A 144,179-nucleotide genomic window follows, 5' to 3' on the forward strand; every position below is an offset into this window, starting at 1 on the left:
CAAAAGGCATGTAGTCATCGATGAACGTCTCTCCCTAACAAGAATAATAGTGCCTCTGCGGTAACGGGACCTTAGATACAGTCTCTTTTGGCTGGTGCTAGGCCTACTCCAGAATGAAAATGGAAAACAGAATGCAATCAGCTGAACTTTACTTTGGCAGAACTCTCCTTCTGGAGGCACAAAGTACTACAACAGTTCGAAACCCAAACAAGTTGATAAACAGACTTTTTAGAAAATACATCTCTAGATATGGGCTAATGCCCACTGCCGGATTTCTGTTACGTTTTACGTGGAGGAAATCCGCGGCGTTATGCCGCAGGTATTAGGTTCTATTGAAGCTAAGAGCTCAATGTTCACTATGCAGAATTCCACCGTGGAATTCCGCAGTATGAAAGAAACTGCAGCATGCTCTAATTGCCATGGGAATACGCACGGCCGGCTTCCATTGTAATCTATGGAAGACGGCCGTCATGCTATATTTCTGCTGTAGCACAGCGGAAGTATCGTGTGAATACGCGTCCCCGCCCACGTCATCCCAAACTGCCGGCGCTTCATGTGCTGTACTGCACTTGTGCGCCGGCTTGAGGGACGGGATTAACACGGCGGATCCGGAAGGGGAGTATGAGGGTTTGGGGGGGCGCCGTGGCGGACTCTGCTGCAATATTTCGCTAGTGAAGTTCGCCACGGCCATGGGTATAAGGCCTTAAGGACTTAGTTGGAACGTAATACAGAAGTAATTGCATTCTGGCTTTTGATTTGCGTTACTCGTTTGGTGTTTCCCACAACTCTCCTCTCTCTCAGAGCCTTTACTAGCAACTCTGCAGGGTACTTCTCGCCCTATTTGTGACCACATGATGACATCTCAAGGGCTCTCCAGTCATACTAGTCATTCCTTATTTGATTGCCCGCAATATGGATACCTATTGCTCGCTGGGCCCCTTCTTTCCATGAATCCCATAGCAGCCACATGTTCTGTCCTCGCCTGTCGCATTGTCCCAATGTAGCTGCCTAGGTTTATCTGCTCCCATTATATGCCAGCCGAGGCTGGATATCTCCTTGTTACCAACCTAGAGTGGCATGATTTAAAAGGCTATGTAGCCTAATTAGTGCCAGATGGGCTCATTTTCCTCCGAGATTGTGCAGTGTAATGCGCAATTATGTGGGTTTTGGGTGCACACATGATACACGCCACGATAGAACATACTGCAATGTTTTTTGCATAATATGCTTGTTAAAAAAAACACTGGTGTGAGCGGCCCAATACAAATCAACGTGGCATCGTATCACGCGCAGGAAAATTGCGTGCGTGATCTACACAAGGCAAGTCAGGTGTACAGTGCAGAGTAAGAGCAAAACAGGGGTAGCAATGGGGGCAACAACAAACACAGGGCATGAACAGGAAAATACAGTAAGGGGGAATTACGGTTACCCCCCGCCCCCTACAAACCATTGCATACCAGGAACAACTGACAAGAGCTGCTATATTGCAGATGCTCTGACCCAGTTGTCTGTTCATCACAATTTGGTCCTTATTAGAGGTGTTCAGATCCTTACACTTGACTATATTTCCAACTTCAAGAACTGGTTGTTGACTTGCAACCTAATACCTTGACGGGTGCCATTGTCACAAAATAATCAATGTTATTCATTTGACAGGTCAATTAGAGATGAGCGAGCGTACTCGGAAAAGCACTACTCACTCGAGTAATTTGCTTTATCCGAATATCGCTGTGCTCGTCCCTGAAGATTCGGGTGCCGCTGCGGCTGACAGGTGAGTCGCAGCGGGGAGCAGGGGAGAGCGGGCGGGAGAGAGGGAGAGAGAGATCTCCCGTCCGTTCCTCCCCGCTCTCCCCTGCAGCTCCCCGCTCCGTGCCGGCACCCGAATCTTCAGGGACGAGCACAGCGATACTCGGATAAAGCAAATTACTCGAGCGAGTAGTGCTTTTCCGAGTACGCTTGCTCATCTCTAGTTGTAATGTTGTGGCTGAGCTGTGATTGTAGATATGTATGTGTATTCCTCATAATCAGTAAAGTTGTATATCTATATGCAATTCAATGATAGAATTATCCTCCAAACACCACCTACTGAAATAGTAGATACCCTCTGAATCAATATCCAACCTCTTAACAGGCCTTGCAATATGATTAACATTACAAACCAAACCAGCATATCCATGTACATGCAGCTGCTTCAGGGTTATTGCCCCTCATCAATGTACAGTAAGATTCTAGCTGGCTAGGTAAGGGACCATCAATGTGAGTCTGGGGTCTAATGTTTCGCCTTGTGGAGAGCACCATAAGGGTATATATAGTCATATATAGGCCGTGGAATGCTTCCTGTCAAAAGGCCATCCAAATAAGCAATTTCCCTCCACAGCACCACTTATTGCAATGTTAACTACCCTCTGAGTCATCAGCCAATCTTTTAAAGGGAGTCTGTCACCTTGAAATAGCACCATAAACTAAGTTATCATGTTGTTCTGGGTGGTGACAGGGAACCGGGGAAGGTTTTGTTTCTTTATACTCAACTGCTCCCTGCCGCTCTTTTAGACCGCTGCACACATGCACACAAGTCAGATATTCAAACCGTGGGAATCAGATATTAAAAAACACATCCCCCTGCTCCCTGTCACTTCACCATAACTTATTTTATAGTGCCATTCCAATGTGATAGGTTCCCTTTAAGAGGCCTGGCAATATGACTGGGAGTACAAGCCAGAACATCCAGGTACATGCAGGTGTTTTACCTCCTCATCAGTGTAAAGTAGGATTCTGCCTGGCTCTGTGAGAAGCCATTGATGTGATTGGGGGAGTGTAATGTGTAGCCTTGTGGAGAGCACCACAATGGTGTACCAAATCTTATATAGGCCATGCTCTCTCCTATGGTGCGCTCCACAAGGCTAAACATTACCCTCCCCCTGGACTCATATTGATGGTCACTTACCAAGCTAGCCCTAATCTTATTGTACACCGATGAGAGGCAAGAGGCAGTTGTATAAACATGGATATGTTGGCTTATATCCCTAGTCATATTGCAGGACTTACTAAGAGATTGGATATTGATTTAGAGGGTAGCTACCATTTCAATAGGTAGTACTATGGAGGATAATTCTTTTGCTCTTCTGCATGGCCTATATATGACTCCTTCCATCCTTGAGCATACTCACACGTTGTACAAGTCAAACGTTTGGACACACCTTTTCATTCCAAGGTTTTTCTTTTTTTTTTTTCATATTTTCTACATTTTACATTCATATTGAAGACATGAAAACTATGACACAGCACGTATTTAATTAAGTAATTAACAAGAATATGTTTTATATTTTCGATTCTTTATTGTAGCCCAGTTTAGCTTTGATGACAGTTTTGGCCATTCTTGGCATTCTCTCAATCAGCTAGTCACCTGGAATTGTTTCCCAACGGTCTTGAAGGCATTTCCCAAGGAGCTGGCACTTATTGCCCGATTATGAAGTCCATGCCATCTGACACAGCACTCCATTGCTCCCTCTTTCTTGGTTAAATAGTCCTTACATAGCCTGAAGTTTTGTTTGGGGTCATTGTCCTGTTAAAGAAACAAAAATATTTAAGTGGACTCAAATCTGAGGTGCTGTTAATTTGTGGATTCTGAGGCTGTTGATTAGATCCTCTGCAGCAGAGGTGACTGAGTCGCTATTAGGCCTCCTGTCCACAGGCGATAGTGCATTGCGTTACGGCGATAATCCGGCTGCGACTAAAGCAGTGCACGTTTTCCATAAAGCGCAGCACCCCTGTCCACGAGCGGAGAATCATAGTGATTCTCTGCTGGCGGGACTCAAATCATGGCATGCTGCGTTTTGCCGCGGTTAGCCTATCTATCAGATAGGCTCACTGCAGAGAACTGACTGTTCTCTCCCCTGCTCCGGAATATCGCTAGCGATATTCCACCTCGCCCGTGGACAGGGGGCTTAAGTGTAATATGTCTCTACCAGAAGTGTGAGCGTGACCGGGCTGAGCAACAGGTGACACCCAGGTCATGCCCACAACTCCCGATTGGCTGTGGCACACTCGCCTTCACCAAGTTGCCGATAGCTCAGTGTAGACAGTACATTAATAGCATCATAGGCATGCTGTTAACCCCTTAATACCGCAATCTATGTTGATCGCGCCACGTAAAGGGTTCACAGAGGGAGCTCCCTTTGTTTTGTGATTGGACCCCCTTCATGTATTCGCGGAGGACCGAAGGGGGGGGCATAGCAACAGGACGCCAGATACAGGCGCCCTGCTTTGCCATCAGCCCCAGGATTCTTGAGCTCCGGCAGCAACAGCCGGCTGTTACTGATCATCAGCAGGGGTGTATCGGAGCAGAGACCTCCCGCTGTTAACCCCTTACATGCCGCGATCTATGTAGATCATGGAGTGTAAAGGGTTCACAGAGGGAGCGTGCTTCCTCTGCGACGTCATCAGACCCCCGCGCTGTAATCGCAGAGGGCCAATGGGTTGTCATGGCAACATGGCGCAAGATACAGGCATCCTGTTTTGCCATTGCCTATGATCGCTATAACCAGCGATAAGGCATTGCGGGACAGAAGTCCTACAATGCCTTACCATAGTGATCACAGCTGCTATGGATCAGGTCCCCTTCAGAGACATAAATAGTGTTAGAAAAAAAAAATACTGTATAAAAAAAAAATTAAATAAAAGAAATAAAAACTTTTTTTGCTCATTTTCCCCTTTTTGCATGAAAAAAATTAAACATTTAAGCAAAACCCCACATATGTAGTATCACCACATCCGTAACAACCTGTACTATAATTTTATAATACTAATTATCCTATGCAGCAAAAACTGTAAAAAAAAAAAAAAAAGGCAAAATGCTTTTTTCCCGTCATTTTACCTCCAAAAAAAGCACAGAAAAAGCAATCAAAAAAACCTTAGCCCAAAATGGCACAAATAAAAACTACAGATCATGATGCAAAAAACAAGCCCTCACAGAGCTCTGTCCATAGAAAAATAGAAAACGTATGCAACTTTGAATGCAACAATGCAAAAATAATTAGAATTTTTTAAAAAAGGGGTTTTATTGTATTGTGCAAGAACCTAAAAAAAATTAAAAATTGTTTTTGGTATCGTAATTGTACCGACCCACAGAAAAAAATGCATTGTCACTTATGTAATATGATTGACGCTGTAAAAAAAAAAACAATGGCAGAATTGATGAATTTTTACTCCCTGCTCTCAAAAAAAATTTTAAGTTTTAAAATATATTATACATAGTGTAAAAAAAAAGAAATAATGTACAAAACGCATTAAAAAATAACCTTTTTTACTCATTTTCCATTCAATTTCTTTTCTGCACAAGTGTGCAATGAGGCCTGTAATTTAGGTGTCTTTCTTGCCTTTTTGCGAGCACCCTCTCACACACCTGGAGCGGTGGGTTCTTTTACACTTTGTTCTCCTGGTATTTTATGACGGAGGTACCGGTGTGCCCTGGGCTTACCCTTGATGCTCTCCCTGCATCTACGGAGTGCTACATGGATTATTAGGTGGTGAAGTGGACTAGTGCCGCAATACAATAAGGGAGAACAGAGACTAGCGGTCTTTTCTGACGGGTGGCTCACACCAGGTACGCCCCTCCTTTTGCGTTTTCCACACTGTAACATCCCCACATATAATACGTGTGTACACATTCTTGGAGCGCTGTCCTAAACCCACTATATAAGGCACTTGTCAGGCCCCACATGGAATACTGCGTACAGTTCTGGTCACCGGTGCTCAGGAAAGATGTCACAGTGCTTGAGGGGATTCAAAGAAGGGCAACTAAACTAATACATGGAATGACGGGACTGGAATACCCAGAGAGGCTATCCAAATTGGGATTATTTACTCTAGAAAAAAGACGGCTAAGAGGTGATCAAATAACTATGTATAAGTACATGAGGGGACAATACAAGGATCTCTCCCAGGATCTGGTTATACCCAGGACTGCAACGGTAACAAGAGGGCATCTGCTACGTCTAGAAGAAAGCAGGTTTCATCACCAACATAGAAAGGGATTCTTTACTGTAAGAGCAGTGAGACTGTGGAACTCTCTGCCTGAGGATATGGTGATGGCAAAATCCATAGAGGAGTTTAAGAGGGGACTAGATGTCTTTCTAGAGTGCTATGATATTACAGGATATAAACATTAGGTGACCAGTGGGGTTGTTGATCATCCGGGTCTTGGAGTCAGGCAGGAACTTTCAAAGGTTGATCCAGGGAATACTCTGACTGCCGTTATGGAGCCGGGAAGGAATCATCCCCCCCCCCCCCCCCCCCCCCAAAAATGAAATAAAATAAAGGGTCGGACACTGACTTGCAGGAATACTGCCATCCAATAGGTGGCGCTGCAGAGGCATTGTCCCATCTTCTGGGCACAGTGTGTAACGTGTGCTCCCTCACAGTCCTACTATATGGCTCAGCGGCCAGGGAATGCTTACATTAACTAGCCCATAAGCTCCTCATTGTCCTCGGTGCTGGGGAGCACACGTCAGCTCTCCGGCACTCAGAGGCTTCCCGCTCTCCTGTGGCTCACTGACAGAACAGTACGTACAGTGTACGGAATGTCCGGCGGCCGTGTCCCTCACACACATGTGCGGCAGTGGGCCGGCTGACATTACATACAAGTTGCCGGCCGACACTCCTCCCCGTCCCTGTATCCCCGCGTCCGTCCGTCAGTCCCTCACTCTCCGCTCTCTCCTCATGCCGTTCCCTCTCCCTGAGCGCCCGATCTCCGGACACTGATTGGCTGACTGCGGTCACGTGTGAGAGCCCCCAGTTTTGCAGCAGACAGAGGCAGGACGGTGCTCCGCAGAACATAGTGCAGCCCGGGACCAGAGAGCGGCGGCGGCCACACGAGCAACACTACACCGGAGCCTCCGCGGTGCCGGGAGCTCTACGGCAGACGGTGAGTGCAGCCCAACACCTACAGCTGGTGGAGTCTCCCCGGTACAGCTGTGCCGTGCCACACCTCTTGCAACTCGGCGGGATAGCAGTGCGGCTCCATGCTGCTAATCATGTCGGTGCCCGCAGCCAGAGCCGGGTCCCAGGGAATGCTGGTTTATATATCAGTGTCCTATAGTGTCAGGGAGACAGAACGGACACACTGTAACGCTTCCACTGCCCCTAGTCATGCGGACAGGTGTGCTCTCTCACGTCCCGACGACCCCCTCCTCCTGCGGACAGGTGTGCTCTGTCCCGTCTGGGCTCGCCCCCTCAGTCTTGCGGATATGTGTGCTCTGTCCCGACGGCCCCCTCAGACTTGCGGACCGGTGTGCTCTCTCCCTTCCAGACGGCCCCTAAGTCCTGCGGACAGGTGTGCGCTGTCCCAACGGCCTCCTAGTCCTGGGGACAGGTGTGCTCTGTCCCATCCAGGCTCGGCCCCTCAGTCCTGGGGACAGGTGTGCGCTGTCCCAACGGCCTCCTAGTCCTGGGGACAGGTGTGCTCTGTCCCATCCAGGCTCGCCCCCTCAGTCCTGCGGACAGGTGTGCTCTGTCGCGACGGCCCCCTCGTGCTGCGGACAGGTGTGCTCTGTCGCGACGGCCCCCTCGTGCTGCGGACAGGTGTGCTCTGTCCCGTCCGGGCTCGCCCCCTCAGACCTGCGGACAGGTGTGCTCTGTCCCGTCCGGGCTCGCCCCCTCAGACCTGCGGACAGGTGTGTGCTCTCGGCTTTACAAACTGATGGTAGGATTTTACTTGGTTTCCACCCATCATATTGATACCAAAAGTGCAGCCAATCTCGTTGTTTGTTGGCCGTGTTGCACGTATGATCCTCATGGCCTCGTGATTGATAGATTTTCAATATGGTTAGCACATAATTGTTTTGTGAAAACAATTGGGATATGGCTGTGAAAGTATGTGGCCCATCCCGCCGGTTGGAGGGCATGATCATTAAGAGGTTATCCAGGTTTTTCACATTGATGGCCTATCTTCAGGATAGGAATCAATATCTAATCGATGGGGGTTGAGGCTCAGGGTCCTAGTTGATTAGCTGGTTGAATGGCGCAATACGTATGAGTTTTATGCCCCTTTCAATCAGCTGATTGGCCGAGTTCCTAGGAGTCGGACCCCCACCAATCAGATATGGCTTATTCTGAGGATATATCATCAATTTAAAAACCTTTAAGGAAAAGATGTGTCTCTAAAGTGGGCCACACATGAGTCATCTCGGACCGTGTTTTTATGAACAGCCTGTTGTTCATGGTTGGCCTGTGAAGGTTCGCATCCTGGACTAGAATGCTGGGAGGTAAAATGACAGATCACCAATGATTCTCTGCCTTCATCTGTGGTCCAGTCTGGGTATCCATTGATGAGATGCAGATCTGTCATCAACAACTGAAAAAAGTCAATACAGCAGATCAACTTTTCAACAGGTGTCTGCCATAGGTCAATGTGTCACCAAAAAATGCCATTAGTTGGCAAAAAATGGTCTGAATTGGCATCTTTGGCTGTCTGGAATCATTAAATGGGAAAATTGGCTTTTACCTCAGTTTGTTTTTTTTTGTTTTTTTGCCTTCCTCTGGATCAACATTGGAGGTTAATAGGCTGAACTGGATGGACATTTGACTTTCTCGTCCGTACATACTATGTTACTGTTCTGAGGAGGTTGCGTGAAATATAGAATGCGACGGGCACAATTTACATAAATTTCAGTGATTGCCACACCATTGACTTAATTCAGACAGTTTGCTTGCTTTTTCTTGTCCGCTGTCTGATATTCATGTTGCTTGTTGTTCCCGGCCAGTCATTTGCTATTCTACCGTGAGCATGATGAATGTTCTCCTTAAAGCTGTACAAAAAGGTAGCTTCTTCTGTCGGCCGGTTGACTCTACCATTTGTATGAGCGCTTGGCCGAATGCCACCTGATCTCTCTATGTTTCTGGGCAGGTTAAGCCTGCGTAAGATCTGTTTTCGACATACTTTGGAATTCTTGGAGTGGGAGACAGCGGGGGCAGAAGCTTATCTCCCCGCAGAGTAAATGGATCTGCTACGTTAAACTTTATTTACTACTTTTCAGCTCCGATAGAAGTCTGTGTAAATGTTCTGCATTATGTTCAGTCATTACCTTTGACAATTGAGCGATGGCGTTATGCCACACACTAGTTATAACTGCAAATATTAAAGAATGATTGCGCCGTGGCCGGATCGGGTCACACAACGTAGGACTTTGTTCTTATGTTGACTCTGGGACTTTCCTATGTTCAGTTGTGGGACTTTCTTAGCTCATTCCTGCAGCTTCTTTGCAGAGGGGCCCATCACGCGGCAGAAGCTGCTTTACGGCTCTCACGACCGTACACTCATTGCATATTGCCCATACAGTTTTTGCGTGTGTAATACGAAGTAGCAGCCTCCCATACACTTTAATTGTGCCGCTCACATGAGCCCCGCAAAATACATCACGGCATGCACCATCTTGGCGTGTGGTACGTGCGCATACACGCCAATATAGTGTATGGGGACTGGCGGCACACTGGCAAGCATGGTCATGTGAGACCGGCTCTAATATCTAAACTATAGCATCTAACCAATTGTTTTGTACATGGTGCGGAATTACCTTGTTAATGCTTTTGAGCTTGAACGTTAACATTTTTATTACTGGGCAGATAATATTTCGGTAAAGCAGTTTGTCATCAGGGCAGCCGCCATTTTTGTTCACAGCTCCTTGAGTAGGTAGGTTGCTGGAATCTGTAAGATCCTAAATAGAGATGAGCGAACCTACTCGTTTCGAGTAATTACACCGCGATTTTCCAGTACTTCTGTACTCGGGTAAAAAGATTCGGGGGGAGGCGTGGCGGCGCGGGGGGTAGCAGCGGGGAACAGGGGGGGGCCCTCTCTCTCTCCCTCTCCCCCCCACTCACCCACGGTGCCCCCCGAATCTTTTCGCCCGAGTACGGAAGTACTCGAAAATTGCGGTATTCGGGCGAAAAAGGGGTGTGGCCGAGTAGGCTCGCTCATCTCTAATCCTAAAGCCTTTGTGACAGAGAATCCGGCAAACTTGTTGCAAGACCAGTTTCGTTGTATTAGGCCATTCTCCTCCACGGCATCAGTAAAAAACGGCGCTTTTGATTGCCGTGTTTTACCGTGATTTTTACCAGCAGTTTATTGTTAAGCGGGATTTAACGCACCACATTTTTCTGGTGGGGGATGGGTGCGTTAAAAATGCGCCAAATTGGAGCATATAATGCTTGAAAATTGCGGCGCTTTCAAGCGCTGGTCTGCAAGGCCCCATTGAAGTCACTGGGAGCGTTGTACCGCGATTAGCGCAGCGTTCAAAGCGCCGAGGTAAAAAGGGCATATGTGAGAGTGGCCTGAAGGTACGATATCTGTTATCCTTGCAAGAGACATTGTATAAGGGACATGACTACATGACCCTCTTATGATACACAGGCCAAACACAAAACTCATAATACGCCCCCCCCCCCCCCCCCCCAAATCATGGTAAATTGGAAAAGCCCTCCAAAAAATGTCACTTTTTTACTCTAGACTTTGAATTTAAGTGTAATGTAGATATATTTAGCGCTGAACTCAGTCGCCTCAAGTGCATTTTTAACTCTTTAGGCCCGGCTCCCACCAGCATAAATTTACAGCAATCGCAAGCAAATACATTGCCTTATGCTGTTTTGCTCACATTTGCGCGCATGCATTGCGTAATATGTGAGCACAAAAAAGAACGCAGCATGATTTATTTTGTTCTCTATGGCTGCGTAATCAACACTGCCCATACACAATTACGTACCACTGAGACAGCGTGCATGGGAAACGCTGTTATGCGCAGTACAATATCGCTGCCATACGCGGCGAAAGGCCGGCACCACAGCGGTAAAACCCTGCGCGACTCACACAGGTTTTACGCATCTAGTCGTATGAGCCGGGCATTAGTGACATATTAATTTTAGCCTTAAGAGCCAGTAAGTCGCGTCCCCTTTTGTGTTCCAGTGGTGATAATTTTCCCTATTTCTTGTCACTGTAGCTGGATGACGCCTCTTTATTTTACCAGACGCGGTCTAATTTTTATAGAAACCAATTTCGGGTACAATGTATTGCAGAACTTCTAATTATTTTTTGCTGGGGGCAAGGGAAAAAATGAGTGTGGAATAAATATTGTTACCTTTATTCTACGGGGTAGTATGATTATGACAGCGCCAAATGTATAGATGTTGTGTTCTGTTTTACTACGATTGCACAAGAATAAACCATTTTTTTTTTACCAAAAGACTTAGGCCTCATGTCCACGGGCAAAAGAAGAATTAAAATCCGCAGCGGATTTTAACTCTTCTCCCGCGCGGATCCCCACCCCATAGGGATGCATTGACCACCCGCGGGTAGATAAATACCCGCGGATGGTCAATAAAAGGGATTTTAAAAAAAATGGAGCATGAAAAAATCTGGACCATGCTCCATTGTCGTGCGGGTCTCCCGCGGGGACGGCTCCCGCGGGCTTCTATTGAAGCCTATGGAAGCCGTCCGGATCCGCGGGAGACCTAAAATAGGAATTTAAAAGTTTTTACCCATCCGGAGCGGACCGGGAAGGTCTTCTCTTCCTCACGGCCGGATCTTTCTTGCTTCGGCTCGGCGGATGTGCCCGGCACATGCGCGCGGCACGTTGGCGACGTGTCGGCGACGTGCCGCCGGCGTGACGAGTTCATCCGCCGGCCGAAAAATAAGATCCGGCCGTGAGGAAGAGAAGACCTTCCCGGTCCGCTGCAGGTGAGTTAATTCTTTTAAATTCCTATTTTCAGCGCTCATGTCCGCGGGGCAGGAGGGACCCGCTGCAGATTCTTCATGGAGAATCCGTAGCGGGCCTGATTTTCCCCGTGGACATGAGGCCTAAGTGTGGCACCACAATCCAGGACCAGAGAATACTTATTCTTCAGTCGCCAGAATTGTATCAGGGCCGGGTTTTTTTGTTTGGTTTTTTTTTGTGGGACAACTTGTGGTGTGTTTTTTTTTTTTTTTTTTTTTTTTTTTTTATTGGTACCATTTTGAAGTACATGCAATCTTTTAATTTATTTTTTATTCCTGTTTTAAGGCCCTTTTAGACACCGATTTTCGCTCAGAAATCGCTCCAAGCCGTCTTTTGAGCGATAATCGTTGTCTAACTGCACTGACATTGTGCAGTTTTCGTTAAGCCGTATTACAGCCGGGTGCTCCAAGCAGTGAACAGCTGGATGCACAAGATGAGCGGCACCGCTTATCTTCTGTATACCCCGTTCAGAGCGCAAGGTGATCGCTCAACATTTGAGCGCTCACCTTACGCTGTAAAGAACACAATGATTATCGCTCAAAAATCGCTTAAAACATTTTTTGAGCGATAATCGTTGTCTAAACCAGGCTTTAGGGCTAATTTCCGCGACCGTGTTTTCATATGCGGTAAATGGGGTCAATGGACTCTCATACTTCCATGCACACCGGCGTGTGAACAGTGAATGCATTCTATGGTCAGCGTATGATATGCTGTCCCTACGCAATACATTGCATACGGGCAGCACTTCTGTTCAGAGTGGGAATTCTAAAAAATAAATCATACTGTACATGTCCGTGATGAGTGATTCACAGGCATGCGCAGTGCCATACGCGGCCCATACAGAGTGTATGGGCTGCAATGTGTAAAATGCTGCAGGAGACCTGCCGTGTTTTATGCATATGGTCGTGGGCATGAGTCCTTAAGAAAGTGAGATTAACCGAAAACTGCCTTTTTTTTGGGGAGGGTGGGCAGTGCGGATTTTACCATGCTGGATAAGTGTAATATTATATAGGTTGTTATGGATGTAGTCAAACCAATTATGTGCAGTTTTGATTTTTTTTTTCCAACATGTAAAGCTGTGTGTGTGTGTTTTGAAGGGGGGGGGGGGGTGAGTTCTTAGCCTTTTTTTAAGTGTTCTAGATGGCAAGAGCAGCAGTAACTGTAGCATTGGTTGGGTTGTAGGAACGAAAAACCCCATATGGGACAATCGGAGAACGATTTTTTTTCTGTGATTGATGGGGAAGAGCTGGGTAATAAAAGGTAAAAAAAAATACATGCCACCCCTTCCCTGGGATAGAGGGAGACACAAGGAGAGTCCCGGATCTTCTCTGCTGCAGCAGCTCCTCCTCCTCCCTCTCTACTCTGTACACACTAACTGAAAACTGACAACTACAACTCAAACATCTGAAGCTCCGGATCTGTAAGGGCTACTGACATGCCTTTGGTATCCTTTTAAAGCCAAGAAGCATGTCAGTAGCCCTGATAGAATGAGCTGTGTTCATTCAAAACTGTAATTCCCTTTTCCTGCAGGTCAGTGCAAGCTTTTAAACTGCTGGAAGGTTAAATCTAAATCTGAGTAAATGCCTTCAAAATGCCATATTAGAGGAAAATTTGTGGGAAGCTTGAGTAGACGTAACAGTTTTATTGCACAACCGGACGGGCCAAATCATGTGTTCCTTTAGAGCGTCTGACAACCGTGAGGATTCAGGCCTGTTCAATAGCAAGACAGTTTTCTAGTGTAAACAGATCAACACATATGGTCCTTGGATAAAATGTTAATTTTATATAGCTCCCGCACCACTTTCCCTGACAAAAACAAAGGAATTGAAAAAAAGTGGGTGCGGACGCGGAGCTGCGTCAGGCACAACTCGCGTACTCAAGGTCTCAACACTTTTCTAGCTAGAAAAGTAATGTATCAGACAACGATGCCGGGTCTGATTTTAACAAGGCGTGTTAAATGGAACAGCTAGCATGAACCCGGGACAGATATGCCTATTGCCCCCGTGTATGTGGTGGCCTGAAACATTACCATGTTTCAGCAAAAACATGCTTTAAAGTTTGACTTGGAACAGCACTCCAAATCAGGCTCAGAGCTCTGTTTCCAGTCAAACTTTTAGGCTGAGTTCACACGGGACGGAATTGCTGCAGAATTTCCATGCAAAATGTCTACATTGCAATTCCACCTGCGGCTCCAAATTCCAAGACTAACCAGCACAGTGGACAGGATTTTGCAAATACCTCGTCCGCATGCTGCGGCAAAGCCGCACTGAAACTGACATGCCGCGCGGGAAACAATGACGCGGCATGTCAACTGTTTTTTTTTATTTCTGCAGCAGCCTCTCTCCTCTCTATGGGGAGAGATGACCGCAGCAGAGATGCAGGTGCAGGTTTTGAAGTTGTGCTTACCACGCGGAGATCTCGCAGTTTTTTGGTGGGGCTAAACTGTGAGATTTCCGTCCCGTAAAAACCCAGCCTTAACCCTTTCCAATCCAATTTGTATCCTGGTTTTCCAAGGGGGCTTACTCTTTTTCTGCCATTATACAACAGCGCTATATGTTGGCTAAAGTCAGTACTGCATGAGGTGACACGTTGGATAGGCTCCGACAGCAGAGAGGCTGGCAATATACAGTAAGAGAACCCCGACGGATGTCTTCCAACATCAGAGCTGTACAGCCTTAAATCATAATGTCCTTACAGGTCAGACAGTGGATTGGAAAGGGTTAAGGTTTGTTTATACTGAAGCACTTCTGCTTAACACAATAAACGGGGGCAATAGGCATGCCTGTCCTGGGTTTATGCTGCCCTTGGTCCAGGCAGCATGAACCTGGTGACAGGTTCCCTTGAATGAATATGTTGCTCACTGCCCTGGTGAAGAGACTGGCACCCGGTATTAATCCCCTCCATTGTATCCTTTAGGAAACATTTAGTGAGTCCAGATGCAGTCAATACATGCAAAAATAATTTTTCAAGTGGCACAGCAGAAGGGTGAACCGTGATTGCACCGTAAAACTGGTATCGCCAACATATACCGGCTAAATGACAGCTGAAAGTATACAGTGTTGGGTGAATAATGGCCTGTGGATACTTTTGACATATGCATCAAATGTACAGTGAATGCTGTGGCATTTGCTGCAGAAAATCCACAGCATTTAGCCAGCTGCACACGGACTGATTTGCATTGCAGAATCTGGAGCGGGTGGCCGCATCCGAAATTCGCAGCAAATACCGCCCATAGCATGCTATGGAAAAGCTTTTCTTTACTTTACACAAGTGGAAATCAATTGCGACTTTCCACTTGCAGAGAAAAAATCGCAGCATGCTCTATGTTAGTGTGGATTCTGCAGTGACTGCTTCCATTGAAATCAATGGAAGCCGTCTTACCCGCGGCCCTTCTGCAGTGACATTGGGAAAAGGTCATGGATTTCACGTCATCACCTAGCAATGAGGTGGGAAAAGCAGGGATTTAAAACAAAAACTGTACTGCGCATGTCTGACTGCTCGCCGTGCAGAGTATCCGCAGTACAGAAAAAAGAGAAGAATGTCAGGTACGTGCCAATGCCGGATGGGCACGGTCGGATTCCGCTGCGGGCTCCCACAAGGCGGAATCCAACCTGGTCATGTGCAGCTGGCCATAGAATATAGCAGTGTTCCCCACCTCCAGTCCTCAGGGAAAATTTTTAGTGTATGAGCAAAAACCCTAAGGTAACTTCCACATTTAGGCCGCCTGCACACGGGCGCTAATCCCGCAGTGGGATTTCCGCCGCTCAAAGCCTGCATAGGATTGTGTTAACAAATGCAATCCTATGCAGACGGCCGCGCGAAATCTTGCGCGGCAAACAAACCGCGGCATGTGCTATTTCTGTGCGGAGCTCGCAGAGCCCCGCACAGAAATGTCACTCACTCACCCGGCCGCCGGCTCTAGTCTGCGCCGGCACATGAAAGAGCCGGGGCTGCCGGGCGCGGGTGAGTACGCGCTCGTCCCTGCAGGTGCTCGGGTCGGGTCCCGCGGCAAGGATCCTCGCCACCGGATCCGACCCACTCGTCTGCAGGCGGCCTTAATTTTACATCCTGCACTGTTTCTCCGTCTCAAGTTTCTGTCTTCTACGGATAAAAAGCCTCGGCCCTGCTGGCTTACTGTCCAGCTAAAAAGCAAAAAAAAAATTGCTGGGGATGGAAACCTTATTAATCGGAGACCAAAGAGGTCTCCTCACAAGTTACACCCTGTGGTTCCGTCCAGCTTTCTGCTGCTATGCAGGTTTTTGCATAGAAGACAAACACCCTAAGACAGAAAGCGGCGCAGGATCTAAACCCAAAGTGTGAAAGTAGGGGTAGCCAGAACATTTGCATACAAGTACAGTACATGCTGCTTCCACACAACGGTACCGTCAGGATCTACAATACACTTGGTCCGAGTCTGCTGCGACCGGCATATGTAACAGAAGCTTTCTGTACAGCTATTAGCTAAAGAGTGTCTAATAGCCTATACTTGTATGTTAAAGTCAAGACCTCCTGCTATAGGGCAGCCTGTGACGACGTTGGATATTGGGCTCAGCGAAGATCTCCTGCTGTTATCATCATTATTATAAAATTACCATTTATGGTTCTTTTTACAGGAAATGGTCAGAAAGCCTACCGGTAAGTGGAAAATGGCAGAAGGTGCCGCACTCCACCCTACAGGTCTGCGGTTTGACAATGATTCCATGTGGCATACATATGAGAGAGGTCAGCTTGTCCTGTTTCTTCTGTGGAATCATCTATCAAAAGCTATTGTTTCACTGAACCATTCCCACCTCTTACATCCTGTACAGCGTGTGTTTTCTAATAACACAGTACAAACCTCATAATTATATAGAGGCTTTTAAGAAAAGAGTGAAATGTAATTTCTAAACAGAGGATGTCTGCCGTAAAAGAGGAAAAAAATCTTTGCTGATCCCAAGAGGCGATCGGATTGGATCAACATACGAAGAAGAGTAGTTGCTTATGATGTCTGGTCAAAGAGATGATCTAAGGCTGCCTGTAATGCTAGTGTTTTCCCGACAGTTGCCGGGCTGAACCTGCAAGCGCCTATGTGGCCCAACAATTAGCACTGTTAGAGGAGCGCTAATGGCAGCCTTACGGTACGTTCACAAATGCAGGTTTTGTTCAGGGTTGTTTACATTTTTTTTAATGGTGGTTTTTATAAGCCATAACCGTGAGTGAATGCAATACAGAGAGGTTATATCCATCCTTTGTTTCTCTCCTTTTATGATCCTCACCCGGTTTTGGCCATAAAAAACTTGAACATAACCTGCACTCATGAACTCGCCCCAAGGCCGGGTTCACACCAGAGTTATTTCACAACGACAAATAGTCAATGAAAGAATATTGATTTTCATTGATCCATTCATTGTGTGTAAAACGCGCACAAGAAGGACGCACCATGTTTATTTTACCGCGTATTACATGGGATAGAGCCCATTGCTCTCCATGGGCGCGTATTTAATGCTGTACATACACAATGACATTGCGTAGGTGCGGCATTTATATGCGCCATTGCGAATCGCCAGCGGAAAGTTTAAACAAAAAAAAACAGGAATACTGTGCATAAACGGCGTATCTCACGCGCCGTCCAAATTCACTGCCATACGTAGCGATAGGCCAGCTCCACAGCAGGAAAATGCTGCGTGATACGCTCAGTCGTGTGAGCTCAGCTTAAGGGTGACCATATAAACTAGATAGAAGCAGGAGCAATCTTTTGGCTGAAGTAGGTTCAAGCCATCGTTTGGTGAAATACAGTTTTGCCAACGCAGCCATACATATTTTAGTCCATATTGGATGCCAAAGTTGGTCAAATGTGTTTATTTACACCGTACGATGGATGAAAGATATTTGTGGGAACTTTCTTTTCAAACACAGATCGTTCTTGGACAAAAGATCTTTTTTCTATTCTGTAACTGATTTTCCCCAACAAGAATGTGATGTGTACCCCGCCTAACTCGCCTCTCCCAATTATAGACTCTCAGCTGTCAGAAGTCCTGACCGGCCCTCCCGGACACTCCTTGAGAGCAGACGTGTATGTCACGTAATCCCTTGGACTCTTTGGTAGTATTAACCACTTCAGAGAAAGCTTGCTGCTTTTTTCTGGACCTTCTGCCACCCATGTCCAACACCCCGAAGTTTACATATCCGAATCAAGATGATTTTTGTTTAATACTTCAAGATCACTCCAGGATTCAACTGAATCTTCAATGTGTAAATAAAGCTTTCAGGAAATTATCACTATGAACGGAATTTGACCTCAAGCGATATCTTCAGGTATGCGGTTTGGCACTTTATAAGGTCTCCTCCAGCTTCATCTTCATACCCTTCTGTTCACGCCTCATAAGCACATGTATTTCATATGCTTGTATGGACGTCTGTGTTGCTGCACATCTAGGCTGATTCACAATTCAACAGTCAGGGAAAGCTGAATGAAACATGGCTGCTGTATTAGTTTTCAGCTAGCTTTCTCAGAGACAGATACAATAAGTAATGGCTACATTAAATATTTAGCTACTTGATAGCCATGGACAACTTCAGAATTTTTATTCACTGGGATTGAAAAATGGTTTTAATGTTAGGCTCCGGGCTAAAAAACTATTATCTGGGTGTCATTAACTTCCAAGTTTAAATATTTAGCAGCAAGAATGTTTTTACTGAATTTTGCAACCATTTTAATTGCTATCTGAAGCCCCATAATGTTGCATCTGATTTCAGTAGTATGGTGGTTCCTTTTGATATATAGAATTGTACGATAAAGTAGTCCTGAATTCAGGAAGTTCAGAAACGGATAAAACGACTGCGGGTAAAAAAATCTAGGTGCTGCTTTTTGAGCTTAAGTCTGGAGTGGAAAGCACTCAAGGTGCTCATACACATTCGGCTAAAGTTGATAAAAATGGATGATCTCAACCAAAATGATCATTCGTCAAATGAAATTTTAATTTCAGGTGACGGATAATGATCACATCACTCATTTATCAATTGTTTACCCATCAACCTACTTCTGTTTAAGGCCGCTTTCACACAGCCGAGAAGTACATGACATGCACAGCTCTCACACCAATATGAACCCCGTTCTTTTGAGTGGGGTCATATACATAAGATGTTTGTTTGTTGTTTTTTTTTCATCGCGGTGTTGCAAAAAAATCGTGGCATGTCCTATCTTTGGGCACTTCCTTGGAACGCATCACCCATTGTTTTCAATGTGCCGGCAAAAGCATTGCAAGGGGCATGCGAGGTTGACCACTCTAAATAATGGGTAACATTTGCCGATTCTCCAACACGGGGAATTCGCTCTTCGGCGAGAGCGATATCTGGCCGAGTTTCATGGTGCAGGCATATAATGGTATGTGTTGTCCATAGTGTCCTATTGTTAAAAAATATACATATTTTGTGCAGTGTGTTACTGTATTCCACTGTGTAGGGAGAAGGCATACCAGCCAAGCTTATGGCAAAGGCCGCTCCTTTTGACGTATGCCGAGTGCATGGTAGACCTATGAAATATGCTCAGTGTATGTGTCAAGAACTTTCTTGATGTATATATGCTGAACCTAAAGTAGAAACACATTCTTGGGGTGGTTTCACATCTGCGTAGGAGATTCCTTTTTCCTGTTCTTTTTTGTGGAGCAGGAAGGGGGAATCCCCTGGCTGAACGGGTCCATTTTATGATGAAACCTAACAGCACCGAATGGATCCTATTGACAATAATGGGGTTATTTTGTTTTCTGCTCAGCTGCCTGGCATTTTATCGGAAGTAAATGCAGAGGTTGAAACGCAGATGTGAACCCAGCCTTATACATCCCCTTTTTTGTCACCTGGCTTTGACTTTTTAAAAAAAAAAAAGCTGCACCAAAGACTCCATGCAGAACTAAATATGTGATTCCAACCTTAGGCCTCCTTCCCAAGAACAGATTTCCGCCGCGTAATTTGCATCGGAAATCCGCTGCGTTGCCCCCTGCTATTAGGTTCTATTGAACCTAATAGCTCAGTGCTCACGGTGCGGAATTCCACCGCGGAATTCCGCACCGTGAAATCTCCCGTCCTCACCCGTGGCATGCTCTATTTGCTGTGGGTGTACGCGGGTGTTCCATTGCAGTCAATGGAAGCCGTCCGTTCACGCTATCTTCCGCTGTAGCACAGCGGAAGATAGCGTGAAATGCTTCCCCGCCCACATGACGCGGCGGAGGTGGGCGGGGAAGCGTCATGCGGGAGCGAGGACGCGGGATCCGCAGGTAAGTTTGGGGTCTCATGGGGGGGCGCCGTGACGTCACGCCGTCACGGCCGTGTGCAGCCGGCCTTAGTCTGTCTCCGGGGAGGTTCTGTACGGTTATGGTTTGTAAACTTGTCTAGGGCTGTCCAAAAAACCTGAACATTTGCTAATCTGGCACCTGTCAAGTTATTTTACTGTTGTGTTCCCATTTTAGACATTTATGGTCTATCCACAGGAGAAGCAATAAATGTCTGATAGATGCAGAACCCACGGACGTCTGTGCTGGCCAGTGAGGCAGCCATTGCATCCAGGCGGAGAATGAGTAGAGATGCCATAAATGTCTAATGTGGGAATAGCCCTGTAATGCCAAACTGAAGGCATACAAAAAACATTTTATTCTAAATATTCTTGTACATTATTCAGCTCATCGCATTACAGCTACTTTACTAGATCTTTATCATGTGCTGCTGCCCCTCATTCACTGTTTATTCTTTGAATTGTCAAGCAACAATCCCTCCCCCAGAAGTAGTTGTCGGAATATGATTAAACTTCCTCTGTGTGATTGTAACATTAATATGTCATTACAATATCAGAGCAAAAGGATCATTAATTGGGGAAAAGTGACGTCTTGTAGGGAGGCTCTAGTACCCTGCTGTACCACCTCTAGCTTGTATGTAAGATGTGATACGGGCGGGCATGGAGGCTCTAGTACCCTGTTGTACCACCTCTAGCTTGGATGTAAGATGTGATACAGGCAGGCATGGAGGCTCTAGTACCCTGTTGTACCACCTCTAGCTTGGATGTAAGATGTGATACAGGCAGGCATGGAGGCTCTAGTACCCTGTTGTACCACCTCTAGCTTGTATGTAAGATGTGATACAGGCAGGCATGGAGGCTCTAGTACCCTGTTGTACCACCTCTAGCTTGGATGTAAGATGTGATACAGGCAGGCATGGAGGCTCTAGTACCCTGCTGTACCACCTCTAGCTTGTATGTAAGATGTGATACGGGCAGGCATGGAGGCTCTAGTACCCTGTTGTACCACCTCTAGCTTGTATGTAAGATGTGATACAGGCAGGCATGGAGGCTCTAGTACCCTGTTGTACCACCTCTAGCTTGGATGTAAGATGTGATACAGGCAGGCATGGAGGCTCTAGTACCCTGTTGTACCACCTCTAGCTTGGATGTAAGATGTGATACAGGCAGGCATGGAGGCTCTAGTACCCTGTTTGTACCACCTCTAGCTTGGATGTAAGATGTGATACGGGCAGGCATGGAGGCTCTAGTACCCTGCTGTACCACCTCTAGCTTGGATGTAAGATGTGATACGGGCGGGCATGGAGGCTCTAGTACCCTGCTGTACCGCCTCTAGCTTCAATACAAGATGTGATATAGACAGGCCTAGCAGCTCTAGTACCCTGCTGTACAACCTCTAGCTTGGATACAAGATGTGATACAGGCGGGCATGGAGGCTCCAGTACCTTGGTGTACTGTCTCTAGCTTGGATACAAGATGTGATATAGGGGGTATGGAGGCATACAGGTTCAGTATGGTATCCTGCGGCATATTGGTCCACATTTTCTGTAACTTGGCCTCTGGATTGTGGAAACTCCTACACTGTTAAAGTTGTCATCCCTGATGGTCCTGTACATGTTTTATTAGTGACTGGGCAGCCACAGAAGTGTGACAATGTTGTAGGGACATTCCAGTGACCCCCTCGTGTGTGCAGCCGAGCATTATCCTGCTGGAAAATGCCTCTTGGAAGCCGCCATGAGAGGAACACGTGTGGCTGCAGGATGTCCTGAACATATCGCTGAGCTGTCATTGTGCCTCGTACCACTACTAAGTCTCATGGTGCCAAAGTGCCTGGAAATGGTTCTGACAGACACACGGGCCTATGACGATGGCACCACCTTTCTCTGGATGGTGGACAACGAAACCGTTAGAGCAGCTTGTGCTTGTTGGACTATCGGATTAACTTTTTTAACAAAGTGTACTTTAGGGCTGCCTGTCCACGGCTGGGACGTAATATCGCCAATGATATTCCGCAGCGGGGTGGGAGGGCGGAGCACTGCAAGGTCTCTGATGAGCTTATCGAAATGATAGGCTCACCGCGGAGACTTGCGGCTTGCAACGATTTTAATTACATGAGCAAAGAATCGCTATGATTCTCTGCTCGTGGACATCGGGCTGCGCTTTCCACAGTTATTCTTTAGAAAGTGTGTCATACGAGCTCCACGTGTGATTTATCGTCGCGGATCTCGCTAAATTATCTCGCTCTTTGGACAGGCAGCTTTTCCGCAGTGATTTTTTTTATTTTTTTTTTTATAACTGAAAAGGGAATGTGGAAAGATGTATACTGAAACTGGATATGATATAGCACTTAAGTTAAAGGGAACCTGTCACATCCCCCATCACCATAAACTAAGTCCCTTGTGTACACTGCCCCATAGACTTGTATGGGAGAACGCACGCACAGGACTCTGAAAGTAGTCTGACTCGGATCACTGGAGCACTCGGCTACCTGTCACGTCCCCTAACAGCACTGTAACTTAGTTTATGGTGCTGTTGGGGGACGTGACAGGTTCCCTTTAAATCTAATTTACACGGAATGTAGTATATTAGTATCAGTAGTAGTAGAGCACATGAAGTCAGACCTGTCAGGCCTGTTTAACAGGCTAAGAATTGGTAAAATTAAAGGTGGGTGGCATTGGTTCTTTCATATCTTTCTCCATTGAGAGACTGCAGATTATCTTTTCCACTATTACCTCCTCTTATAGGGATAATGATGTGTAATCTCTTGCATGATTTGCATATATATTCTTTTAACACATAGTAGTCTCATTAAAGGGCTTTTCCCCACAAGCTCTCTGTACTTCCAGGTTGCTGCTGACCAGGTCATGTGACAGCTTCAGCCAATCACTAACCACAGCAATGACCTTCTATTGTCTGTCACATGTCCTGGTCAGCAACAACCAGCAAGGACAGGAAGGTTGTGAAGCAATTTTAAATGGCATTTTTTCTTCTGAGTGCGTGAAAAATGCAGCGAGTAAAGATGCAACACAGATTTAAAAAATGTGTATACACACCAAAAGTACACACGCACGGAAAATGGTGCTTTTTCACGGACCACAATTGCATACGACTCTGCGAACATGCCTTTCACTTAAGAATATCCCCAGATCAGGGGTCGTATTAAGTAACTGTGTAGAACGCCGTACATTTAGGTTTAGCCACTAATTTATGGTTTCTTTACAGTTAGTAAGATGCTTCTCAACAAAAGTAAATACACGGAAGAGGATTCAGAGTTTTTGGCCTCTGCGGCGGAGTTTTTCAGGGATTAGGTAGTGTACGCTGGAAGAATAGTTGCGTTGTTAGTCACTTATCTGCCGGACAAATGTATTGTCTTGTTGGAATTCTAAATCCATGCATCCCTATTATTATAATTTAAAGTGATAGTTACTTAAGTAGATGTGAGAATTGTTTAAAGTAGATGGTCCTGATCTTAGGCTGGTTCACATGGGACGGATTGGCTGTGGAAATTCTGTGCAGATTGTCCGCACGGAAATTCCGCACGCGGCTCCTAATCCCGGGATTGGCCAGCAAAGTGGATGAGATTTTGCAAAAAATCTCATCCACACACTGCAGCCAATCCATTGCGGCCGAACCGTGCAGAAACTGCCATGCGGCGCAGAAATTAAAGACGCAGCATGTCAATCCTTTTTTTTTCTTTTTCCTCCCCTCGCAGCGGCCCCTCTTCTCTCTATGGGGAGAGATAGCCGCAGTAGAAATGCATGGCGGCGAAGCCGCTCCAAAACCCGCAGCTGTGGCTTTCCAGCGGAGTTCTTACGGATTTTCGATGCGCCAAATCCGCGAGGGTTCCGCTGGAAATCCGACCCGTGTGAACCCAGGCTAAGGGCTAATGCTCACAGCCGGAGTGTTACACCGCAGCTATTCGATTCTATTGAACCTAATAGCTCAATGTTCATGCTGTGGAATTCCACAGTGTGAAATAAATCACGGCATGTCCTATTTGCCACAGGAATACGCGCGGCTGGCTTCCATTGTAGTCTATGGTAGCCGGCCGTCATGCTATATTTAAATACCATTTAAAGCAAATCCGCGGCAGATTCTGCGCGGATTGTATTTTTTGAGTGGACATGAGGCCTTAAAGGGGCTATTCCCATCTAGAGGTTTATGGTGTGGACACAGGATATGCCATCAAAGTGACGGATGCGAGTCGCAGAGGTGGGGTCTGTACCAGTCTTCATTTCTGGCCCCCACTACTCTAAGCCCACCCGTATGCAGTGGTTGTCTGTATTCGGAAATTAAGTAAACTGCTGAACAGGCTGCACTGTTTTCGTAACTCTTAGGGCTCATTCAGATGACCGTATTTTCATTGTGTATTACGCAAGCGATGTACGGTCATGTGATACGCAGGGAATGGAGTCAATGAAAGTAAATGGATTTTTATTGATTCATTCATATTGGCGTATATACACTGCTCTTTTTCTCCGCGTATCGCACAGCGTTAGCCCTATTCTCTCTTATGGGTAGCGTATGCAATGCTGTCCATGCGCAATACATTGCATATGGCCGGCGATACATATTCAACCCCGCTATGAAACAGAGCAGGGAATTAAAAAAAAAAAAAGTCACAGTGCCCATGGCTGCGTGCGTGAGATACGGAGCCAAGCGCAGTGTAGTCACTGTTGTGCACTGTCTCTGACGGCTCTCTGCCTGCACTGCCCTGTACTGCCGGCATCACACAGACATAGGACACCTGCAGCGTTTTACATGTGCATGAATCCTTAGGCTATCTATACGCAGACGACTACAATATCAGACTGAGAAGCACAGCCCGATATCGCGCTCTGCAACCTGCGTCTTACCCACGGATGTGAGGTGATTTTTCAGACAAAAACGCCTCGCATCTGTGAAATTCTGATTCTCTTGCGCAAGTTTTGCGCGTGATAGAAGATCGGAAGTGTTTCCCATTGATTTCAATGGGAAACCTTACATGGACAAAGCATGGCATGCGAGAGCCGTGCGATGCATTAAAGGTATCATTGAAATGAATGGGGGGTGCATTCCGAGGAAGGCAAAAAGAGAGAGCATGTCCGTGTGGATGACTCCATTCAAAAGAATGGGGTTTATAGTCGTATGTGATTTGTGTGTCTTACAACGAACCAATCTCGTGCAAATTTGTCGACCGTGCGAAGGCGACTTCATAGAAGCAAATGGAAGTCAGTGGAACGGCGTAGTGCAGCCACGCTCGGCTGTTTCCGTCCACTTAGTACAGTGCAAAATTTTCAATCCCAGCCATGTTTTGCAGAGCTATGAAATCATTTAAAGTTATTCCTATTTACTGTTCACTTTGACATTGTACCATTTGCCAAAACAAACTAGAGTTTTGTGGAAAAATATTCAGTATAACTGTAACTTATACGAAGAGGGGATTAAAATCAAAAAGGTTATAGTTCCTTTCAAAAACGGACAACCTTCCCTGTATGAACCTGCAGGTATAGCGGTCAGTCACTGAATAGGACCGCCCACTGGACTCCCAAGCTCAGGCGGAAGGTCAAAGTCAATAAATTATCCCCACAAATCTAGATATCAGTCTAATTACGGTAGCTTCTATTCTACAACCTGTTGCTATCATATACAATGCGTTACCTTGAAGAGTTTAGTCTGCTCTAATCTAACTAAAGCTATAGCTAAATGTGTGTATATTTATATAATGTCTGTGACCTTCTTTCCAAATTTAGATGTGCCTTAATTGAAGGTATGCCCTTTTTCCTTTATGCCCTTGTCCTTAATCCATGGGAATTTTAGTTGTATCAGCAAATCTGCATAATGAGTCAACTCAGTCGGAGTGCCAAGTCCTGGAAGTGTTGTGTTAGTCCTATAAGAAGCGTGTCCTATAGGGCTGGAGCAGGGAGTATCTGAAAAGCTTCCAGTAATTTTGTCAGTCTGCATTTTTCAGATGCTCATTCTATTTCCATACGTTTGTGTATACATGTAATGAGTAACAGCTTGTACTGGTGAGTAATGTTGTTCCCAGCGAGCTCGTACGTGTGTTCTTGACTGTATGAACACACAGCATAAGCCACGAGTCTGAAAAATCCTCTCTATACTCTGTGATGGGAGTTATCATTTATTTCCAAAATGTATAAATATTCTGTAGTAATGATCATTCCGTTCAGTCGCATCCAACTTTTGCTCACTCCATGGATTGATGTTCTCCATGCATTCCTGTCTTGCACCACTTCTTTCAGTTCGGCGATGGACATGTTTGTGGTGGGCTTGATTTGTATCTAGTCATCTTGTTCTTTGTCGTCCTGATCTTTTCTCCCCACTGACCTTGCAGAGCATCAGTACTGTTTCCAGTGAGTTTGCGCGCATCCCGTTTGATGATTTTGCCCTCTAGTGATATTTTCGGTTTGACGCGATCTAACACTACCTTGTTCATTGTCATGGCAGTCCGCAGTCCACGGTATCCGTAGCATTCTCCTCCAGCACCAGAGTTCAAATGCATCAATTTTTCTTCTGCCTGTTTTCCTGAGCGCCCAGCTTTCGCAACCATACGTCGTTATGGGAAGGACCATTGCACTGCAATGCTAATATCCTTGCTTTTCCAGATCTTTTCCATTCCCTGCATTGCATTCCTACCAAGTGTAATCCGTCTCTTGATCTCAGGTCCAGATTGTCTGTTGCAATCTATTTTGGATCCAAGGAAGATGAAATCTTGGTCCGACTCGACTGCTTCGTTGTTAATTTTGATGTTCACTGTACCGTTGTCTACCGCGGTCATGACTTTTGTTTTCTTGCTGTTGAAGTACAGTCCCATGTGTTCGCTTTTCTTTTGCACTCGTTTGATATGGTATTCCAGGTCCCTCTCACTTTCTGCAAGCAGGGTGGTGTCATCTGCATATCGCAGGTTGTTAACCTTTCTGCCACCGATTTTTGACACTGATTTCTAATTTGTCCAAATTGCATCGCCTCATGATCATTTCTTACAGATCGTACAGATTGAAAAGGACTAATGATAGGATGCAGCCTTGCCGTATTGTAGAAATGTATAGGTCTATACTATTAGTGTGCAATAGCTACCTTTGGGGGGGAGGCAATATGTTCATGTTTTTAGTTCACGAGCTTTTGTTTGGTCCATAAGTTATTACTCTGCTATGATAGCTAGAATGCGTTATATGAAGATGGATTCCTGCACTACTTTCATATTACTAAGATAGCCAGGCAGGCTTGCTTGGCTATAGCCATTTGGGGCTGAATATGGGACCACCCGCAATACAGGTGTCTTAAACGGACACATTGGCTTAATGCTTTAGACTGTCTGTATTTTTAATTGTCTGTCTCAGCACTATTACATACATGTAATAAAGACTTATTATTTTGTTTTTATTTTGGGAAGGTATGACAAATAGGTCATTTTGTTTGCTTCTTGCACTTTGAAGTTGAGTTGCTAGCTCTGCCCCCACTATAGGTACACTAGTGTTCTTACGGATTTGCATTGTGCATCTGTTGTGCAGTCGATACTTTTGCTATAGTAGTGTGTGGATATAGATATAGAGAGAGAGCTGTGCAAACACCCGCTAGGCCGGAATCGCACGTCCATAAGGCAAAATGCTGTATAAAAGACGTGTTTTACCAATGCAGGGAATTGCATATCCTTGCATACTGTCATGTTTTTTTGCATGCGCATGAACAGCGTATTTTACGCACGCTGGCATGCACAGGCTTCCTGTGTTTTGGGGTTTTTTTGTTTGTTTTTTTACTTTAAACTCTTTTATTAACATTACATGGGTACTGTGTTCCGAACGCACGCATAGAAAACAATAGGGCTGTACGTGTGTTAAACTGGGGTAGAATAGAACATGCTGCTTTCTTGTTTACGTATGTAATTCATTGCACGCATAATACACAGTGAAATTATGTCCGCATGAGCTCGGCAAGTTATACTTTAGAGGGTCTTTGCACAGACCTCAGTCAGGCTGTTAGAATGAAGGTGCTCGGGGATCTGGAATAATGTGTTGCTTCCATATATCTAAGTAGTCTTGCTTCTCTTCGTGGTATAGGGTAGATGGCCCTCGCTGTTGCAGGGACATCTTCTTGGGCTGTATAAACATGGGTGAGTGCAATATCAGTCTGAAAAAATTGGACCGACGTCGCAATCGTAACACATGTGATTGTGATGTGTTTTGCATGTTGTATGTGAAAAAACTGCATGTTGTTGCAGTACTTTTGATGGGCGGGGGGGGGGGAGCATTAGACTCGCATGCAGATCGCATGGCATGTGAGTAATGTGCAAATTTTTGTCAACCTCTCATGGGAAATAATGAGCCATTCTTGAACATAATCACCCCAAAATAAAACTTAAAAAATCGCAGCATGTCCTATCTTTCACTATTGGTGCAAGAGACAAGAAGCAAATTACTGTATTGAAGGTTTTTTTTGTCTTTTTTTTTTTTTGTGTGCGATTTCTGCACATCTCGCGATGCACGAAACATTCTGTGTGAAAATGCAGTCTTCTATATACTTGCCTTTGCAGAGGTACTAATGTTAGGCCATAACTGGGCATTGCTAACCTTTTTGGTGTCAACTGAAAAAGACTTAAAATAATTGGATGTGTCTGTGGCAATAGGAGCCGTTTCTTAGAAAGTAGTTAAGACTCAGCGTATGCCATTTAATGGAATGGGATGCTTTTATGTCAGGGCTCTGTGAGCTCCTCTGGTAATGGGGGAAACTCTAGGCGCCTCTGATTTCTAACCAAAGTGACAGAATTCTGCTTCTAATTGTCCCAGTTGGTCTCTGCCTGCCTCGCTATGCCCACGCTGGAGCCATACTCCTCGTACCCACTGTTGCAGAATAAACGAGCGACATCTGCCCACAGAGTACTGCACGCTAATACGAGCTTCTACCTGCCTAATTACCACTATTAGCATTTTACAGCTCATCTCACTTTTCTTGCTGGGCGAGCTGTGCTGCTTCAGCACAAATATCTACGTGTCACCGCGGCTTATGTCCTGAGCGTTGGTCGCATTCATTCTTCCTCTGCTATGTAGCCCTAATAGAATAAATGACGCCGCCTTGTCCGTGACATAACGGTAAACTTTTTCCCGGCTAACGCAGCAGGAATGCATTCAGACAAGGAACGTGACTGTAGTAAGAGTTGTCATGTGTAATACTATGGCATGTGCTATAATGTTACAGACTACTTATATAAGCAGGATCGTTATGATGCAGGAGTTGGAATGTTTCACCAGGACGGGGACCATAGACTACTTCTGCTTGGCTTTCTGGAAAAGTGCGTGCAGCTTCTCCCATAAGGGATTGATTGCTAATTTACTATCTAGTAATGGTAACAACCATTGTAATGCCTTGCATGTAAGGGTGTTTTTAGACGGAACGATTATTGTTCAAAATATCGTTTCAACGAGTGAAACTGAATGATAGTTGTTCATTTTTCGTTCGTCCATTCACTTATCATTCGGTTTAAACTGCGCTCATTCAGTCCTTCTCATTCACCTACGCAGGAACTGAATGATTCTCATTTTAACTATGATATTTACCTGTCTAAACGGGCTGCATGATTGCTGACGAGTAGGCGGTGACGTCATCCGCTCGTTCAAACGAGAATCGGCTCATCTAGAAGGACCCGAACTGTAGGCCCTAATCGCACTGTAAGCTGGTTGAGAGTGAAGATACATTGACCAGCCGATACACTTGTGGGAAACTTTTTATAATTTATTACCGCCATTTATGGGTGATTTATGGCCCCGGCAGTAAGGGTAGCAATCCTTGTTGAGCTCAGATAACCGTGAAATGTAGCAGGTGGTGGTTGTTGGTGGCCACATTATGTCTACATTCAATCCAGATGAAAACACTCCATTTTTTGTGCTCTGTAAATATCGCCTTGTCCTGGCAGTCAACAGCGCAAATCCTTTTCTGAGCGTGAAGATATTTGCCAGCTGCTTACTGTTGAAGATGCGTGTGTAGTGTAGGAGGCGATGACTACCAAAAAAGACGTCTCCACATCTGACCTCACACATACTGGATAGCCATTGAGGCAGATCTCCGCTTTCGAATGTAAATCTAAGGAGAGGATCCTAAATGGAAGAAAACCTTCTTAGGTTTTATGTAGACCTTGTTGTAGAACTGTCGGCTGGGCCTGACTTTGGTTAGCTGGTACTACCCTGTTTCCTCGAAAATAAGACTACCGTGAAAATAAGCCCTGCTCTGATTTTTGGGGATTTTCAGGGAGGCTTAAATTATAAGCCATACCGTGAAAATAAGCCCCTGCTTAAAAGGAATACATTACCTAGCAGCCTCGGTCCAGGTCCCTCCCACTGCTCTCCTGAGTTTCGTCACGCTTCTTGTAGTCCCACCTCCAGGAAGCAATGGCTCTGATTGGCTGAGCAGCGCTTGAGAACCAATCAATGCAGCTCTGTGTGAACCAAGTGGAGCGAGCGCTTCCTGGGGTCTGGATTTATGAATCCTCTAACCAGAAAAAAATCTTCTGTGGGTGGCCGAGGACTGCAAGATGGGCTTCGGAGCTCCAGAGAGCAGCGGGAGGGACCTGGACCGAGTCTGCTAGGTAAGTATAAAAAGACCCTGTCTTATAAAGTGCCTCTTTATAAGACAGGGTCCTTTTTTTTTCACAGAAACACGGCATGCAGAAATTATTTAGATGCCCCTTCCTCAACTACCCTTATAAAAGTAAAATAAAAAATAGCAGGTTACATCTATCACAAACAGTGTATTTTTCTGCATTGAAAATGAAGAAAATAGGAAAAGCTTTTGTAAAGTCACTTTATTTTCCATACCTTTTTTTTATATACTACTCACTCTCCCTAATATCTTCTCTTCCAACCACTATCATCTGCCTACTATCATTCGACTCATCCAGTATTCTCTTTACAGCCAATATCAGTTCTCCTAGAATGCATCTACCTCCCTATTAGTGTTGTTCGTCGTGATCGACTGGGCGCTTTAAAATTGGTCCGATTGTGTGAATCATCCCATTCTGATTTTTAGTAGAAATCGCCAGAAAATATCAGCTTTCTGCTTGTATCTGAAAGGACGGATGTGTTGCCTTACATTGCTGGAGCTCTAGCTTTGAATCGGACCCTGATGGGATTTGAACCTGGGACTGCACCACTGCAGGGCAGCAGTGCTAACCACTGGTTAGGTGGTTAATTGGCGATATAAAGTTAGGGTGCATTTAGACACAAAGATGAGCACTCAAAGGATGGCTTTTGAGCAATCATTTTGCATAAAATTACTACTTGGTATTAATGCCTATTAGTACCAAATAGTAGCCTGTGAGCTGCCAGGAGCTGTATTTTTGGAACAGACCACCTGCAGTTTGCTGAATACATTCCCTGTTTTGCCACGGGGCTGACAGCTGAGACAATGCATTCAGCTGTTATCAGCGCTTCCCGGGCAGAACACAGCGTGCGGTCCGTCTAAGGCTGCCTGTCCACGGGTGTTGCGAAATCCTGCGGCGGATCTCTGCTGCGGGAGCCGCCGCCCGGTAGCAGGCTTTTGAGTGAATTTTGAGCTATAATCGTTGTCTAAATGGGCCTTTTAGACCTGACAATCTAAAGACTCAACAGATTTATTATCGGATAAACTGGCGCATTTTAAGACTGCCTAGTTTGTTTGCAAAGTATAACTAGATAGCATTAGTAAATCTCTCCCAAGTGTGTATATCTCACCCCCTCCTACCTTAAAACACCTTAACCTTGCCTCACAGGGATATTTTTTAGTACATTTGATTCTAATTGTAGAATCCGTGATTGCTGTCTGCGGAAAAACACAGGTATTGAAATGTATGTAGTTTAGTTTATTTTATTTTGTTTTTTTCCCTTCGCACTCACGGATGCTACAAAAATTGTATCCTGCTCTATGCAGAATCCAACCCGTTTGTGTGCAGCCTGCCTTAATCGCTCGGCCTTGCTTATTTTCTCTCACAAGCTTCTCTATAGGACTTGAAAAGCAGCAGAAAATGTTATAAGTTTAAAAAAAGAAGAAAAAAAAGTTATGAAAAACCCTTGAAAGAAATGTACAATGGAGCCCTTTGGGGTGTTTTTTTTTCTTTATCTCTGTTGCATTTACACTTTTTTTGCTCCTTGCAACAATGTATTAAAGTGCTTTATGCTTTAAGTGTAACAACTTTGGAATAAATAGGCTATTCATAAAGCGAAAACCGTGAAAATGACTTTGTTGTGCTTTTTTTTGCTGCCGTGCCTCCTCCCTCTGCTCAGCAGCCGCACTGTGTATCTGCAGCATTCTCCTTTTGTTATTACCTGTGTCAGGAGGTGGCTGCTGGAACAGATGTCCTGCTTCTAGTCTGCGCTGGGAACCTTCCCTCCTGCAGATGCTGATGAATGTTTCCTGCCGAAGGGAAGATTGTGTCTGCAGATAGATGTGGTCATCAGTGAGCAGCATCTGAAGAGCACGCAGTGACCGTCCTGTTGTAGAGACAAGTACAGGGGTCCTACCTGCTCTTACAATACATTATGCTAAAATATGGAAAGAACTTGATTAGGAAATATTCCAAATTGTCTGTCCTAATTATGTAAATGTATTGCAAGTTTGACAGGTTTCATGAGATGAGTTGAAAGCTGTAGTCAATAGAGGATCATGTTTGCAGTAATGAATACCTTTTTTTTTTTTTTTTTTTTTAAATAGGGGTGTACTTGTTAACCTTGGGGGGGGAAAAGCTGCTGCTCTGCGCCACACTTTTAGGGTAAGCGCAAACTTGCTGGAATTGTTGCAAATTTTCAAGTGTGGATTTGTGCATGTAAAGTCCAAAGCAGATTGAATTAATTGGCCATGTGGGGAGGCTTTGAATTCTGATGCACTTAATGCAGATTTTTTTTTCCACCTCGAAATTATACTATGTTTCTGATTTTCAAATCTGTCCCATCCATCTGAAAGGGGTTTGATTGGGGTGACTAAAGTTGTATTTTCCTGCGGGAAAGAAAAAACAAGCAACTCTTCAAAAACTAAACAATTGCAGCCGTAAGTCTTAGTAATGCCTGAATTTTATGGTGATCTCTGGTTGACTTGAAGCTCTGGTCTTGGGGGCCTTCTACACAGGACAACCGATAGGTTGCCTCTGCAACAATCCTTTCCGTGCTTTTACACACAAACGGGGTCCGTGAATAGAGGCGGAGCAGCTGCGGATCGTTCCGGCCCACGTGCCTCTATTGACAGTCAACAGGCAGTTATTCATAAGTGAACGACTGCCTGTTTACACGGAACGATACATGCAGAAACTGACTGAGAAGCAAAAGGGAATTTGAACAATTTATCAGCTTGTGTAAAAGGGCCCTTAACCCTTTCCAATCCAATGTCGGGCCTGCCCCGACATCATCATTTTCCTCCACAGCTCCAATGTCGGGGCAGGCCCGACACTGCAGTGCAGGAGTGCATCTGCACCCGATCGGCAGACACATCGGGTGCAGATACACTCCTGCACTGGTCCCCATCGAGGACCCCCTAGGAGAAGGCAGAAAGGGTTTTTTACCCTTTCTGCCTTCTCCTTTACACATTACATAGCGCTCAATTAGCGCTTTGTAATGCATAGAGATTCCGTCCGGTCGGCGATCATGTGACCGCCGGTGTTACCTGACCCCCGGCGGTCACATGAACTCCGAGCCGGGAGCCTGCACTGTGGGACCTGCTTACCTGATCGGCGTCTTGCGCGTTCTCCTTCTGTCTCCCGGCCCGGCGATCATGTGACCGCCATGTGCCACCTGACCCCAGCGGTCACATGATCGCCGAGCCGGGAGGCAGAAGGAGAATGCGGAAGACGCCGGACAGGTAAGCAGGTCCCTCCACGGTGCAGTGAGCACCTGCACCCTCCTGAACTCTGTCAGTTCAGGAGGGTGCAGGGAAAATGTATTTTTTCTCACCCATTTTCCCCAGCTCCAGTTTACTTGGAGCTGGGGAGAATGGGTGAGAAAAAATAAATGGATTGGAAAAGGTTAAGGTCCACATAAATACTATGAAACCCCATTTCCAACAGATGTCCGGAGAAAGAAGAATTAGACGTGTTAAATTTCAACACCTGATCTTTTTGTTCTCCCTGGAGATGAGCCCGAACTAGATCTGTGTTCCCCTATAAAACACATGAATGCTCAGCCAAGCATGTAAGGATACGTCAGGAGGCTGATATCGAAGGGGTATGGCCCTTATTGACTAGATTCACACGGCCGTATGCAGGTTGTGCCTGGGGAATTGGGCGTAACTCACTTTGAACAGCCTACTAACACCCATCTGTGTGGTGTCCGATCTACACGGACCCTACACAGTCATTAATACATAAGTTAGACTAGGACAGCGCCTTGAGAAGGTGATTAAAGGCAATTGTGTCGTAAAAAAGGTAGGACTCACCTGGTGTGGACAGGCCGCCGCACCACTGGTTCTACTTCGCCTTTCTGATAGTGTAGCGCCCGTCCACTGCCACAACTAAATCCCGCTCGGTGACTGCAAAAAATGGGAGAGCATCAAGGATATTTCCAGGGTACGCCCGTACCTCGGCCGCAAATCAGGACAAACGGGTTACAAAAACTCAGCGCTTGGAAGTGTGTGAATGGAAAATCGCTAAAGATTGTGTATAAAGTATTTTAAATTTACTTTAAATAAACATTGGAGGAATACCTACTCTGCAGAAAAAAAAAGTTGGAACCTGGATAAAATGTGTGATAATTGAGATTCTTGAGGATTCTTGACTGCGAACCCCTTCCTCAAGTAAGTTATAACTTTCTATACAATCTTTAGCAATCTATTCGCACTTTTTGGAGTCCAGGGTTTTTGTAACCTGTTCATCCTCGTAGGCTATTATGGGGCCTTGTGTTGTCCATGGAATACGTAATCGGCACACGGCCTGAAAATATGGCCTTGTGAATGTTGCTTATTTTTGGTGTCCTGAGTTGCGGCACAGATTGTATTGGATACAATTGATATCATTGTATGTCCTCTAGAATAATGACTTCATTGAGACCTTTGCCTCCGGCGATTGGCAGTATCATCACTCTTAAAGAGCGCTCAGAATGAAAAATCTCGAATGCTGATGACTGAGTGGGGTCGATCATCCACAAATAATTTCAGTTTTTTCTATATTTTCATTTGTTGAGTCACTAAAACCATTGCTGGACAGGTTATACTAGCCCATATCTTAGAGTCCGGGTGCCGCGTTTTCTACTGTATTTTTATGGCAGGCATTTCAGCTGTTAAATTTCTCTTACTTTGGGACTAGCTGAAGCTTTATATACTTGCAGCCGTACTGGAGAAGCAGTAGAGAATGGATTTGACGTCACGGTCGGCCATGCGGGAATAGCAATTAGTCTGTTGTCTGCAGCTTCATTAGACATGGTGGAAGGGAGAGTTTAGAAGAGGACTGTAATGCGAGTGGCTGCAGCAAGGATATAGTGGTAGAAGGAGATGTGGTTTACAATACGGTCACAGATGTATGATTTTTTTTAATCCGGTTTTTGTTCAGTTTTTTGAGATTTGATATCTTTTTGTCTTGGTACATAGTAAACACATGCATATGAATTGTAATAGGCCTGTATACCATGATTTATAGCATATTTCCATCTGCTCCCTGTCATCCATGCATAGATTAGTTTTGGTTTGCAGAATTCTGATCTTTCGCTTTCTTAAAACCCTCTAGGTGAAGCGTCACATTTATCTTATGCGCCATGTCTGCTAAAGCCACCATTAGCAAGGAGGTCTTCTCTCCCCAAGATGAGCGTATGCTGGGGGCTGTACTTGTGAAACGAAGGACCAAGAAAAAAATTCCATTCCTAGCAACAGGGGGACAAGGAGAATATCGCACGTACATCTGCTTATCAGGTAGGCAATATGTATATTTCACTTTGTGTATATTTCGCTTTATAAGATGAACTTTTCTTCCCCTAAAGCGGATGTGCCAAAATTTAAGTTGACTCGCACATGTCCGGCCGGATCCACTCCTCAGAAGGGTAGGAGAGCAGTTCTCTTTCTCCTATACACTGCCTCCCGTATGTACTGCTGATTCGTGGTGAGCACCCGCAGGAACTGCTGCTTCTCCCTCTCCTCCACCAAACTGCTTCCTCCCGCCATACCAAGAAAGGATAGGAGTTATAGTAGCCCTCTGTTGCCCTGCGCTATCACCTAAAGTCCCCGAGGGAGTGCAAAATATTATTTCCTGTATTCCGGGTCTAAAACCTAGGTGCGTCTTACCCTCAAGTGTCTTTATATAGCGAAAAATATGTTTTGTTTTTTTTTACTCGTTTACTGTAATCCTCAGCATCTCTGGTGTAACTATAGGGGATGCGGTTGCCCCCGGGCACAGGAGCCTTAGGGGCCCATAAGGCCTCTCTTCTCCATTTAGGGAGCCCAGTACTATGAATAAAGCATTATAGTTGGGGGCCCTGTTACAGGTTTTATTTACATTGGGGCCCAAAAGCTTCAAGTTACCCCTCTGTGTTGATGGGTTAAGAGAAGTTGGGGAGCCACGATAACTTTTGCACCCGGGCCCATGAGCCTTTAGCTGCGCTCAGCATGCCATGTTTATCTAACTTTGTATCCGTACGTGTGCTTATCACTATTCCGCTGTGTCTTACTGCACAGAGACAGTTTTACTCTCCATCTTAATAGGTAACCGGTTGCATAAATTGAATTTCCCTAATAAAGCGTCATCATTGCTGCAGACCAATTCCAATATTTCTATAGAAGAGTTGTTGGAGTTTCACATTGCCACAGTTGTCCTTGCCATCTTCTACAGTGCATTGCCCTACCACAGGCTGTTATGAGCCACATTAGGGTAATCAGTTCGTGGTGCTATAGACATGCATTATATCATTTATCTGTTGCAAATGGGATTGTTTTCAATAAAAACATTGTATTCAAGAAGTACTATACAATGTATGTGGTTTTCTAGCTTCATCTTTAAGCGTTTGGTCCAGTTGTAATGTCAGGGCTGAAGAGCTATAATCGGCCTTGCCATCCTTTACCCCATAGTAACGCTGATGCTGCCTTCAGATTACCACTTCACAGCAGTGATTCTATTGGGAGGAGGAGGTCTGAGGCCCTCCCTTACCATGCTAACGCTTGTCATTAGAGGCACAATATAAGTGAATGGGCAGTAACATAACTCCCCATTGGTTGTCCACGCACTCCCTGTTGAAGTATGGATATTTTTCTTTTTTGTCTGACTACATAATAATGCTGCTTTAATTTACAATATCTATAAGAATATGGATATGAGGTTCATCGGAAGCCGGAACTTGAAAACGATTATTTGCTGAATTTTTCCTGATTACTTGTGAAGTAGATTTAATTCTCAGTCACATTAAAATTGGAAAAATTTCATGTCCTCCTTCCTTGGAACAGGGAGAGAGACAGGAAAATTGCACATCTTCTCTGCTGTTGCTGGTCTGGCCTCCCCACCCTCTTTGCTCTGTACACACTGACTAAAATGGTAAGGTAAAGTCCCCTGGTGCAAGCACAGAGTCATGACTGACTCTTAAGGTGAGGTCACATTGTGACGTTTTCGTGGCAGATTGTTTTTGCAGGGTGGTTTGCCATTGCCTTCCTCAATCATTATTACCCCCCCCCCAGCAAGCTGGGTACTCATTTTACCGACCTCGAAGGATGGAAGGCTGAGTCAACCTTGAGCTGGCTACTTGAACCTAAAGTGACAGCTGTAAATTTTAAATGGCTTTGGTTGTGATGTTCTTTTAAAGACCAGAATCGCAGCTTTAAAATGACACCAAAAGCGTGTCAGTATCTGTGATATATCCGGAGCTACAGTCCTTTAGAATAGAACGAGCTCTGTTTGTCCTTATCCAAAACTGCTGGGGTTGACATAAATCATAATTGTTAATTATCTTTGATACCTCACATACACTTGTTAGAATACTAATGTTGTTTAGGCTCTGATACTGTCCATGTCAGGAATAGTCATAATTTATGATAGTTGTTCACCACCAAAAAATGCATTTTTTTTTTTTTCAAGAATTGCCGACTTCCATAAAACGGCTAAGAAGTTATGTCCTTGTTCTTCACATACAAAAGACTGGATCTAAACTCAACAGAACCCCTGTGATGCCAACACTTATGTTGCTCTTCCACGTTGGCTAATCTCATTGTTTATTGTGATCTGCAAAACATAGAGATCTTCTTTATGTGCACAATGTAGAATGGCACCAGAAGGCACTCAGCAGACAGGTACTTTTTATAATGGCAAAAGTGTCTTGTGCTTTTCCATTGAGATGCAAGGAGCGGATTGCAGGCTACTAATTAAAATATCAAGCAGGATAGTCTTTTTTTTCATGCAGTGTCTGTAAAATGAAACTGTTCCTTTTTGCATGTTCACAGACCCTGAGCACTACATTGTAAAGCATGTCTTCTACTTGACATGAAGTCAATGCAGAGGGTTCATTCTTTACGCCCCCTTCTTGAGCTGCTAAATTATGGGTCTTCTAATAGGAATCTATTCTAAATGCTTCAGAAATATAGCCGTTAATGTATAACTTTGTAAACCATGTTTTATAGGAAAAGGTTTAGATTAAATCGAGTCTAGTGATTTGATTAGTGGTACTAAAATATAATCTGCAAGAAGGAGATGGTGAAATGTCTTTAGGGTGCCATCCACTAGATGGTAGCATACCTACAAGTCAAAGTCGGACTTACTGGAAGGCCTTGTAAAATGACTGGGGATAAAAAAAACAAAACCTTCGGCCTCCTGCACACAGATGGAAATTCCACGGCTGGATTTCCCGCAGAATTTCCAACCGTGGAAGCTGCCGTTGGATTGCGTTAGAAAACGCAATCCTAGGCAGACAGCCGCGATTTGTCCGCGCGAAATCTCGCGCGGAAAACAAATCGCGGCATGCTCTATTTCTGTGCAGGTCTCGCAGAGCCCCGCACAGAAACGTCACTCCCCGGCCGCTGGCTCCGCTCTGCGCATGCACCGGCTGAGCAGCAGCCGTCACATCACAGAGCCGGAGCCGCGAGAGCAGTTGAGAGCCGCACTGGTCCCTGCAGGGGCTCGGGTTGGGTCCCGCTGAAAGAATTCTCGCAGCAGGATCCGACCCGGCTGTTTGCAGGCGGCCTTCCTTCAGAAGCAAAAGATAACTGTACAGGCAGCTGTGTCAAGATTTTTGCCCCTTGTCCATGTACAGTATGACCCACATCTATAGGCCTCTTAGCCAGCCAGCAATCTACTGCGCACTGAAGAGGGGCAAAAAAAACCGAATCAGATGTTTATACATGATTACCTTTACCTTTTTCTTTTTGAAGGAGACTTTGGCTTTGACTTAAGAGGAAAAGAAGGGAAAAAAAAGGGGGGGGTGAAAGACAGTAAGAAAAAACTAAGGGTGCATTCAGATGACCGTATATCAGCTGGGTTTTCACGCCCAGCCGATATACAGCGTCTCTCTCTGCAGGGGGAGGAGGCTGGAAGAGCCAGGAGCAGTGCTCTGAGCTCCCACCCCCTCTCTGTCTCCTCCCCGCCCCTCTGCACTAAGTTCTGGGAATTAGCTCCGCCCCATCCCGCCTCTCCTCATTGAAAATAGTGCAGGGGGTGGAGAGGGGGCGGGAGCTCAGAGCACTGCTCCTGGCTCTTCCAGCCTCCTCCCCCTGCAGAGAGAGACACCGTATATCAGCTGGGCGTGAAAACCCAGCCGATATACGGTCGTCTGAATGCACCCTAAGGCCTCATGTCCACGGGAAAAAATAGGCCCACTACGGATTCTCCATGGAGAATCCGTAGCGGGTCCCTCCTGCCCCGCGGACATGAGGGCTGAAAATAACATACTCACCCCTCTGCACGCTCCGGATCTTCCCTTCTTCGCGGCTTGATCATCTCTCCGTCGCGGCCGGATCTTCTTTCTTCGGCTCGGCGGATGTGCTCGGCACGCCGGCTGCGGGCACATCCAACGGCCCGAAGAAAGAAGATCCGGGTGCGATGGAGAGAAGATCAAGCCGCGAAGAAGGGAAGATCCAGAGCGTCCGGAGCAGGTGAGTTTAATTCTGGTGGGGGTCTCCCGTGGATCCGGACGGCTTCCATAGGCTTAAATAGAAGCCTGCGGGAGCTGTCCCCGCGGGAGACCCGCACTAAAATGGAGCATATCCGGATTTTTTCCTGCACGCGGGACCTGCGCCTGCAGGGAAAAATGACATCCGCAGGTATTTAACCACCTGCGGGTGTCTAATGCATGGAACCGCGTGCAGGAAAAACGCTGCGGATTGTAAATGTTAATTTGCCCGTGGACATAAGGCTGGGCTTACAGGGTCGTATGCTGAATCCGCTTGCAATGGTCTGCAATGGATTCCAGCTGTGAGACCGGCTGCGACCCTGCGTACGGCCCGTGCAATCTATTGCATATGACCGCGTACTCACGCAGGTGGTCATGTGCAGTACACCTTTTTTTTTTTTTTTTGTTTGTTTATATTTTCCACGCCGTCGCTTAGCAATGACGTGGGTCCCCACAGCCTATACACAATGTAATTGTGTTAGAGCTGCGGGTATATATCCACGACCATGGAGCACAATAGGCTCTATGGTTACGGATTCCAAGGTAAAATAGAACATGCTGCGTTCTGTTTTCCACAAGTGGATCACACTATTCCAACCCGCTAATTTAAGCGTAACTGCGTAATCCACTGCATTCGATTGATCCGCATATTGCCATGGATCAATCGCTCACAGAATCTGCAATTACTATCCGCTCGTGTGAGACTGGCCTAATTGATATTGAATCGAAAAAATCAAAATCATTAAAAATGTATTTCTTTAGCATAAGTCCATTTTCCAGGTCACGGTGGGTTTAAGTCTGTCAAATTTTAATCTGCGGAAGATGTACAATGGAGGCCAAAAAATCCTCAAATGCAAAGATCCTCATATTCTGCTTACAATAATGAACATGTAGGAGAAGGGAAAAGGAAGATCTGGGGAGAGGATTTGTAGATCTCTCAATCCCCTAGTATGCTGCAGCTCAAAATCTCGTAATGTTGGCAAATCCCAAACGCTGGCAGTACTTATAAGGGCCTAATACTGTATTTATTAAAATAGGCGTGGTACCTGCTTACCCGGAATCTGATATGGACTGGAAGGATATAGATAAATTGCATCCATATGTCAAATTGTTGCATGGGGAAACTTCAACTCCATCTATTCTGTACAAAAAAAACTAAGTTTTTCTAAAAAGAATAGCCTTTGGTGCCAGCCAGTTTAGTAAGATGGCCTTGTGTGCTGAGGCAGATATATTGAACAAATTTTTTTTACTGCCATGAGGGACCCGTATTAACCCCCTGACCAAAGAGAACCCATGCCTGTGTTGGTGCAAAAGCAGAATTGTCCAGAATGTGTGTTAGCAAAAGTGTGTATTTGTTGCCAGGAGGAGCATATTTGGGGCATGCCTATAAACAATGGAAGTGGTCCACAACTGCCTCCCTACATCTAGAACCGGTTGGAGGAAATATATTACCCATATAAAAGCTTCTTTTTATTGAGAGGTATCCTTTGTGGTGTACAGTGGTATGATATTTTTAGGTCAATATTTAGTGATATCGGTAGTGATCGTGGTGTGGCGGTATTATTTGGATATTGTATAGCGATAAAATTGGTAATAATATACAGTTACATTATGAAGGTAATATTTAATTATTGTATGTAGATAATATGTGGACCAGGCATAATGACAACAATGTTATATGAGAAAAGTAAGTAATGGTGCTGTTAGGTGACGTGGCAGATAGCTGTGTGGTATTTATTTATTTTTTAGACTTTCCCGCTGACTGGTGCCTGTGGTGCCCGCCACTGAAAATCCGACTTGTCCTGCGCGTACTCTCTCATGCAAGTCTATGGAAGAGTGCCTACATGGCACTGTGAAGAGTCAGATTTCAGTGCCATTGAAGATCTTCAGCAGAGGATACAACAGGAACCAGGGAGAAGATGAGTATAAAAAAATACTTCACCCGAATCCTTGCCATGTTCCCTAACGGCACCATAATTTTATGGTGTTAGGAGATGTGAAAGGCAGGCGGGTAAAGTTAGCTTATGGTGCTTGTTGGGGACATGACGGATTCTGGTGCTTTAATAATGGATCCCAAATGTTCTTTACTATAGCAATGAAGCAATTTGATGTTAAAACGTCATCTCCCCGCCTATTACATAATAAGGCGTTGCAGCATGCCTTATATCCGCTCTACTGCTACACCACCATCTACTTTACTCAGGGCCCATTCACGTCAGACAGCACTTGGATGCACGTCTAGGTGCCGTCTGAAGCCTTTGGGACATTGCTGCAAATTTTTTTTTCAGATTGACCATCAGTCTGAGTGGAACAGTGCCTTTCTAAATAGCCTAATTGGCTATAATGGATCAGAGTACTGTCCTTAAAATATATGGACAGCACACAGACCGAAAATGTGCACCATGTGACTGAGCCCTTGCTGTTAGCGTATGTTCATACAGCAGAATCCGTGTCGGATTTTTCAGTGCAGATTCCACCTCTAAAACAATGACAGAAATCTGCAGTTCAGCTGCGTATTCCTGCTGAGGGTTTGCTCTTCTGTCATGAATTTATCCCTCATCAGTGGACAAATCCATGTTCAAGATGATATATGGACTCTGCGTCAAAAAGTGACTTTTTCCCCCTCTTGTGGTTGGAAAAAAACAGCACCGCTTAGACTACATCGTTTATTCCCATTCAAAGGAATGATACAGTTTACTTGTGTGCATCTGTGATGCAGGAGCCTTGCAGATACTGCAGCTAGTATGTACCGTATGAACATCTCTTAAGGAGATCCCAAAATAAAATTCCTCACAGGACACATAATCTGAGGGCTAAAATTATATCTAGACTATAGGGTAGATTTATGAAAATGCCTAAAAAAAAATCTTAGCTGCCCCTAGCAACTAATACAGTTTTTCTTTCAGACAGTTTTAAATAAGTCTGCCCCATAAAAAATGAATAGAGCATCTCTCTTTCGCCCAACCCGCTCTGCGGCTGTCGCGCCTGCCCAACCCATTCTGCGGCTGTCGCGCCTGCCCAACCCGCTCTGCGGCTGTCGCCCCTGCCCACCCTCTCATGATGTCATGCACAGAAGCCTGGATCGCCTAGGAGTTTTGAAATCCCCATGGCTCCCGGCTCCTGAAGGTAGCCCAGGAGGCAGGAGATATCACCGGGTACCATCGGCCCCTGGGCCGTGATTGCCAATATCCAATGGATACCGGCGATCACATAAAAGTAAAAGAAAAGTTAAAAAGTTAGTTTCAGCTGCCCTCGTGGATTGGATCCATGAGGGGAGCTGAAAATACTCACCTCTGTCCTCCGCGATGTCCTGCGGCGGTCTGGACCTTGCGCAGGATTCTACGCATGCACCGATGTGGTGCGTGTGTCTAGAAGACCCGGAGAGCCCAGCAAATTTAAAATCTCCCTGCACCCGTCTCTCAAAGATAGCCGAGTGCAGGGAGATGTCACCGGGGACTGCTATATGCGGTTCCCAGTCACATGATCACTGTTATCCATCAGATCCATGTGGGGAGGTGGAGATGAAAGCAGCAGGATGCCCAGCCGTTACCTGATGAAGCTGGATATGAATGTTTCTATTCATTGATAGCTAAAAAAATCACAAAAATGTCATTTAAAAGAATATTAGAAAGTGCCATAAACTTTCAAAATACAGTGACTAAAGGAACAATATGTTGTGCTTAGTCAGGTCCTACTACATGACATAGGCGTATTCTTTTTAGTGGCATATAGGGTTTTCCTGGAGCGTTCCATTTAAGCTGGCCACAAGCTTTAGCCTTCATGCACGCAAACAAGATTTCTGCCCGATTTTTCAGATTTGCACCTATTCATTTGAATGGGTGTATGCTAATTGGCTGCTTTTTTTTTTTTTTTTAAACACTGACAGAAAGTCAAAGTTAAAAGATCGCAGCATGCCCGATTATCAGACAAAAATGGCATGCACATATCTGCGGAGTCCCGTACATAGGACTGCACGTGAATGGGATGCAAATAGCGATAGGCTGCTGTTACACCAGCATTTCTTCCCTGCAAAACGCAGGAGGCGCTGCACTGCTTGCAGGTAGCAACAGGATTACTCTGTTCAGTGACTATGGCGAGTCCAGGCGCTAACTGTAGTCAGCGTTTCTCACCCTGCCAAATGCATGGAGATATGCTGCTGTGTAGGGTGCCTTCACACACAGCTGGTTTGCTGGGGATTTTGTTGCAGATCTGCAGCAAATTTCACCCTTGCAATTGAATTGAAAAGGAAGGAGTGAAATCTGCTGCAAACCTACAAAAAGTCGGCTACATAGAGAGGAAAAGCTGTTGGAGGGTACATCCAAACTCCCTCCAAACACATGCACATTTGGCTCAGTTCAGCATAGATGTGCTCCAAATGAGGAAAGTGAAGAAAGTCTCTACCGCCGGACCTCTTACGTCCCTGAAAACAAAAGGATTGGGCATGTTAAAAATCCATAGTGCAATCTTACTTTTACAACCATTATTTTGGGAGTAACTTGGGTCACCCACATAAATAGTTGATCGGGCCTGCCGAAATTGGACGGTTTCTGTACAACAGGGTTTCTCAACTCCAGTCCTGACGGACCCCAACAGGTCATGTTTTCAGGATCTCCTAGTGTAAGAACACCTGTGGTAATGCCTGAGACACCGACAGTAATTACATCACCGGTGTAATACTGAGGAAATCCTGAAAACATGACCTGTTGGAGTCCCTGAGGACTGGATTTGGGGAACACTGATGTAGATTCTTCAGATTTTTTTTTCTTTTCCCAGTATATGAATTGCGTATAATAGCTGCTAAACAGATCCAGATTACATGAACTACATTTCAATCCTCCCTAAAGTATTCTTATCAATGAAAATGGTTGTGTATTCTGTTCTGAATGCGACTGCATTAAGGATAATGCACATCCTGACATTGCTTAAGAATTACTTTAGTTGTACAAAGTTGTCATACATGTCTGGCTTCGCTGTGGGTCTCTGGATACTTTCCAGTCTTCTCTCTCTGTTGGCAGCAGCGTAGGTCACTGGCTGGCATTCTAGTAGTTGGCAGCCTCGGAGTATTTGTATTTTATGCAGTGGGAGTGCGCCAGTATCTGACCCCAAAGAAATTTAATTTGAAACGAACAGAAAACGGCTACATTAAAGCCTTGTCCTTGGCCATCAATTTGAAAGCGCAATCCTTTCTAGATGAAGATAGAGAAGCCAATTTGAGTCTGTTTTCTAAACTGCTGCATGAAGGCCTTGTCTCATTACTCCCTCTGCAATAGGCAGAACAGGTTACAATTTATTTAGTGTAGATTTTCTGTCTTGCATTAGTATAATTGTTCACGACCTAGGAATTTTTTTTTGCCTGGCTTCTGCTATGAGATATGCTGGGCTTTTATTATAATATGCAGTTTAACATGCCATTGCTAAATGTATTAAAATGAAGGCGAAGACTAGGTAAGGGCGCCCTGAGACTTGAAAACACTCTGCCCATAAATGTGTGCAAGAATGTCAGTTTTAAACCAATGGAGATCTATTCCATTTGTGAGACTTCATTTGACGTAGCTTAAATGATGCTAGATGCGCATGGCTCTTCCATGTGGGTGAGGCCAAACATGCATGTTATCTTAAAGCATAGCAGAGTTTCCTAAAAGTGTTATAAAAAACAGCTTCCATTTGGGCCACATGCACACGGGCGCATAATTGTTGCAGAATCCACAGTCTGCTTCCGAACCGCAAATCCGCAGCAAACACCACGCATTACTTTGCATGGAGATCCACTGCTTCCTTCACACGAGCAGAAATCAATCGCGATTTCCGCTCGCAAAGGGAAAATTCGCAGCACACTCTATTTCGATGCGTTTTCTGTACGGGCTGCTTCCATTGAAGTCAATGGAAGCAGTCCGACTCGCGGCCCATCCGCAATTGACATTCGGAATAAACCGCGGAATATGTGGGGAAAGCTGGGATTTAAAAAAAAAAAAAAAAACTGTACTGCGCATGTCCAACGTTTAATCCGCAGTGCAGGAAGAGAAAACAAAAGCAGCTACGCGCGGATGCCAGCTAGACACAGGGTCGGATTCTGCTGTGGGCTCAAAAATGCAGAATCTGACCCACCTGTGTGCATGCAGCCTAACCCACTCATTTGCTGCGCGGAATTCTGCAGCATGAAATAACCCACGGCATGTTCTATTTGCCGCAGGAATACGAGTATATCGTAAATACGCTTCCCCGTCGGCCGCGTCATATGACACTACAGTACAGCGCGTCATGCGGGACTTGCACAGCGGATCCGGAGGGGAGTATGGGGTCTTTGGGGGGGTGCTGTGACTGACTCCGCTGTGGTATTCCGCTGGCGGAGTCCGTCATGGCCGTGGGCATGATGCCTAATGGGCAGAGAAAAAACAAGTACAAAAAATGGCAAAGGCAGCATTCTTTTTATGTGTTTCCATGCTTATTGAAGCCCCATGTGGTGCACACGTCATGGGATTTGCTTAAAGCAGCACACCAGGATGTTGCCATTATGACCTGTAAACGGTACTCGGACATACAAACCTATAAAACATGTACATAATATAATCAAATTTATAAAAATGCACTCAGATCATTACAATAGTTTATGCTTAGGGCTCCTAAAGCATTTGTTTGTATAATCCATTTAGCTTTTTTCCAGCAGTAGCTTTTGGCAATTAACCGTTTCTAAACCTACAAAGCTCCACTGTGTTTATCTCAAATATGTTGAATTAATCTCTGGGCCCTGTATTTACTGTATTTAGAAGTTTCCGAATCCTTTTAGACAATGTATCGTTTTACCTACAGTATATGAAAACGTCTGCAAAGACCTGTGATTGCTATTGGATGGTTGCTGACTGTTTCTCTCCTGTGACAGCAGGAGAGGCAGAGATGTGTGGCGATTGATAATGGTGTCTGTAGATCTGAGAACTGTGTGAGTGCATAGTAGCAGCTTGTGAAAACAGCCCTTACCCCACAGCTAAGAGAAAGTCCCAGTAACTACAGAAGCTCATTATTGAGCAACAGGCAGTGGACCGCAGAGAGCATTTGTGGCAGCCACTTCAACCTTGATTTACAGTGGTAAAACGGAAATAATTTTAATATAGTTACATTACAAGATTGCGGAGACACACACAGGCGCTAATAGATGAGCGTAAGTTGTTTGAAATGTTAGTGCCCCATTAGGAGGAAGATAAAATTAATTGCAAGCTCTGGCAAGAACTATCTGGCAACACCATATACATAGATTATTGCAGAAAAAGATTGCCAAGATCCTGTACCTAAATAGACCTATACAGCAATTTTGGCTGCCGCTGTTACATGCATGTATAGTACAAGCTATATGGATGAGGCTTTAATAAATCTCATCCACATGGGGTGCAAAAATGCGCAGCAGAATTGTCATACACTGTGGATTTTAATTGTGCCGCATGTCCGTTGAAGCTACGAATATTCTGCGTGGATTTCACCAGACCCGCTTGTACTGTGATCCGCAGCAGATTTTTTGCTACCTGTGAACCTTGTTTTAAATGGATACCATATGTAAAAATGATAATGGTATACAAATGATTAGACCGCGCACACTGTCCACCAGCTCATAGTTGTCTTTATAACACCTCTATAACACTTTATGTAAAGTGGGATATTAAAAGGTAAAATTATCTCTGCACCACCGTGAGTTACACACAGCCTGGCACTGCCGGGGCACCTAATATCTTTTACTGACATTTCTTCGGTTTTCTAATGTCTTTGATTTGTGTAATCTACTGTGAGCTCTCTACATGTCTTTCTCTTCCTGATTAACCACCCCAAACCTTCCCAATTCACTTGGGCTCTTAGGCTGTTTCATTTCTTTCTCTCTGTTTTTCCTCCCTGCATACCTGAAATAATCCTTGGCAACGTTACAGTGAAGCGCTGGCTCATCCATCATTCTGGCTGCTTTTCCCCAGGGACCCTGCAGCAGGATTAAGTACTAATTTATGTGTGTTGCGGGTCAATGCATCAAATGCTCCTAATTACCATTACCAGTTACAGTAAGTCAGGCACGTTCTGAGATTGTTCACCCTAACCCTATTTAAAGTCTACGTCTGGTTGACCCCCGGGAATGTATATGACAGGGTGGGGGATGTTTTGTTTTTAAATATCATTTGTTTCCTACATTGCATCACATTGTATAGCGCCACACAAGGTAGTAATCCTATGTAAATGAACTATAATAGCAGTTTGTTATCCGGCAATGTTAATTTAGGGGAAGTTTTAAAAAAAAAAATGAGGTTGAGGCCAATTTTCCTCATTTGAGGGAACAAAAATTCCTTCCAGACTCCAATCTGTCAATCAGAATAATCCCTGGATCAACAACCCTTCAGAAGTAATCAGTAATATAACATGTAATATTACACTCAAGAAAGACATCCAGGATGCTCTTTTAATGCGTTTGCCATCACCATGTCCTCAGGCAGAGGCTTTCACAGTCTCACTGCTCTTGCAGTAAAGAACCCCCTTCTATGTTGGTGTTGAAACCTTCTTTCCTCTAGATGTAGAGGGCGCCCCCTTGTTACAGTCACAGCCCTGGGTATAAATAGATGATGGAAGAGATCTCTGTATTGTCTCCTGATATATTATACATAGTTATTAGGTCAACGTAAGTCATAATTTTTCTAAACTAAATAACTTCAATTTTGATAACCTCTCTGGGTATTGTAGTCCACCCATTCCATTTATTACTTTAGTTGGCCGCCTTTGTACCCGCTCAAGCTCTGATATGTCCTTATTGTCCAAAATTGCACAATGCCTCGTGTGGTCTGACCAGTAATTTATAAAGAACAACAATGTTCTTTTTGATGCACCCCATGATCCTATTTGTCTTGACAGCAGCTGCCTGACACTGGTTGCTCAGTTAAGCTTACAGTTAACTAAAATCCCCAAGTCCTTCTCCATACCAGTGTTAGGCCCCCTGTACACGGGCGGAAATTCTGCGGCGGGATTTACCACAGAATCTCCGCCTGTGGCCGTTGCCGAAGGCCGCAATTTGTCCGCGCGAAATCACGTGCGGAAAAAAAATCGCGGCATGCTCTATTTCTGTGTGAGCCGGCACATCAGAGAGCCGGAGCCGTGGGAGAGGCGAGTGCCGCGCTTGTCCCTGCAGGGGCTCGGGTCTGGTCCCGCCGGAAGAATTCTCGCAGCGGGATCCGACCCGGCCATCTGCAGGCGGCCTTAACCAGTGGTTTCCCATTTAGTGTGTAATACTGACATGTATTTCCTCTGCTCATGTGCAGAACCTTACATTTATCAGTGGTAAACCTCATTTGCCACTTTTCTGCCCAACTTTCCGGCTTATCTAGATCCATTTGCAAACTTATACTGTCTTCTATTGTGCTACTTATCTGCAAGTAATGACCTTTTACTGTAAAATTCCCTATATGGGGTTGATCAATACAAGTATATTAAAAAGAATAGGGATGAATATTGAACCCTCTGGTAGCGCTGACCCAATCAGAGTATATACCATTAATAACCACTGTTTGCTTTGTATCCCGCTTACACCCATTGTCGCCAGACCAAGCATTCTCATTTTATATGCCAACCTTTCATGCAGCACAGTATCGAACGCTTTGGAAATTTCCAGATGTATGACTTCCAATGACTCTCCCGGTCCAGTCTAGAACTTGGCTTCTTGTAGAGGCCGATCAGTTTGGTTTGACAGGAGAGACTCCTCATAAAGCTGTACCATATAGAGTTATTTGGCAGTTATACTCCAGGATAGCATCTCTTAGGAAACTTTCAAACATTCCTCCAATGCTTGATCAGAATGAAATCTGGAGAATTTGAAGGCTGCGGCAACACCTTGCTTTCTTTTGCCTTGTTCTTCAAACCACTTCCCGCTCAATATCCTGCTGAAAGAGGCCATTGCTATTAGGAAATACTATTGCCATGAAGGGGGGTACTTGGTCTGCAACAGTATTTAGGTATGCGGTAGATGTAAAAGTAGCATCAGCAAGAATGCCAGGACTCAGGTGTTCCCAGCAGAACATTGCCCAGACCATCACACTGGTTCTGCTGGTTGGCACTTCCCATAGTGCATCTTGGTGCCATCTCTTCCCCTAGTAAGTAATGCACATACCCATTGTAAGTGCTTTTGGCGGTTGTCAGTGCTTAATATGGGTACACTGAGCGGTCTGTGGCTACACCGCCCCATAGATGGCAAGCTGCGATGCACTGTGTATTTTTCTTTTTTTTTTACTGCCATCAGCATTAACTTTTCAGCAGTTTGGGTTACAGTAGCTCTTCTGTGGAATTGGACCAGATACGCTATTACTTGTTTAAATGGTGTAATAATGAGAAAATTGACTTTCAATTTTTGAAAGTATTGTGAGGAAGGCTGCATTTTTTTTTTTTGGTGGAGCAGATGTTTTTTGGTGACCATTTTGAACTATGCCATATTGAATTCAGCTCTGGTTTTTCAAATGGGAAAAGGGTCTGGTGATATATCAGTCTTTGCTAGAATTTCCTCAGAAACACACCGGAAGTGTCAGTTTTACCTTATCTTCTTTAGGACTTAAGTGAGAGCGAAGTTGGTAAATTGTGTCTGACATCCAAGGCCTTTTTTCATTGACGGATCACTTAACAGTGAGAAATACCTCCACAGGATACAATATTCCCATCTGTGCTAAATGAGAACAGTGGCTGCATGCAGATGGCTGGATGTGCAATTCCCTGTGCACTGGATTGGGTGTAGAGGTCAGGTAGAATGGCTGTCAAGGTCGCTAGACTTAAAGGGATTGTTCTGTTACTGGATATCCCCTTTTCAATAGCATGACAATATTTAAAATAGTAAATTCAAACATACTTGCCCCCTCCATAGCTGCCAGATTCCAGAGCTGGAGCCCCGCTGTGGTCTTGGTGGTGGTTGTTATCACTGATGTCATAGAAACTCGGGTGACCGCTGCAGCCAATGAGCAGCTGCAGTGTCATTGCATCTTCTCCTGGCATCAAAGCTCACATCCTGAGTGCCATAATGCCAGGACTTCATGAACGTAACGCTGCAGCCTCTCATTGGCTGTAGTGGTAATATGCGTTCCTGACCTAATATGTCACAACAATCGCCAGCGCCGCAATGAGCTGCATAGCTGAATCCCACCATCCAAGGGGGGAGAGGGGGAACTAAGTATTTTTCAGTTTATTGTTTTAATGCTGGCAGTACAATTAAAAAGGGGTTGGCCAGTAACTAGACAATCTCTTTAGCATCTCTGGAGCCTTTTAGTATATGGAATAAATACGTAATATGGTTCATTTGAAACTGCAAATCCTACAGTGTTGTGAAGAAATAACACCTGCAGTTTTTCAATGTTCACGGACTCGGGATTAAGCAACTAAACCTGTGCATCTGGCAGAATGGTGAACATATCAAACATGTCATGTAAAGCAATTTATGAAACTTTGACCTTCCTCAACTCCTAAACAAGTAAAAGTAGAAAAACCTGACAGCGGCTTTAGTTTGAGTAAATTCTAGCCAAGACTAAGTAAATTCTATCCCATGACCCCTTTCCCATTTAAAGGAGATGTCCCGCGCCGAAACGGGTTTTTTTTTTTTTAAACCCCCCCCCCCCCCCCCCCCCCGTTCGGCGCGAGACAACCCCGATGCAGGGGTTAAAAAACCCACCCGCACAGCGCTTACCTGAATCCCGGCGGTCCGGCGTCTTCATACTCACCTGCTGAAGATGGCCGCCGGGATCCTCCGTCTTCGTGGACCGCAGCTCTTCTGTGCGGTCCACTGCCGATTCCAGCCTCCTGATTGGCTGGAATCGGCACGTGACGGGGCGGAGCTACACGGAGCCGCTCTCTGGCACGAGCGGCTCCATAGAAGACTACAGAAGACCCGGACTGCGCAAGCGCGGCTAATTTGGCCATCGGAGGCCGAAAATTAGTCGGCACCATGGAGACGAGGACGCCAGCAACGGAGCAGGTAAGTAAAAAACTTTTTATAACTTCTGTATGGCTCATAATTAATGCACAATGTACATTACAAAGTGCATTATTATGGCCATACAGAAGTGTATAGACCCACTTGCTGCCTCGGGACATCTCCTTTAAAAAAAAACCTGAGCTGAATTTAATGTGGCACAGTTCAAAATGGCTGCTGAAAAAATCTCCACCAAAAATATGCAGCCTCCCTCCCAATTAAAAGGGTTGTCCAGCTGTAAACTATTAATTGCCAATCCTCAGGATAGGTCATCAATAGTAGAACAGTAGTCATCCAAGACCTCTACCAATCAGTGCCTTCGGCTAGTGCGTTCATACACATTGTAGCTGATTGTGCAAGAAGCAGACAGCTCTGTTCCCACTGCAGTGGCCAGACTCGGTATTGCAGGACAAGTTCCTATTCGTTTTAATAAAAACTTTTGCCTGTAATGCCAAGCCTGGCCATTGCAGTAGGAATGCAGCTGTCTGAAATCCGCTTTGTGCACAAGCAAACTGGCCCCAAGAACAGTTGGTTAGCACGGGTCCTGGGTGATGGACTTCCTCCGATCTACTATTGATGACCTATACTGAGGAAAGGTGATTAATAGTTTACAAGTGGACAACCCCTTTAATACTTTCATACATTGGAAATTGATTTTCTCATTATTACACCAATTAAACAGGTACTCGTATGTCCAGACTTTTGCCTCACCCTGTACTTTTGCTATAGTAGTATAAATTTGTAGTATTAACATTTTTAACCATGTACATATGTAGCAAGTTTTAGCTTGATTGTGATAGCGCTGCACAGACAATTATCTTCTCTTAACCCATTAAAAAGCTATTATCTTAACTTAACATGGCAAATCCCATTGTGAAGTAATTGAAAGTGTAAATAAACCACCCTGATTGCACTGCACACCATGATATCAAACTAAATTAAAATACATCTCTACAGGCAAGATCTATGGTTTCAGTAAAGAAAAAAGACCCCTATCATAGCAGCCATTCAGGTTTTGAGAGACTACTGGCTAAAAAATCGAACATGGCAGATCGAAAAAGCATAGACACCAGATAGGGAGCTGCTCTTAGAAAGTTGCTGTTCTTGCCAGTTTTAAAGAGAACAAAACAAAGATTGTCACATATTGTTACATGTGAGCCACTGCTGGTTGTCTGTGTATACAGTAAGCTTCTGATAGTAAAGTAGAAAGCAGTACAGAACAATTGAGGCAGTAAATGTTACACCGGCAAGGTATATGGCACAATTGGAGAATATCCGTACATATTGGCATCTAGCTGAGAAGATGGGTATTTTCTTTTGAACTTATGACCGAGGGTAATAATCCTAGAGGTGTAGTCAGGGTAATGAGGGGCAGCTTAAATAGGAGAATTTTTTTTTTATTGCTCAGCATGATTCCATGATTAAAGCTGCTAGTAAGGTATACTTTGTCATTTTAGAAGAAGCTGTTTTTGCATTTGCATGAAGGATGGCAATATTTTTAGTTATTATATGACTTATATATGGAGTTCTTTTCACCAATTTTCTCTTCTGTAGTCTCTATCTCTCACATCAGTTTTAGGCCTCCTTCACACGGGCGACATGGCATCGCCACGAGAAAATCGCAGTGATATCACATTGCTGCACCGTGCTATATCACCGTGTCTTCTCGTGGCAATACCGCAATTTTGTAGCATCACATACAAGGATTTTCTGGGGGGTTGCTTGAAATATAAGCTCTACCCCAAAAATAAGCTGTAGCTGAGGGAGAAAAAAAAAAGTATACATCACCTCTCCTGCACTGGCTGGGGCGCCTCCGCAGCTTGTCCCCAGGTCCCGACACTGATCATCATCTTAATCTTCTGGCCGGGGATTGAAAAATCCCCAGCTGCTGGAAGCGCTGGCTGTGATTGCCTGACTCTTAGCCAATCACAGCCATTGCTCGATGCATGGCTGTGATTGGATCAATCACAGCCATTCATCGAACACTGACTGTGATTGGCTAAGCGTCAGCCAATCACAGCCAGCGCTGCCAGAAGGAGGGGATTTTTCAATCCCCCGCCAGAAGATGAAGAGGAGAAACAGTGCGAGGACTGGGGAGAAGCTGTGGTGGATAGCGCTTCTTAGGTGATGCATCTGTTTGTTTTGTATTTCCCTACAGCTGGGGCTTAGATTTGGCTTAGAAAATCGCTTTTTCGTGCAATGCAACAGAGAGGAAGGCTCCATAGAGAAACATGGGCTACAAAACCTCACGAGTTGCGGGCCTATCGACAGACCCGTGGGTGTTTGTGTCTGGTTGTTGCATGCTACAAAACATCGCATGTGTGAAGGAACCCATAGGAAAGCATGGGCTTCTCATACATGCGATTTGTAGCATTGCAGCTACGCGACAAAATTGCACGACTTTGTTGCCCGTGTGAAGGAGGCCTTAACTAAACTGGTATGTGGCGGCAACAAACTGCTACGATGTTTTCCATATACTTCACACAGAAAAAGCGGATCCTGCTCTCTTGTAGCACACCCTCAGAAGCATCAAGATATTGTACTGCAGTACTGAGTAGTGCAGCTGTGAATCTAGCGGCAGTATGAGAAAACTTACTAAAGCCTTCAACAGCAACATCTGTGTGCACTTCTAATTCTCTTAATGTTGCAGTTGCTCCCCCTTGCCTCTACAAAGAATCCTGTGGACTGCAACATGTAATCTCATCTCTCAGTGAGTTGATATTAAAGGGGTTGTCCCGCGGCAGCAAGTGGGTCTATACACTTCTGTATGGCCATAATAATGCACTTTGTAATGTACATTGTGCATTAATTATGAGCCATACAGAAGTTATAAAAAGTTTTATACTTACCTGCTCCGTTGCTGGCGTCCTCGTCTCCATGGTGCCGACTAATTTTCGCCCTCCGATGGCCAAATTAGCCGCGCTTGCGCAGTCCGGGTCTTCTTCTTTTATGAATGGGATCGCTCGTGCAGGATGCCGGCTCCGTGTAGCTCCGCCCCGTCACGTGCCGATTCCAGCCAATCAGGAGGCTGGAATCGGCAATGGACCGCACAGAAGCCCTGCGGTCCATGAAGACAGAGGATCCCGGCGGCCATCTTCAGCAGGTGAGTATGAAGACGCCGGACCGCCGGGATTCAGGTAAGCGCTGTGCGGGTGGTTTTTTTAACCCCTGCATCGGGGTTGTCTTGCGCCGAACGGGGGGGGGGGTTTAAAAAAAAAAAAACCCCCGTTTCGGCGCGGGACAACCCCTTTAAGCGTGCTCTCTCAAGATCTTTTTTAGCAGTGAATGATCAGTTTAGGAGGCGGGGAGGGCAAAGGTGTCTCATAAGTGGAGAAAGACACATAAGAAACTTCGTAATAAACCTTATGAGAGCTTACAATTTGCTTGTACTACTGATTTATGCAGAATTTGTTGAAAGTATAGTGCCTATGTAAATTATTTTTGTAGCTCTCAAAAGAAGGTTTAAAAGACATTACTTTACTTTAAACATCAAATTGGAGAGTCTTTGTTTAAGCAATTTCCTACTAATTTCTTTAAGCGTCGAGGTGGAGCTTCATTGTAAACACATTCACTTGTTTGTTTCCCAGGGCACACTTCATCCAACATTCTCTGTAATTGTTTGAGTTGTAGGAGTACAAGGAAATCCGTGTGGCCTACGTATGAAAAGAGAATAGAGCCAATTCAGGAAATATCAGAGGTTCCTGTTGTTAAGTGCTGCACTAATTTCTCTCAACATTAACCTGTGAATTTCTCTATAGCCTTTCATCCAAATGAAAAATAATTTTGCTAAGCTTAGATGGGAATAAAATAATGATTAGAACAGGGTTAACATTCTGTATTAATGGATGTTCTTTGAATATAGAAAGTAATGGTAATTAATATGGTCCCCTAGCAGGCAGAAATTGTATAGCCTCTAGCTAATGCTAGAGGCTTTACACCATCTTTCACAATAAAGAGGGTGTCTGATAAGCATCAGACAGGAGGCTACACTGTATGGAGGTGGCTGCAATACACAAAGACCTCCAGAGTGTGACAGGCAACCAGGTAAGGGAGACGTGATAGAAAAATGTGTTTTCGTCTGCGTGGCCCTTTAAATCTGGACTTAAAGCTATCAATCTGTACATGAGTAATCATTCTGTGGACTGAAGTTTAGAGAGGAGTATTTGAGTTCCCAATGAATTTCTTTTCTTGTACGACACTTGCCAACAAATTGTATCAAATCCATAGCATTTCCCCAACAAAATCCACAGCAAAGTTCCCCCTCTGCTGGTACTGTAAATGCTGATGACTCTTAGGCCTCATGCACATAGGCAGATTTGAATTGCGGGGTCTGGAGCGGGAGACCAACTCCGGATTCCGCAGCAAATACCGCCCATAGCGTGCAATGCAAAAGTGATTCTTCATGCACATGAGCTTTTTCTGTTAAGAGAGGGCTTGGCTTGTCAGAGGGGGCATGGACACTCCAGGCACACACATTTTTATATAACTTATGCAGGAAGCTGGTATAAATTATTCTGGAATAAATGCCAAATTGGATCTGACTTACATTTCTGCTTAACTGCACGGAGGAGCTGAGGTATGCCTAATACATGAAGGGCCATGCACTTCTCAATGCATCATGCACTGGTGGAAATATTAAGATCAGCATTTGAAAGGCTGTTTTTAAGAAATTTCCTAAATTGAGTTTTGTTTGTCTGCTAACGTCTACTATGTTACAGAAGAAAATTATGAAAATCAAAAAATTTTCGAGTTTCTCCTCCACTTTGCAACTCCTAAAGAGTCAAAAGCAAGCTGGGATACATTGGGGTCGGAGCGGAAGCAAAGCACTGCTCCAACACCTGTGTAGGGGCTGGCGCTCGCAATTGCAGGCACAGCCCTCATTGGGAGGTGCGCCTGCAATTCAAAGCTCCGGCCACTACACTGGAGTCGGAGAGGCGCTTCCGTTCTGCCTCCAGGGTATCATGGCGGGCACTGCCTACATAACCCCTTTAACAGACTCTCAAATGCCATTTTGAAAATTTTGAGGAATGCAGTTTAATATGTCATCTGTACCTCCAGAATAGCGCAAGAATCCGCTCTTTTCTCACCGCAGACACGCTAAAAACGCTTATTGTTGCCCTCATCCAGTCCCGGCTCGATTATTGCAACTCGTTGCTGATCGGCCTCCCCTGCTCCAGACTCTACCCCCTCCAATCCATCCTGAATGCAGCAGCCAGGCTCATCTTCCTGTCCAGACGCTACTCGGACGCCTCTGCCCTGTGCCGGTCACTGCACTGGCTGCCCGTTAAATACAGAATTTAATTTAAACTCACTACCTTCATCCGCAAAGCCCTCCACAGTGCAGCGCCACCCTGTATCGCTTCCCTCATCTCAATCCATCATCCAACCCGACCTCTCCGCTCTGCTAACGAAACTAGACTGCGCGCCCCTCTAATTCGAACTTCTCATTCCCGCCTCCAAGACTTCTCCAGAGCAGCACCAGTCCTATGAAACGCGCTACCAAAGGCTACCCGGGCAATCCAGGACTCTCAGAACTTCATGGAGGCATACCGCATTCCCTAAACAAACCCCTCTGTACTCCGCCTGATAACATGTTCCCTGACCTACCGACTGCAATCCCTGCTAGCCGCCATCAACTGCCCCTGCAGTCATACCGATTCTGCCGGCACACGGCTAAATGTCTGACCATTGTCTATGTATATAGCATCCCTCACTCTCCACCTCGCCATACAGTGCACATCTCCAGCCCTTTACCTTCTGTATCACCCCATTACTTGTAGTATGTAAGCTCGTTGGAGCAGGACCCTCACCCCTATTGTTTCGATCAACTGATTACTATGTAACCGTGGTTCTGTAATGTTTGTATTTTTTGTCTTTCTGTATTCCCCTTTCTCTAGTCTTTATAAGCACTGCGGAATATGTTGGCGCTATACAAATAAAGATTATTATTATTAATATAGGGTGATTTATGGGGGTTTCTAATATATAGGTCTCACAAAGTGACTACAGAACCAAATTGGTCCCTTAAAAAGATAGGGTTTGCATATTTTCTTCAAAATGAGAAAAATTGCTCATATGCTTACAAGCTTTCTGACCTCGCAAACAAAGATTAGCTTGCTTACAAAATGATGCAGCACGTTGGCTCAGTGATTAGCACTGTCGCTTTGCAGTGCTAGGGTCCGAGGTTCCTATCCCGCAAGGATAACATCTGCATGGAATTTGTATCTCCCCATGTTGGCATAGATTTCCTCCGGGTACTCTGCTTTCCTCCCACACTCTAAACACCTACAGATAGGGGACTATAGATTGTGAGACCCAATGGGAACAGAATCCAATATCCTGTGATGGAAAGTGCTATGCTATATAAATAAAGGTGATTATGATGCCAACATAAAGTGGACATATGGTATTTATTGACTATTTTGTTTGGATTTACAAGCAGAAAAGTCTTTGAAAATTGTGAATTTTCCCAATTTTTCTGTAAATTATTTTTTATAAATAAGCGTAAAACTTGCTGACCAAAATTTACCATAAAGTAAATTAAAATAAAGTACAATGTATCAATAAAAAGCAGCATCAGAATCACTTTGATAAGTAGAAGCAATCCAAAGTTACTTCTACATAAAGTGACACTTCAGGATTGAAAAATTGAGCTGTGCCTACAAGGCCAAAACTGCCTGCGACTCCAAAGGGGTTAATATTTTGGAACATGTGTATTTTCTTGCAAAAATGATAGTGGATTGTACAGTCAAGTTGTTTCAATGGCGGCAGCAGCAGCGTAGAGGGATTAGTGATAGGTACTGGTCTCTTCCTCGGGCTTCAGGAACTCGTTAGGTTTGGGATGTAGCAGCAGTAGAGAATTATTGGATTTCTAAACCTCCCAGTACTTCCTAGTGAATATTTCAGTTTCCTGTGATACGTGTCACCGGCCGCACTTAATCATCTGAAATGTATGAATAATGTTGCAGCACATTAAGACTAAAACTTTTTAAGGTTTTTTTTTTTCTTTTTTTGCGGTTTATTCTCCCGTCTCTGTGTTCACTGATTAATGGAATGTAAACTTCTAAATCCTTTCTTCCAGGATGTTTAATTAGTGTAATAGATGCTGAACTCCACCCGGCTTAATGGTTATGAAAAATAAAGTCTATGCTAACTTGCTAAAAATGTTTAACTATATAAAGCAAGTGTCCTTGTTTGTGGCGTTCTCTCTGGTGGGCTACTGCTTTAATGCTTCATTTGTCAAGAAAATGAAGGGGGAAATAAAGATGCAAGTGTTTAAACAAAGTACCTTGTTCTGCTACCCCGTGAATGATTTGCAGTCTGACTTTTCAGAGTCCCGTGCTCTTCCATAGACTTGTATAGCAGAGTGCGCTCACGGGACTCTGAAAACAGTTGACGTTTGATGTCGCGCCAACTTTAGAGGGGGACACCGCTGGATCGCGGAAATGGGTGAGTATAAAATAATACATATTTGGCATATTTCAGTCCCATTATCATTTTGGTGTGTACACTAATGTACAGCGCAGACATACAATTCTTCGAGCGCAGCCTCACCCGTCTTTTGAAAACCCCCCCATTTTCCCTTCCGTGCTGCAGTATACTGTAAGGCGATATAGATGTCCTCCCAGTGCTGCCCTCGCCGCTTACAGCATGCAGACATAACTGCAGCTGCATCTCCTTCCTCTCCCTTTGCCTGTGTTCTGTATTTATCTAGACCTCTTAGCTGGGAGAATTGTATTGTCTGTGACACTTTCTTTTTATCTTCTACAGTTACAAATAAGAGACCCTCCCAAGTCTACATTACGAAGGTTAAACAATTTGAGGGCTCCGCATGTTTTGTGAGAAGATCTCAGTGGACTCTAGACCAGCTCAGACAAGTAAATGGTATTGACCCCAATCGGGTAAGTTCTTTTTTTTCAGACACATGTACGTGAATACACCTCCTAACTTGTGTAGTATTTTTTATTGGCATATCCCAGTTTATATATAAAATGCTGCTTTTAGGTTTTTAAACATTCTTTAAAAAAAATGTTTAAAGGGATTTCCTCATGAAGACATTAGGGCGTATTACATGGATGGCCAGCCATTTGAGTGGTCGTCTGTAATACTACACTTCTGCAGGGAAAATGCTTGGCTGATAGCGGCTTCATGTAAATGCTGCCGTCGTCTACTTTTCATCCGACTGACGATTTGTAGGTGAGCATAAAATCCATTGTTCGTCTGGAGAGCTGATAGCAGGGACTGCACACTGTGTTCTCCATAGGAGCACTGGTTATGTATTCAGCTTTCAGCCCTGCAGCAGAACAAAGGATCTGTATGCAGAGAACAGACCACCTGCTGTTCTCTGCATACAGCCCTGGGAGGCTCATTTACATGCAAATGAAGGTAATAAGCTACTAATGGGCATTAGTGCCGATTGGCAGCTTATTCAGAACAGATTGCTAAAACTGTCAATCTCCCTATCTTTTGAACAAATTGTGAGCGATCATTTTTTGCATGTAAATGGGCCTTAATTCAGCTGGCTGTTGTGAGTACAGGGAGAAAGGCCAGAGACTATCATCTGATCTCCCCCGCGACTGCATTTTGAAAGAGTTTGACTCTTTTGAGACGACCCCTTTCAAGACAGTTGCTAAATGAGGACTGACATTTTTCCAACTAGAATAGCATTCATTACTAAACACCTACGTTTGCAGCATCAATGTCTCTTAACTATTGCTATTTCCAGCCGTAGTGAACTGGTAAGGATCTTGCTAAAAAAAACAGATCTTAAGCTGTTGGAAACTGACCTCTAGTGGTAGATGAGGTGTTTACATGCTTGCTTTAATTTAAAAAAAGAAAAACTTTTAAACTGACAAAACCTACCTGGTGTGCTCGTAGGTATTTGGAGCAGGAGAGTACATTTTTATGTACAGAATAAGTATTAATTTATGCGTGTTTTAGCACTTCTTTGTTACTAATGAATTAGTTAACATTGTTTTATTACATAAAAAATATATTTTTACTAGTGAGAGAAAGATAAAAATTCATGCACCTAGGAGGTGTGAGGAGACCTATAAGGCCATCCGTGCTCCTCTGGGAGAAACAATGTCCTTCCTGACCCATGTCACCCCGAAACAGCTGTCTGTACATGGTTATCCTTTCCTTCTGGAGAAGACTGTCTTTAGCTCATAATTCCCAGCCATTGTTACAAGGTCTGACACTGATTTGCAGGAATGTGCTCTTCCAATACATGGCGCTGTAGAGGAATTTTTCCATCTTCTAGTTGAAAGAGAACATGAAATGGGAACCTAAACTGGAATAATTCTACTCATTAACATAAATTTAGAACATGCATGGCCCTCTCACAACCTTGCAGTATGAAATGGTGTTTTTGTTAATGTTATATCACCCTAAAGATCATAAACTGTAAGAAATCACACAAAGGCTTGTGGGTGCGGCTAATGTTTCATTCATACATAAGAGGAGTGATGTGTTCATCTCACGATTTTAGGAACGTTTTAGCTTGTTTGGTATTGTTTCTGCAAACACAGGATCACAAGTATGACAACTTTTTATAAAGATTTTCACCTGCTTTCTCAGACTCAAGTACAAGTGTTGCAAGAAGGAACACAGATGCATTTGTTAGAATAGCAAAAACCCTACATGATAGGGAATGTTTTATTATTACTAGCATACTGTTCTACTGCCAAGTGGTATTATGTAATTGTAGTGTTCCCTAAAACTGTGTGTGTTGAATGAGGAACATGGCTTAGATGCTGAATGTCGTCAATGTACCTGACTTAATTCACAGCCAACACAAGCCAAAAGGATTGGCAGTGCTGCCCGGCGTCCACAAGCGGAGAATCCTAGCGATTCTCCACTCGCGGGATTCATGCCGCGAATCTCCGCAGTGAGCCTCCTCCGCGGTGGTGGACAGGCAGCCTTAGTGTAGCCTGTGTAGAGGGCTACAGGACTGGGCAAACACAGATCTTTGCAAATAGGTCACTTATGGCTATAGACATGTGTTGTGGTATTTCCTGCTCTGTGTACTTTAGCTGTCACACCTGTTCACTGGAAAGCTAACGCAGCTACCAACTGGCATATGGCACTAAAAGCTACCGCAGCACCATTTAGTTGATAGAAATCTCAAAGTTGAATTATCTTACAGCTTTTATGATCTTAGGCTTCAGGAATCTGGACCTATCCTAGTGTTATGTTATTTAAATGGTGAACTTTTAGATTTTTCTCATGGATAAAGGGATTTTCTAATTTCAGCAATAGTGTAAATATTTTTGCGAACACATTCACGTTTTAGAAGTGTACTTTCTTTAGATCTGACTTAGGCCGGGCTCACATGAACAGGTTGGATTCTGCATACGGAATTCTACAGTTAAAGAACTGATTTTTCGCAGAAGATCGTGGATGCCCGCGTATGCACTGTGTATCGTCCGAACTGAAGAGCGCTCTCTCATCTTCAGCCCAGAATTCTGGCTTTTCTATCTATTTTCCTATGAAGTAGCGAGAGTTTCTGCCGCTCATGCACAATGTTAATTGCGTATGGGCAACTGAACACTCGTATCCACTGAATTCAGTAGGTGCCGTCTGCGCAGAATCCGCGCTAAAATGGTGCATGCTGCCATTTTTCTTCTGCTCATGGAATCTGTAATTCCTACCTGTACGTCTGAGCGAACCGGCTAAAGTTTGCCTTTCGATGCCTGTGTATTGTCCGCACAGACGTCGATCTGCAATTTAAGTCTGCCTGTGTGAGCCCGGCCTTAGGCCGCTCTCACACAGCCCACTTTATACCGCGATTAGTGCAACATTTCAAACGCCGTGCTAATTGCAGTACAACACCTTCATTGATTTCAATGGGGCTTTGCAGGCTAGTGTTCGAACGCAGCGTTAGATTTTTCGTGCGCTGTCTGCTCTATTTTCGTGTGGTTTTTTTAGTGCTTTTTAATGCTCCTCATCACCCATTTCAATGATTGGTGGAATTAAAAAATGTTGTAAAATGCTGTACAATGTGTTCAAAAACGCTGCTCCAAATGGTGTGGCTTTGCTTTACACAGTTTTCCCTTCAGATCTGATTTCCCCTTCAGATCTGATTTACTCCAACAACCTGATTCTCCCTTTTTTTTTTGTATTTTCTCCATCACTTATGGCTACTGAGGTCCGGCATGCTTGTGCTACTGGCCATGTTACTTTGGGTATGGCCACCTCACAGCGGCTCTGTGTTTGAGATTGCTTCTGCATGTGCAGAAGGCCTGGAAAGGTTCGCCTTATCAGGTCTTTCACTGTGCACTTATCTCTATATGTAAATATAGGAACAATGTAGACTTTTGAATAAACAGACTGTACTGTATCGCTTACAATGTCATATAAGTAACTCTAGGGACAGCATACTAGAACTGCTGCACATAAAGGGATCGTGTGGCTGGGAGCTCATAAAATAAAGTGGATTCCAGCACATAAGAGTGTGCGTGTGCACGTATTAAAGGGTTATTCTAGGGTATATATAATTAAAGGGTTATTCCAAGAAAGTGTGTGTGTGTGTGTGTGTATGTATATATATGTGTGTATATATGTGTGTGTGTGTGTGTGTGTGTGTGTGTGTGTGTGTGTGTGTGTGTGTGTGTGTGTGTGTGTGTGTGTGTGTGTGTGTGTGTGTGTGTGTGTGTGTGTGTGTGTGTGTATATATATATATATATATATATATATATATATATATATATATATGTCTCACACATATACATTTTCTTAGAATAACCTTTTAATTAACTTATATTTATTGCATTATCATTGTGTTTAGAGCATTTGTCTCTCACATATTATCCTACTATCGTCTTGTCCTCAGTAACCTAGAAATATACAGAGGTCAACTAAACCCCTCAATCTACAGCCCCTTGTAGATGCATTTCCTACTCCTTATTCACTGCACAAGGTTATTCAATTGAATGCTCTGAAATCTGACAGTACCTCTATACTGATCAATGTGATGCAGAACCAAAAGGATTCCCCTAGGACTGGATCGATTATTCTTAAATATGTATCTGCTGAATCTAATAATCGGAGAATGCTAAAGTCCTAGCAGGATAGAGAAGATGCCTGTACAGAGGATAGCTCTTGTGTGAGGCAGGGGTGTCAAACTTATTTTCACTGAGGGCCACATCAGCCTTCAAAGGGCCCATTGTAATTGTAAAGTAAGGGCTCGTTCACATGAGTGTATTTGCGCATTGTGTTGCGCGCAAAATGTTTGCACCTGTAATATGCAGTTTTTAGAACCCATTGTTCTCAATGGCTTAGTTCACATGAGTGTACTTTTTAATGCAATGTGCGATTTGTATGAAAAGATATGGAGCATGGACCTATTTTGGTGCATTTACGCAGGAAACCTGCATATTGACTGAGTATTTGCACACCATGTCAATGGGCCTGCGTGCATTTTTTGCAAGCGTAAATACAGCGTATTTGCGCACATAAAAACGCAACGGAGGGGCTGAAAAACGTGGGGCTAAGTGATTTTCTGTCACGCAAATACGCAGCTAGTAGTAAAGGTGTCGTTCCCCCCCCCCACACACACACACACACACACTTCCTAGCAGCCTCAGTAGTAATAGTGGCCCCAGTAATAGTAGTAGTGACCCCCCCCCCCAACCTATAGTGGCCCCAGTAATAGTAGTAGTGACCCCCCCCCCCCCCCAACCTATAGTGGCCCCAGTAGTAGTAATGATCCCCCACCCCCATCATGGCCCAAGTGGTAAGTGACCCCCCCCCCCCCCCCCATAGTGGCCCCGTAGTGATAGCGGCGTTGTCGTTCCCCCATAGTTGCCCCGTAGTGGTAGTGGCGTTGTTGTCCCCCCATAGTGACCCCAGTAGTAATTGTGTTTTCTCCAGAGTAATAGTGGCTCCAGTAGTTATAGTGACCTCCCTATTAGCCTCCGGTCAGGCAGCATCCCTACAAGCATTCCATTTACCCAGACTGCAGTATTGGTCCAGCAGTGGTTGCCGCTGCAGAGTCTATAACCGCTGACCTCTCTTCCCTCTGCATCTGCGCTGCACACAGGTCTGCACAAACAGACACTGAGGGTGAGAGGTGAGCGGTCACAGACTGCACTGTTGCCGGCAGACCGAAACTTTATGCTCGATGAATAGAATTCCAGTTAGGTCTGATTCATGGTCAACAGGCCACATAAAATGAGGCGGCGGGCTGGATTTGGCCCGTGGGCCTTGTGTTTGACATGTGGTGTAAGACTTCCTTCGCATGGGACATATTGTCCGTAGCAGAAAATCAGCAGCAAACTCCACATGTATTACACAGAGACTTGGTGCGGATTGTCTGTGGTTGCCCTATGATGGCATACTACAACACAGAGCTCATGGAGTCCTGATATAGCAATGTGCATGAGGTATTACCTGATGATGCTAGAGACAAAATTATGGCATGACTGTATAAAAGATCTTGTCTTGCAGATCTGTTTAATGTCTTGTCTCATTTGTAGGAGTCTCCAGAATTTGACCTTCAGTTTGACAACGCTTCCGATCAATGGGTGGCAAGTTCTGGCTCAGAGAAATTTACTTTCTTCCAAATCCTGCATCACACGTGTCAGAGATATCTCTCCGATAGAAAGCCTGAGTTCATCAACTGTCAATCCAGACTTTTCTCAGGTGAGTGTCAAGCGGTTCTCCATGCTGCTGCATATGGCCATCCTAAAGGTACACACAACCTGATGCAGTACCTATAGAAGTGTATGGGCTCTCTGATTTCTTATGATCCTTCATAGGCTTGGTATTTTAGAGATTTTCTCCTAGAAGCATTACCTCTATAAATACCTCAGAAACCCCGCACTGTATGGAGCAATGCATTGCCACTCTGGGAGCTCTATCATGCACATAAGGAACACAAGTGATTGGCATTATGCCAGTCGGCTCTTTCCACTTCATATGTTACTGCCTGTATGGTAGCTACAGTTAGGCCTCATGTCCACGGGCAAAAGAAGAATTAAAATCCGCAGCGGATTTTAACTCTTTTCCTGCCCACGGATCGGCGCCCCATAGGGATGCATTGACCACCCACGGGTAGATAAATACCCGCGGATGGTCAATAAAAGTGATTTTAAAAAAAATGGAGCATGAAAAAATCTGGACCATGCTCCATTTTCGTGCGGGTCTCCCGCGGGGACGGCTCCCGCGGGCTTCTATTGAAGCCTATGGAAGCCGTCCGGATCCGCGGGAGACCTAAATCGGAATTTACTCACCTGCTCCGGATCTTCCCTTCGCCGCGGCTTCATCTTTTCTCCGTCGCGGCCGGATCTTTTTTCCTTCGGGCCGGCACATGCGCGGGGCACGCAGCCGACGTGCCCTGCGCATCCGCCGGGCCGAAGAAAGAAGATCCGGCCGCAACGGAGAGAAGATGAAGCCGCGGCGAAGGGAAGATCCGGAGCGGGCAAGAGGTAGGTTAATTCTTATTTTCAGCGCTCATGTCCGCGGGGCAGGAGGGACCCGCTATGGATTCTCCATGAGGCCTTATTGATTTTTTTAAAAATGCATCCAGATAGAAATGTCAGATTGCTGCAAAATTTACCATGTAGTTGTGGTCTGATTAGACAGCGGGTCTTGCCAGCAGAGGCTATAAAAGTGCTTTCCGCATTGCCCAATAAAATAGTTCTCAGAGGCTACTTTTGTGTAGGGGACCATTTGCTGAGAGATCGATGACTGCTAAGCACGCCTCTACGACGCACTCGAAGACATTTGGCCTAGTTAATAGACATTGCGGGGGCGCATCATTGGAATGAGAGAAGCTGGATGATCGTTCCAACACATTGCTCACCATCTAGTTCGTTCTGACCAAGCTGTTCGGAAGTGGTTACATGTGGACACACACAAGATGAACAGGCTCTGGAGTCCCAGACAGACCACCAGTAGAAAGGATTGTTTGATCCGCTGACAAGCATGAGCAGATCCAATAGTTTGATTTTCCGACATCCGGACACAGGTGGCATCATCGTTATAAAATCCTGTCTCTGCCAGGACCATTACCAGGCGCTTGGCAGAGGGAAATTTGAGATCACAGTGCCCATTATGTGTCCTGCCATTAACACCACAACACTGTCACCTTCGTTGGCACTGGTATCGTGAATGAGAAACTTGAACTGCTATTGACTGGAACCGTATAGTCTTCAGCAATTAATCCAGCTTCTGTTTTGGAGCCGACGACAGTCATGTACAAATATAGAGGGCTCATGATGGGTGCTTCAATCTTGCCTTTGCTGTGGGGCGGCACACTGCCCCCACTGATGGTGTGATGGCATGGCAGGCTATTGTATACAACAGTTGGTCCCCCTCTAGTAGTGGTACAAGGGACAATGACAGCTCAGCGATATGTTCAGGTCATCCTGCTGCCACATGTGTTCCGGCTGTGGTGGAATTTCAATTTTTATTTTACATTTCTCTCTACTTAGAATTTTTTAAAAGTTTTTCAGTACATTATATAGTACCATTGAAAAATACAACTCATCCCACAAAAAAAAACAAGCCCTCCTACAGCGACGTCAATGATAAATAAAGGAGGAAAGAAAAAACGAAAATAGAAATAAACAAAAAGGTCTGTCACAAAGGGGTTAACAGTCGTTGCTCTTCCTCGTACAGTTTTCTAGGACCTTTTCCTTCCCAAGCTAAACATTTTTTCCCTTACAGGCAACAGTATACTTCACTCAGCTGCTGACAGTGTAACTAGTGCTGTACAGAAAGCTAGCCAAGCCCTCAACGAGCGTGGCGAGCGCCTTGGTCGCGCAGAAGAGTCGACAGCAGAAATGATGAACAGTGCACAACAGTTTGCAGACACCGCTCACAAGGTAAACATGCTCACAGTATCCTCATTTTGCTGAAAAAGCACCAGCGCCTATTACAGTATTCATGAGGTTAATATCAAAGTAAATACATTGCCGCCCGCAGCCTGGTAAGCGGAAAGGATCACACAATGCAGCTCTGATTCTGTATTATGGGAGTTGGTTAGAATAACATTGCGTTACCCGGACTCTTGCACAGTTTGCATTTTTTAACGGATGTCCTTTTAAAGGGGTTTTGTCATTAAAATAAAGCTTTGCCCATCTGTGCCTTGCTCCCCGCTGACAACAGATTCTTACTGTATTTGTGTTTCATATTGTTCTTTCCGGCAATCGCAGGTCAAGTCACGTGATTCAATTCTGAGCACGTTTCCTGGTTCCGCTGACTTCTAGTCAATATCTATCTTTATCTTCCGGCCGGGGCAGTTGGCGCTACGTTAGTAATGATGTCAATGCATTCCTTTTCCAGGAAGGCAGTGCTTACAGCTATGTCTGAAAACACACGCATGCGCCGTACCTCTAGGCACCAGTGCATGCACAGTTCATTACTGAGCCCAAGTCAATGATATTGGTAAGGTTAGAACTCGGGCTGTAATGGGGCAGAAGTAGCGCTGGTATAGAAGCCAGTGCTACTCCTGCTGGGAAATGACCTGTGCACTGAAGACCGCAATAGCCACAGCACCATGACAGTCGAAGTAAACAATGAAACGGGGATATTTCTAACGTGTGCAGACCGTGAATGCATCTCTGAGTATGTCATATTTGGTGATAAACCCCCTTTAAAACAGGACCTGTGCTCTCGCTCTTAGTAATCGACTGCACACCTTCTTTTCGTTTTTTTTCTACAACATATCCTAAAACCAATGCTGCATACAATACTATGTTTCATTGTACTTGAATCAACCTTTTCTTTGTCTCTACAGCTTGCTATGAAACATAAATGCTGACACCCTTGAATGGGAACTAGTGTCCGTACCTATACCCCTGCCGAACTCTGTATGCCAAAACCTCAGCACAAGGTTATTAATTAAAAAAACAAAATCTTTATTTTCAATGGGACACCTATTGACTTCTTGCCACTCATGTCGTGCTTCTTAGGCACAAGTGGTGCCAATGTAACACAAGTTGAAAACTCTGGGAATAACATGCAGGGTACAGCAGCTTCCAGCATCCACTACCATGCTAGTAATACACGGATATCATCTGGAATGGCATTAAGTCTTCAGAAGGCATGCTGCATTTTAAAGGGAAGGCGTGAGACAAAACTTTGCAAAATGTGGGCAACGGAAAGTTTGTGATTTGAAGATACTTTGTGATCGCCTGCACCGATGTGAATGTGCACTATGCCACAGAACAAGCTGCGGCGGCTGGTTACGGAGGGATTGCTGCTCTTTCACGTCCCGGCACAAGTGACTTCATGTCTCGTTCACAATCCTGGGGGTCTAGCGGCAGTATTAAGCAGCTTTGCGCAGACAAGCACTTATAAATTGTTTGCATCGCCTTTCTGTGTGTCGCTGGACATGGTGGTTGTTTTCCATATTTTTATGGCAGATTTAACCATAGTTTTAGTGATTTCGTTCATCACCGTCCAGCTCAACTCCTTGATGCCAGTGTTTCCGTAGAGCTGGCATATTTTAAACATTTCCTTGTATTTTATTTTACGCCATGTTGCATAATAATATTCCAAGCAATAAAATGTTTGTTGAGATCTTAAAAATACTACTGCTTCGTTTTTGTTTGCACATAGAGAAATGTAAAGAATATGTCCCAAGAGTGCGTACCTGCTGGACTGGGGTAGGGTTGGGGAGGCCGATATTGGGAAGTATGAATATGGGTACTGTCTTTTATATGATTTGTAACTGTTTAGGTAAGAAATGACTTTGTTACTTACAGACATGAGGGACACATTGGAACCGAAGAATACCAATATGCTTGTACGTAAAAGGGGCATAAATAACTAGCTTTATCCACTGCCTTGTTCTAAAGACTTCCACTCAATCTTCTCTTTGTCAATAGCAAAAACAAGGGTACAGTTCTGGAGTGTTGGCTTTGGACTGCATATACATTAAGTACACTTTTGACATTTCTCACTTTGCAATCTCATAAAAGTATGAACTTTTTTTTTTAACTTAATAAAATAAATTTTTGGGGCTGAAATTGTGGCCAAAGCAACCCTATCATCGTCGAAGTACAACACCAAAAAAAGGTTCAGGATGGGCAGAGCTCATTCATACATGTCAATAATGTCTGCATCTATAACAAAATCTCTGCCGTGCACATACTAAATATCAACATCAACATGGGCCTGATTTGGGTGTAGCGGCTGATGTGCAACTACTCATACTCACTCCTTTTGGGTCTGTTTACACCAAACGATTATTGTTTGAACGAGCGAATGACATCTGAGTTCACTCAGGCAGCCTGTTTAGACAGGCAGATGTGTTTTTGGATCATTCAAATGAGAAATTGTTCACTTGTTCGCATTTACAGAATAAGGCTAACTTCACACGTGGGAGTGCGATATGGGGCTGTGAATCCCGCCCCAATATTGCACTCCCTACCATGTTAATTTTCCGAGGATGCAAGGCGTTTTCATTGCAAAACAGCCTCGCATCACTTCGAGGAAGAAGCAATCCGCCGCCACAGCTGCACAGCCACGGCAGAGGATCGCGGTGTTTCTCATATTGCTTTCAATGGGTGGTGCAATGCAAGAGCATGCACAAGATAGAACATGCTGTGATTCTTTTCTTGCATAGCATCACATCGCGGTGCCATGCAGGAAAACATTGCTCATGTGTATGACCCCATTCATGCGTCTCACAACGTACAAATCTTGCGCGATTCTCTCCCACGTGTGAGGCAGGCCTCAGTGAACGAGTGACTAAAAGATCAGTATTTAAGCCGAACAATTAGTGAACGAGCCAACAAGGATTTTTATGCCTGCATAAAATGGACGAAAAGCGAACGATTTAAAGTTCGCTGTTCAATCATTGGCTGCATTTACACTGAGCGATTCTAGTTCATTTTCGCTCATTTGAATGATTTTATTTTTTTAAAACTAAAATCTTTCTGTGTAATACGGCCTAAAGTGAAAAAAAAATGGCAACACACCCCCCCATGTGACAATTAAGGATCACAGTACCACCCCTGATTGTCACAATTTTGCCGAGCTGCAATAGCGCAAAAAAACACATGTATGTGAAGCCCATGCTTTCAAGTGGGTTCCTTCACATCAGTGCTGTTTTTCTCTGATGCTATCTATATTGCCACAATTTGCGCTTTTTTTGTAGTCAATGTTTCCCTATGGAGTCTTCGTTTTTGTCGCATCACAATGCACGAAATCGCAGTTTTCATGCAATGTGACTTCAACATTCTAAAATAAGCCCTATCCCAAAACTAAGCCCTAGTCGCACTCCAAAAAAAAGGGAAAACTTACCTAAAAGGCGCTCGGTCCAGGTCCTCCCGTTGCTTTTCGAAACTCTGACAGGCGTTCGCACACAGATCACTTCATGGTTGCTGGATTCATAAATCCCGCCTCCAGGATGCGATGGCTCTGATTGGTTCATCCAAGGGCTATGTATGATACGCTGAAAAATAGAGTATGCTGCAATTTATTTCTCATACGTATTGTATGCAGTGTCCACTCTGTTTCAAAACTGTTGTGATTGGAAAAATGGAAGTCCATAGACTTTCACTACCTCCATTCACCGCGTGTTACGCATGGGAAATGTGTGTATAATTTTTATACATTTGCTCTTGCCTTAAAGGGGTTGTTCCGCGCCGAAACCCCCCCCCCCCCCCCCCCGTTCGGCGCGAGACAACCCCGATGCAGGGGTTAAAAAAGAACACCGGACAGCGCTTACCTGAATCCCCACGCTCCGGTGACTTCTTACTTACCCGGTGAAGATGGCCACCGGCATCTTCTCCCTCGGTGGACCGCAGGGCTTCTGTGCGGTCCATTGCCGATTCCAGCCTCCTGATTGGCTGGAATCGGCACGGGGCGGAGCTACACGGAGCCCCATTGAGAAAAGCAGAAGACCCGGACTGCGCAAGCGCGTCTAATTTGGCCATTAGACGGCGAAAATTAGACGGCAACCATGGAGACGAGGACGCTAGCAACGGAACAGGTAAGTGAATAACTTTTGATAACTTCTGTATGGCTCATAATTAATGCACAATGTACATTACAAAGTGCATTAATATGGCCATACAGAAGTGTATAGACCCACTTGCTGCCGCGGGACAACCCCTTTAATTGTATTGCTCTACTTTAAAAAGTTAGTATAATCATTTACCCCCGCACAGTGCATGCCGTGAAAAAGAAATCTTAAAGTGCTAATTTTGCATATCTTACCTTGCAAAAAATGGACTAAAAAGCAATCAAAAGTCATATGATTCACCAAATGGTATCATAGGCAGATTGGCCTGCAGGAAATAAGTTTTACACAGCACAGTTGGTAGACTAAGAAAATGTGTAAAAGTGTAGGGAAAAAAGTAGCAAAACCTATAATTTTTTTTGTATTGGCATAATCCTGCTAACCCACATAATTAATTTAACATATTTGTACCGAATTGTGAACGCCTAAAAACTTGCCAGAATTTTAGATTTTGTTAATCTTGCCTCCAGAAATAAATGGAATAAAAAGTGATCACAACATACCCCAAAATGGAATAAAGACTAGAGCTCATCCCACAAGACATCATAGAGCTCAGTCAATGAAAACTGTTATGGTAATCGTGCCTACCCAGAGAATAATCTTACCAGATTATTTATGTCTATGGAAAAAATTGGTTGGCCATTAGGGCCTAAAGATAGCCTTACTTGGGACAAATGTTGAGAACATCAGAGCGACATTGTTCCAGAGATTCTTTTATGTTGCCTTTCAAGCCCTGCCACGGCAGTCCTTGATGGGTATCTATGCATGGCAGCCCTAGAAGCCTCCAGTAGGCTTCAGGCTGCCATACTAGTCCATCGGCACCCCGATATCGTCATTGTGCGGGAAAGGATGCTTCCCCCTTTTTTTGACTTGGTAGATAGTCATTTTTGACTGTGGCATCTAAACCATTAACTGCAGCGATCAGAACTAATTCTGATAGTGGCAATTATAATTATCGGTGGCTGTCAGAAACAGCTGATAGCCTCCGGATATGAAGCGAACTCGGCTACCGAGCCTGTTCCATTCACATTTCAGGACATTTATATGCGTTCAGTGGTCCTGAAGGGGTTAAAGGGGTTTATTATTTTAACAAAACCCAATCAGCTGAAAAGGTAAACTGAGTCACAGTAAGTTCTACTGCTAAACGTTGATGCGCCTGCATAGTTTTTTGAGGGTAAGTGGGGCAAGACATGTTTTGAGGCTTGTTTTCTTGATCTTTTAAGACTGTAGTAGTCATGCCTGTGGCTGCTGTTCCTGTAGCAATCGCTCACATAAAGAGACTCTGTTAGCTCCCATTAAGCCCATACATAGGTCTAGTTTATGTGGCCCATAGGAGCTGAAACACCACTGAGTCCACTGATGTATTATCCTTGCTTCCCGTCTTTCCTCCGCTGTGCTCTGTCAATCGCAACTGCAGCTATCCTGTGGACTAATGTCGTGTGCATACAATGACGACTAGGCCTCTGATTCTATTAGCATGCACAAATAGTCCACCAGGTACATGCGGCTTGACAGGTCATAGCAGAGAAACAGTGGGGAAGGTATGCAAACATCTCTGAACTCAGTGTTTCAGCTCCCTACCGTGAGGACTCGCACATCAACGAGGACCCTTCTGGAATGTTGATATAGATGAGGAGAGCAACATGGTGGATGAAGCATGAGCGGTAAGTTATATCACGCACCCCACACTTTGTCAAACATATCAGGACATTTATGTCCCTGAGGCTTCTTTCATATGAGCGCATATTGGCCGGACGTTTTCACGGCCGGCAAATATACGCTACGTTGGGAGTAAAAAATCTGGTGAATGGGTGCACAAATTGAACGTTTGTGCGCCCGTTCATATGGCCTGATGAGGCCGGCACAAGTGCGCCAAGCTCACCAGGCCATCGTCCATTTTCCCTCCCTCCCTATCGCAGGCTCACCTTGTTCCTACCCGCTCGTTCTGTGCAATGGGAGGGGCGGAGCTAAGTGCCGGTCCGTCCTGCCTCGTCCATTGATGGCAATGGACAAGGGGCGGGGAGAGGGCGGTCACTTAGCTCCGCCCACCTCTTGTCCATAGCCATCAATGGGAGGGGCGGTGCTCAGTACTGCCCCTGTTCCGCCCCCTCCCATTACACAGAATGAGCTGGGAGGAACGAGGGGTGAGCCTGCATGGGGGAGGGGGGGGGGGAGAGAACAAAGGCAGGGAGTTTAGCAGCCACGCTGCTAAACTGCCTCCCACCTGCGTCCGCTGCCATGGGCTCCCATAAAAGCCCATGCAGTGGTCAACGTATTCCGGCCCAAAAGATAGTCCCAGAACTATCTTTTGGGCCTGACGTAAAAACACCCGGCGCTATATTTGCTTGGCCAGGTGTTTTTACCTCTCAGGAATACGCCCATGTGATCTGATGCATTGGAATCCAATGCATCAGATCACAGTGCATATCAGCCGGCCGTGAAAACGGCCGTCCGATATGCGCTCATGTGAAAGAAGCCTAATGGACTACATAGTTAAATTAGTTATATATTGAGTTAACTAATTTCCTCCACATAGATGAGGAGGGATTTTTACGATCCATCCATCGCCATGCTATGACTTCTCTACCTAGGAACAATGTTTTCCTCAGGAATATTCAGATCTATCTTCTTTTTATAGTTTTCGAAGTGGCTATTACTGAGAGGGACGTACTCGAAGACCTCTGCTCCAGCCACCATGAAGACAAGTACAGTATGTCACACATTTTGCTCTCGTGAAAGTCAACATGTTAGCCCTTTAAATTAGTGCCTGCCTGCCTGCCCGCCCTTCAATTAAAAAGGTATAGGTGAATTAAATCAAATCTGTCACTTTAATATGCTACCGAGGTCCAAAGCACTAACGGTAATTGCATTTACGAGAGCTCTGCGCTTACCTGCTCCCGCTGCCCTCATGATTGACTGTTTGCTGTTTATCGTAGGGAGAGGAAGGGGAAATTCAGAGATTTAGTTTTACATATGAGAATAAAAATTATCCCAATATTTAGAGCTGCAAGCTTTCCAAGTATCTCTTGCAGCAAAAGGGATACATCAATAAATGAGACTAATGTATTATCCTCTTTAAATGGGTAAATCATACACCATTGTAATTCTCCAATATCTGCATAAGCGAATGAGAAGGACTGATCGAGTGCTATTTAAACCGAACGATCCAACAATCCATCCTGAATGCGGCAGCCAGGCTCATCATCCTGTTCAGCCGCTACTCGGATGCCTCTGCCCTGTGCCAGTCACTGCACTGGTTGCCAGCCAATCACATCCGGAGCTCGATCATTCACAGCCATTCAGTGAATTACATCACTGAATGGCTGTGATTGGTTTATCAAGCGCCAGTTGTGATTATCTGGTGCTCAATCCAATCACAGCGCTTCCTCACACTGCGCTGAAGGCAGGGGAATTCAAAACCGCACCAGGGAGATGACAGCGGGGAGAAGTCTGAAGCAGATTGCCACACCGCCGGGGAGACAATCGCATCGGGGACACAGACACCGGCTGGGAGGGGAGTATTGCATTTTTTTACCTAGTATATACTCTAGTATAGTTGGCTTATACTCAAGTCAAGACGTTTTTTTACCAGTTTTTTGTGGTAAAACTTGAGAATTCAATCGGCTAATACTCGAGTATATACGGTATATATATTTATAACTGACCTCATATATGGTAGGTGAGAGCTTTTATAAGGAGACCCATATTACTGGAATCACATTTTCATTAAACACTAGAAATCTGACTAACTATAACTACAGTAATTATTATATTACACGCATATCAGCTATAACTATATCAGTTGGTATCTTGGATAATAGGAATGGGGAGCTCTATGTGTCTATTTTCTAATATTTCTGAGGTGGGATCTTTATGTTGTTTTCATTTGGAAACTAAAAAAATGATTTATTTAACTTTCTCTAGGGCCAATTTTGCCATTCTTCCTATAAGAAAATCCCCACAGGGATGTTTTTATGGGTCATATATAAATATCTCAGGCCAGGTCATCAATAGTTGATTGGTGCACTGGGGGTCTGCTGTTCAGTATCTCCGACGATCAGCGATGTGCCAGCCTCACTGTCAGTGCACTGTCAGCTCTGTCCATATTGCAGCAAACTGGGTTGGTATTGCAGGTAAGCTCCCTCCAAATGCAATACCAACCTGGGCCACCACAGTCTGGACAGAGCTGTCTGCTTCCAGACATCAGGCCCAGCAAACAGTTTATGCTCGGGGATCCTGAGTGGTTAACCTCACTGATCAATTATTGATGACCTGTCCGGAGAATCAGTTATCCATAGTAAAGTCGTGGAAAACCCCTTTAATGAAATATAATGTAACCTTTTCTGCTCAGTGAGTAAGGCTGTATTAATGAAATGTTTACATGTTTTTAGCTGTGTCTGAAGAATTGTATACCACTGACCATTTATTTGGTCTTCACTATAGCATTTTTCAGAATTACTGCTGATATCCGATATGATGAGGAATATTAAATGAGTTGCTGTTTGTACTTTCTATGACTCTATTTTGTGGACAATTACCAGATTTTTGGAACTAAGAGATGCACATTTTTAGCAAGAAAAAAAAATCTTGCTAAAAGGCCCTACTGTCAGGACCGGCGGCTCGCGGGTCCTCCGTGCCTTCACCGCCGGTCCTGTCACCCAGGCGGCTTCCGTGCGGCGCAGGGAAGCTCTGGTCCTAGTTACCTCCCCTGGCCGCCATGCTCCACCTCGCCACCATGTTGCTAGGGACGTGGCGGGTGCCTGGGTGGGTGGTCTGGGTGGTCTCAGTTGCTGTCAGACTTCCCACCCCCAGCCCTAATCAGCCACTGGGGCGGGAGCTCTGACAGTATTTAAACCCTGTCTGTGTGTGTTTCCCTTGCCAATGTTAGTTTGGTCTTCCTTTGTGTTGAGACTCCTGACTTTTGACTCCCTGTTTTTGGACCTGACGTTGCTCTTTGCCGACCCGGATAGTCTGACTCGCCTTGCTGTTGTTTGTTCCAGTGTCTGTCTGTTCGTTAGTCCCTGTGTTCCCCTTCCCTAGTGAGTGTAGGGACTGTCGCCCAGTTGTCACCCTGGGGCTTAGCCCAGGGGTGCAAGTAGGAAGGCACAGTTGCGGGTATTTTTAGGGACCTCGGACACAAGTTTCCCGGACACAGAGTCCTGATACCTACATCTTATACACTGCAGTCAAAGGGCCCTGGCAGTGCAAGACCCTTTCCCCCCTGACTGATTCCTTAAAGGGAATGTGTCCCAAATTACGAGCACCATAAACTAAAGGCCCGTTTACATGCAACAATTCTCGCTCAAAGTAAACCTTGTGTGTAAATGCTCCCATTTTTCACTCTTCGGCTGAACAATGATTTTTAGGTGAGTATAAAATTCATCCTTCAGCCGGAGAGAAGATAGCACAGACTGCATGCTGTGTTTGCTGTCCATGGTGGGGGGTGGGGGGGGGGGGGGGGGGGGGACCTGATTACATTGCATTCAGCAGAAAGCCTGTGGCAGAACAAAGGAGCTGAATGCAGAGAACAGACCACCTGCTGTTCTATGCATGCAGGTCCTGACGCTCATTTACATTAGCAGTTTATGCAAAACAATTGCTTAAAACCTATCTTTTGAATGATTATCTTTGCGTGTAAATGGGCTCTAAGTTACGGTGCTCATAGGGCACTTCCCAGGGAGTCTGGGGATGTTTTTTCATGCTCGCCCGGCTCCCCATTCCTGCATAGTACAGCTGATTTTCTTATCTATAGTATACAGCATATTTTGCAGAGCATATTGTAAATATGGGATGTTGTACTGATACTTTGTCTAATGTGTCCCAAAGCAATAAAGGGTGATGATGTGTTATAACATGGAGCACTTATTACTGTATGTGACTATTAACCCATTCCCGCTGCAGGGCGTAAGTTTACGTCCTGGGAGCGGGGTACTTCCCGCAACAGGGCGTAAACTTACGTCCTGGAGATAGCGCTGGATCATATGTGATCCAGCGCCATCCCGCAGCGGGAGCCGGCTGTCAGTCACAGCCGGCGTCTCGCTGCAGCAGCGGGGGGACATCGGAGATGCGCCCGCCACTGTTAACCCCTTCCCTGCCGCGATCTAAGTAGATCTCGGCAGGGAAAGAGTTCACAGCGGGAGCGCGGCTCCCTCTGTGTCTCCGGCCGGAACTCGCGATGTCATCGCGAGAGCCCGGCCTGTCACCATGGCAACAGGACGCCAGACACTGGCGTCCTGTATTGCCTATGCCTGAGATCGCTGTATGAGCGATAAGGCATGGGAGAGCAGTAGCTCTGCCATGCCTTATGACAGCGATCATTAGGGCAGTGATTAAAGTCCCTCAGAGGGACACAAACAGTGTAAAAAAAAGAAAGATTTAAAAAATGAATTTAAAAAAATGTAAAAAAAAAGAGTAAAAAAACCATTTTTTATGCTTTTTCTCAGATTAGCATAAAAAAAGGTAAGAAAAAAATAAAACCCCACATATTTGGTATTGTCGCGTCCATAACGATGCGTACAATAAGTTGCACATGCTTTTGACTGTGCACCGAAAAAAACGCTAAAAAAAAAAGCTAAAAAACTGACGCAAAATGCTCATTTTTAGCATTTTGCCTCACTAAAAACGCAATAAAAGTGATCAAAAAAGTCGTATGTACGCCAAAATGGTACCAATAAAATCTACAGCTCGTCTCGCAAAAAATAAGCCCTCATAGAGCTCTGTACATCAAAAAATAAAAAAGTTACGTGACTTTGAATGCAGCAATTTAGAATAGAAAAAAGATTTCCAAAAAAAAGGGTTTTTATTGCAGAAAAGTGGGAAAACCTAAAAAAAAGTTAGAATTTTGGTATCGTTGTAACCGTACCGGTCTGCAGAAAAAATGGAAAGTCTCATTTATGCTGCATGATATACGGTGTAAAAAAAAAATAAAAAAATCTATGGCAGAATTGATGCGTTTTCTCTCTCTGCTATCATTAAAAAAAAATAAAAAATTTTACAATATATTCTATGTACCCAAAATTGGCATCGATAAAAACTACAGTTCGCCACGCAAAAAACAAGCCCTTATACGGCGGCGTCCACGGAAAAATAAAAAAGTTATGGCTTTTGAAAAATGGAGATGGAAAAATACCAAAAAATCGCTTGGTCCTCAACGCCAAAATAGGCCATGTCATGAAGGGGTTAAAGAACGTGCAGGTTAATAATCTGCTGATAGATCTGCGTTAATGAAGTGGAAGTTACATTTTATATACTTAAGACCATCCTGGAAAGGAAAGTGGAAAAACACATTTAATAGAGATTTGCTTTTGCAAATCTGCAAAAGTCATCTCTTTTGCAAAAGCAAATTACCTTGATATTTCTGACAGTTAGAATATCTAGAATATCTGGGTAATTACTACACAGCTCAGTATTAGTTACTTGCTGGTTGTCGTGGTCAATAAACCTCTGTTTTGTGATGAGACACTGGAAATGCCAACTATACCATGTATGACGGGGGCATCCACACTGGAAATACCATTTTTGGATGAGAAAAAGCTGTACAAAAGGAGTCAGTCGCTACAATGTTGATCAAGCTGTCGAAGCCTTGAGATGTCGCTAATGTTTAGTGTCTGGTTGTATTTGTTAGTGTGGGAGGTGCAGATAGGTATAAAATACCGTATCTCATATAAAGCTTGGCTCTATAGCATGAACATTTATCTAACGAGGCATTTGTTCTAATCATTTCCTCTTCTGGTTGGAGATACATGGGTAATGTGAGGAATTCTACTATTTCCAGCAGACTAGAGGAGATTGAGGTTTATATTGTTGGCATTGTACTTGAACACTCAGTAGATTGATTGGGATAACAGACAATAGTGGCATTGTCGCTGGGATAACAGACATGGTAGGTGTCTTTTGGAGTATAATGGCTATCATAGAGAATTTTGGCTTGTGTGGTGGCTTTTTTTATTTGAGGGACATTGTAGTATTCATAGTCAGCATTTTACTAGCTTAGCAAACATTGTTACTCCAATGCAATCAACTCAATCGGACATTGTGGTGTAGATAAACAATAATGTGGCTTACATGGAGCCATTGTGGTTGAAATAAGGGACATTGTGGGTGTCCTGGAGGAATAACTACTGTCATAGGGAATGTAAATGGTATTTGTTGCTGTCATGGTCAGCAGTGTTGCGGCATCGGGATATTTTGGCAAGTATAGGGAGCATTGTATTTGTCATGGGGGCAATGTTGCTTGCCTTCCGTGTATTGCGGCTACTATCAAAGACACGCACACGCACATTATATATATATATATATATATATATATATATATATATATATATATATATATATATATATATAATGTGTGTGTATAAATATAATTTTTTTTTTATTATTATTTAAGAGCGGAGGCAGTACAACACAAAAGGGAAAGAGGGGAAGCTCCCTAGCAATGTTGAATAAACATATCAAAAAGCTCAAATAAAGAATCATGTCGAGAAGAAGGGTGTTCAGACAGAATCTCGAAAGAAGGCAGCATACTACACAGAATTTTGAACTGCTAGCCAACAGTACCATGTTTTATAAAACTGGTCATAGGAATCGTGGAGGGAAGATGTAAGGTCCACCATGTACAAAACATTCATTTCGGAAAACCAAAAGGACATTATGAGAGAATGGTCCTTTTTCCAAATGATACAAGATCGTCCTTCTGTATTTGGACAGAGGAGTCTTGCAGTGGTGGTCCGAACACAATTGAAGCACCAAAGACTTTCTGTGTAACTTACTGCACTTTATCCCAAAAACTGGTCAACACTTTGCAAGACCAGAAGATATGAAGAAATGTGCCCTGCACTTTACCGCATCTCCATCAAAGACTATTTACAGCAGGGATAAGATCGTGCAAGTGGGTGAGACAAGATTTTGTAGTTGGCGTCTTGAAATCGGGAGCTGACGGACACTTTGTGCGTGAGCACAAAAATGCGCTTGCGTTGGGCAAGGGAAAGCGTCAGACAAGGGTCAGTGTCCCATTGCAGCATAAAGTGAGGAGGAGACTGATGTGGTGGAACTGAAAGCAGGTAGCAAGCATGCGACAAACCGTGGCAAACCAATCCTGACCCTCTGCACAGCTCTTCAAAAAGTGTTTTTAGCCCCAAAGTAAAGAATCTGGAAGGAGTAGAACAAAGGAAATGATGCAGTTGAGACTTTCCCTAGCAAGGACAAGTTAAGAGAGGAGGCCAAGGAGTCAAGAGAAGCAGACAAGAGCCAATTAACACCATCACTAAAATGCATGACACTGAAACATTTAGCTGCCATGCAGAGTTGGAAGCGAGGATTCTCCAGTCTAGGGGGAAAGTTGAGATTGCCCAGGATAGGAGAAAGGGAAGGAGAGAGAGTGAGGGAGAAAGGGAAGGTGAGAGAGAGAATGCAGAATTGTGGTCTGGAGAAACTGGGGACTGGAGAATTTAAGCTGTTTATTCAGACAGTAATGGAAATGCAGAATTGAATCCTTGACTGTTCACAATGAACAATAGTAGGACCAATCCTTAATGAGGGTACCAGAGAGGATTGCAGCCAAGAATAACAGCAAGGGGGACATCAGAAGACTCTTGTTCAATCAGAGCCCAAGGCTTTCAGGAGCACAGGCAACACCAGTCAAGTATCCTCAACAAGTGGGTTTCTAGATAGTAGGTTTTAAAGTCAGGGAGGCCAACACCCCACCCTTTAGTCTACAGAATATGGAACTAACAATCCTAGGCTGGTAATTTGCCTACACAAATTGAATTTTGGTTGAAGACAGAGATTTAAACAATGAAGGTGGAATTTTAATAGGAAGTGTCAGAAAAAAGTATAAGTTACACGACAGGATGTTCATTTTAAACATCCTTTGCATCGCTAAACCAAGTGAAAGTGCTCTCAAACCATCTGTTGCAATTTTTTAAACAAATTTCAAGAGAGGGAAAAAGTTCATCTGATATAGTAGTTCATGCAGTAGGAGAATCCCTAAGTATGGCCTGAGAGGGCCAACTGGAAGGAAAAGAAATTTTGCAATGTTTATTGTGTTGCAACAGAGGAAGAGATATTTAGGGCCTTGGACTTGCCAAAATTATTTGGAAAATTGGAAACCTGTGAATATAGACAGAATTCATACATGAGCTTGGAAAGGGAAACAACAGGATTTGTTGCAAAGAAGAGAAGATCATCAGCATATAGGGTACTACCTTATAAGAAACTCCCTGGACAGAGATAGCCGAGTTAGCCAATATGTAATAGAAGAAAGGTTCCAGATTAAGAATGAAAATTAAATGAGATAGGAGGCAGCCTTTCAAATCAATACACCCTAGAACAGTGATAGCGAACCTTTTAGAGACTGAGTGCCCAAACTGCAACCCAAAACTGACTTATTTTTCGCAAAGTGCCAACCCTTCAGGGGGCGGGGCTTATCACAACGCATGATCTTACCTCCGGCGTTCTAAAAAGGACAGGGCTGTATCAAAATAGACAGCGTTCAGGTTGTGACCGCTTTTTGGATGCGGAAATGCTGCAGAATGTCCTTAGTGGAAATTTCTGTGGCAAATTCTGCAGCATTTCCGCATCCAAAAAGCAGTCCAAGTCTGCACGCTGTCTATTTTGAAACAGCCCTGCCCATTTCTGCCACATGTAAACATACCCCGGTGGTAATAGTGACCCCACACAGTGGCCCTAGTGGTAATAGTGACCGCCCACAGTGGCCCCAGCGGTTGTAATGACATCCCACAGAGGCTCCAGTGGTAATAGTGACATCCCACAATGGCCCCAGTAGTAATAGTAACATCCCACACAGGCTACAGTGGTGATAGTGACCCCCCCCCCCCCCCCCCCCTATCCCCGTTTCCACTCGTGGTTCATCAAAACTCCAGTTCTAAGGAATGAAAGAGGTCAAAGTGTTGCATCCACAATACATGTACAGTGAAGCATCCATATTGTGCCCATCTGAAAGATTGTTTTTTCGTGGAACTAGTTAAAAATGCTAATTTATTTCACCAGTACATAAGTGAAAAGGTCTTTTTTCACTGATATCTTTTCCATCTGTTAGCAATGTATTGGGACATTTGTTTTTACTAGCATGTAATGTGTATAACTACAAAAGTGATCAGTATTTTCTATGCTAAAGACTGGGTATGGACAGCATAGGGACAGTGTAAGGTCGCCTGCACACGGCAGAGCCGGATTCTGCATGCGAAACCTCGTAGCGGAATCTGACCCTAGCAGCAGCGGTGTTGACCTATACCTGTCATTTCTTGTCTTCATCTGTACTACGGAAAGTCAGCACGGCTTGCCGTCAGACATGCGTAGAACAGATTTTTTTCTTAAAATGTTTTTTTTTTACCTGCGCCGTCTGTGACCTTTTTGCAATGTCAATTGTGGAAATCCCGCAGATCTAATTTCTTCCATTGACTTCAATGGGAGCCGTCTGCACGGAATCCACTCAAAAGTAGAGCATGCTGTGATTTATTTTTTTTTCCCTCCGCGAACAGAAATCAAAATTGATTTCCGTTCATGTGCAGAAAGAATCACTTTTCCATAGCATAGGGTATTTGCAGGAACCTGGAGGCAGATGTCCACTCCAGATTCCGCAATGCAAACCCATCCGTGTGCAGGCGGCCTAAAATGTTTAAACTTTATTAATATTTGTGTGAGGGCTGTGTATTTGTTGCGACCTATTTGATGCCAATATCTGAATACTGGTGAACCTCTGGGTTGTGGAAACTATAAATGGCGGAGCTAAGCAGGCACAGAGGAATGGTTAGATGAGCAAGAGAAGAAGTGTTCACTTATTGATAAGGATGTGTGTATGGGGACGACAACACAGATTTCCATGTTATACCTCTCTGAGTACTGTATTCACTTATCCAGTGCATGATGGTAATAATTGGTTATGGTATGGTACTACGAAGTCCAGGTATGGTGGTGATATTTGGTTAGGGTATGGTGGTATTTTTCCCTTATGTTTTTATCTCTGGTGATATTTGGCATTGATATGGTGTTATTAGATTTCATCCACACTAGTGTTTTGTGGTATATCTTTTGTTGACTGCCGAGTGATGAACTTTATAAACAATCAGCAAATTAATATGCAGACTTCAAGGAGGCTGGATCGGAGAATGGCGTATTGTATTATGTCTGTTTTTAGAAAGGAGCAATACTGGTAAGATGGTGGAAGAAATAACACCAGGGGTATAACGGAACATTACTGAGGCCATTGGGAAGTATTTATTAATTGAAGGATTCTTGACCCAAAGAAACTTTCATACATATTATATTTCCACAAAGGCTCCTCCAATGACCCGTGGCATCTACTAATGGCAGCAGAACACGCAACTGCTATGGTGTTCATGTGTCAGGAGTCGGGACCAAATGAACACCCTTTGGCTGCTGTCTCGTGGGCCCCTTAAAAACTACTCTTGGCTCTAAAAACACTTTCTAATTCACAGGACTGACTGTCAGTGTGGTGTCTCTGTTCAGCTTTTGCCTTGGTCTATTGTTCTCCAGCACACATACTGTAGTGAGAGCAATAGAATGGGGGAAGAACCAGACAGAGCCACCGCAGTGAGAGTCCCTTCTGTTAGGAAGATGATCCTGCAGTGGAGAGTAGTCCTGGGGACAGAGGACACAGTCAAAGGCGGCACTATAACTTTGAGTGGCACTATCAGATAGGGAGCAGTTAAGAGTGCACTTAAACATTCAGGGCGCCTCAGATGAGGAACTTTTTGGGCCACAGAGAGTACACTATTTGTGGAGCCATAGGATGAATATTATTATGACTGTGGAGTCACAGAGGTGGATCTATAAATTAGAAAGCCACAGAAGGGCACTATTAATTTGGGGCCACATAAAGAAGACCATTACTTTTTGGGAACATAGAAGTGGTGTGTAATACCACAAAGGGGGTATTATTTCTTTGTAGTGCCACAGAGGAAAAACTAATGCTATGAGGGGACACTGAGAGACGGGTAGAGGCAGGATAGGAACCGCGTGCAGAGGTAAGTCATAACTAAAAGAAGTGTTCATGGCTGTCAACATCTGCCGCTGGAGGAGAGTTGGGAGGTCCTCATACACATTAGAAATTGGCATGTTCAGGCAGCCTTGATTTAAGTGCCTGACAGTTGTCCCATTAATTATCGCCCTTGTGCTTTCACATAAGAGCAATAATCACTCACTGAATATAGCTGGAGTGCATCGGAGATCTCATCCAGCCGCCCGCCTCCATTCAAAGATAACAGGCCGCTGTTCATAGATGAAGGACTGCTTGTTTAAATGGGCCAACAGTCGCTTGGTTTAGGTGAGCTAAAAACCAAGTAACTCCGACAAGTGAGTGATTCTCGCTTACCCGCCCTTTAAGGTCCCGTGTTTACATGGGATGACAGTCACCCGTAATTGCTCTTTTAAGCGATTGCTTGGCCAACTGACTGCCTGTGTTAAAGTATTCTATGAGCACCTCCAGGATAGGTGGGGTTCTAGGCAGTAATGATGGCATATTGTAGAACCGCTTACTATGGGAAAGCCCTTTAAAGCAACAAGAACCTCAAGAATAATTTGTAACTGTTTTGCACTACTGTGTAGTAAAATGAGCTCCACTGTTTTGGCCACTCCTTAACCAGTTTTGTCCCCATCTTGGGTATTCTTGGCTGAGATGGGAACACCCCTTGAGTGTTTTCCGAAATTGGTGCTCCAGTGGATGGTTTTGTACAGGCACTTGCCATTCCAAGGACAGTTCTACTCGATAAAGACCTATTTAGACCCAACGATTATTGCTCAAAAACCGCTCAAAGCTGTCTTGTGAGCGAGAATCGTTGGATCTAACTGCACGGACATCGGTAATGAGTCATTCAGAATTGTCTTTAAGCAAGCTGAAAGAGAATGATAAGCCTTATCAGTGCCGTGCGTGGGCTACCGCTGATACTATTGTTTGCTGGTATCCCCGCTGTGAATAAAGCCAGAGTATGAAGAAGACAGTGCTCCAGCTGCGTTTTGCATACCCCACATGGAGTGCACAGTTGTATCCCAGCTGAGCGCTATGTGAACACAGCCAGAGTATGAAGAACACAGCGCTCCAGCTATGTTCTGCACACCCCACATGGAGTGCATAGCTGTATACTGTAAGACAGCAGGAGTATACAGAAGACAAGCGTTCTTCTGTACACCCTGCTCGGAGTACAAAAAGTGATCACTCAAAACTGTCAATCAAACTGCCGTTTGAGCAAATTTTGAGCGATCACCTTGCCCTGCAAATGCACACAACGATTATCACTCAAACAATGTCTTTTGAGTGACTTTTGAGCGAGAATTGTTGTGTCTAAACCAGGCATTAGACAGAGAACGCTAACTACTGATTATACAGAACAGCGACATCTACCTTCATGAATGAGACCAGTCATTTTTTTTTTAAGTGAATATATTTACATATTTACATGTTTACATGTTTACATGTTTACATATTTACATATATACATGTTTACATATATACATATTTACATATTTACATGTTTACATATATACATATTTACATATATACATATTTACATGTTTACATATATACATGTTTACATAACCTATCTATCCTATTCTATCCTATCTATCCTAGCTATCTATCTACAAATTTAAATAACTATCTATATAAAAGGCGGCAGCTTTTTTTAGTTTGGCGGCAGGTGGTAAATTCAGATCATAGATGGTAATTTTAGGCGGCAGATGATATATTCAGGCACTGGTGTTATATTCAGATGGTAGATGGTAGAGGGTATATTGAGGCACTGGTGTTATATTCAGATGGTAGATGGTGTTCAGATGGTAGATGGTATATTGAGGCACTGGCGGTATTTTCAGACGGTAGATGGTAAACATAAATGAATGGTGGAATTGTTATATGGCACAGGTTTTAAACTATCTAACTACAAATTTAACTAACTAACTATTTAACAGACAAAAGTGAAAAAATTATGGGGCAGATGATTTAAGGGATGTCTTGATTTGGCTGGCAGCTCTCATTGGTGGTGGTCTCCGCAGTCTTATCGGTCGTCTTTGCATTTTTTTTTGTTGACTTGCGTGCTGCTCTTTTCTTTTTTGGTGGCTTAGACTCTTCAGGGACTGTGGTGTAGATTTCCAAGTCCTGCCAAAATATAAAAATATAATTAATCCCTCATTCTTCTCAGTTTAACATAATACTCTATGAGATGTTGGTCACCAGGAATATCTGTCACTATAGTGTCTCTGTGCCAATGCTACCTTTACTCTGATGTTGTGTGAACTGACCCCTGAGGAGCAGCGCCCCCTGGTGGGACCCATCCTTCACTACTCACTTCTTGTTTGAGCCTTTTCTCTGGTGTCTCATCAAGGTCATCACTGCAAGAAGAGAAAACATCAGTGAGAAAACTAAGATGAACTTTCTGAGGTCCGAGGATAAGACTGAGGGAGACGTCGGGGTGCGTGGAGAGGAGACTATAATTACAGGACATCTACCTTCTGGCTGGTCTTTTTCTGTCGGGTCTTGTCTTTTTCCATTTATAATAAAACTCGATAACATCCGGAATGGATTTCTGCGGGAGCTGCAAAGTGGAGTAGATTTAGTTATTAGCATTATAAATTATATTATAGGTCACCCAATATATACCAGTTATACAGCCTTAAAGGGGAATATACCAGTTCCGTAGCAGTGTGGGCCAGTCATATACCAGTATATGCCAATCACAGAATAGTATACACTAGTCATGTATTAGTATAAACTAGTCATGTATTAGTATATACCAGTCATAAATGATAAACAAGTCACATATTAGTATATACTAGTCATATACCAGTCACACACTAGTATACACAGGTCAAGCACAGTATTACTATATACTAGTAATATACCAATCACATATTGGTATATACCAGTCATATATCAGAATATACCAGTCACATGCTAGTAAATAACAGTGAGATACAAGTATATACCAGTACATACCAGTAAATAAAAGTGACATACCAGTATATACCAGTGCCCTCCTCCACCGCTCAGTTCTTACCATTCTCTGGATAAGTCGGAACTGCTTGCCATAGCTCTTAAAACCGAATTCAAACTTTTTTATCTCCTCTTCAGTCCAGATTTTTTTGACGGGCATGAAGTTCGGCATGTCGGCCACAGCTTCTTCTATGTTATAGCCGTGATGCAGCAGTAATCCAAGAGCCTGCAAGGGAAGGATCATATAGTGTTATATAAGGAAACAGCCCTGATTATAGGGGGAACACATGGCACCCACCCTGATGACTGGTGAACCTATGTGACTTACCTGCTCCTCATTATAGCCATAGTTGTCTTTTGCAACATTAATATATTCATCCACTGAAAAACAAGGAGAGGCTGAGTTACTTTACATGCCATTCTATACATGTGCTTCCACTATCCGGCATGTGCCGCATGATGGGATCAGTTCATGTCACGTCAGGTGAAACCAACTGACAAACTCAACTGAACTCGGCTACATGGGAAAAGGTCAGCTCTGCTGTAAGTTGTACATATATGTGGCAAGATTAGATACTTACATGTCTCATCAGGTATGTTGTGGTCTGGAGACCAAAGCAAGACGCTTTGGGGCTCCTCGGAGGTTTCACCTAATTCTGCAAAACACAAAAATCTATTTAAAATCTGGAAAGTTTTGGATTCATTTAACTTTTTCTGCTAAAAAACTTAAAAACACCAAGATCTTAAAGGGATAAAGTGCTAGCGATAAAAGGGGACAAGTACATGGGCTCCTGATTCCTGGGGGCCACTAGTTCCCCCCAGATTACTCCCTCTCTGGCATCCATACTGCACTATTACAGATACCCGCTACGACTCATCACATTTCTAGGTATATCATGTAGACATAAAGCAATTCCTGCCCCGTGCAGAAGACCAGAGGTTCCTACCGGGAAGACGCAGCATCTTCTCTTCAGGTAAATAGCAATGTCTGTCTGCTGGGCAGTGGATTGCTGTGAAGGAAGGTCGTTGCTGGGCGACGTCGTCTTGTGATGTCATCGCGCAGCCTTGTCGTTGCAGCCTGCGAGGACACTGTCATGCTTAACCCTTTAATGACCAGGCCCTAGGCATTTCAATATGAGACTATTCTGGCAGATTCACAGGCTGCGCCATAAAAGTCAGATGGGTGTGGCTATAATGCGATAACATTATTCTCTGGGCCAGCACTATTTATACAATTTTTTTTTGTACTGCTATTTTTGTACACAGAAAACCCTTAAAAAAGTTTGCTTTTGTGCCACTGTATTTCAAAGAACTATAGCATTTCATTTTTTCCACCAAGGGAGCTTTATAAGGGCTTGTTTTTTGCCGGATGAACTCTACTCTTCATTTATTCTATTTTTGCAAACATATAACATTTTAATTGCTTTTTTTCCCATTTTTTTTTCTAGAGGCAAGATTAAAATCTACAATTCTAGAATATTTTTTATTTTTATTTTGAACAGCGTTCACCGTGCAGTGTACAGGATATGTACAATTAATGCTGCAGGCCAGTGCAATTATGTTAATACCAAATTTGTATCGTTTTCTTTTTTTTTTGCAACTTTTTCACACTCTAAAAAAAATTTTCGTTTATCGCTGCAATTCAAAGACCTCTAACATTTTTCTTTTTTGCAAACGGTGCTGTAGAAGGGTTTTCTTTTGCGGGATGAGTTGTACATTTTAATGGTATCATTTGTTGATCCCTGCGACATTTTGATAACTTTCTATTCCGTTTTTTGTGAGGCGAGATAGGCAAAGCTTGATTTTTTTTTGCCATGTTTTTTTGTATTTTTTTTTCATGATGTGCACTTTGTGGGTTAAATGGTATACCAACTTTTTTCTTTGGATGATTAGGAATGCAGCGATACCACTTATGTGATTTTTTTTTATTTTTATTTTTTTACATAGTAAAGGGGGAAAGGTGGGGTTTTGACATTTTCATCTTGTATTATTTAATTCATCTGGAGGCTTAGGCCCAAAGAGACGTCTGAGTTAGAAGGAGGAAACAATGTTGAGCGATTATTGAAATAAGCGGGTCAGGAGTGACCAACCCGATTTTAAAGAATAATTGTGAATTGGGACTCCTCGGTCATTCCAGACCCGATGATTTCAGTAATCGCTCAGCACTACTTGAGTGCTGTTACCATGTGTTTTTGCATAGTTGCTGTAGACATTAAGGCTGGGGTCACACAGGGCGGATTTGCCGCGGATTGCCGTTGCATATCCGCACTGCTGCAAAACCGCTGCGTTTGCAGTGCAATGCAGCACAAATGAGATTTGCCAAAAAGCTGTTCTCACAGGACGGATTTTTTCCGCACAGCCGCAGTGCGGAAATGCAACTGCGTCGCGGTTTTAAAAGATGCAGCATGTTTATTCTTTGGTCGTTTCCGCAGCGCTTTTTTGTCCATAGACCTCTATGGACGCAGCCAAAACCGCACCAAATACGCGACAAAAGTAAAACGCCGCAGAAAAAACCGCTTGCGGATTTTTCCGCACAAAAATCCGCAGCAAAATCCGCAAGCCCAAATTAACCTTTGAAGCGGTTTTGCCGCAGAAGCAGTTCTTCTGCGTCAAAACCGCAACGGAAAAACCGCAGCAAAACCGCAACAAATCCGCCCTGTGTGACCCTAGCCTAATGGTGCCGTACGTTACGCTTTTTACAAAATAGTTTATTTTTCTTCTTCTTTTCAGATGCATTGGAGCAATTAGGGTCTCATAGTATACTTTCCCTGGTGGGTCTACTGTACCCCAGTCCAACAGTGACCAAGATTAAGGCTCATTTAAAGCTACTGTTAGGTCTCTATCAGAACACTATCGCTATACTCAAAATAAGTACCGTATTTTATTATGTCTGTGAAGCAGACCCGTGGAGGTATTGAATCTTGTTATAAATTTAAGACATATTTCATAGAGTATCCCAGACCAGCTCTACAGTATCATTTCTCCTATGTTTCTTGCTGCTCACATTGCTATAGCTTGTTTGTGGCGGGTCGCTGTGGCCGTTTTTTCTATTCTTAAATGTGCAAAGGTTTCATATTTCTTCAAAACTGTTAAATCCATTTCATGATTTACTCCAAATCTTTGGAATTTTTTCTTGGCGCATTTGACCTTCCAGATTTTTAAGGCATAAATGATTGAATTAATTTATAACATGGCCATGGTTCTTTGAGGGATGGAAAAATAAAAATATGAGAACCACAACAAAAAAACATTGCCCGTATACCATGTTGATTCCATTACTGGCTGTGTGATGGGTTCAGGCCTTTTATTTATATTTCCCAAGGAGCTGATCTTTTGGACAAATTTGCACCATTTCGCTATTGTGTCACTTCCTGCAATCACTTAGATTGTGTGCTCGTCCGGGCGGCAGCGGTGACATCAGGTCAAATCATCTCCTCTGCAGTTAGCGCTGAACAGTGCTGTATAGGTGGGAAGGAATTCCTGCTTCACGAACAAATGCTTGTACTGAAAGCTTTTTGTCACGAGAAAAAGACGAAATTCCCTTTTCCTAACAGAAGTCTATATTTTATTTTAATATTTAATAAGCAAATTAAATTTCACTGTTTGCTCTATCAAACATTTATGAATTAGCGAGAAACAACTGATAATATACATTAGTTGCCAGGTCATCATAGAAACTTCAACCTCCTTCCTTTATTCTAAATACTGGTATTGCAGCACTGACATTATACAGGTTACTAGATTTGATAGATTTAATTAAATTATCACTGGCTTTGCTGTGGTATTTTTGCCTGCATTCTTCTTAAATTGACATGCACAGCTGGAATTAATTTCAAGATGCTTCTTTATATTACAATATTATATTTTCAGTATCCTACTGCTTATAGCAAGATGCACCCGGTGCACAAAAGTTTGGTTATGTTAACCCCTTTGAAGGGTATGCACTTGTCTGCCAACATTTTTTTATTGCTGTAATGCAACTTTTTAAAGTCTTGGTTCAAAATGGCTTACAGTTTTGTGTATACATCTTCTAAAGAGTCCTTTGTACCTTAATATTATACACTATAAACAGAGGCGTAACTTGAAACTCCTGAGCCCCAATACAAAATCTGTAACAGGGCCCCAACTATAATGCTTTATTCATAGTACTGGGCTCCCTATATGGAGAAGAGAGGCCTTATCGGCCCCCTAAGGCTCCTGGGGCTGGGTGAAACCACATCCCCTGCATCCCTTATAGTGTTACGCCAGTGACTGTAAGCACACTCTGTAATTGGTCCCTGTGCTCAGCCAATCAGAGGCAGCGCTCAGCCATTAATTAAATTCAATGAATGGCTGAATTCAATTAATGGTTGAGCGCTGCCTCTGATTGGCTGAGCACAGGGACCAATCACAGCTCAGCTGTCATTCAATGGCTGAGTGCTACCTCTGATTGGTTACAGTGCTCAGCCAATCAGAGGCAGCCCTTTCAGCAGGTGGGGATTTTAAATTCCCCCTTGTGAAAGCACTTCAGAGCAGTTCAGGAGAAGAAGGGGCTGGACTTGCCTGAACCACAGCAGCGGTGGAGAGGTGAGTATATATTTTTTACACATTCTAGGGATGATTTTTTAGGGAAGGGCTTATATTTAAAGCCCTTTCCTGAAAAATCACTACAGAGGCTGCCAGCATCTCACTGCTTTCAATGGAGCCAGCTGTAGCGCCAGCTCCATTGAATTCAATGGGATAGCATATTCAAGGTTTTGTTCCTTTAACAGCTTAACCCCTTAAAGTAAAATCGAATCAGCCTAAGTAGACCTTAGGGAAAGATGGGAAAAAATGGGGAAAACACATAAGGAGAAGATCAGCGGGGTGAAGGCAGTTAGGCTTTGCCTATTGCTAGTCATATTGGTGCACCTGTGTTGGGAAAGTAAAGTAAACTCTTCTGTTAACTAGCTCTGAAGATATGTACCTTATAAGTTTGTTGGGGGGGGGGGAAGGGCAGCAGAGGATATACTTGATGGTAAGCTAGATTCCCCGGGAAGGGACAATGGTCTGGCTGTTGAGTTCCAAAGACGGATAAATCTGATTTTAGTTCACAATATTTATGAAAAACTTTTTCATAAATATTTCTCAATATGGAATCCTTGGCTTCATCACTTCCTTTTATAAATCTGTCTTCTCCTTTTTTCTGTTTTTCTTTTTCTTCTCTTTGTTCTCTTCCTTTTGAAGTTATATCTACTTTGACTTTATTCTCTTTACCATCTTCCTTTTCTCAGGTTATATATTATATTCTTTACATTACATATCGATATGATTTCTTTAATTTACCAGCCATCCTGTGTAATTATAACAAGATTGTGTGAATTATGTTAAATGTATGGCTTTAAATTGTTTAATAAAAATTAAATGTTTAAAAAAAGAAACCTAAATTGTCCAATTGCCCTTGTAAGGTCAGGAACCCTCCTATAGTATATATATGGATAGGTGTGGTAACCCCTAAACATGACCCTGTACATGTAATGGAAGCACCCTACTACAGACCTATAAGCTGCTAGTTAGTTTGAAGTACATTATATGGCACATAGAGGTGTTTTCCAAGTAACCAGCGGACATGAAAGGTTTAAAAACAGTAAATAAGGTATACTCTCCACATCAGTCCAGTAGTGCCGCATCCATCCTCACCAGTGGTCTTATTTACACTGTGATATTCCTATACAAACATGATTGCTGAAGCCATCACTGGCCTCGGTGTTACGAGCCATACCGCTCTGAGACCAGTGGTTGGCTGCAGTGGTCACGTGGGTGTAGGAACATCACTGCCGCAGAACCAAATACACAAAGACTGGCAGTGAGAATGGAAGAGGGAGCACCGGATTGGAGCATTGAGTCTACCTTAGTTTGTGTGTTTAAACCTTTCGTGTCTTCTGGACATATTTTTATATGGCTTGGAAAAAACCTTTAAAGAGGTGTTCCCATCTTGGCCAAACATGGCTGAGATGGGAACACCACTAATTATGAGGTGGCTGAGCTGATGGAAACAGCTGTACTCATTACATTGTGTATGGGCAGCATGTATATGCGCTGTTGCGAAGTGGCAGTGCAGGAAATATTGAAAAAAAAACAGGTGAAATGCGCAGCGTGTGTTGGATACGCTGTCGTGCACAGTACAATTTTACATAGTAACATAACATAGTAACATAGTATGTAAGGCTGAATGAAGACAATGTCCATCTAGTCCAGCCTGTCTATCCTCCTGTGTTGATCAAGAGGAAGGCAAAAATCCCCAAGGGCAGAAGCCAATTTAGCCCTTTTGGGGAAAAAATTCCTTCCCGGCTCCCTAATGGCAATCAGACTGTTCCCTGGATCAACCCCTAATAGTTCCTACATTCCTATATACCCGGATTGACAATTAACCTAAGACTTGTATCCTATAATGTCCTTCCTCTCCAGAAAGACATCAAGTCCCTTTTTTAAACTCCTCTATGGATTTTGCCATCACCACTTCCTCCGGCAGAGAGTTCCACAGTCTAACTGCTCTTACAGTAAAGAATCCCCTTCTATGTTGGTGATTAAACCTACTTTCCTCTAATCATAGCGGATGTCCTCTTGTTACCGTCGCGGTCCTGGGTGTAAACAGATCTTGGGAGAGATTCTTGTATTGTCCCCTCATGTACTTATACATAGTTATTTGATCACCTCTTAGCCGTCTTTTTTCCAGGGTGAATAATCCCAATTTTGATAGCCTCTCTGGGTATTCCAGTCCCTTCATTCCATGTATTAGTTTAGTTGCCCTTCTTTGAATCCCCTCAAGCACTGTGACATCTTTCCTGAGCACCGGTGACCAGAACTGTACGCAGTATTCCATGTGAAGCCTGACAAGTGCCTTATACAGTGGGAGGATAATGTTCTCATCCTTCGCTCCTATACCTCTTTTAATGCACCCCAAGACTTTATTTGCCTTTGCAGCAGCTGACTGGCATTGGTTACTCCAGTTTCTCGAGTTACTCCAAGTACTCGAAAATCGCAGTGCTCGATTGCGAAATTGCCCTTACCGAGTACGTTCGCTCATCTCTAAAAACCACATGTGGATCTAAACTATATGTGCGTTTTGTTTTTTTGTTTAAAACCACGTGCAGATTTTTGATGCATTTTTTAATTGTGTGCAAAGTGTGTAGTTATATACAGGAGATACCCAGGTTATATCAGCCTTCTCCATATTTCTATATATAGGATGTATATATATCTTCTGTATACAGTGATATGGACCATGCTGGTGTAAGCCCGGTTTTACATCTGCGTTGGATCCTTCCATCACAGAACTGGCTCAAAATACTAGAAGAAAAAGTGCTGCATGCAGCCGGCCAGCTGGGCAGAAAGCGGACGGACCCCATTAAAGTCAATGGAGTCCGCCCAAGACCATACGATTCCGTCTAGAGACAGAGCCGTTTAGCCATGGGGATTCCTCTTTCCTGCTCCCCGAATGCAACAGAAAAGTGGAATCCCCAATGCAGGTGAAACCAGAGGTGTAACTATAGGGGATGCAGTTACACCTGGGCCAAGGCGCCTTAGGGGGCCTATAAGTCCTCTCTTCTCCATATAGGGAGCCCAGTACTATGAATAAAGCATTATAATTGAGGGCCCTGTTACAGGTTTTGCATTGGGGCCCTCAAGGAGCCCTCAGGGTGAAACCACCATAACCTAGGTATCTACTGTATATAATTCTATATGTGCAACTGGTATAAGCTATACATCTTCCTGCATGTAGTGATATACCAGGGTATGTTCATATCACTATATACAGGAGGTGTCTAGCTTATACATGTAGTACATACATTATATACAAGACATATCCAGGTTATACCAGCATGGTCCATATCACTTCTGTGTTTCCCCCAAAATAGGTCCTACCCCGATAGTAAGACCTATCGGGTTTTGGGGGAAGGTTTGAAATATAAGGCCACCCCAAAAAATAGGACCTAGCTAAAGTGCCTCCCCCAAAATAAATCAATACTCACCTGGTCCGCGGCGTCCCGATGCCTCCCGATGGTCTCCCGCGGTGGCGCTGCAGTATACTTCGTCTTCCTCGTCTCACAGCTGAGCTGGCGACGTGGCTTTGAATACCCCGCCTCCAGCAAAGCGAGCGCTGTGATTGGCTAATCGAGCACCAGAAGCCAATCACAGACAGCGTTTGATGAGCTAATCACAGCCACTCAGTGAATTTTCCGTGTGAATTCCGCCTCTAAAAAGCACAACAAAATCCGTGTCTTTCTGCTGCAGTTTTTGCCGTGGATATGCATGCGTATTTAGCCCTGTTGATGGGCAACATCCACGTGTGGAATTCTGACACATTTCCATGAGTTTCCGCATCAAGAAGTGACATGTGAATTCTACATGTGGATTTTGCCCATTGACAACTAAATCTGCATTCAGATCCATAACAAAAACAACAGCAGAAAGATATGGATTTTGACATAATTTTTAGCCGCAGAAATCATGCAGAAAATTCCACAGCGTGACCCTAGCCTTAGTTATCTATAACGGGATCAATAGCTTCATGAAAATCCCCACCCAGGACCAAAACACCCTCGGCAAAACCATCCAGCTCCTTAGGAAAATTAGGAAGGGCCTAGGCCTGGCCAGTGTTGGCTAAATCGAAGGCAGCAAAAAGTAAAGATCTGAGATAAAATCTGACCCTTTACTAACAACATGCGATTCCCTTCATCAAAGAAAGAATAAAATATTGGTAGCACAAGATTTTGAGTCGGGGGGAAGGGCTATGATAAATAGGAGTAAACTGGGGACTGGATAATTTAAGCTGTTTATTCAGACAGTAATACAGTAATGGGTTTCTTGGATAAAAGCCATAAGGAGACACTGCCTACAAAGTAGATTCCGAATTTTGAGTGTATTTCCAGGCTGTGAAGTTTCTTAACATTTAAGGATCCTATTTTCAGGTCGGCTTGTCTGGAGACAACCATTGCAGCTCACAGGTAGGAGGAGGAAAGCTGGGAGGTGGGGGGAGGGGAGAGAAGATGTTGAAGAAAAAGGGGAATAAAAAGCAGGAGGAAAAGGAAACAAAAAAGACAGAAATGAGAAAGGGAAGAAGCTGGACAAAAATGAGGCCAAAGGACTTAACCCTAGGAAAGCCACCAAGAGGCAAGTGGGAAACACAGAGAGCCATGGGGTGGTGCCACATGGCCCAGGAGAACGAACAATGAGAAACTTCTCCCTCGACTGTTAGCAAAACAAGAGTAGAAGAGTGCCAAAGGGGAGGTACAGAAATTTGACGCTAAGCCACACGTTATGAAACAGAAAAAATGAAACAATAGAGGGTCTTTGGCTGCTCTCACATAGGCATTAGTAAAAGTTTTTATACGCAGCATTTTACAGAGTTTTCGAACTGTGTTTTGAAATGCGTTCAACAGTGTTTTCAACACATCCCATCATTGCAATGGGTGATGTGGTGCGTTAAAACACACTAAAATGGAGCAGACAGTGTTTAAAAAATGCATCTGGGAAGGCTCATTAAAAACAATGGAGGCATTCTACAGCATTCACTTGAAATGCCCGGCTAAACACTGTAAAAAACACCTGGTAATAGTGGCTTTAGAGCAACATAAAAAAAACAAAACATACAACCAGAGAGAGGCAGCTATGTATTTTACTGAGCTGAGTCGGAAGGGGTATCGTCTCTCCTTAAGGAGAGCTCCCAGAAGGTGTGTGGAGACACCAAGGAAGGTGAGTGGATCGGAGGAGAATGTGGGGGGCATTGTCTCCTTATTTGATTATTGAGCTGATATATGGAACCAGATGCACCCAGGTCCCAGGCAAAAAACAGAGGATCGGGGAAGAAGGGGGCTGGGAGGGGGAGGTTAATCCCAAAACAGAAATAAACCTCCTCACAGGGTATCACAAATCGGGGGACACTCGGCACCAAGAGAAGACTAAAGGCTCAGGAGAGATAAATGCCACAACATAAATTCAGGGATCAGCAAACACGTTAGCAGCCAAAAGAGCTGGGGAAAAAAAGGGTATGATGGAAGAGAAGGTGGGAACCAGGGAAAGTATTGCAAAAAAACATATGTGACTCATTGTAAATTATGAAGCGGTAAATACAGTCCGGCAGAGCATGCTTATGGTCCCCAGGACCTAGTTGTTGCCGGGCCATACAAGGGTTGTTTTAAATTCAGAAGTAGCTATTCAAGCCTCCATGAGCAGTCCAAACAATAAATCCACCAGAGGTTATGGTGGACTGCTCCTCTCAGTAGAACCAGAGGCAGTCTGAATTTTATACCCAGGACATTAAAGGAGGCATAGCCGGAGTGGGAACAGTGAGCCAATTGGAAACTGAGACAGGTGTAATCCCCAGGAAGGAGAAGAGGTCAACCAGCTAATCATAATGATGAAGAAAGGTGGACCTATCTTTCCTAACGATCAGATAAAAGATGTGACCCGATCAGTAGGAGGTGCCAGCTTGTCGAATTTTAGCCAGGAATAGTTGAAGTATGTGTCACATAGAAAGAGTACAGCTCTAGACATCTAGGTACATCCAAATTTCAGCTTTTTGCAGGAAGATGGGACCATGAGATCAAGTGCCATGTAGAATATTCTCCTCATCAGTATAGAATTGAGGTCCGAATGATATGTCCCGCAGATTAGACGGGGCTACAGGACAGGGGTGTCAAACTCAATTTCGCTGAGGACCACAGCAGCGTTATTATCTTTAAAGGGCCTTTTACACATAGGTGTATTTGTGCTATATTGTGCTGATTTTCGTACAGATATGCACCAAAATCCATGTATGTGTTAAAGAAGGGTATTTTCAAACACGTGGTGGTTTTGCTACGGACTTTCACGTGTGTGAAAATACTGTTTAGAATACTTATATCCAACTGCCTTTACTGCTAGGGGAACCTACCTACGCAAAATAAAATTTAAAAAAAACTATTCTAGACTACTGGAGATGGACTGGGACTGGCGCGGGGCACTTAAACACTACACTTCTGCAGCCAGCAGCAGCAATTAAGTGAAGAAGCTGCTGTTGATACAGGCTGCACTGTCTGCTGTCCTGTTGATGAGAATGAAAACCAGATCTAGCAGCTCTCCATACTCCTCTGTCCTCAGCCCTGGCATATCACAAAGGCAGGTTAATGCAGTCTCTATTCTCTCCCTCGTCACTCAGGTGTTAGTGAATGGGGCGGCCAGCGTGGCGGGAGGAGGATGCCTGCTTGTAGGTGTGCAGCATGCCTTAGACCTCTCTTTGAATCTTGTGGGGACCGAGTGGGAAGCATTACATACAGAGAGGGACTGAGAGATGTGGTTATGCCAATTATTATGGGTGGTTTGGATGGCCACAGCAGGCGCCCCCTAGATTTGATCCACAAGCCTTGAGTTTGACATGTGCTATAAGACTAGATCTTTCCACATAGTCAATAACGTAAATAGCATCCAACGGTCTCCTTCACCACCGTATTGAAAACTGTGGTGACAGTTGAGAAACATAATCTAGGATACCCTTTCGACGGATGTTGTTACACCTTCCCCGATTCTCCTGTTTACCTAGCAACAGGGTGAGAACCTGGACGTAGGTCTGTATGACCTCGGTCAATTGAGCCATTACCCGATCCTTAAGAAAACTAGAGCCATCTTGGTAGCCTGGGTCCTGTTGGCCAGATCCGCGATGTCAGCCAGCACAGTGTTCAGAACCTGCTGCTGGGACTGATCCAGACGATACGCTAAAGAGTCCAAGCCTTGTTTTGTAGGTAGAACCTGGATTAAGGCCCTGAATAGCTGCAGCTCTAAATGTGCCATGGGACCATGTCAGGAAACCGGGAGGAGGAGGGTTGGCTATTAGAAGGAGAACACCCCACCAGGGAGCAAGACCGGGCACCCACTGCAAGAAGAGAAGATGGGGGGTTAGAGGAGGAAGGAAAGTCAGATATAGAGGTTGTGTAGTGTCCCAGAATAACATCCTGGTCCCTTCCATAATTGTCATACATGTTTTGTCTTATGTGGATGCACTGTTTAAAACCCTCATGTCAAGTTTCTGTATGTGTTGCACAGCTGCGGCGTCTGAAGGGTTAACTCCCTTAAAATCATTGCCTGTCAGCTCTGCTGCAGAATGTATCTATCCTACTGTGTCATGTGGTACAAGTGATGTTATAAAAGTGAGTGTCTGAGAGCAGGAAGCGTCTTCTTCAATCTGTGGTAGAGTAGGGTTCCATCTTACCTGTTGCTGGGACTAACACAGAGCCACAGCTCCTTTAGCTTCCATGTTGGTGAAGATGGAGAAAGAGGAACGACTACCGATAGCGTTTGGAGAATGGATGTAGTGGGAGTGAGTCCAGTCTAGAGAGAGAGCGCAACAAATCCCAATTCACACTACCGGAATTTATTTTTCCTGTGTGGCCGTCCGCCAATAGGATCACCACACAGAGGTACGTGATTGTGACACCCATGCGGAGCATGTGCGGTGTGCATCCAGGCTAAGCCTTCTTCTATGTAATTTCTTGCCAGAGAGTATGCGGAGAAATTTTTGTCTTATTACCTCCTCCAGAGTATACACTTGTCCAGTGTTTATTTATCTGCCGTGTATGAATGCCGGTGTGTGGAACGGTGGCGTCACGAACTTGACAACTACTACTACCCTCATCCAGAGGACTTCTGGCCCTATCCTCTGCTGCGGAAACTCCCTCCGGGACTAGGAGTTGGTAAGCCGTATACATGGGTAGTGAGTCGATTTTTCCCTGCAGCATCCCTCGGAGTAGTTGCAGTTGAAGTTTGTGAGAGCTCCCCCGGGTCTAGGAGCATGGCATGTGGAGCAGAATAGGAGAGAAGTGACAGCACAATAACTAAATGGCTGCCTGTGGGGTGAAGAGCAACATTTCGGGGAGGCTATTGACAGTTTAATTGCAAAAGAGGATGAAGGATTGGAAAAAGGAGACAACCTAAAGGGCTAAAGGAGGTGACTGTGCAGGTGCATCAGAGTCCATGGTATCTGCAGGTGAGCTCATGAAGGGAGCAGTGGCGCCCTTGCTGGAGGAGGTCACGGGGGGTTTGTGTATTGCACGAATCGGTTTAAAACACTGAGGCAGCTCGTGGGACCAGAAGCTGTTTGGGCAGGATAAGAGAGAGACCCTTTTCTTCGTCTGTTAAGCATTCCTCAGGAAGGAATAACGTGGATTCAGCAAGTTTAAGGACTCAGGGCAGCGGCATGTTAAAAATTGCTTAACACTCAGCACAGTGTGGGCAGGTGTGTTGTCAAAATGGAAGGACCATCACCTGTTTGCCCACACAGCATTGAATGTTAAGCAATTTCTGATGAAAAACAGCATGACACACTTGCCTCGCCCTCCGTATTCACTTGATCTTGCTCTGAGTAATTGTTTTACGAGTGCTTTTAGCAGTGGAAAGGAAAAGGAAATTTGACAGCTGCACGTTGTTCGTATGAATCAACCATCATGAAATAGGCAAACAACTTGTTGAAAAAAAAAACACTGGAGCCGAATTTAACCTTCGCCAACAACGTTGGCTGGTATACCGCCTCAGAAGGGTTCCGCGGGCATTCACCTTGTAACAGAAGCCTGAACTAGTAACACCCCACCACCAGAAAGAAATTCCTGGTTCTTTTGGGTACTCGCTCGCATTTGCGGTATACTGAAGAATCCAATGCAGGAATTTGCAGCTCAGCCTCCCAGAAAAATCCAAGTCATATTTTGCTGTTAGGACACCTCCTAGGGCTATGTTCAATGTCCTAATATGGTCCCATACAGAATAGTAATACAATGCAAGTGTGATCCTCTGGCCCTCTCCCAGCAGCCAGTCAATGCAGGAGGGTGCAAATTTTGCTCTTTGTGCAACTATATCTATAGTTGTCCTTTTTCTGGTTCTCCTTAGTCTGTGTCAGTAAGAGATTTTCAAGTGCAGTTTTTGTACTCCGAATAGTTTGCTAACCGCACAGTGAGTGTGTGATGTGAGAATATGTCTCCATTTTATAGATAACTTTGGCATCCTGGTTGAACTTCTTCTGGCGTCACTTGAGAGATTGTCCCCAAGTTACTGAGACTTGAGCCTTTATTACTGGTATAAATAGTGGTTGTTAGAAACTGCTGAAGTGCTGCCACCTACAGGACATTGTAGCCTGTTAGTTTGTATCGTCCTTTCTTTTTAACAGGAACCACATCATTTGCACCTGGATTCTTTGGTCAACGACCGTTATAAATGTGTGCACTGAGCTCACTGGGTTTCTCTTGGGGTTTGACATTTGGACTTGTTAATGTTATATAATCTACAAAACTGGTAATAAAACTATGCCATATAAAAATGTGTTGAAAAATAGTTTTGTGGACGTAGAAATAGAAATGTAATCTGTAGTTGTGTGAATGTCTACCACTCATTAGTGTCACTTTCTATGTGATAATACCTTAGATATTGACTGTTTAGGCTTATTTGTGCATTATTAGAGCAGGTTTATGATGTGTGATAGGTTTTCAGGGGCGTAACTATAGGGGATGCAGGGGATGTGGTTGCAACCGGGTCCAGGAGCCTTAGGCGGCCCATAAGGCCTTTCTTCTCCATATAGGGAGCTCAGTACTATGAATAAAACATTATAGTAGGGGGCCCTGTTACAGGTTTTGCATTGGGGCCCAGAAGCTTCCAGTTACGCCTCTGGTTTAAATCAATATATTTTGCTAAAGAATTGTTTGACCATCTAATATTCCGGCTCCAGAGAGTGTGAGAAAATGTGTGTACAATGCAGGCCTACGTAACTGTGGCAGTAGGTAGGGGCAAAAATAAAAATCAGCAAACTGTAAGTAAAGGTTATGATTATAGATAGATTACCTTTACTTACAAAGTAAGCCACTAAAAACCTAACACTCATCTTTGTCCTCATGAAAATTTTCACTCTTCAAAAAAAGTGCTCAGTTCACTACATCAACTTGATTACAAAGTCACAAACCATCATGAGCTGATCCAGGCATTATTCTGACTGCCATTATGGAGTCGGGAAATAATTTTTTCCCCCCCAAATGGGCTAATTTGGCTTCTGCCTCATTCGGTGTTTTTTTGCCTTACGCTGGATCAACAAGGACGGGGAGGGGGGGGGGGGGTCCAAAGGGGTGAGATCCACTGAGCACAGGGGCCACTCCACCAGGCCAAGATGTCCAATCCATTTCCTGGTGCTCCAAAAACTTGTGCACATAACATCCATAATGTAGGAGGGCACCATGCTGCTGGAAGGACACTGGGAATGTCCCATCTTCATTGCACAGTGACGGCAACACCTGATCATGTAACAATTGCAGATACTTGGCAGCAGTAAGGTTACCAACTTTGAAGAATGGGCCAATAACTTCATACCCAACCCACCGCACCATAACGTTCTGCGCATCAACCATCTTGGTGGGTCCAGTGCGGGTTTGTGTTGGATCAGCAGTGAAGGTTTTATTTATTCGCCTCTTCATTCACATAGAAGTATACTTAATCACTGAACAGTACCGACTCTGTGAAATGTAGGTCTTGTTGCAATTACTGTGACACTCATTCCACAAATTCAACATGGCGATGGAGATCATCCTCATTGAGATGATGCAGCGACTGGATGTTGTACGGGTGCCATTATCGAGTAGCCAGTATCCGCCCAATGTTGGTTCAACTCACCCTGCTCTTCTGTGACAGATGCCAGGTGCTATGATGTGGAGTCTTGCAGAAGGATGTCAGGACGGCCATTGTTATTGCTTCATATGTGGCAGTTTTGTTCCATCCTTTTTTTGGCAGGTCTAACAGTGGACCTGTTTGGCAGCATTTGACAAGCAATTTGCACACTGTGCCATGGCGAATAGATGCTCTGTTAGGGTGCCAAGCATTGAAATCTGCTGCTATGACTCGGGTACTGTGCTCCTCAGAGATCAGCACAATCTCTGTCCTCTCCTCGCATGTTAATCCTGCAGCCATATCTATAACAAAGAGAAAATTGATAATGACTTCGGCAGCAATAAAGGTACATCTCAATTAAGCACAGCTTTGTATTCCTCATCACATGCTCTATCAGATACATATGTCACATGCACCCCATCCCATTTGAAAATAAAATGAGCTGTGATCATCATCAGTAACTGTAACACCACCACACCAACTGAGAATCTGACTAAAAAATTAATATATAACTGTCAAGTAGATCTGAGCTGATCAGATCTGAGATCACATGACCATGTGAAAAGAAAGGCCAGAAGTTTCAGATAGGAAGGAATAACTAACCAAGGTAATACTAGCCCACTTATATATTATGGGGGTATAATTACATAATGAATGACTAAAAAAAAAAATCACAGGAGTGGCCCTTTGATGTTACTACTTTCTTATAATTATATGCCTAATAGCTGAACAACAACTAAAAAAACAGAGATATACGGTCTGTGTATTTACTAGCATAACAAAGCAACAAATTAATATACTAGTTTAATGCATTGTGCCATATGGCGTTCTTCAGGGCAGTGGGTTCAACGGTGCAGCTTCCTCATTCTAAGCTAGAGACACTTACTGATGAGGAAGAGGCTGCAGATCAAGTACACACATGAAGATTCTTAAATGTGCTAGTTAGGGGCTTAACTAGAAGCTCTTGGGTCCTGATGCAAAATCTGTAACAGGGCCCTCTACCATGTGCTGTTTAAAATAATAATGTCTCCTTATGTGATGGAGGTAAATTTAGCCCCCTAAGGCTCCAGGGCCTGGTAGCAATTGCTACCCCTGCACCCCCTATAGTTGCAGCCCTGATTCACATGCTCCCCTTCAATATCTAAGGTATTACCACATAACCGATCAGTGGTAGATGAAGGCACAACTACAAGTTTGACACAGGAGGGCAAACATGTGCACCAACCTCAGCATGCTCTATATAGGAGGTTGTGTGAGTGTCTGTCTCATCGGTATCCTCCACAGGTGTAATTGGCTCCCTCATTTGGCAGTATGGCTGTCTGCATGCTGAGGTTGGTGCACATGTTTGGCCTCCTGCGTGAGTAAGTATATGGCCGTTTTCATTGATTGTTTGTTTTTATACTTGCCTTTTTGGGATACACAACTACAGATTTAATTTATATTTCTATGTCGACAAAACTATTTCCAACACATTTGATGGTTCAAGAAGTATTTATTTGGAATCTCACATCAAAAACATTTTCAATGAAGAAGAGTTATCCTCCATATAACCAATAAGAGAATATACAGCAAACAAAATGGAAGAAGTGGTAGAGAGATAGCGGTATAATTTACCAATATAAAACAAGTCAGCAATAAAAGAGAAGTAGAGTTGAGAAATGAAGAGAATAGACGAAAGAAGGTTAAAAAGAGAGAGAATTTTTATGGTGTCTCCAATGGTGGCTAGGCCAGGGACACAACCATTTCATGATTTAGGATGGAAAAATGCTGTTAGATAGCCAGGGCAAAATAGAAGGTGAATCCCTAAAGTCTAGCCATGTCTAGCCAAGTGGAGTAAAAGTTGAAGAGAGTATTGTCATCTAAGGATCTTAGCTCTTTCATATATCTTAGCGAGTCCAAGGCCTTAATCCATAATTAAAACCCAGGAGCACAGAGAGAAGGGCTATCTCTGGTGTAATAAGTAGGAGAAACCCCACCATAAGGGAGCCATCAGTGAACAATCTTACCAAATATGAAATATAGTTCTTGTTGAAGCAAAGCACCTCCAGCATAAGTCAGAGACAGCCGAGTACATTTTATGTAGTTTGAAACGGGTTCTATACTGCTGAGATAGAATTTTAATATGAAGCTCCTGTAGGCCCCAAGAAATCGACATTTTATGAGTAAGGACAAAGGCCTTATTCTAGAGTTCCCTGTGGAGGGTCTGACCCAGCTCCTCCTACCAAACTCCCCTCCACCCAAGGACAGAGTCCCCGGTCTCCCATCCAACAACAGCTCAAACATCATGGGAGGTGATGGGGCTGAAGGCCTGAAGATGAGAGTCATAACTTTTCAAAAGGGGTAAGTTCCAGTATCAAGTTAGAGGCAGGTGTTAATGAAGAAATATAACTATGTAGCTGAAAATATTGTAGGCAACACATGATATGGTCCTGAGATCTATGCCCAAAACAGAGAGAGACTGCAGGCCCAAAGGGCCAAATACAGAGCATGTACGAGGAAATGGGATCTACAGTAAAAGGTGTAGAAATGTACTGGACACCATAGATGGAAACTGCCTGTTACCCACCAGGGATGTAAGAGCAAGAGGACAAGCACAAGTGGTGAGACTCCTTATGTAGTTCAAACAGCCCTCAAGGAATCCAAAAAATCCTTGAACAGGCATTAACGTTCTATTGCTACCCCGAGCTTGGTTATTCTGTGATGAAGAGGTCAAGAACACAGTTGCAAATGGATGCCCTGTGCTATGAATCAAAATTAGACAAAGTTATCCCTTTGTCCGATTTAGTTACCGCGTTTCACTGAAAGTAAGACCTACCCTGATAATAGGCCCTACCCTGAATTTTGGGGGAAGTGAGGGGGCTTGAAAAAAAAAAGCCCTACCCTGAAAAAAAGCCCAAGCCATACTACATTAAAAAAAAAGTTATACATTACCTAGAAGGCTCGTCCAGGTCCCTCACGCTGCTCTCCGGAGGTCTGTGTGGTTCTCGTAGTCCTCAGAGCTCATAGAACATCACTTTCTGGTGACGGGATTCATAAATCCCGCCTCCGAGAAGCGATGACTGTAATTAGTTCTTCGAGTAATGGCTGTGATCAGAGCCATTGCTTCCTGCATTTACTGTATGAATTGGTTGAGCGGCGGTAAGCGATGGCTATGGCTCAGCTAATTCAAAAATCCCTCCCCCACAGAGCGATGGCTGTGATTGGCTAAACGGCCGCACTCATTCATTCACACCCTCACTTGGCCTATTTACTGTATGAATAGGCTGAGTGGCAGTGAGTGATGGTGCCGCTCAGCCAATTCAAAAATCCCTCCCCCAAATAGCGATGGCTGTGATTGGCTGAGAGTGGGCCCTCAGCCAATCACAGCTATCGCTTCACCTATTGAGTGTATAAATTAGCTGAGCGGCGGTAAGCGATGGCCGTGTAGGGAAGAGATTTTTAAATTTTGGCTGAGCTGCGGCCATCGCTCACGGCTGCTCAGCCAATTCAAAATAAGACATCCCCTGAAAGTAAACCCTAGCACATATTTGGGGGAAGGGGTAAAATAAATATTAGACACTGCCTTATTTTCAGGGGAATACAGTAGTAGTCTATAGCTTAGGCATAATGTAGAATTTTTCCAAATAAAACATTTTACTAGCTACAATTTACAGAGATAATTCCTGGGCAAATCCCAGAAAACAGTATGAAACACATATAGCAAGCCAGGTAGAAATTGGCAACTGACCCAAGATGTAAAATTAGATACAAGAGTATAGAGAAGAGGATTATAATTTAAGGTGAAGATCTGATCTACGTCAACAGGGAGATCAATCCCTATATATTTAATTGACCTCTGAAAGGGAATATTTTCTGAAGATGGTTCACCCCCCTGGTCAGTTAGGTAATGTTCAGTATCTCAGACTTTTGGGTTCTACCCTCCAACACATTCTATAAAGAAAATAGTTTTATTACCGGAATTGTAGATTCCAAAACATTAAACAAGTCCGCAAATTATGTGATTTCTGTTAAAAAGAAAGGACGATGCAAGCTGCAACAGCCTGCAATGTCCTGTAGGTGGCAGCATGTCAGCAGCTTCTAGCAACCACTATTTATACCGGTCATAAAGGCTCAAGTCTCAGTAACTTGGGGACAATCCCTGAAGGGACGCCAGAGGGAGTTCATCCAGAATGCTAAAGGCCTCCTGAACATGAAGACACATTCACCTTTAGTTAGAAAGCTATCCAGGACATAAAAATTGCACTAGAATGTTTCTTTTTGACACAGAGTTAAGGAGAATCAGAAATAGGACAACTATAGATAAATTTGCACCCTTCTCCATTGACTGGCTTCAATTGTATTACTATTCTGTACAGAGCCACATTAGGACAAAGATAATATAACACTGAAACATCATGAACTCTTAGGGGGGTTTCCTGTTCCATGCAGAGAAAGGGAATTCCCTGGCAGAACGGCTCCATCTTATGAATAGCGCTGAACGGACCCCATTGACTATAATAGGGTCTGTTTGCATCAGCTCAGCTGCCTGGCTTTTAGCTGGAAGGAAAGCAATGCCAGATATGCCACAGAATCTCCAATTGGAGCTTCCAATGCAAATGTGAAACCACTCTTACTGTGCTTACTCACAGTGTCACCAAATGCTATGCTTTTAAGAACTCACTTGTGCCCAATCCTACTAGCGTTATATCAGTGTATGGCTCGCTCTCTGGGCTGACACTTCCTGGCATACATGAAACCATATGTCCTGATGCCAGCTACTCTGACAAGGTGCAGCATATAGTGGTCCACCAGTTCTTTATAAGCACAGGCTAAACAAGTGCTCTGTGGGCCCAGGATAACATGGCACAAGAATTCAAAACAACAGTAAACATTTCTTAAAGGTACATACTGTATATACAATGCTTCATATGAGAAAGTGTGCAATACATGCTCTGCTTGATTCATGTTGACTTCACACAGTTCATTGCCACAGATAATTCTGTCTTTCTTTCTTCAAGAGAGAAAGAAAGAGTTACCTGTTACAAATAATTTTTCTAGTCACTAACACAACATATGAAGGTTATTAAAAGATAAATCAGGGATGCGCCAAGCAAATAACAATAAGATGAAAAAACAATTCAGTTTTAACTCACCTGGTGCCAAACGGGGAAAATCAGCAAGATCAACCCCGTTGGCACCGATGTCCAGGAAGACTTAAAGCAAGTTCTTTTCAATCCCACATCCGCATCCTCACGGAGAGCAGCAAAAGGGAGCAGCAAACAAACACCTATTGAGGTGCTTGGTAGACAGCAATTCGTAAAGAAAAAAAGGGCTGCTTTTGCGCTCGTCGGGATAAAAGATCCACAGGTGTAACTGTATTTAATTTATTCACATAGATAAGAGCAACGTGTTTCGGCTAATACAATCGCCTTTTTCAAGCTCTGTCAAAAGTTACAAATAACACACATTTATATAAGCGACAATAAAACTACTCACACGTTTCTTTCAGGTGTAACGGCACCGGAAAAGCAATCATTGCTGTTCAGGGCGGAGAGCAGGGTGTGGGAAACACACCTCCTCTACGAACATTACGTCATTACTAGTGTCAACCAGGGACACATCATATGGAGCGCAATATGCGTTCCATATATTCAAAAAGTTTTTTTAAACAAAGTCGTGAACAAAACGACTTGATACCGTTTAAATATACCGAAATCACAGAGGTGAGGGGAAAAAAACAAAGACATTATTCACAGAAAAAGCCAAAAATACAATACCTGAAGGTCTGCAAAGCAGACACGGTCGCCATAGGCACGATCGCCATAAGGCAGGCACAATCGCCACCGGCACAATCGCCGTGGGGCAGGCGCAATGGCCGTAAGCCGCCCTGGAGATATGCAGTCAGCCAGACAATAATGTGGAGGAGCAGCTTGTTCCTGGCAGGCTAATATGCAGTCACCCACTGCACCCAGCCCAGATTGGGGAGGAGTCACTGCATATACTAATAGCCTGCACATGTGAACGATACCAAAGATGCCAGCCAAAGATGGATGGTGACCCACCGTACAGGATATCAACCCTGGCTGATATAACAGCGGGTTGCCCTGTATCTCTAGAGTGGGCCACACTGGCTGACATCTTGGGCTCCCCCACCAACTAACAAACTACATACAAAAGTACTAATGCATACTAATAAAATGCGGGTGTTGGTACTGCATTTTGGCCAAAACGCATAGGATGACGGGCCGTGCCGAGGCCACACCGCTTCCGTCAGTACCTACGCTAACTCACTATAAATGAAATAAAATCACAGTGGTGAGGGGGGGAAAAAAAAACATTATTCACAGAAAAAGCCAAAAATACAATACCTGAAGGTCTGCAAAGCAGACACGGTCGCCATAGGCACGATCGCCATAAGGCAGGCACAATCGCCACCGGCACAATCGCCGTGGGGCAGGCGCAATGGCCGTAAGCCCTGGAGATATGCAGTCAGCCAGACAATAATGTGGAGGAGCAGCTTGTTCATGGCAGGCTAATATGCAGTCACCCACTGAACCCAGCCCAGATTGGGGAGGAGTCACTGCATATACTAATAGCCTGCACATGTGAACGATACCAAAGATGCCAGCCAAAGATGGATGGTGACCCACCATACAGGAAATCAACCCTGGCTGATATAACAGCGGGTTGCCCTGTATCTCTAGAGTGGGTTATTAATAGTTCTGCCTATATATTTAAAATCACAGGGACATTCAATTAAATAGATTATTTTTGATGAGTTACATGTTAGATGTTGGGAGATGTAACTCATCAAAAATAATCTATTTAATTGAATGTCCCTGTGATTTTAAATATATAGGCAGAACTATTAATAACCTGAAAAAACGTGTAGGTAATCATAGACAAAATATTAAAAATAATTTACGGACGCACAGTGTGTCAAAGCACTTTAACGATGTGCATGAAGGGAATCCCTCCTTTATGAGGATTACACCCCTAGAAAGCATTGAAACAAAATCGATTAATGTATTGAGAAAGAAGGAGATGTATTGGATACACCGACTCAATACACTATCTCCGTTTGGCCTCAACGAAGTATTAGAAAAGATTTAGCATCTTTCCCCTTTTATATTGTTTTTAAAAGAGAAGAAAGGGAAGAAAAGGGGAAAGGAAAAGGAAGGAAAAGGAAAAAAAGGGAAAAAGAAAAAAAAATTATTTGTTTTTCTTTTTTGGGTTTTTTTTTTTCTTCATGGGCTCCTTGTTAATATTTTTATTAATATAACAATTTAAGTAAAAAACATTTTTTGAGAAAAAATTTGTTTTATGCATAATTCATATATATTAAATTTTATTTGCATATAGTTGTAAATATAGATTCGTTATGGTAATGTTTAAATTTCGTTAATCAATTTTAAGAACGATACTTTTTAATACACGATTATATAGTGTGGTATATTTAAACGGTATCAAGTCGTTTTGTTCACGACTTTGTTTAAAAAAACTTTTTGAATATATGGAACGCATATTGCGCTCCATATGATGTGTCCCTGGTTGACACTAGTAATGACGTAATGTTCGTAGAGGAGGTGTGTTTCCCACACCCTGCTCTCCGCCCTGAACAGCAATGATTGCTTTTCCGGTGCCGTTACACCTGAAAGAAATGTGTGAGTAGTTTTATTGTCGCTTATATAAATGTGTGTTATTTGTAACTTTTGACAAAGCTTGAAAAAGGCGATTGTATTAGCCGAAACGCGTTGCTCTTATCTATGTGAATAAATTAAATACAGTTACACCTGTGGATCTTTTATCCCGACGAGTGCAAAAGCAGCCCTTTTTTTCTTTACGAATTGATATGAAGGTTATTATACTTAAAGGCAGTTTTACGTCCCAATGTCACAGAAAGATTTGGGAATATAAATTTATAACCACCTTTGATACTATCAGAAATGGTATGAATCTCAAAAGGGGGGTTTCTACATCAGTGGAGATTTTGAGACATGAGAAACCCAGAGCAGACGTAAAATGTTGGCCTGATGGTGACCCCCTGACATCAATTTAGAGATTATAAACGTTCACATTTCTTGTCACTGGACTAATTATTTACTGTTATGCTCATCCCTCCAAAGACTTTATCTAGGTGCTATTAATCACAACATGTCTGTACCCTCTTATCCTGTCTCTGGTATTTATCTAAGTGCAAATTAAGTTCACCACGTCTGTGCCCTCCCATGTGATTGTGTATATGTTTTTACATAAATACGTCTTTAGATTCCATTATGCCTAAGGAAGAACCCTAAGTAGGTTCAAAAACATCATGTATTTTTGTTAGCCATTAAAAGATATCATATCTACAAGATTACTTGGTTTCTATTACTGAGAACAACTTTGCTCTACTGGCTAACACCGTACTAAACTTTCAGTTTCAATACCTTTTTTTTTGTTCCAAAACAGAACAAAGAGACAGAAAACCCAATGCAGATGTGAATGAGCCCTAAGACCTACTGTATGTGTTTTGAGCCAGATTATTAATTAATTTACCTTTCTTGCACTGACTTATGCTCTCCACACATTTGTAGGTATAACATGGTCGTTTTCACACGGGCCATAAACGCTGCAGAATTTCTGCTGGCAGAATTGCTGTGGAAATTCTGCAGCATTTACAGTACAAGCCAAGTGGAATAGATTTCAGAAATCTTCCCATGGTGCAAAACTATTATGTGATGATCCTCAGTGTTTTTTAAAAATTCTGCGGATTCTAAATCCACAGCAAATTTACTTATACTGTGCATTTACGCTTCAGAATTCAAACCTTGAATATGTCCGAGTAGGCCGTTTTTTTGTTTTATCTCATGGCCTGCCATTAAAAAAATGTTTTGTCATACAACTCCTTAATGCTATTTTTTGTTGTGCTGGTGCCCCTTTTAAGTTCACTTTTTTTCACAGTTCTTGGCCAGGGTCTGCGGACCTTTACTTAAAATGAGTGCAGTGAAAGGAAAGGTGCTGGTGACCAAGGGAAAGGGCTGATGGTCGGGCACTTACAGTGCAGGAACTTCTTCATGTTGCAGGTCTCCAGTCCAGCTCACCTCTGCCTCCTGTCTGGTCCAGAGCTGCATGTAGGAGAGCACTCATCCACCAAGGAAAGAGTTGCAGCTTGATTTGGCAGTGAAAGCTGGGAATTCAAGATAGGTGGGCTTTGCCAGAGGCAGAACACACCAGTGTAATAACACACACAGCATTGCTTCTTGATTGAAAAAAAGATGCTGCATGCCCCCTGTCCATCTGAACTGACCTCAAATGTATAGGCGTGAGGACTGCCTCTATTTGTAATAGTGGTGGCTTTCCACAGTGCAACAGCCATTTATGTGCAGGCTAAAGTAGAATGGTGTGGAGCCAGTATAGAGATGGTGGTACGGTCTGGATAGCCATTGGCCTTCCAGGATCCCTGGGCCCAGGGTGGCCACCCCTGCCATACCTACATAGATCCGGCATTGGTTCCTCCATAATATGCAGATTCTCAGGTCCCCAATAGGTGCAACTGAGCCATTTATGTATCCTCATCGCTCCAAACAATCTTTCTTGGAAACTGCATCTTTTACACATCTTGACAAGTACCACTCGTAAAACTGCACTCTCTGGTCTGGATCATCTTCATTGAGAGCATGGACTTTTCTTCGAGTGTAACTCTTCCAATGACAGTGCTTCAAAATGCGATGGACACTTAATTCTGAAATTCCTGTCTTCTTCATGCTTGCTGTACAGATTTTATTGAACTTTGGAGATATTTTTCCATCAACCTGGAAAGTTTTTTGTGGATATTCTGAATAGTCCCATCTGCTTCTAATTCAAGTGATAGTAAGTTTTCTGCCTAGATTTGTTTGAAACTCTTTCCGAAACTGTCTTTGTACTTCAAATGCATATTCAAGCTTCCAGTAGCACTTTAGGATAAATTTCCTTTGTTCTAAGCTCAGTCTGTTCTTTATGCATGGCCAAATGACTGGACCAATCTGCACCAAATTTGCCACATAGGTAAATCATGTGCTTACAAAGGTTTTGGACTGGGTTTCAGCTCTCTAGAACCTACCATTCTTGACGTATTAGCAAAAATTCTGAATACAAAAACAAATATTAAAGAGGTTACCCGATTTCTTAACAACCCCGCTTCAATAGGACCCGATGGTTAAAAAAAAGGAAACTATAGCTACTCCTTTGCGGCCAGTGGTAAACAGCGCTGCAGACCCACTGTGGTCCCCATGATTGTTGTGACAGATGATGTTACAGGAAATCAGATGACCTCTGCAGCCAATGAGAGGCAGCAGCATAACGTTCCTGAACTTATAGCTTCATGGTGCTCAGGATGTGAGCGCCATGATGTCAGGAGAACTAGCAGTGATGCTGCAGCATCTCATTGGTTGCAGCAGTCACTTGATTTATTGTGACATCATCTGTCACAGCAATCACCGAGACCACTGTATTATTGAAGCGGGGCGGTCTAGTTATCAGAGAACCCCCTTTAAAATCTCTTTGGGACACCACTGGCAAAACACCAAATTTCTGCGTATAACACCCCAGCCATTTTTCTTTACTCGCAGTGAACGGACTGCACTTTATTATGCTTATTATGTTGGCTTTATATCAGTAGCAAACTACGTTTTTTTACTAACCACACACACATAAACAACTAACAGTTACATGAAATAGACTTGCGCGAAGCTTGGTAATTGTGTGTGTATGTATGTATATATATGTATATATAGCATTTTTGACAAGGACGTTTAGCTTTCTATAGGTGACAAATGTGCATGGTTGGAGGACGGACCAGTGGGAGAATCACTGCTCTTTATAGTAGGGCACCCTGGTCTCCCACCAGCTGTATGACTGGAGTGATATGCTGCTCTGCTTCAAATTTGTGAAGCTGAACTTCTGAATCCAGCCCTGAGAGTTTTAGGCCAGCTACACACTAACGAGTCGGATTCTACAAGCGAATTCCTGCCGTGGAAGACCTGCGATACATCACAGAAAGTAATTGCGAATGAGACCAGCCTTATATTTTCCCTTCTGTGCGCTGTCAAAGACATCGCTAAATGCATTTGGCGGACTAATAGTCCCATGCATAGAACTTGAGGACTAGTCTTCTCATTCTATGCACCACGAGTCAACTAGTCCTCCTTTCATTCTGCGACTGATGCAGTGATCTCTTATTTCCACTTGGTGGTGCTTTCGTATACATTATAATCACAAAAAGATTGCATTACTTTTAAACGAATAAGAATTCATAGTGTTTTGTAAGAATTAAAAAACTAAGATAAAATATAATGCCCCTTCTTAGAGATTTATTTATTATCTTCTGTATTTTAACCGTTACACCGCACCCTCTTAATTGGTTCTCAATATATACACGCGTGAATGTACTGTATGTATATAATGTATTCATTCACACATATGTGTTTAGAAACACCCCTTACTAAAGGTGCAACATTGGGAAGACGTAGTCAAAGATTTTGATACTTTGGAATGCTACTTGTTTTTCTCCTACAAAAACATAGGATGGAACTAAAAATTTTCCAACAGACTCTTGGAATCTAGAAATAACTTAAAGGGGTTGTCCCGCGCCGAAACGTTTTTTTTTTTTTTTCAACAGCCCCCCCGTTCGGCGCGAGGCAACCCCGATGCAGGGGTTAAACAAGAACACCGGACAGCGCTTACCTGAATCCCCGCGCTCCGGTGACTTCTTACTTACCTGCTGAAGATGGCCGCCGGGATCTTCTCCCTCGGTGGACCGCAGGGCTTCTGTGCGGTCCATTGCCGATTCCAGCCTCCTGATTGGCTGGAATCGGCACGTGATGGGGCGGAGCTACACGGAGCCCCATTGAGAAAAGAAGAAGACCCGGACTGCGCAAGCGCGTCTAATTTGGCGATTAGACGCTGAAAATTAGACGGCTCCATGGAAACGAGGACGCTAGCAACGGAACAGGTAAGTGAAAAATTTCTTATAACTTCTGTATGGCTCATAATTAATGCACAATGTACATTACAAAGTGCATTAATATGGCCATACAGAAGTGTATAGATCCACTTTGTTTCGCGGGACAACCCCTTTAAGGACTCCATGAAATCTCTCCCCAATGCATTTCAGCCTTGCATACTCTCAGCATGCAGTGAATCAGCTTTTAAAGTTTTGGCTGTTTTCACACTATGTGGTTGAGCTACAGTTAAAGGCACATTAAGAAGCAAACCCAAAAAAATTGTCCCTGGTTTTTCCACAGTTTTCAAAGCAGTTGCTGTAGAACCCAGAAGTGCATTAAATTGTGGCAAAACTTAATGTGGATTTTTGAATGTGGTTTTTTTTAGCTACAGTTTCAGCCACAGTCTTTCTTATGAGATACATTTCGATTCCTAGTGGAGAACCTCCTAGCCTTGTTTCTGACAAGTGATTTCACTTCAATGGGAGCTGTGCCTGCAATACCGCAGTGGCCACTGCACAATGTACAAAGCTAGCTGCTTCCTGTTCTGTCCCTCTTTAAGGAAATGGTGGGAAAGTTTGTGTGGGCATGCCATTTCCATTCACTCCAGTACACATTTTGTTTAGGGTCCTCATAAGCCCAGGTGAATCTATTGGACTCATTGGCGCATCAAAAATACTGTCAGAAAATGTCACATGCATTTTACCGCGAAACACTGCCATTTTGTGATGCAGTTTTCTTTTAATTGGCTTCATGATTTCAATGTGCTTTACCAATAGAAGCCAATTGGTGGAAAACCGCAGCGTTTCACAGTAAAACACATGCAGTTTTCTGACAGCATTTTTTATGTGCTCTGTGGTTCATATGCCAAGTGTCAGACTGTGTCAGAGCCAAGAATATAAAATGGAAGCTGGTATGGAAAGTCTGACTTGATGAAACTCTTTACTGCGGACTTAACCTTTAGTTAGGCTGGTTAATGCCACCTCTTTTGCTAGTTTAAAAACAAATAACAGCGATATGCTCACCTTGCACAGCACTCCTCCAAGCCATTCTACCCCGGTCTTCTCTTTCTTGTGAGTCTTCTCGGGTCAGGATGGTCACGTGGTAGTACCATAAGTGCCTCTGTAATAATGTCGCCCTTTTCTGTCCCTGTAATTATTAATGCCACCCTTTTCTGCCCCCTTTGTAATAATGCCATCTTTTCTGCCCCATTTATAATAGTGTCACTTTTTCTGATCCCTCTGTAATAAGGCCGCCTTTATCTTCCCCCATTGTTTTTTTTGTTTTTTAACTTGTTTTATCAAAGTATAAACATCACTTAGAATTATTGCACAGTACACAACAAATGAAATATACAAAGGAAGTGGAGAACATTTTTTATAACCAGCTCCGTATATAAAAAAAGCAAAAAGAGCTAACAGCTGACAAGGTAGTAAAAAGACAACTTTTCTTTTCCACAGCATGCAGAGTAATCCATAATAGCAAAAAAATAAAAAAGGAAACCCAGGAGATCACGGGTCCCATCCTGAGACATAAGGATTATGGGCAACCCTTCCAGGATACTGACATAAGGAAAGAAAATCATCCTGGGGAGTATTGAGTAAAAGGCGACTATAAGTCGCATACTTTGGCAAATTTGTCAGGAAAACAGCGGCCTTTATAAACTATGTAGATGGATTGGACAATAGGGTTAGCCAGTTTCACCCACTTGAGCAGAGAATGTTTTTTTCAATCCATGCAACATAAAGTTATAGTTTACCTAGCTAAAAATAATGTTTCCCTCAGAAATATTCTTTGTGTTGCTGCCATGTCTCCTCATCAAGAACTCCAAATAAACAAACTTCAGGGTAAAAAGGTATAGGGATATTTAAAATCTCAGAGAATGAAATCCTAAATCCCAGAAGCCCAAATCATATGTAAGAAATCGGAGTAAACACAGACATCTGATACAATTGACTTACTTCACTCCACCCATTTTCTGTAGCCTTACGGAGGTGAGGTAGCACTGATACATAACTGTATCAGCCTGTTGTTGCAGCTGGAGAAATGAAAAGGTGTTTTTCCAACACCCCTTGAAATGAGTTGTCTGTTAATGTTGTTATCAGTGTTTCCCATGGCAGTAGTACAGGAGGTGTTGCATAAGATATTTTAGATGTTATCAGGTGGAAATAAGGCCCCAGGAACCCTGAGAGCATAATATGCCTATTAAGGGTTAATGTGACATACAAGGCCTAGTTAGGAATTTGTAGGTAACTGAAAAAAAGTGGCCCAAGATAATTCATCCATAGCTTGTCAAAAGAAGTTAAGTGTTGATTATACATTAGTCTCCCAAGACCTGTATACCAATCTGCTCCCACATATGGGCATCTTGTAGGGATTTTAATTTCGGGGGGGCTGGGGTTATGACAAAGAGGCATAACAGGCATAACAGTCACTATGTCAGCAAATTCACAGATTGACTTAGATTGGGAAGAAGGCCAGTGTATGTACAGGAAGCAGTCTACCAAATAAGGTCAAAGGAGCCTCCAAAATCGGCCAAAAGTTAGGGATGTTCAAGAAGTATGCCTTTAAGTTGAGAAGGGCTCTAACTTAGGACCCGGCCACTCTATCTTCTGCACCATCTGTTTCCTGTACAGATTGCAGTTGTGCGTCTCAGCCTGACCCGAACTCTAAGCATCATACATGCGTATCATGTCACTTTAGAGTGGTGCTGTTGCCCCTGATGATGGATTTAGCCTTGATCGTCACCTCTGATAATTTTCTAAATTCGATCGACTCCTTTTTGACGTAACTACTTAACTTTGCTGGAATTATTGCTCCATAACGAACAACCATCTGCTGGATGATCAAATGAACAACCAACTTGTTGTTTTTAGGACAATCTCTTTCATTCCAACTGATGAAAGCCTTGTGTAACTTGATGGTGATGTTTAACCTGCGTGAGATCCTGAAACACCATTATTTTCCTAATGAGGTGGTGTCCAATCTATTTTCTTTGTCTCTCTGACACCACAAGCCAGTTTACTGTAGGTCATTCACAGCCTTTTGAGGTAGTTTTTTTCAAAAATGTCACCCTTTCTGCAGTTTTGATGCTGGCGTTTCTGGCATGGTTTTGTTTGCCAGTTACAGGCAGGTCTGGGGTCCATAGAACGAGGTTTGCTTCAATATAAAGTGATTCTGCTGACCGCTCTCCCCCTCACAGCCTCTAAGTTGCAGGCAGCGGCAGAGGAGTACTGTCGGCAGGGGCGCTGTGACTGCAGGCATTAGGCAGCAATATTACACCTTACTAACGCAACCAATGAGCTGCTTGTGCTGGTGACCTGTAATACTGCTTGCAGTTCTATGCCCCCCCAAAGCACGATCATGAGTAGTGCCTGTCCCATGTTCCTCTAATGCCCTCACACAGAGAGAAGCACATTGGCACATATGTGTGTTTCTTTGTGTTGTATGTGTACAATGCATCTGTGTGTATGTAAAGGTACTTTTACATAGGAAGGCAATTGGGCGCATTCGCAACGAGTAATCTTCAAATCCATTATTGCTCCTGTGTTTTAGATAGGAGCAATAGTCGTTCTGTGAATGAAGTTGGAGCGCACCAGGGATCATCCCGGCTGCCCACCTAAATTCACTGTGAATATGCAGTCATTCATAGTTGAATGACTGCCTATTTATAAAGGCCGACAGTTTCTTGCTTTTTAGTTCTGTCAAAAACTAAGCAACTCCAAAAGGCAAGTGATTTATTGCTCAGTGCCCTGTCGGCAGCCGTATGTACATGGGTCAAATTATAGCTGGAAACAGCAAATTCTGTGATAATCACCCCGAGTTAAGGTCCCAAAAGGAACTTTCACATGGATGGAATTAGCCTGCAGGACACCACCACAAGATGCAGTACTTTCTGCACCAAAATCTGTAAAGCTCCATAAGGATTTTGATGCGGAGTTGAAAAAGTATTAATTCTTGCAGTAATCCATCTTCAAAATCCGCAATGAAACGTGCAGATTTTGGCGTGGAATTTGCAGCAGCAGAATAAGGTGCGGATGTAGGTGCAGTCTCACAAGACGGAATATTCTGCAGGACACTGTAGAATATTCAACTCTGAAAATCTGCGCAAAAATACACAGGTGTAAATATTGATTTTGATATGGAATTGTTGGGAAAATTCTGCAATTTTCAATTCTGCATCAAAATGCACACAATAAAGTTGGCATATTAGAGATGGCTGAGGGCTGTCACAGTGCAGAGGGATCAGCCCTATTCTCATTTGCACAAGGAAAGACTAGAAGCAATGGGATGAAACTGAAAGGGAGGAGACACAAATTAGATATTAGAAAAATGGGAGATGACGAGTTCTCCTTCAATGGAAGTCTTCAAACAAAGGCTGGACAGACATCTCTCTGGGATGATTTAGTGAATCCTGCACTGAGCAGGGGGTTGAATCCGATTATCTTTGAGGTCCCTTCCAACTCTACCAACAGGTGACTATCATCAAAGTTCAGCCTTATACCAAGGAGACAACTCCTGAGCTGGAGAGCAGATGCACAACCCAAAGCAGCAGCCCAACTTCCCTTGAATGAGATAACGGCTGTTAACCTGGTTGCACCCGTGGCAGGTGTGGATATCTCTCTGTTGCTTCAATTGAAGGAACAGGCCTCAGAGGGAGAAAAGGAAGAGGGTCAAAAGAGATGTACATAGACCTCTTCTCATGTTAGCTGGAGGCGTGGCTTGTAAAATAAAAATTAAAAAAAATGCCAATGCCAAGACTACGACTAAGAAATTGTTGAACAAAGTAATTTTTACATATGGTGTACATAAGCCATAGAGAATAATGGGGGTACACATTTTATTAGCCCTTTACTCAGTCAGAACCATGCCTAAACGCAAGACTAAGTTGAGCCCCATGAAGGTTTGTTTGGTAGAGCCCCTGTAATAAGCCTATACTTTCTCCAGGCCCAACATAAGGACCTCACCTCTCATGTGAGTGCTTTAAACCAGAAATTAACTGTCACTCTTAAACTTGTATTTTCCTCAATTCCAGATCCAGACTCAAAAGAGGGGGTTGTATAGTTTGCTTCTAGGTGAATGGGTTGTCCTCAAAGGACATGTCAGAAAACATTTGAATCCCAGATTTGATAGTCCATACCAGATCTAGTTGACAAAAAAATTTGAGAACCTCGCTAGAACAGTACACCCTCACTATAATCAGCCTCCTTACGATGGCCCGCTACAAGGCTACTCATAGAGGTGGTTGTGATCTGTTTCCATCTGTCATACGTAACATAATTTTGTTTGGTATGAGAAGTGGAGCCGCTCTTATCAGGGAGATCACCCCACCTTAGGCATGGATCTCTCTCACATATAATGGATAGGGACACATTCTGAATAAAAAGGGTGGGAGGGGGTTGATGGCAAATTATTTATTAACCTTATTGATCAAGGTGACAGTATGGAAACAGTCACAAAAGGGGGGAATTGTTAGGGAATTGGAAATGAAGTATTGTCAATTTTGTCTTAAGCTACTTCATCTTTATTATTTCTGCCTTAAAAAAGTTTAGTTCAGATACATAGAAACTCACTTATGAGAAGCAATTGGGAATGCACTGCAGAGAACATTCACATCCCCCCACATACATAGTAAGAATGCAGTTTTGTCTTGTTCCTTATCTAATGAGAGCAGAAAGATGTTTCAACATAAATAAGAAATACCGGATCTTGGACAAACATGAAACCAACGGTTTCTGCCTAGAGAGGGATGACTTATCTTCAGCATGTGATCTTTTTATTATACGGAAGAAGAACCAGTTCAAATCAGCTGTATAGTGATAATGTGGCCTTCTGTGAATACATATGTATGTCACACCCCTTTGTCTCTAATCCCACCTTTTTGCTGTATATGAACATACACCTAACTAATAAATTAGAGCCAGCTTATTGAACACCTTTAATGATGTGTTACGTGTTTGATTCTCCGAGCTTGTATATATATATATATATATATATATACACACACACAAAGTTTAGTTTTGGTGTTGTAGTATTTAGGTTACAGAAGGCAGAGGTAGACAGTTTCTGGGAGGGTCTCTACTCATGGGCCAGTGCTGTTTACTTCCCCCTAGTCTACATTTTGCCAGCCTCTGTGTTAGAGGTAGGGCGATAGGAAATTACTAAGTATGTTATATTACATTATATACAGTGCATTTTTTCTGGTCACTTTTTGTGCATTTATTTTACTCCATTAAATGTTTTTTATAAATTACAGTATGCTTTAAGAATAGCCTGTTTTCCATCTGTTTTTCCTTCACTTTTTTTCTGCTGCGGAAAATCTTCACAGCATGGGAACATAGTATTATGCACTATTAGGACCATTATGTAGCTGCCTCCTTATTCAGCTTAATGTTAAGCTCTTGTGGGACCCCTTTGCCTTTGAATAGAGGCAATTGTAGGCATGGGGGCCATCATCTATTAAGAAAATAAAATCTAAATTACAGGACTTCCTGCCAGATTGCATATAAGGGACTGTACTAATTCTCTCCATGGCTTACTTATAGTTTGCAGTCCATTAAACAAATTGTTGAGGATTTAGCAAAACAGAACAAATCCACCAGCATTACAAAACTAAGTAATTGTGCAGGTGAAGATTTAGCTGTGGTGGACTTGTCTGCTAAGTGTGAAAGCACCCTTACAGATGGAACCCTACACTAAATAGACTCACCACTTTTTGAGTGTAGACATTTATTCTCTTTTGTAGGAAGTGCTGATCCGCTTCTGGCAGGGTGGTTGCCTTCAATTTGGTAGTGCACCCTATCCACTTATCTTTTCACAGTCTCTTAATTAAAGCAGTATCTATCTGGGTCCCACTTTTTCTGAATTTATTTGGGAGCTTAGGCCCAAAGAGATGTGAATCTGTTTGATATAGCGTCCCGTCTATGAGAGTTCACCTTGTCAGCGGTAGATGGCCGCACATAGTTTGATCAAATTGTGCTAGCAGACTCACATTTTTATGTATGCAGTAAATATAATGCTCCCTTTACGGGGATGTATTTGTGTGTACAAAATGTGCAAGTGCAATAAGCAGAGAATAGAACCCATTGTTTTTCCTGCACATTAAAGTCTTGCCAAAAAAAACAGAACAGAGCATGCTCTATTTTCATGCGCATTTACGCACCCAAAGTCTGCATAGAAGTCAATGAGGATGCACAAATTTGCACGCAATGCACTAGGAAATGTGTGCAATACTGCATAATTGTGAAGGAAAAAGAACACATCTGGAACTCATTAGACTAATTAGCCATTTCAATCGGTGCATATTTTTTTGCCAAGTGCACTTAAACATGCCTTGCGAATGCAACAAGTAAAGGAAACCAATGAGCATGCAAAAAAGAATACCGGTAGTTCGTTCTGCAAAAATGCTATGCTCATGCATGCGCAAATACGCATACACTCATGTGAACAGGGCCTAACAGTAATGGAATTTAAGATTCATACCTTCATTACTTGTATTTTACTGTTACCAAATTGGTGAATTGTTTGCTAGTGACTGACAGTGAGTACTTACTGTTTGCCATTTGGTTGTACACTTTTGCACCAGGACCCTCTTAATATGTTCATCTATGTGGCTGGACTACAACAATAATTTGTTCCAAAACTATTGCGCATCTTAGGGCTCTTTCACACGGCCGTAGGTGTTTTCACGTGCACCCGTCAGCACCGTAAAAGTGCGTGAACGGGTGCACAAATCTAACATTTGTGTGCCCACTCAGACCGCCCAGGCCTGGCGTATATATGCCGAGGCCCCAATGCTGTTGGACGAGGAGAGACAGCTTACCTCCCCTCCTCTCTCCTCCCCTCTGGTTGTTTGTAGTGGGAGGGGGCGGGAACTTGGCTCTGCCCCGCCCCCTCCCCACTCTTTCTCCGCAGCCAACAATGGATAGGGGTGGAGTGCAAACAGTCGGAGGGGAGGAGAGAAGGGTGAGGGAGTTTAGCAGTCACACTGCCTTCGTTCTCCGGCCGCTGTCATTGGCTCCCATTGGGGTCTATGCATCGTATTCCGGGCAGAAAGATAGTTCCAGGACTATCTTTGCTGCCTGGCGCTATATTGACCGGTCGGGCACTTTTATGCCATGGGAATACGCCTGTGTGATCTGATGCATTGGAATTTAATGCATCAGTTGGTAGCGTATATCGGCCGACCGTGAAAACGGGGGCGGTATACGCTCGTGTGAACAAGCCCTTAGATATAGGCATAAAAATAGTTGAAGATATGATAAATTTGGTACATGTCACATGCAATTTTTCTTTTTTTTTTTTGGTGGGGGATGTTAAGAGCCAAATTCTGATGTTATTTACATAGTAAATCTACTATTGTTTTTACTGAATACTCCATTTTTTGTGAAGTGTCATGAAGCAAGCTGCATGTTTTAAAAGCGCTGGAGATGATGCAACCCTCTCTGGTCTGTGTTTATTAACCAGCTGCTGAAGGTCTTGTTGAGCCACATGGCCCTGTTGCATGCATCATTTGCTTAATTAGGTACAAGCAATAGAAGCATGGTTCATTAGTCCAGACAATGTTCTTCTTCACAAACAGCCAAAAGCTTCTCATTAACTAAGCTTGCTCCTAGGCTTGTTAGATTCACCAGCGCTGTGCAGTATCCACTGTTACCATGCAACTTATTCCCAGAGTATAAACAAATGGGGTACTTTACAAACTAAAGAGACACTTAAGTATACTGTATAAATATGCTGCATATATGATTAATCTAGGTTTGCTTTTTAACTTGAAAAACTACTGTATTCAGACTCGCTATTCCATGACATGTCTGCAGACGGAAGATCTCAGGGTCGGCCTTAGGGGTGTGCGAATTGTACGGTCGCACTGGGAGCATCTCCTGCTAAAGGGAAAGTTGCAAATGTCTTGACATACCGAGACTTACAGATTTATTTTCCCATAGTAGTAGATTATTTTGTGTCTTTTGCTCTTATTTAGTCTTCGTTGACATTGAGTATTGTGTGAGCACTGCTATTTAGGCATCACACCGTGTATGATGATGGAAGCAGTTAATGGCAACCTTATTTTGTTGTCATATAGTAAACACTAGCTTGTTACCCGCGACTTCGCTCACGTGGAATTTGTATTTTTTATTTAATCTGTGTTTTGCTGTATATTGAAACGTAAAAAGTTGAAACAGTGAAAGGAATGTAACTGCAATCTGCTGTCAGCACAAAAGAAGACCAAAAAATGGATAGGAACAGGGGCGTACCTAAAGGCTCAAGGGCCCGGGTGCAAAGGTTCAGCTCAGGGCCCCCCCCCCCTTCCCTTTCTCACCGCGTACCCATACCTAAATAATGCTGCATACAGCTGCAAAACGAATTTCCATACATGAATTAGCCCTATTAACGCGTTTCCTGCACTAGATGAAAATCACACACACACACCGCTTTTTATTGCGGTATACTGCTTCCATTGATTTGAATGCGATTACTCAGACGTGAGCTCAGAAGCGGTGATTTTTAAGCGCCATCTGTCCTGTATTTGCATTTTCTAACGCACCTCCCCACCCATCACAATTGTGGGGTGCATTAAAACCGCTTTACCATGCGTTCAAAAGTGCTGCTCAAAATTGAGGTAAAAAACCCACGATTTTAAGCTGTGTTTTCTGAACGCACGTCTTAGAGCAGCCTTAGGCCCCGTGCACACGGGTGGAAATTCCACTGCCGGATTTCCCGCAGAATTTCCACCCATGGAAGCTGCCATAGGATTGCGTTAGAAAACGCAATCCTAGGCAGACGGCCGCGGTTTGTCCGCGCGAAATCACACATGGAAAACAAACCGCGGCATGCTCTATTTCTGTGCGAGGATCGCAGAGCCCCGCACAGAAACGTCACTCACCCGCCGCTGGCACCAGTCTGCGCATTTAGGATGGCAACTCCCACAGCCTAGAAGTTTGTATGATCTAGAGGCTCAGTTACAGCAAATGTGGACACATAATACCATATGGAACCTGTATGCCTCAATTGTCCCCCATATCACATCTTTTTTTATGATCGCAGGGAGAGAAAACGCATCAATTCTGCCATAGAATTTTGAGGTTTTTTTATAGCGGTAATAGAGATGAGTGAGCACCAAAATGCTCGGGTGCTCGTTACTCGGGACGCAATTATCGCGATGCTCGAGGGTTCATTTCGAGTAACGAACCCCATTGAAGTCAATGGGCGACCCGAGCATTTTTGTATATCGCCGATGCTCGCTAAGGTTCTCATTTGTGAAAATCGGGGCAATTCAAGAAAGTGATGGGAACGACACAGCAACGGATAGGGCAGGCGAGGGGCTACATGTTGGGCTGCATCTCAAGTTCCCAGGTCCCACTATTAAGCCACAATAGCGGCAAGAGTGCCGCCCCCCCCCCCCCCCGCACTGTCAGCATAAAGATCGTTCTCCTCTGCCACAGCAGTAACAGCTGTGGCAGAGAAGAACGATGTTAGCCCATTGAATTCAATGGAGCCGGCAATACAGCAGGTTCCACTGAAAGCAATGGGCTGCCGGCGTGCGCGGGATGAATTGTCGGGAAGGGCTTAAATATAGAAGCCCTTCCCTGCAATTCATCCAGAAATGTGTAAAAATAAAAAAAATATACCGTATATACCGGCGTATAAGGCGACGGGGCATATAAGACGACCCCCCAACTGTCACCTTATATGCCGGGAATACAGCGGAGCAAAAAATAAAAATCATTACTCACTTCCCCCGGCGTTCTGCGGCGCTGCTGCAGGATGTCGCTCCCTCCTGGTCCCCGGCAGAGCATTGCTTTCTGGACGCAGGGCTTGAAATCCCCGCCTCCAGAAAACACACGTGCCTTCAGCCAATCACAGCCAATGACAATGATGTCATTGAATGGCTGTCATTGGCTGACGGCGTGTGTTAGCTAATCACAGTAGCATTCTGGAAGCAGGGATTTCAAGCCCTGCGTCCAGGAAGCAATGCTCTGCCAGGGACCAGGAGGGAGCGACAGCCTGCAGCAGCGCCGCAGAACGCCGGGGGAGGTGAGTAATGATTTTTTTTTTTGACACTTTCTTTTTTTTGTATTACCGGCGTATAAGACGACCCCCGACTTCAGAGCAGATTTTTCGGGGTTCAAAAGTCGTCTTATACGCCAGTATATACGGTATATACTTACCTTGTCCCCGCAGACGGAGTTCAGCGCGGCCGGCCTATAGTGGGTGTGAAGGGGGTGTGAGTCAGACCTGCCCCCTGATTGGCTCAGCGCTGAGTCTGACTCACACCCCGTTCACACCCACTGCCGGTCGCCGCGGCTGAACTCCGTCTGCCGGGACAAGGTAAGTATATATATATATATATATATTTTTTATTTTTATTTTAACACATTTCTGGATGAATATATTGAATGAATATATTTAAGTCCTTCCCGACAATTCATCCCGCGCACGCCGACAGCCCATTGCTTTCAGTGGAACCTGCTGTATTGCCGGCTCCATTGAATTCAATGGGCAAACATCGTTCTTCTCTGCCACAGCTGTTACAGCTGTGGCAGAGAAGAATGATTTGTCTTCTATATGTTCTCAATGGGGTCGGCGCTGCTGCCGCCGGCCCCATTGAGCGCATATAGAGAAGAGAACAGGAATCGCAGATCGCAGATAGGTGCGATCTGCGATTTCTATGGCCTAAGAAGGACCGTTGGGGTTCTTGAAGCCTAAAATCACTCCTAACGCTCTCCCTATAGCAGCTCCGGCATCAACAGCACTTTCCCTGAACTATGTCAGAATGCATCTGTGGTGAGCCGCGGGAGGGGCAGATTTTAATACTCGGGTGACACCTGATCTCGCCAGCCACTCACTGCAGGGGGTGGTATAGGGCTTGAACGTCGCAGGGGGAAGTTGTAATGCCTTCCATGTCTTTCTATTGGCCAGAAAAGCGCGCTAACGTCTCAGAGATGAAAGTGAAAGTAACTCGAACACCGCGTGGTACTCGTCACGAGTAACGAGCATCTCGAACACCCTAATACTCGAACAAGTATCAAGCTCGGACGAGTACGCTCGCTCATCTCTAAGCGTTAATCATGCAGCATAAATGATACACTACATTTTTTTCTGCGGGATGGTACGGTTACAACGATACCAAAATTCTTATATTTTTTTTAGGTTTTTCCACTTTTCCACAATAAAAAGCCTTTTTTGGAAATTATTATTTTTTTCTTAACTCACTGCATTCAAAGTCCTGTAACTTTTTTATTCTTCCATGGACGGAGCTCTCTGAGGGCTTATTTTTTGCGAGACGAGCTGTAGTATTTATTGGTACCATTTTGGGGTACATACGCTTTTTTTAATCACTTTCATTGTGTTTTTTTGTGAGGCAAAATGCTAAAATGCTTACTATAGCGATCTTAGGCGCTGGCAATACAGGACGCCATAACAACCAGCCAGGCTCTGCGATAACATTGTGAGAGCCGGCTGAAGTCACAGAGGGAGCGCGCCCCCTCTGTGAACCCTTTCCCTGCTGCGATCAACATAGATCGCGGCAGGGAAGGGGTTTACAGTAGGGGGGAGGGGGGCGAGCGGGAGGCGGGCTACTAGTGACAGCCGATTCCCGCTGCGGGATAGTGTGAGATCTGCTATGATTTCGCGCTATCCCTATGACATAAGGGTACTTCATTTTGCGAGAAGTACCACCCTGCCATGACGTACCCTTATGTCATGGGGCGGTAAGGGGTTAAATAAACAACTTTTCACACAAAAACAAGTCCTCAAAACAAACATGTGAACAAGAAAAAAAAAACAAAAGAGTTCTGACCACAGGAATGCACAAAAATAAAGACTGAAAAACTGGTTTCTCATTAGTGCTTAAACCAGGCCAGTCATGAAGGAGTTAACTGCGGGCATTCACTGCTGGTCAGTGAGGTTACAGATGGAGGGTTGTTGGGTGAACTGCATGTAAATCTGCAATAGTTTGGGGGACTCCCAGCAGACAGAGGGGTTCTCCTCCAGGGAGCAGGCAGCACATGGTTAACTACCTGAGCCGGGTGCGGGTGGGTGCTGTCTGTCCAGGAACTCTGATGATGTTACACTCATGTGGCCAGTCATGTGACCAGCCTGTGGGAGGAGCCAATCGGGACTTTACTTCAAGAACAAATGCTTACAGAACCAGAGAGAAGCCTGTTTGTTCCCTGGACGTCTCATTGGTGGCTGCCGACACGCTGCGGGAGGAGAAGTAACCCGAGAGGAGCCACGTCTGCAGTGTTCTCTGCGTGGGTAAGTCAGCCTTGCCTCGCCTCCCCTCCTCGCTCCTCCCCTCCAGCAGCCACACACCCCAGCCACACCAATCACGCAGCTGCTAGTGTAATGCCGGTCGCCCTGCTCCGCCTTCTATAGAATGCACAAGTGTGCATTTTGAATATGGCGGGGCTTCTGGGCCCCCTGCAGAGCAAGGGCCAGGTTGCAACGGCTCCCCCTGCTCCCCCTCACGATACGCCTATGGATACGAAATATGATTATCAAAAGGAAACCATTTCTTACACAGCTGAGGTAAAATAAAAGCTGCGCTGTGATTGGTTGGTATTTCTTATACTGCTGCAGTAAAAAAAAAGCTGTGCTGTGACTGGTTGCTATGGGCAACACAGATTTTCTTTAAAATCTCAATCCATGTTAATGTGCCTTTCGTTCAAGTTTTAATGCCTGGCAACGCCACGTATCCCTGCTGGCTTAATAATCGCATATGTGCGGCAATAATGTCTGCCCTCACGTGTCTGCGCTTGGGATGATCTAGCTTATGATGTGTACCCCTTTCCCCTCCACCCCACACACAGTGCGGCGCTGGAGGTGGAGCAGAGGTGTGCCTGCGCACCAACAAATAATATGTCTTGTCGCGCTCCCTAGAAACTATATATATAATTTAACTATCTCCCTGCCAAATTTCATCAAAATTGTTTCAGCAGTTTAGTAGTGAAAAGGTAACAAACAGACAGACAGAGGTACAATCGCATTTATAATATTAGTATGGATGTCATAAAATCATAGAATGGTAGAGTTGGAAGGGACCAGGGTCATCGGGTCCAACCCCCTGCTCAGTGTAGGACTCACTAAATCATCCCAGACAGATATTTGTCCAGCCTTTGTTTGAGGACTTCCATTGAAGAACTCACCGCCTCCTGTGGCAACCTGTTCTACTTATTGATCACATTGTTGACTCATGTTCAGTCTATGATCTATTAGTATACCCAAGTCTTTTTCACATATGCTGCTGCTTAGCCCAATTTTGAATCCACCTAACAGTTGCCTTGTCAATCCCATATTTGGTCATTTTTTCAATAAGTATGGTATGAGATACTTTGTCAAATGCTTTACCAAAGTCAAGATATACTATATCCACTGCATTTCCTTGATCAACCAAGTCGGTGATTCTGTCATAGAAGGAAATTAGATTAGAAGTCTGGCATGACTTGTTTGTTACAAACCCATGCTGGCTCTGGTTAATTACCCTATTTTATCCAAGTACTTGTATACAAGCTGTTTAAATAATTTGTTTAAAGATCTTTCCTGGTATAGAAGTCAGGCTTACAGGCCTGTAGTTTCCTGGATCCACCTTCCATTTTTTTGAAGATAGGGACAACATTTGCCCTTTTCAGTTCATCTGGGACTTCCCCTGTTCTCCAGGAGTTGGGGGACCATCTCTATCGAGATGATTACTCCGCTTCTAGGCAGGGACCCCTCACCCTCCTGCTAGGTTAGGGCCAGGCCTCCTTTTCTTGGGTGTGGTGCTACCATTCAGCATAGCGTGGTGTGCAGCGGTTTCCCTGTCGCCATGCTGAGTGTATTACTCTGTTGTCGCACAGGCTTTACATCTGGGTTACATATTTTAGTTGTGGTGTGCACTGTTTTTCAATGCATAAATCTGTCTACTACTACAGTAGTAGTGAATATCACCCTGCGTCTGTGCTGAGTGTGGTGCTTGTGAGCTGCACATATTTTTCTTCTTTTTAACATGTGTGCAAGTTCTGTGTTCATCCATCCTGGTTTCTTTAAACGCTTCCCATTCTTTCTTCTTTTAGGGATTGTTAACGATTGTGCTTTGAGAATCTAATTTCACAATATTTCCCAACCTTCTTGGACATTTCTGTCCTTAAGAACATCCAGCCATTGGATTCTTCCTATCCTCTTTCTGAGTTCATTAAAATCTGCCTTTCTGGAATCCAACTTGAGGTCTAAGTTTTCTCAGATCTTCTTCCCCTTTTTATCCAGAATTTAAGTATAGAAAGATCACTGCCTCCTAAGGACCCAGCCACCCTTACTTCCTCAACCACTTCCTCCCTGTTGGTAAGAATTAGGTCCAAGACAGCAGATCCCCTTGTGTCATTGTTTAGGCACCCAAATATGTATGGTGCTTATAAATACTGAATCTACTACATAGTATTATTTGTATACTTTTCATCCAAAATAAACTAGCTCTCAAATCCACCTGAATTGATACAGTTGAATGAAATGGATAGGGCGATGAGCGCTGCAGCACAAATGAGTATGCTAGATAATACAATTTAATGATGGAGAATAAAAACAAGCAATAAAAGTTAATTCATCATAGAATGTGCACATAAATGAATTCAATAAAATAAAATCTGTATACAAAATGAGTAATAAATGAAGTGAAATAGGTAAATAAAACAAAATACAAGGAAACAAGATATTGTTTCTGCTACTATTTATTGCTGCGCCCTCGCAACAAACTACAAATGTTGGTTGTACTGTGCGTATATATTCACCTATAACAAAAATGAATAATATAGGAGTTTGTAGGTTGCTAAAATGGTGTGTGGCAAATTTCTATTTAAGGGTTCTTCCACACAGTATGGAATATTCCACTGGACGCTGTGGAATATTCAGTTGGCAAAACCTGCACCAAAATCTTCAGGTCTAAGGCTCCTTCAGATGGGCATATTTGCGTTCGCATAATTCACACACTCAATACTCAGAGAATAGAACCCATTTCAATGGATTCGTTCACATTTCCGTATTTTACATGTGCATTTTGTTTGCGCCAAAAAAAGCACAGCATGTGCTACTTTTCTGCACATTTAGGCACCAATGGACTCAATGGGGAGGATGAGCAAATGCATGCACTATACGCAAGAAGATGAGTAATAAATAGAGATGAGCGAGCACCAAAATGCTCGGGTGCTCGTTACTCGGGACGAAATTATCGCGATGCTCGAGGGTTCGTTTCGAGTAACGAACCCCATTGAAGTCAATGGGCGACCCGAGCATTTTTGTATTTCGCCGATGCTCGCTAAGGTTTCCTTGTGTGAAAATCTGGGCAATTCAAGAAAGTGATGGGAACGACACAGCAACGGATAGGGCAGGCGAGGGGCTACATGTTGGGCTGCATCTCAAGTTCACAGGTCCCACTATTAAGCCACAATAGCGGCAAGAGTGGGCCCCCCCTCCCAAAAACTTTTACTTCTGAAAAGCCCTCATTAGCATGGCATACCTTAGCTAAGCACCACACTACCTCCAACAAAGCACAATCACTGCCTGCATGACACTCCACTGCCACTTCTCCTGTGTTACATGCTGACCAACCGCCCCCCCTCCCCCCCACAGCGCACACCAAAGTGTCCCTGCGCAGCCTTCAGCTGCCCTAATGCCTCACCACCCTCATGTCTATTTAGAAGTGCGTCTGCCATGAGGAGGAACCGCAGGCACACACTGCAGAGGTTGGCACGGCTAGGCAGCGGCCCTCTTTAAAAGGGGCGGGGCGATAGCCCACAATGCTGTACAGAAACAATGAGAAATAGAATCCTGTGCCACCGCCATCAGGAGCTGCACACGTGGGCATAGCAATGGGGAACCTATGTGTCACACACTATTCATTCTGTCAAGGTGTCTCTGCATGCCCCAGTCAGACTGGGGTTCTTTACAAGTGGACACAGATGCATTTATAATTCCCTGTGGACCCACAACATGGGTGGGTGCCAGGAAGCCACCGGCGGTACATAGAAATATCCCATTGCATTGCCCAACACAGCTGAGGTAGTAATGTCGTGCTTAATGCAGGTGGGCTTCGGCCCACACTGCATGCCCCAGTCAGACTGGGGTTCTTTTCAAGTGTACAGATGTAGTAAAAACTCTGTGTGCACCTACAGCATGGGTGGCTCTTCACTGTTAGGACTTTAAAACATAACCTTTAATAAAGCAATTAAAATTTAAAATAGTACTCACAAAGACTGACACACATAATACATAAAGAAAAATATTAATAACTCTGGAAGTATCTCAGAGGATTATTGAAAATGTAGATGCCATATATCGTGCTTTCTAGGTATAGTGTGATGCCTTAACTGGTATCTATTCGAGGCAATGAATAACCGTTTTAGGGTGATAATACACCCCCACAACGGTAGTATCTACAGTCTTGGGAAACTGATGGTGCCCAAGACTGAGATTATTTGTGCTTTGTATTAGCACCAAGAAGGCTTAATCAATATCTGGTCCTTGGTCCGACGCGTTTCGCTCAACTTGAGCTCCTCAGGGACCTCTGGTGAATATTTAATATGCCTCTCAGGATCTTAACAGCAATGCATAGTAACCAAATAGTGAGCATTCAGTTGGTCGCAGGTAAACATATATCTTGCAGATCAGATGTTATCTGCAATGAAGTATATAATACCTCTTAATATGGTAAAAAAAATTATTAAAGAATCTTTCCAAAAAATTTTTTTTTTTTTTTTTTTCTGAAAAGTTCAGAGTAAGCCATGTATCAGAGTCTCGCGTTGTGCAAGAGACAGTGCTGCATGGGCTTTACACACCCATGCCCTGCATCTACCTTGATAGCTTGCTGGCCCCTATATATTTACTAATTCCTATCTACCAGTGGTAATAATGTTACCTAATAGTTTTTAGGTCACACACTGTAGAATTTCTAACTACTATCTCTCTCCGCTAATTAGGTTCTATTAGTGCCTTATTCCTAATGCTTCTCTGATTACAAGATAGCAAAAAGTATCGCACTAAGTAGCAGGTAGATCAGTAAAAAAATAAAAAAGGATAGAGCAACAGCAAGCCAACCACCCTGATGGTGAGTGATTGGTATCAATGAGCAAAGTCCAAGGAGCTCTCTTAAATAGGAGCTAAAGTGCCCGCCTCAGAGAGGGTGTGTGTCTCCAAACTCCAATCAGGGTGCAGAGCTTGATTACTATAGGAAATGTTACCAAGGCAACCTACAATGCTTTCCTACACTGATGGATCAGTCACGACAATCATGATTACTTAGGATATATATAATACATCCCATTTCTCCTCACTTATGCTGTATGAGCCTCGAGTGGCGCACAGTGTAAGCTCTCGCCTACAACCCGAAGGCTGCAAGTTCGATCCCCGCATGATTCGGGTAGCCGGCTCATGGCCAACTCAGCCCTCCATGCCCCCGGGGCCGGTAGAATGAGCACCCAGCCTGGTGGGGCGCAATAAGCAACAATTACCCGAAGGCGCTGCGCAACAAGTTGGCGCTATACAAATACCAAGATTATTAGTTAATAATATATAGAATTGGAGCATGTTAAGTGAGGTTTGTATATAAGCGCATGATGATCCACACAAGTAAAACGGTTAGTGTGCCAAATCTATGACAATAGTGTAGATGGTAATGATGCTACCCAAGTTATATTGGGAAAAGAACGGTTCCTTACAAATGGTCTCTTCAAATAAAACAGTTGAATGACAGGTTTTCGTTAAGTCCAGTCGGGTGAATTGAATCAAATCTGTAAATCCAGTTTGCTTCTTTTTGGAGAAGTCGTCTATCGATGTTACCTTTACGGCCAAAGGTGCGAATGGTCTCAATTCCTTGGAATTTCAGTTGAGTCTCGTCTCCCTGATGTTTCTCCCACATGTGATTGGCGACCGGAGTGTTTTCCTTCCTCCGTATTGTACCAATATGCCCTAAAATTCGTCGGCGGAATTGTTGTACCGTCTTTCCGACGTAATTTAATGGATAACTGCAGGTAGTCAAATATACAACGTTCGTACTCCTACAATTGATAAATTCACGGTTTGTGTATATTTTTGATGTTGATACACATTTAAAGGAGGAGCTCTTGAGTATAAATGGGCAAGCCATGCAGTTAGAACATGGATACGTACCGGTGAAGTTATGTCGCCCTAGCCACATCGTGTCTGGAAGTGTTGGTTGGAGATGGCTTTTTACAAGTCTGTCACGTAAATTACGTCCACGTCTGAATGTGAAAGTTGGATATTCTGATAGATATCCCTTAACATCAGGGTCCTCAATAAGAAGATCCCACTGTTGTTCAACAATTTTTCGAATTTCACTGGCACCTGAGTCATATGTGCCTATAATTCTCATTTTTTCTGTGTCTGTTCGTTTACGTGTCTGGAGTAGTTCAGTCCTGTTTTGACTAGACGAGAATTCCTGAGCTTCATTAATAATCATGTCAGGATATCCACGTTCCCTGAATCTGTTGGCTAATTTGGCACTTTCAGATTTGAATTCATCCATATCAGAACAGTTCCGACGAATTCTCAAAAACTGTCCCTTAGGGATGGATTTCTTAAGGGAGTAAGGATGAAAGCTCTCCCATGCCAGTAGGGAGTTGGTGGCTGTTTCTTTCCTAAATAGTGTTGTAGATAATGTACCATCCGTTTGTTTCTGAATTTTCAAATCCAGGAAAGAGACAGAAAACTCATCACATACAGTTGTGAATTTGAGATTTAAATCATTATGGTTCAATGAGTCCACAAATTCCTCCAGGGATCTTCGGGAGCCGGACCACAACAAAAAGATGTCATCAATAAAGCGTATCCAAAAAATAATGGATCTGGACCAGAGAGAATTGTGCTCAGCGAAGACGTGGTGTTCCTCCCACCAGCCCAGGTAGAGATTAGCGTAGGATGGGGCACATGGTGTCCCCATCGCTGTCCCCCTGAGCTGGTGGAAGTACTGACCGTTGAAAAGAAAATAGTTATGGGTAAGTATGTAAGATAAGAGTTCCATTACAAAGGAATTGTGTTTGGACAGATATATTCCTCTTTGTTTTAGGAAATAGTCTACAGCTTTCAAACCACCATGATGGGGTATCGAGCTGTACAAGGATTCCACATCAAGTGACACTAATAATGTATCCGGTTCAACACAAATTCCTTCTATTTGTCTAAGAGTGTCCATAGTGTCCTCTATGTGGGAAGGGAGGGATGAGACAAAAGGCCGTAAAATCTGGTCTACATATTTACTAATGTTTTGACATAGGTTGTCCACACCTGAGACAATTGGACGGCCGCGTAATGGATTGGTACCCTTGTGAATCTTAGGTAATGTATAAAATGTAGCAATTTTCGGGCATTTAGGAGTCAGGAATTTTAATTCTGATATTCCAATCAGATTATCTGCACGTGCTCTATTCAAGATGGATATCAGTTCTTTCAAGAAGGTATTGGTAGGATCCACTGAGATCACTGAATACGTGTCTGTATCACTCAGTAGATCCATGCACGTTTTAATGTAGTCGTCCCGATCCATGACGACCACATTGCCACCTTTATCAGATGGTTTTATAATCACTTTCTCATCCGATTCCAGACCCCGTAATGCTAACATTTCCCCATGAGACATATTCTGGCACCTCCTAAGATTTTTCTCATCAAGGTTTTTAATTTCCCTGAGAACAACTTTCTCAAATACATCAATGAGCGGACATGAAAGTGATGGTGGATTACTGGAACTTTTCAGTCTTAGTGTGGTAAATGGTCCCTCCCCTGGATTACGTAGCCCCTCACTCTCAAGATCTTGTAGAGCGTTATGGATCTGCATATCCTCAATATTTAATCCAAGTTCGGAGGCTTGTGTTCTATCCAGTTGGGCAAAATATTTTTTCCACCTCAGTTTGCGCGTGAAGAGGGAGATGTCCTTCGCCCAGGCGAAGCGGTCAAACCGCGCCGCCGGGACGAAGGACAGCCCCCTCTCCAACACGCAGATTTCCTCCTCCGAGAGTTGTCTCTGGGAGAGATTCACAACCGACATCTTGTCCCTTGTTGGTTCCACCCCAAATGTTTTGGAGTGCGGCTTCCCAATTCCCCCAGTGTTTTTTACTGTGGATTTTTTCGATCCCTTAGTGAATAGGGGTACGATAGCTGGCCTAAAAAATTGTTGTTATTAACCCCACTGGTGTATCTGCCTCTGCCTCTGCTCTTCTGAAATCCTCGTCCTCTATTACGTCTGCCCCGATATTCATTCCTGTCTCTGAACTCCCCATCGGATAGTTCAATATCTGAGGAGCTAATATCGGTTTCTGATCTGTTGTGGACTGATGGATATGCCCGATTCTCCTTAAAGTCCAACATGTCTCTATTAAACTGAGAGTGTTTCCTCTCTTTTAAGACAGACGTGTATTTTTCAATATTTTGCTGTAGAGTTTTCTCCTTAGCAAGTCAGGGTCAGAGTTATGGGCTTGAGCTCTCTCCAATAGTTCATCCAATGTTTTTTGGTTTTTTTCTAGAGCAATGCTCTCTTCATCAATCAGTGTTTGAATAAGTTTAAGTGAAAACTCTGTCGACTCTCTTTCCCATTTAGCCAGGAAGTCTTTGTTAGTATGTCTACGTGGAGGTGCTATGGAGCTTCGCAGTCCTCTAGGTACTATGCGATGCTCAGCATAGCGCTTTAGGCCCTGGATCTCCCACCACCCACGTATGCACTCCCTGTATTGTAACGTTAGGTTTTTGAAGAGACCGTTCATATCGGTAGTATGGGACCGTGGGCTAAATCGGCCCTCCGAAAACACAGAGTTGGCTTCCGAGCTCCAACTTTCCATGTCTAGTTTTCTGGATAAGAATCCTGCCATTATAATTTAATTCAAATTTGTCACTGGGGGCAAGTAAAGTCCAAAATGTTATGTGCAACTCTTCACTGTTAGGACTTTAAAACATAACCTTTAATAAAGCAATTAAAATTTAAAATAGTACTCACAAAGACTGACACACATAATACATAAAGAAAAATATTAATAACTCTGGAAGTATCTCAGAGGATTATTGAAAATGTAGATGCCATATATCGTGCTTTCTAGGTATAGTGTGATGCCTTAAAGGAGATGACCCGCGCCGAAACGGGTTTTTTTTTTTTTAACCCCCCCCCCCGTTCGGCGCGAGACAACCCCGATGCAGGGGTTAAAAAAACCACCCGCACAGCGCTTACCTGAATCCCGGCGGTCCGGTGACTTCAATACTTACCGCTGAAGATGGCCGCCGGGATCTTCTACCTTCGTGGACCGCAGCTCTTCTGTGCGGTCCACTGCCGATTCCAGCCTCCTGATTGGCTGGAATCGGCACGTGACGGGGCGGAGCTACACGGAGCCGCTCTCTGGCACGAGCGGCTCCATAGAAGAAAGCTGAAGACCCGGACTGCGCAAGCGCGGCTAATTTGGCCATCGGAGGCCAAAAATTAGTCGGCTCCATGGAAACGAGGACGCTAGCAACGGAGCAGGTAAGTAAAAAACTTCTTATAACTTCTGTATGGCTCATAATTAATGCACAATGTATATTACAAAGTGCATTAATATGGCCATACAGAAGTGTATAGACCCACTTGCTGCCTCGGGACATCTCCTTTAACTGGTATCTATTCGAGGCAATGAATAACCGTTTTAGGGTGATAATACACCCCCACAACGGTAGTATCTACAGTCTTGGGAAACTGATGGTGCCCAAGACTGAGATTATTTGTGCTTTGTATTAGCACCAAGAAGGCTTAATCAATATCTGGTCCTTGGTCCGACGCGTTTCGCTCAACTTGAGCTCCTCAGGGACCTCTGGTGAATATTTAATATGCCTCTCAGGATCTTAACAGCAATGCATAGTAACCAAATAGTGAGCATTCAGTTGGTCGCAGGTAAACATATATCTTGCAGATCAGATGCACGATATATGGCATCTACATTTTTAAGAATCCTCTGAGATACTTCCAGAGTTATTAATATTTTTCTTTATGTATTATGTGTGTCAGTCTTTGTGAGTACTATTTTAAATTTTAATTGCTTTATTAAAGGTTATGTTTTAAAGTCCTAACAGTGAAGAGTTGCACATAACATTTTGGACTTTACTTGCCCCCAGTGACAAATACAGCATGGGTGGGTGCCAGGAAACCACCAGCGGTACATAGAAATATCCCATTGCATTGCCCAACACAGCTGAGGTAGTAATATCGTGCTTAATGCAGGTGGGCTAAAAATTTATTTGATTACACTGTAGGCGAGAGCCCACAAAAATTGCTGTATCAACAGTACTAATGTACCTGAAAAAAATTGGCCATGGCCAACCAAGAGGGCAGGTGAAACCCATTAATCGCTTTGGTTAATGTGGCTTAAGTGGTAACTAGGCCTGGAGGCAGCCCAGTTTAACGAACAATTGGTTCAAGTTAAAGTTCCAACGCTTTTCAGAGCATTGAAACATCTAAAAATTGTTTAGAAAAATTATGAGTGAGCCTTGTGGCCCTAAGAAAAATTGCCCGTTCAGCGTGATTACGTGAGGTTTCAGGAGGAGGAGCAGGAGGAGGAGGAGGAATATTAGACACAGATTGATGAAGCAGAAATGTCCCCGTTTTGGATGGTGAGAGAGAACGTAGCTTCCATCCACGGGTGCAGCCTACGTATTGCTTATGTATCGCTGCTGTCCGCTGGTGGAGAAGAGAAGTCTGGGGAAATCCAGGTTTTGTTCATCTTGATGAGTGTTAGCCTCTCGGCACTGTCGGTTGACAGGCGGGTACGCTTATCTGTGATGATTCCCCCAGCCGCACTAAACACCCTCTCCGACAAGACGCTAGCCGCAGGACAAGCAAGCACCTCCAGGGCATACAGCGCTAGTTCAGGCCACGTGTCCAGCTTCGACACCCAGTAGTTGTAGGGGGCAGAGGCGTCACCGAGGATGGTCGTGCGATCGGCTACGTACTCCCTCACCATCCTTTTACAGTGCTCCCGCCGACTCAGCCTTGACTGGGGAGCGGTGACACAGTCTTGCTGGGGAGCCATAAAGCTGGCCAGGCCCTTAAAGACTGTTGCACTGTCTGGGCTGTACATGCTGCTCGATCTACGCACCTCCCCTGCTACATGGCCCTCGGAACTGCGCCTTCTGCCACTAGCGCTGTCGGCTGGGAATTTTACCATCAGCTTGTCTGCCAGGGTCCTGTGGTATAGCAACACTCTCGAACCCCTTTCCTCTTCGGGAATGAGACTGGGAAGGTTCTCCTTATAGCGTGGGTCGAGCAGTGTGTACACCCAGTAATCCGTAGTGGCCAGAATGCGTTGAATGCGAGGGTCACGAGAAAGGCATCCTAACATGAAGTCAGCCATGTGTGCCAGGGTACCTGTACGCAACACATAGCTGTCCGCACTAGGAAGATCACTTTCAGGATCCTCCTCCTCCTCCTCCTCAGGCCATACACGCTGAAATGATAACAGGCAAGCAGCATGGGTACCGTCAGCAGTGGGCCAAGCTGTCTCTTCCCCCTCCTCCTCATCCTCCTCATCCTCCTCCTCCTCCTCCTGAACGCGCTGAGATATAGACAGGAGGGTGCTCTGACTATCCAGCGGCATACTGTCTTCCCCCGGCTCTGTTTCCGAGCGCAAAGCGGCTGCCTTTATGGTTTGCAGGGAACTTCTCAAGATGCATAGCAGAGGAATGGTGACGCTAATGATTGCAGCATCGCCGCTCACCACCTGGGTAGACTGATCAAAGTTTCGAAGGACCTGGCAGATGTCTGCCAACCAGGCCCACTCTTCTGAAAAGAATTGAGGAGGCTGACTCCCACTGCGCCGCCCATGTTGGAGTTGGTATTCCACTATAGCTCTACGCTGCTCATAGAGCCTAGCCAACATGTGGAGCGTAGAGTTCCACCGTGTGGGCACGTCGCACAGCAGTCGGTGCACTGGCAGATTAAAGTGATGTTGCAGGGTGCGCAGGGTGGCAGCGTCCGTGTGGGACTTGCGGAAATGTGCGCAGAGCCGGCGCACCTTTACGAGCAGGTCTGACAAGCGTGGGTAGCTTTTCAGAAAGCGCTGAACCACCAAATTAAAGACGTGAGCCAGGCATGGCACGTGCGTGAGGCTGCCGAGCTGCAGAGCCGCCACCAGGTTACGGCCGTTGTCACACACGACCATGCCCGGTTGGAGGCTCAGCGGCACAAGCCAACGGTCGGTCTGCTCTGTCAGACCCTGCAGCAGTTCGTGGGCCGTGTGCCTCCTATCTCCTAAGCTGAGTAGTTTCAGCACGGCCTGCTGACGCTTGCCCACCGCTGTGCTGCCACGCCGCGCGACACCGACTGCTGGCGACGTCCTGCTGCTGCTGACACATCTAGATTGCGAGACAGAGGTTGAGGAGGAGGAGGAGGAGGGTGCTTTAGTGGAAGAAGCATACACCGCCGCAGATACCACCACCGAGCTGGGGCCCGCAATTCTGGGGGTGGGTAGGACGTGAGCGGTCCCAGGCTCTGACTCTGTCCCAGCCTCCACTAAATTCACCCAATGTGCCGTCAGGGAGATGTAGTGGCCCTGCCCGCCTGTGCTTGTCCACGTGTCCGTAGTTAAGTGGACCTTGCCACTAACCGCATTGGTGAGGGCGCGTACAATGTTGCGGGACACGTGGTCGTGCAGGGCTGGGACGGCACATCGGGAAAAGTAGTGGCGACTGGGAACAGAGTAGCGCGGGGCCGCCGCCGCCATCATAGCTTTGAAGGACTCCGTTTCCACAACCCTATACGGCAGCATCTCAAGGCTGATAAATTTGGCTATGTGGACGGTTAACGATTGAGCGTGCGGGTGCGTGGTGGCGTACTTACGCTTGTGCTCCAACACTTGCGCTAGCGACGGCTGGACTGTGTGGTGCGAGACATTGGTGGATGGAGCCGAGGACAGCGGAGGTGAGGCTGTGGGTGCAGGCCATGAGACGGTTGTGCCTGTGTCCTGAGAGGGAGGTTGGATCTCAGTGGGCACAGGGGGAGAGGCAGCGGTGCAAACCGGAGGCGGTGAACGGCCTTCGTCCCACCTTGTGGGGTGCTTGGCCATCATATGTCTGCGCATGCTGGTGGTGGTGAGGCTGTTGGTGGTGGCTCCCCGGCTGATCTTGGCGCGACAAAGGTTGCACACCACTGTTCGTCGGTCGTCAGGCGTCTCTGTGAAAAACTGCCAGACCTTAGAGCACCTTGGCCTCTGCAGGGTGGCTTGGCGTGAGGGTGTGCTTTGGGAAACACTTGGTGGATTATTCGGTCTGGCCCTGCCTCTACCCCTGGCCACCGCACTGCCTCTTGCAACCTGCCCTGCTGATGCCCTTGCCTCCCCCTCTGAAGACCTGTCCTGAGTAGGCGTTGCACACCAGGTGGGGTCAGTCACCTCATCGTCCTGCTGCTCTTCCTCCGAATCCTCTGTGCGCTGCTCCCTTGGACTTACTGCCCTTACTACTACCTCACTGCAAGACAACTGTGTCTCATCGTCATCGTCCTCCTCACCCACAGAACGTTCTTGAGACAGTTGGCGGAAGTCCCCAGCCTCTTCCCCCGGACCCCGGGAACTTTCGAATGGTTGGGCATCAGTGACGATAAACTCCTCTGGTGGGAGAGGAACCACTGCTGCCCAATCTAAGCAGGGGCCCGAGAACAGTTCCTGGGAGTGTTCCCGCTCCTGAGCAGGTGTCATTGTAGTGGAGTGAGGAGGCTGGGAGGAAGGAGGAGCAGCAGACAGAGGATTCGGATTTGCAGCACTGGACGGCGCAGAACTGTGGGTGGATGATAGCTTGCTCGAAGCACTTTCTGCCATCCAGGACAGGACCTGCTCACACTGCTCATTTTCTAATAAAGGTCTCCTGCGTGGACCCATTAATTGGGCGATGAATGTGGGGACGCCAGAAACGTGCCTCTCTCCTAATCGCGCAGCAGTCGGCTGCGACACACCTGGATCAGGAGCTCGGCCTGTGCCCACACCCTCACTTGGCCCTCCGCGTCCTCGGCCACGTCCACGTCCACGTCCTCTAGGCTTACCCCTACCCCTCAGCATGCTGTATTACCAGTGATTTGATTTCCCAGGCAGGAAATAAATTGGCGCAAGCCTGCAGGCCAAATATAATGTTTTCGCTTTTTTGCAAAGGGAAGACCCCACTGCGTATATTCAATGAACAAGAAGTTTAATATCTGTGGTGTGGCCCTCAAAAAGTGTCACACAACTATAGTGTAGCAGAGTTATTAACTCTAGCAGAGCAGGTATTTGCCAGTCAGGAAAGACAATGGCGCTAGGCTGCAGTAAAGCGTAGCTGGTTGCGTCTGATTTTTGTACGTTGTACACGCAGCACACACGTACACGGAGACCTTAGGACTGACACAGGCAGGCAAAATATAATTTTTTTCCTTTTTAGCTTAGGGAAGACCCCACTGCGTATATTCAATGAACAAGAAGTTTAATATCTGTGGTGTGGCCCTCAAAAAGTGTCACACAACTATAGTGTAGCAGAGTTATTAACTCTAGCAGAGCAGGTATTTGCCAGTCAGGAAAGACAATGGCGCTAGGCTGCAGTAAAGCGTAGCTGGTTGCGTCTGATTTTTGTACGTTGTACACGCAGCACACACGTACACGGAGACCTTAGGACTGACACAGGCAGGCAAAATATAATTTTTTTCCTTTTTAGCTGAGGGAAGACCCCACTGCGTATATTCAATGAACAAGAAGTTTAATATCTGTGGTGTGGCCCTCAAAAAGTGTCACACAACTATAGTGTAGCAGAGTTATTAACTCTAGCAGAGCAGGTATTTGCCAGTCAGGAAAGACAATGGCGCTAGGCTGCAGTAAAGCGTAGCTGGTTGCGTCTGATTTTTGTACGTTGTACACGCAGCACACACGTACACGGAGACCTTAGGACTGACACAGGCAGGCAAAATATAATTTTTTTCCTTTTTAGCTTAGGGAAGACCCCACTGCGTATATTCAATGAACAAGAAGTTTAATATCTGTGGTGTGGCCCTCAAAAAGTGTCACACAAGTATAGTGTAGCAGAGTTATTAACTCTAGCAGAGCAGGTATTTGCCAGTCAGGAAAGACAATGGCGCTAGGCTGCAGTAAAGCGTAGCTGGTTGCGTCTGATTTTTGTACGTTGTACACGCAGCACACACGTACACGGAGACCTTAGGACTGACACAGGCAAAGGGAAGACCCCACTGCGTGTATTCAATGAATAGTAAATGTCTTCTGGCCCTGCCTACACAATTCTATCCCTGTAGTATTAATGCCGGGTGCAATGGTCTGCACAGCCGGTTTTGAGAAAAAAAAAAAAAATGCAACACTGCTAACAGCAGCCTGGACAGTACTGCACACGGATAGAAGTGGCCCTAGAAAGGACCGTTGGGGTTCTTGAAGCCTACACTAACTCCTAACACTCTCCCTGCCTAACCCACTTCTGTCCCTATTGCAGGGCGCAATGCTCTGCAGATCCAATTTTGGACAAAAAAAAATAAAAATACTGTGCTAACACAGTACTGCACACTAGTAGATGTGGCCCTGAGAAGGGCCGTTGGGGTTCTTGAAGCCTACACTGACTCCTAACGCTCTCCCTACAGCAGCACCAGCAGCAGCACTTTCCCTCAGCTAAGTCACAAGGCATGTGTGGCGAGCCGCGGGAGGGGCCGATTTTTATA

General features: G+C 44.2%; 1 protein-coding gene across 1 annotated transcript; it reads left to right on the forward strand.

Moving 5' to 3' along the window:
* Positions 1 to 6,715: 6,715 nt before the first annotated feature.
* STXBP6 (syntaxin binding protein 6) lies at positions 6,716 to 69,539 on the forward strand. Its single transcript, XM_066608582.1, has 6 exons — positions 6,716 to 6,922; positions 35,690 to 35,871; positions 59,770 to 59,900; positions 65,478 to 65,643; positions 67,672 to 67,829; positions 68,744 to 69,539. Exons 2-6 carry the CDS (start codon positions 35,718 to 35,720, stop codon positions 68,765 to 68,767), a joined length of 633 nt encoding a protein of 210 aa, XP_066464679.1. The 5' UTR covers positions 6,716 to 6,922; positions 35,690 to 35,717; the 3' UTR covers positions 68,768 to 69,539.
* The last annotated feature ends 74,640 nt before the right edge of the window (positions 69,540 to 144,179 follow it).

This window comes from Eleutherodactylus coqui, chromosome 6, assembly GCF_035609145.1.
Source record: "Eleutherodactylus coqui strain aEleCoq1 chromosome 6, aEleCoq1.hap1, whole genome shotgun sequence".
Lineage (NCBI taxonomy): Eukaryota > Metazoa > Chordata > Amphibia > Anura > Eleutherodactylidae > Eleutherodactylus > Eleutherodactylus coqui.

Excerpts from the sequence above, each read along its gene's own strand:
- STXBP6 (XM_066608582.1), top strand. The coding sequence starts at position 35,718 with ATGTCTGCTAAAGCCACCATTAGCAAGGAGGTCTTCTCTCCCCAAGAT. Across the intron at positions 59,901-65,477 it reads ATGGTATTGACCCCAATCGG|GAGTCTCCAGAATTTGACCT; the intron begins GTAAGTTCTTTT and ends TCTCATTTGTAG. Across the intron at positions 65,644-67,671 it reads TCAATCCAGACTTTTCTCAG|GCAACAGTATACTTCACTCA; the intron begins GTGAGTGTCAAG and ends TTTCCCTTACAG.